At 42.4% G+C, this 144,179-nt stretch overlaps 1 protein-coding gene across 7 annotated transcripts; it reads right to left on the reverse strand.

Moving 5' to 3' along the window:
- Nucleotides 1-8,538: 8,538 nt before the first annotated feature.
- Nucleotides 8,539-106,036, reverse strand: ELAVL4 (ELAV like RNA binding protein 4). Of its 7 annotated transcripts, none has more exons than XM_088479295.1 (8): nucleotides 105,783-106,036; nucleotides 57,099-57,339; nucleotides 36,675-36,761; nucleotides 20,315-20,418; nucleotides 16,975-17,128; nucleotides 15,572-15,797; nucleotides 13,090-13,128; nucleotides 8,539-10,954 (listed from the first exon to the last, which is right to left on the reverse strand). In XM_088479295.1, the coding sequence occupies exons 1-8, from the start codon at nucleotides 105,828-105,830 to the stop codon at nucleotides 10,627-10,629; spliced, it is 1,227 nt and encodes a 408-aa protein (XP_088335421.1). In that variant the 5' UTR covers nucleotides 105,831-106,036; the 3' UTR covers nucleotides 8,539-10,626. The 7 variants fall into 7 exon arrangements, with proteins under 7 accessions (XP_088335421.1, XP_088335419.1, XP_088335424.1 ...); XM_088479293.1 differs by lacking the exon at nucleotides 105,783-106,036 and adding an exon at nucleotides 105,239-105,775; XM_088479298.1 differs by lacking the exon at nucleotides 105,783-106,036 and adding an exon at nucleotides 99,958-100,331.
- Between the last annotated feature and the right edge of the window lie 38,143 nt (nucleotides 106,037-144,179).

Below are 144,179 nucleotides of genomic sequence, written 5' to 3' on the forward strand. Positions count from 1 at the left end.
AGTTGCATGCATTTGCAAATACATGGGAGGCTGCTGGGCCACGTCACGGCTTCTCTGTTACCAGCAGTCCCTAACACTAAGGGGTTCATGTCCGTGTCGCAGTGCACCCCAAAAAACGTCCAGCCCAGGACCCCCCAGGGCATCACACGAAAATGGAAAAAGAGTGACAGTGCAGTGTAAAGTATAGCTGTGTGTGAGTAATCATTAAGTGTGGAATGAGAGGTTAAAATATATGTGAAAAAATATATGAATAATAAACAAACATAAAAGGTGATGTGAAAAGCACTGCGACCCGGACATGAACCCCTTAGTGTTAGGGACTGCTGGTAACAGAGAAGCCGTGATGTGGCCCAGCAGCCTCCCATGTATTTGCAAATGCATGCAACTAATATCTCTGAATTTCTATGACCATATAGTCTTCATATATTGTTGCAGGTATTATTCAGTGTGCTGAGGTACAATAGGGGGTTAAATCCCCCTCCTTTTTCTACTTAGTATGACCCCTCCCTTTCATGCACCTGATTAGTACTGCTAGATTGATTGAGCAGCTGCCATTTTTGTTTGTTTGTTATGAGTTGCATGAAGGAGCCAGCATTAGTAGGGCATGCTGGTTCTAGTAGTGCTAGTTGGAGTTCCCAGGGGTGACTCCCAGGTAAGCTGGCTCTCAATTTGGATGCATTTATGTATGTGCCTTTATCATGAGGCCTTACATTTGACAAAATTATATATGTGCCTTTATCATGAGGCCTTATAATTGGTATATTTTACATTTGGGGTGAGCGTTTGGGCGTAGGGCCCCCGGGACTGGTCTGGCTGGGCCTCCTCAGGGCATCACCACTTAATACACATAGTTGCTTTTCACATCACCTTTTATGTTTGTTTATTATTCATGTATTTTTTCACATATATTTTAACCTCTCATTCCACACTTAATGATTACTCACACACAGCTATACTTTACACTGCACTGTCACTCTTTTTCCATTTTCGTGTGATGCCCTGGGGGGGTCCTGGGCTGGACGTTTTTTGGGGTGCACTGTGACCCGGACATGAACCCCTTAGTGTTAGGGACTGCTGGTAACAGAGAAGCCGTGACGTGGCCCAGCAGCCTCCCATGTATTTGCAAATGCATGCAACTAATATCTCTGAATTTCTATGACCATATAGTCTTCATATATTGTTGCAGGTATTATTCAGTGTGCTGAGGTACAATAGGGGGTTAAATCCCCCTCCTTTTTCTACTTAGTATGACCCCTCCCTTTCATGCACCTGATTAGTACTGCTAGATTGATTGAGCAGCTGCCATTTTTGTTTGCCATAGAAATACTGGACAACCAGTATATGTATATGACTCAATTCTGCCTTCAGAGGCCACTAGAGTTATACTTGTATACCGGTATATGATATCAATGGGACAAAAAATCTGAAATTTGGAAAGAAATTTCAGTTTTTCCCTACTAATTTAAAAAATGGATGTATTGATACATTCTATAAAAATACTCTATTCCAGTTTAAAACCATGTATGAGAAAAATAGAAAACCTAAATTTAATCATTTGACACTTGGAGAACAACATGCTGTAAAAGATTTATCAAAGGATAAATCAATTACTATAAAATCGGTCGATAAAGGAGTAAGGGAGGGGGGGTATTTTGAACACCAGTGACTATGTGGTAGAAGCTAAACGCCAATTGAACAATAACCTTTTTTGTACAGTCCCTCCTTCTGAACTTGTTATGATGCAATTGACAGTTTTTTTGAGTAGAGCCATGGAGGATGGGGTTATATACAGGGAAGAATTTAAATTTTATTTCCTACACGCCCTATCACTTCTATTTTGTATTATATGCCTGAGATTCACAATTCCCTCACTATTCAACTGGGTTGCCCTATTACTTCAGATATTGGGTCTTTAACATCTAATTTATCTGCATATGTTGATTATTATTTACAACCTTTTGCTGTCTCTCTGAAATACTATATAAAGGACACCACCCATTTTTGGCGTATGGTGAAATATATAGGGCCTCATTTACTAACAAGTTTTATCACCAAAACGAGTGATAAATATCACTGTGTATGATAAATGGTGCTCCAGCCAATCAGGTCCCAACTGTCAATTGTTAGAAAAATGACAGTTGGGAGCTGATTGGCTGGAGCACCATTTATCATACACAGTGACATTTATCACTCATTTTGGTGATAAAACTCATTAATAATGGGGGCCATAGTCTGGAAAGAGAGTTATTTTTTCTTAACGTGATTGATCAGACTCTGTGTTGTGATCCAGACATTTCGGAGAGACAGAGATGGTTTCTCACTGATTCTGTTTTCTTCGTTTTAGAGCACAATTTTTTTCTGTTTGACCACACCCACTTTTTACAGCACACTGGAACAGCCATGGGGACTAGGTTCACCCCCAGTTTCGCAAACTTCTATATGGGTAGACTCGAAGAGGAACTCATTTTGGGTGCGGACCTGGGGGGAAGCCTGGTCCTCTATGGCCTCTATATATATGATTTATTCTTTATATGGGATGGAGATGTTGAATCCATTCACAAATTTGTATTGTCACTTGAATGATAACACCTATAATTTGATTTTCATGAGCACATTTCACAAATCATCTATTAACTTCCTGGATATAACCCTAGTGGCCTCTGAAGGCAGAACTGAGTCATATACATATAAAAAAGAAGTAGATAGTATTACATACATTGAATACTCCAGTAACCATCATAGGAACTGGTTGTCCAGTATTCCTATGGGTCAGATGCGATGCCTCAGATGCAACTGTTCCTTCCTAAAGAAATTTGAAGAACAAGCTGGGGAACTATCTAGGACCCTTGAAAATAAAGGGCATCCAAATGCACTGGTGTATAAAGCTTTTTTAAAAGATAGAGATTTGGACAGAGATTCCCTTCTGCAGACACAAGATAAAAATAAAAAAATCTAAAAATAAATATTTTGACCTTTCTGTAGCACTTATAATTCAGCAAATGGGATAGTAAAATTATAAAGAACAATTATCCACTCCTTCTATTGGACCCCCTTTTAAAAGAGACCCTTGAACTGAAACCATCGATTATATTCAAGAAAGTGAAAAATGTGAAAAATGTTTTGGCTACCAGCATGTTCATTTCTGAAAGTGTAAAAAACCGATGTGGTGGCAATATTAGCCTGGAGAGAAGTATTGCTGTAACCACAATAGATGTCTTATGTGCTCCTTCTTGCAGAATAAAGATAAATGTTGTACCTCCACAGTCACTAAAGAGACATACCCCCTAAATACCTTTATTAATTGGAACACGACCTACGTGGTCTATTTATTACAGTCTGAATGCGTTCTACAGTATGTGGGCCACACGACCCACACATTGAAACAAAGCTTTTTGAAAAATAGGGGCAACATATTGAATAAGGTTATTAATCACAGTGTCTCACGTCACTTTAGAGATAAATTTGATGGGGATCCTATGGGACTAAGGTTATGGGGTTTAGAGCATGTTGACAACACATTTAGAGGTGGGGATAGATTTAGGAGGTTGTGCATGAGAGAGGCACATTGGATTTACTTTACTCTCATTATATCCAGATGGCCTAAATGAAGTAGTGGATCTAGAATTTCTTTAAAGAGATGATTGACTATTGGTTAATGTGTGGATACTTGCTATACCATACTAGATTTTGAGATGTTCATGGATAGATTTCAACACAGCGACATGCTGTATGTACTTTGTTATATATATTTGGTTTGATAATTTTGTGCAACTCTCCGTATATTTATTTTTAAATATATTTTGATATATTGATTTTACATATTTCTTGATATTATTTATATATTTCTATTTTTATGGTTCAGTATATATTCTAGTTTGAACAAGTAATATAGTCTGTTAATGTTTTTGGCTTCTCCTGAGCTTAGAAAGCAGTTCCTCTGCCTGATAACATTGCAAATGGTATTAACAACTACAGGTGTGTGTATTTAAGACTAACTAAGCACCCTTTTCTGATGGGATGGATGTCAGATAAATACAAATGATGGTGAGACACCCCCTATCCTTCTGAGGAAACTTTCATTGAAAGAGAAAAGTGTCAAGGACAGTAAAAGGGGTACACACCAATTCACCTCTAATCTATCTCTATCCGCTATATATGACCAACATCAACGCTATTCCAAATACAAGCCAAGCACCTAACCATTGCTCCAAGGAGCACCACCCCTGCTATCTGGCTCTGGAGAGAGAGCGGTAAACGCAACCATGTGCCGAGTACACAGTGCAGAGTGTAGTGTGTATCGACACAGCACTGCCGGGTCACTGAGCTCCGGGGAAGGACGCGGTGAGAGGTGCTGTTACATTGAGCTGCCGGAGCAGAGAACAGCGTGAGGTTCAACTGGGTAAGAACACCAGCAGCTTTGACTATGTGATGTCTGCTTATGAATAGACTGGATGCAGTGTTTTCAGGATGTGTGTGTGGCTAATAACAGCTGGGTAAAGTACATTCATCTTCGGCATACCTATGTTATATATTTGCACATAGCCACGTTTCCACCAAGTAAGGGGGCATCATGGAGACATGTATTCATGTGGTCACAATATTGGGACATACTTATTGATTGACAGTGATATCTATGGAGATTCATTCTTAGATAGCTTATTGCAGAGTGCTTTTGATACATTGGAACAAGGAAAAAATACAATTGGATTCCATGTGCATCGAAATGTTACACTCTGTGAGAGCGTGTTACTTTGTATGAAGCCTTCATTATTACCATTGTGCAATATTGCTGTGATTTTTCTTATATCCTTTTAACTGAACTGAGGATAAATTTATGTCCCCTTTTACTATATATTGAATTAAAAACATTTAAAATGGTGAGTTGGATATGGAATAGTCTTTATTGGAGTCCAGGCGCTCTACTAGATTACTATTTGGAATGTTTGTTCTGATTTGTGGGAGGTTGGTAGGTATTTCCATAAAAACGTCAACTATGACCATCTAATATAGCAATCTGCTGAAAAGGGGTGAAAACAAACCAAATTTGGACCAGTGTGGTAAATCCTTTCAAGTAAATTGCTCAGCTCCGTAATAAACAGCATTGATTTAAAAGAGTGACTTTACTTGGCCTTTAAGAAAAAATAATAGACAATCAACAAAGATGGTGCAAATGCTGTTGGTTGGTGCTTTCATATTATGTTTATTATGTTTTGTGTTATTGTGCTCTTTTATATGGGTAAGCAAATAACTAGGCATGGTAAGATGGCGGAGAATGCGAGGGAAGGAAAGGGCGTTATAAGGGATCTTCATGCTGAATAAGGGCAAAATACACATATGCTCCTGTTATTGCAAAAATGAAATCTAATATTGTGGAATTCTACAATGTAGTAAAAAACAGTAAACAGCTTCAATGTCCCTTTACTGTCACCTCGTTATAAATGATGCTGCACTAACTAGTAATTTGGGAGACAAAATAGGAAAGTTTAATCCTATTAAGGTGGTTTCCAAAAGTGATTAAAAAAAAGATTTAAAGCTCCCACTTTGACATTGGTGAAATGCACAGTCCCACCTGAGCCGCAATGCTGCCAATAGATGTACAAAGTGAGAAGCAGAAAGTGGTTACATGTGGATGTGTAAGTTGGTCAAACAAGCAACTCTGGGCAAAACTAAAGCCCTGATTTATCAATGAGGATATTCTTGTTATCACTGGTTACTAATCTTAAATGGTGCTCCAACCAATCAGCTTCTGTCATTTTTCAAACGCATGACAGTTAGGAGCTGATTGGTTGGTGCACCATTCAAGATTAGTAACAGTTGATAACAAGAATATCACTCATTGATAAATCTGGGCCTAAGGGCAACAAGAATATCACATTGTTAAATCTGGGCCTAAGGGCCCCATTTAACAGTAATGCATAACCCCTTTAGTACTCGCTAAAGGGAATATGCATCGTTTTAGGTTCATTATTACATGGACCTCTAAGTGCGCTACATGTCCATACATTATGCAGTTAGAGTATCACCATTATAATATGCAAAAGATGTTTTAGTTAAAGGGAACATACAACCAACAGAAAATGTCCCTACTGATAACTAGAAGAAATGTGCGGTGTCTCCGGATGATCTGTCGATAGGTTATAGGGCATCCTATCTTCCTGTGTGACCTGGTTTACCAGTCACCTATTTTTCTAGAATTCTAAAACTTCAGAATGAACATGATACATAACTATACATTACCATAATGTATTGTTATATTTGGTACTCAAAAGAAAGCATGAGGTGACGTCTATGATGCCGTGCGATGTCATGTCATGTGGGTGTCACTGTCCTACAATCTAAGATTATGTAAGCCCCGGTAACCCTACACCATACCATTAGCAAGGGGTAGACCAGCAAGTGTTCTATTTTCCAGGCTTTTATTCTCTGCATGGAGAACATACGGAGATGTCAGGATGGAGCAGTACCTGGTTGGATCACTGTACACACTCCCGCTTGCCGCTTCCTTCCCAAAACGGCTATGTGCGGAGAGCAGAAACTTTACCTGATCATATATCAGTTATGACTGGAGTTTCAAAACATGGATCCCAATCACACTAATTGTCGAGGACCAGCCACTTAACCTTCAATTGCTGCCCCTCTGCACAGTTCACACAAAACTTACATGTGTTCTACATTCACACAACCCTTTGACCAGTGTGATCATATAGCCCACCAAGAACCTTATACACTTGCAATATTGGCTGGACTAATTTGCAATATTTATAGCACTTATTATCATGTATTAAACTCCTGTTATCTAGTGGGGTAACTGTAATGGGTGAAAGATATGCAGTACAAATGGTCCCCCAAGGCAAGTGGGGCCCCGTGCCGCCCATCTAGCTCACAGAATAAACATCATTATGTAGGGCAGCTGCTCTCCCCGTCACCCATATCTGCTACCGTCATGTACAACCTTTCTGAATATATTACCAAATGGCCACCAACATGGATGGGAGCCCGCTTCATAGAGGGGGACTTGGATGTTAATAGCCTCAGTGGTTATCCTATACATTGTAAGTTTGTAAGCAGTGTCCTCTGACCTTTTTGTGTTAATATCCAGTGTTGTTTTACAGTATTACTGTTTTGTTGGCAATTGTAAAGCGCAGTGGAATATGCTGGTGTTATATAAATAAATAACAATAAAGAGGTTGAGTTTGTGTTAAGAATGAAGAATCAGGAGACAGCGTTTCTTTTATAAATATTTTATAGAGTTGTTAATGCTAGATTAACTATTGCATAGCACACAATCTCATGTCTAGTTAAAATATCTTGATAAATATACTTGAATGCTTTGATATAGGCACCATGGAAAATTGTTGTTTTGCAGTTACATCTTTGAAAACAATTTTCTGTTGCTGTGTTGCGTACCGACGGAGTGTAATACACACTTATATAGCCACAACCATTCCAATACAGGACTATGCACTGAGTGTAAGACTCTGATAATATTTTAAACATTTGATGTTGGGATTTTCTTCCAGTTGTGTATCACGAGAATGTAGCAACAGGGTCAAAATGTGTCAACTTCTAGAAGAATTTATATAAATTAAGTTTTTAGTAATAACCTAAACCTGCCAAGCATTATTCCCAAACTAATAACCAAAGTATCTAAAAATGTTTTTGGTACGCCACTATATTTGTTTTTGGTACGCCACTATATTTAGCTCTCACAGCAATCAGTTAACATTTATTAAAGTGGTTCTCTGCCCTGAATATTTTGATCCATGTATTTTGTACATGTAATCCCTTTTCCTCTGCAGACTATAAATGTTGAGATGGCCATTTACAAAACAGTATAGTTAATTGCTGCATAAACACCATCTACAATCATGTTGATGAGTGCCCTTGGCTTCTGAGTTTGAGACTGAGGAATCACAGGATCAACTGATGGATTTGGACGATTGTAATATTTTTTTTCAATTATAATTTCAGGAGCTATACAAGAAGTTGGAAACAAAATTGTGACATCCCTTTGGCACTGTAGTTATATGAATCTAACTGCATTTGGAATGCATTTCCTAAACTGACAGTCAAGTTAAATTTAAAATGCTACATCTTAAGATGCATTTGTCAAATATATTTTGCTGTCAAAGGGAGCAATATTAATCAAATAAAAATGTTTTACTATATATTAATGTTATGCTTCATGTTATGTAATATAGCACGTAAACAAATGTTGCAATAAAAAAAACTAAATTGTTCTAAGAAAATATCTTGTTATGATGCTTATCATCTTAGTGCCTGTAGGTGTCTCTGCTGCTGTTGGTACCAATTAAAAAAGTTTAGTTGTTGACTAAAAACTTTCCAAAACAAATTATATTTACAACTTCATAAAACATATAATTGCATAAATAAAAAATAATTAATTTAAACTATCCTATAAAACATTAAACCAAACATGTCTTTTTTTTCCTGTCTACTATAAAATGTTCTAAGTGGAGTAAAAACATTTTTCCTACTTTTATTAGGTGGAATAAAAAAATACACAATGTAAGCACGTTATATATAACCATAACAACGTTTTATTACCATTAAGACTAAACTTGTATTGAAAAGATTTGATATAACAAGACAAGAAAAAGCAATAGCAAATTTTAACTATCAACTAGATTATGCATAGCGAGTAACTTTTCCTAGTACTCGGGGAAGAGCAGAACATTTTTTATTATGTTTTATTTTTTAAAATATAGAACGTTACAGAGCACAAACATACTAAAATTATCAGTGCACTGGATATGGGAGAGCCGATTCTTCCTTCCTCTTTTAGCCCATAGCTCTGTTCTTGTATCCATCAGAAGAACATTAAAAATAAAGACCCAGTTTGTTGTTTTGTTTTTTTGTTTCTACTGTGCATTAAGAAAAAATATTCACGACAAACATGACAACATATCAAACAATATTTCTACACAAGTTACCTTGATACGCTTGCCAATCAAGTAATATAAGAAAAACATTTTAAGACATATACAAACAGAACTAGCAAAGGAGTACAACTTAATAATAAATTAACAGAAATAAAAAAAAATAACTTTATATATATATATTTATATTATATATACACGTACACACACAAGAAATGACACAATAATATGCTTCTTCCCATAGTTTAAGTAAACAAATAAATAAATAGACTAGCCAAACCTGCTATAATTGATATTGGCCAAATGCATTACATCAGCAATTAAATAAATACGTGTTGCAAGCAACATAAAACAGTGTTTTAAAATGTGCCAACGCAGCCCTGTTATATTGGAATGGGCCGTAAAGTGAACTCAAACTCTTTAACAAATTTAAAGCAAATGTATTATTTTTATTATTCTAAACACATTACATTTAACTATGATACTAAGATATGTAAATGATTTTGTAGCACCTACTGCTCAAACTAAGGAAGTATTTGCCCCACCCAAAACAAAAAAAGTAAGTTTTCTTTTGTTCTGCAGATATCCCATACTGATGACTTAAAGAAAAAAATTGTCTTGCAATGCACCTCTTGCTTGATTTGGGTTTTGACTGTGTGGTTGTTTGGGGACCTGTGTAGAACACTCTCCCTTACTCAATAGAATAGTTTGCAATATGCTATGAAAAGATACGAAGACCAACTGTTTGTAACCCATCTTTCAAAAAACATTCTACTAATCCAATTTAAAACATATCTTGTTCTCTAAAAAGTTACCAGTGCAGTATGAATGACAAAGTTGTCAATTTTCCCCTAAATTAGCCAGCCAAAATATTATTTTATTTTTTTCTCAAATCCAGATTCTCTTGTAAAAATTCTTTATATTTTATAAAAATAGATTTTTCTGGAAACCCATTTTCAGCAAAGAGACAAACTCTTTGGCAACATTGTTTGTTTATTTAAATTGTTTTGCGTCATCAGGTATTCCGACCTAAGCGGTCCCCTTAGGAATCTCCTTTCAACACCTATTCAAGAAACAATACAATTAAATGCAAAAGTCATTATTTTTGTTCCCTTTTTGCACAAACATTACTATATTGTTTCTCATTATTTTCACCCTTTGAGTGTCAGAACCTTTGCTACATTCCTACACTAAAAGGGCTACTGGAAAGGAGGAGGGAAGCAGGTCACCAATCTGAAAGGACTCATTTGTGAACAAAAAAGAAAGCTGAAAAGAAAAGAAAAAAAACTTTTTTTCTTTTCTTTATTGTGTTACATTTGTAAAAATTGTTTTTTTTTTCAAGTTTTTTTTAATAATTTTTTTTTATTTTTTACTTCTTCAAATGAACTCATGGTCATCTTAAAAACAGCCACCTTCAAAGAAGGCGTAAAACTAGCCGGCTGGGTTAAAAAAGCCCTGCTCATTGTAATCTATGTATATTATATTCAACGACGACAGCTATGAAAGAACATTCAATGCATCAAAGTTTTTTTTTTGTTATTTGTTTTTTCTAAGCATTATAAAATCCTTTCCGGTTTATCACAGGATATCCAATGGTAATACTCAGGCAACACTGGCTTATAAAGTCCATGGTTGGTTATAAGCCATTGAGAGTCTGTTTTTTTTTCCGTCTTCTTTTTGTTCATGAACAGAATTTTTTTTAGGTTGATGTAGATAGGCTAGAAATTCAAGACTTGTGGGTTTTGTTGGTTTTAAAGGAAACCTGCAGAACTCTGTCTCCCAGACGGTAACCATTAAGGCTGGCAATAGCCATAGCTGCTTCGTCATAATTGGTCATTGTGACAAAGCCAAATCCCTTGCATTTGTTGGTGTTGAAATCACGGATGACTTTGACATTGTTGACTGCACCAAATGGGCCAAAAAGCTGCCACAGGACACTCTCATCTGAGTCAGGAGAGAGGTTGTAAACAAAGATACACCAGCCGGTACCTGTGTGGCCGGGGATGTTCATTCCAACCAAGCTCGTCATTCCATCAATGGTGATTGGAGAAAACCTAGGTGGAGAAAGATTGAAGGTCGTCAACAATGTAAGAACAACTCTCAATGGAAAAGGTTTGAAAATAGCAAAAGGAAAAAAAATGTGTTAAACACGTGAGACAACATTCGTGATGGAAAATGTGTCAAAGAATTAAACAAAATCATAATAATAATAAAAACACAAATATAACATGTTTCCACATATTCACAATAAATAGTCCATCTATATTTACTTTAACATCACTCATTGGCTGTCTCTATTGCTTAAACATTTGTTTTTCTCTAATATACTACAAATGTTTATGAAGTGTATATAAACCTGTACACTACAAACAATTTTGGATAGCCCTATGCTTCCTTTAACAAACAACACAATCAGTTATGTGCTTTGAGTGGTTAGGCCAATTATATACACATCTGATTGGCTGAAAGGGTTCCTAATATGTATCACTTGCCCTTCACTCTTTGTACTTTCAACTGTATTTACTTAATGTATTTGTTGTAGCCAAATCCCTTAAAACTAAGTGAACCACTAGTCTGGATCACTGAAATGCATTAGTAGTCACAGGACTAAATTGTTTTATGCAGGGGTAGGTGTGTTAGGACTGACTTAGGCAATCTGTCGCTCTTTGGTGCTCGAGACTAAAACTCCAACTTGCCATGATATGGTCTTCAAGGAAAATACTGGGCATTAGCAAACACACATTCATTTATTAATATATAATTTGATGACCAGATTAAAAGGCATGTGGGACACTATTCTCAGACCACAATAAGAATATACTAATGGTCAAGTGTTTGTGTTTCTCTCTTGAATAGAGTAACTGCAAAAAAAAACAGTTGCTTTGTGAGGATACATACAGTAAGGTTGGAGATATTGTTGTAATAAGAGATTGTGGAAAAAACAAAAAAACAAATAAACCAATATAAAATGTTATAGTCATTAAACCTGCAAATGAAAGAAAGCTCTCAGGCAGTTAAGGTGCTCAGCAACCAATCCGCTATAATTTTATAAAAAGTACTTAATAAATGATAGCTAGAAGTTGATTGGTTGCTACGGGAAACGTATCCACTTGTCCTCTCTATATGATCTGATACATCTCCTTCCTATGCTGTATGGCACCCAGGACCTGATTCAGAGAGGTACACTAATGCCATCACAGCTGCGGTCCCGTATGCGGCTGCTGTGCGAAAATATACAAATGTTGCAGACACCGTAATGTATTGAGACGACCACCGGCGGCTTTGCAAATCCGAGTATCTGCGTACATTAATGCAGCATCGGTTGCTGATCAGTCTATCATGGTGGTTCTGAGTAACACCATGGCTACGCAGAATGGACGTGGGAACTGTGACACTGGAGCCACTCCACGGTGTACGAGATCGCAGACAAAGGCTGTAATGCCCCGAAAACGGTGGCGACATGCCTGCTTTCTTTGCCGCCACTCCTCGTAATCTCCCACAAATGCTCCCTGACTGTCTATCGCACTGCTAATAAAAAGTCGCTGCGAGCAACTATGGTAATGTATCTTGTAGCAAGCGCAGTGCAACATAAACACATGCGCAGTTTACCAATCATCGCTTAACAGCGTACATATCATCATTGCATACATCTCTGAGATAGGCCCCCAGAGCATTGGTAGTAGAATAAGATAAGGCTGAATGTAACGCAGAAAATCAGGAAGAGAGCGGTCACTGCAGAATAGCAGCTATACGAAAACAGCAAAACGCGGCACACATATCCTCTTCAACCTGTTGGTAGGTAAGAGTCATGTGCTTTGTTGAATCTATGGTATATAGTTATTTTTATATGAACTAAACTGCACAGAATGCCTCTCAAACAGTGTTAAGTTCTGCACCTTAACTGCGACTGTAGCCCACCTGTGGATAAAAACAAAATGGTGAAAAATAAAAAATTTAAAATGAAATATCACAATGTATTGGCGTCTCCATAAAAGAAAACCAACAGTCCAAACTCAAAAGAACTGAATCTCGCATGCTGGTGGGAAAAAAAGAGCAATTAAACAAACACAAATAAAGTTAGTGAATTGAAAAAAAAAAAAAATAGCAACAAAACAAACAGAAAAGAAATAAATTATAGCACCAATCTGTGCCAACATGGACATCTGGCATTCTGTGAAATTCTAATTACCTCTTAACGCCATAGGCCATATTAAGCAAATTGTCCAGCCTGAAAGAGAAGGAGTGTCTTTGGGTTAATGTCTTACAGATGGTAAGAGCGCTCAATGGAGCTGTTATTAATGACGTCCCTTTTCAACAGAAAGACAAATCTTCTACCACTTGATTAGGCTGCTAACGCTTTAGCCTGTAGGAGTCAATCAAGCAGCATTTTATACTCTGACAGACCTCCAGAAATGTTACATGCTGTCTTTTAACTACAGCTCTGCTCAAATACAGTGGAAAAAAAAATCAGAGTGAAAAAAAAAAAATCAGACTACACATGTGTCCTATGCCTAAAAAGTCTAAAACATCTGTATGGTCAATTGTGTTGAGAGCCGAGGACTGGTCCCATACCTGTAGTCAGTCGGTGGCCAGTATATTTTACCACGGCAGACTAATTACATTAACGATTCAACTGCGGTCTGCCCAACAAGCATGTTCTATTGGGACATATAGAAAAATGATGACAGCTATCTCTGCAGTTCACTAATGGTTTAGGGGGAGATGTATCAAACTTTTGAGAAAGATAGAGTGGAGAATTTGCCCATAGCCAACCAATCAGCTTCTACCTGTAATTTTATAGACTCTGCTAATGGATATCCCTTTCACACTGCCAGCAATAACCCGGGTTATTTCACGTGAACGTGCAGCAACCCAGGATATTGCTCAGTGTGAAAGGGTCCAGTTGAAATAACCCGGGTCGAGTGACCCAGCATTTTATAACGGGTTCAACTCGGCTTGCGGTGCAGTGTGAACAGGTAACCCGGGTCAATGCACCGCCAGGACCCATTCACAGCATAGGAAAAGCCGGTGCCGTCATCAGTTCAGCAATAAGCCGGGTAGGGCTGCCAGTCTGAAAGGGGTCTCACCCGGGATCAACCCGTGTACAAAATCCCGGATATGAAAAGGTATGAAATGGTATAAATGACAGCTAGAAGCTAATTGGTTGCTAACTGTGAACAACTTCTCCATGTTATCGCTCTCAAAGATTTGATACATCTCCCCCTTAAGATTTGATACATCTCCCCCTTAATATGTGTAGGGTGGAACCTTTTCCCGTCACAGAATTTTGTTGGTTTTCTAGGATTAAATAGAAAACCACCAGCATAACCTTAAAGTCAGAAAGATCAACTTCCATCAAATAAGTTATTAACTGATAAATAAAGTGCATGCTTTCTCCACATAATTGGATTTGATCTTGGGGTATGAGGATGCTACGAAGAAATACATTGTATTTTTCCGCTCAGAGTCCCATTAACAAATGAATGTACTCTGCCATGCATGCATCTGCCATCCCTTGAAAATACATATTTTACTGTCTAAGCTGCCTTAGTCTTAGTGACACATAATACTGAGCGAATATGCAGAAATGTGCAAAACAGACGCAGAAGCTGCCATCAGTTCGTCTATTACTTCTCGTCGTCAAAAAATGTTAATTATATGTGATGCTTGAATTGCTCCCTGATGGACAGAAAATAATGGTTCATTCATATGGGACCTCAGCTGTCAGACATAGGATGATGTAGGCATCTCCGGCCCTTGAACAGCTCCAGATTACAGAATGTTACATTTTTGGAGGGTTTCAGGAAAATGTGCCAGTGTGGGGAGGGAGGGGAGGGCTCACTACAAAATAGTTATGCATTTAGAAAGCCATAATTAATCTGTTTTCCCAGACAGTGCACCCACACATAATAAACGATAGCCAGTAAAGGATCTCAGCCTTTCTGCTCTGCCTGGCAGCTTTCTGAAGCACCACAGGAGAATATTGGAGAGAGGCTGATCAATACCTTCTGAAACTTGGCAGAAGATTAGTTCTCAGCCTTGAATAAAATGGGCCTTTGAGCAGTTTTGAGTGAATAATCAATCTATCTTACACGGAGATAAGGAGACACCATCGCTTATACTGTATTACCCCCCCCCCCTTTTCCGCTAGAGAGAGAGAAGAAAAAAATTAAGTCAGCTGCTTCCCTGGCATCAACAAAATTAACTCTTCCAACGCTGCAGGAGCGGCCGATCCGTGAATTAGCGCTGGGCTATTTTGCAGAGGAAATTGTCTTTTCCCATCATACGACAGTACATTGGCATCACTTATTGTATAAATACTGCACATCCAGACATTCTGGTCTCTATTTACATATATTCCAGCCAGCAGTACAGTAAGCTGCCTTTTAAGATAAAGATCCGGAAACTAGCCAACAAATCAATGACAAAAGATACAGATATCAGCATAAACAACGTCTCCTACTGAGGCTACATATGTCTCACCCAGCTCCCTTTTGCTCTCACACAGGATTTCTCATTGCATGTAATGAAACCAAACGTAACTGACTTATTATATTCTTATTTCTATGTTGAAAGGAAGAAAGCGAAGGAACGAGGACAAACATGTCAACATAATAACACATTTATAGTGCGCTGAGATTGGCTTCCTTTATAGGCGGGTTTGTATTTACCTGAACCGCTGTGCCTGGTGGTGGAGTGGGCCGGGGTAACGCCTGTTTGGGGACTGATAGAGCTGGGAGAGCAGCGCTTGGCTGGTTTTCTGACTGGGGTTGTTGGCAAATTTCACAGTTATCGGTTCGGTTGCTCCACTTGGCTTTTGTCCGTTCAGACCCTTAATGGCTTCTTCTGCCTCTATCCTCTTGTCAAAACGGATAAAGCCGACTCCCCGAGACACACCTGTAGAGAAAACATTATGACGTCCATTTGTAAAGCCAGAGTCGTTTTTTCCCTTTGGTTTAAATATCATTACAATAAAAATAACTATTTGGCGCTTTGTCTATTTAATGGGCATGTAGTTGGCATCCTGGTGGTCACGATGCCGGTGCTCAGAATACCGGTGCTGGAATCCCGACAGCAGTTGGAATCCCAGCTTGAGGATCCCGACTGCCGGCATGCCAATGGTAAGGGTTAGGGGAAGCGTTAGGTTTAGGGGTTAGGGTTAGGCTGCAGGGGGAGGGTTAGGCTGCGGGGGTGAGGGATAGGGGTTATTGTTAGTATACTTACTTGGTTGTGTCGGGATTCTGACTGTCGGGATGCCGCTTCCGGTATTCTGATCGCCGGCTCCCCGACCGCCGGGATCCCGTTCCCAACCCATTTAATGAACTTATTGTCCACACAATACTATTGAAATGCTCTTATACTGAATGGAACTTATAATGGAACAATGGAAAATCCCGACCCATTGGGGCTGAAACAAGCTGAGTGTCCAAAGGCAATTGACCTTCCAGGCCTGCCCTAAAACCATGGCTGCCACTGTTATAATAGATAGCTGTGGATAGGGAGAATTTCTGAACGTTTGTTTGGTTCTAGAAAGCAAGCACTACTGTACGCTTTAAACAACAGTCTAAAATGAAACCAAGGCTATATTTTCAGGACAATGAAGAAACGTAACAAAATATAGATCCGTAGTGTCCTTGGCAAAACAGAAAATAAAAAAGCTTTATCTGCACATGTAGTGTGTGTAACCTAATGCACTCTCCATAATATACAGTGTTTTACCAGGAAATAATTCATCTGAAATGAAGCCAGCGTTTGTTGTTTGTCCTGCCCTGATCAAAACTTGTGCACAAGCGACAATATTGGCATTAATAAAGATTGTCAAAAGCATAATGCCGGGGTAGTAAACAATGTATATAGCAGTACCCAATTGAAAATCAAATAAAATGTTGTCACTTAAATAACTTCAAGCTATTGTCCTTAGTCCTTGGTGGTTTTCATGGTTTAGTCACAAGTTAACAAACAATATAAAAAGTTTCTAAGACAAAACTTTAGTCTACCCAATTACATGTTAATATTTATTAATCTGTTTTATACAGAACTGATATTACACCTTAAGCTGTATAATGTCACCCACCTGTAACTTGATCCACTAAAATTCTTGAGGTGATGATGCGCCCATACTGTGAAAATAACTGCTCCAGTTCTTTCTGCGTCATGGTTTTTGGAAGGCCGCTAACATACAAGTTAGCATCTCGGATTGATGCGGAACTAGGACGGGCGTAGGAAACCTGAGGGGAACGAAGAGCAAAATGTGTGATCAGATCAGTGGCAAAGTCAGGACTTAGGGAGAGACGTATCAATCCTTCTTAAGAGAAGACCCACAACTAGGCATGTGCGAGCAGTACCACCACGCAGAGCCCTGTGGGCGGCACCGTTGCTGTCCCTGGAACGGCAACCTGCAGCTAGAATTGCATCCTCGGGAAGCTCCGGGCAGTGCTGTATTTCCCGGTGCTGGCTACCCAGCCCTCTCTGCGTGACGCCATGGTGTCAGGGCACGCCGGAGCCTTGTTACGTCACTGTTAAAGAGGATTTGGCCATGGGCAACTTCTCTACTTGTCCTCTTTAGAAAGTTTGATACATCTCCGCCCTTATAAACAATCCGCCAGAAAAGAAGCAAAAGCTACATTTAGCTTAATTAAGGCGTCAAATCCCAATTGCTAAATGTCTGGTCTTCTCTCTTCATAAGCCCTGTTTATTGGCCAGTACTTGAAAGGTAACAACCATCATACAGTCTTTGCATACGTTGTGGGTTTGGTATAAGAAATCGTTTTCCTAATTGACTGCTTCATTTCACAGATGTAGCGGCATCTAAAAGTTCCAGTGGCAACTACTGGCCACATGTCATTATACTGGTTATGGGAAGTACATGGCAGGATGACGAGGGTGAGGGAGGATGATCCTACAGGGTGCTATGCTGTGGCCAGATCTCAATTTCAAATACAACTTTATGGAGGAGCGATTTCCTGCAGAAATGGAGGAAATCCTGGAGGTTTTTTTTTCCAAGTTATGGGTCTGTAAATACAAATACAGGCGGTGGGGTATTGATTACCCATATGACATTTTTGAAAGCGGAAACAACTCTTACATTTTTAAAAAAAGATTATATATATATATATATATATACACACACTGTGTATATATATATATATATATATATAAATATATGTATATATAAATAAATAAGAATCTATTTAACAATCGGAACAACATATTTCATATAAGCTTTATTGATTGTTAAATATGGCATGGGTTACGTCTATTCTTCTTAATCTTAATCCATCTCACAATATACTGTATATTTATTTTATTGTGCATAAAAATACTGGAAATCTTTACTAAAAACAAGTATTTGTCATATTTCTTATGGGCAAGAGAGCCCCCATAACATACATCAGGTCCATCTCCCCCCAAACACAAATGCTCTGCTTCCTGCTTTATCTCTTCTGTGTTTTAAAAATAGCTGTTGACTCAACACGGAGAATGTGACTAATGTTATATTCAGCAGAATGGTTTAAGAGAGACAAACTTGCAGTTTTGCGTGATTGGCTGAATGTGGGTTTTCTAATTCTCCGCTCATAGTAACTGTAAATATCGCTTGTAAAAGTCAGTCCTGGAAACACGTATTTCAAATGTCATTTGTAGGTCAAACACTGCTTTACAATTTCAGTGCCTAATCTGCGGAAATTACTGTAGCATCGGAGAGCAATGAAAGCAGCAAGCGAGGGATGGGTTAATTTAATGCATCACGCATAAAACTCTTTGTTTGGGTTAAAGATTATTGCTCTATATAGAATAATTTAGTTAATGCGGCAGTTTTTTTTTTTTTTAAATATACCATTTTTAAATCATGTTGTTTATTGGAACCAAGAACTGTATGTGTGTCATGAGACAAAAATTGTAACCTCAAACTGTTTTTCCAATGGTTATGACAAAAAGGATAGACAACCCAAATGGTCCCGTAGACTTCCCAACCTTTGGGTTCAGAAAAACATGGGTCATCGGGTCATTCATACTGGGTTCCCATAATCCTCTCTTTGCATTTACTGCTCGCTGAAATCTTATAACCTAATTTTTAATGATGGAGACATTCTTACTTGCAGTCGTATACATTATATTTTATATATTTCTATTGTATAAACTACTTAAGTTGCAGACCACAATGAAGTAATTAAAAAGAAGCTGAATAAATTAATTATTAAATACATGAACACTGGGCTTATCAATTTGACATAGCTTTAAATCCCCAAACCCTATTGTTGTTTAGTACAGACCTTAACACTGTGTTGTATAGATTGTAACTTTCAAATAAGAGAAACTTGTTTCAACATCCTTAGGAACATCCTTATGTTGACCACTGAGAAACCTTCATTCGGTTGTCAGATTAACAATGAACTGGAAACACAGCCCCAGGCCTCCACATAAAAATAGGCCCATTATCATGGCAGCAAGATGATGACCAGCAGACCAGCTGAGCACACAGTAGGCCATAAATCATAAGTATTAATATGTATTAATATTTGTTTCACAAAATGATGCATTTTTTCTATTTTTATGTCTTTAGGGAGACATTGGGGCTGATAGTGTGAGAGTTGTACACGCCCACATGGCACTGGCCACACCCACACAGCACTGGTCACACCTCCTCTGCTTCTGATCGTTTTCAGCTCCAGGCCGATGTGACCCTTAGGGGGTCATTCAGACCCGCTCGTGAGCGTCAGGACGCTCGCAAGCGGGTCGATGTTCCCCACTGCGCATGCGCACGACGGAGGGAGCTCCGTCGTGCGCATGCGTGAGACCCGGGGAGCGACAGGCTTTCCATTGCTCCGGGTCTCGCACCAAAGGGGGCGTGCTGTCGATGTTGATTGACAGCAAGCCCCCTTTGGTGGGCGTGGCGGGGGCGTGCCTGCAAGAAGGAGGCGTTCCCATGGGAACGCCTACCGTCAGAAGCCGGCCCACTGACATCACTAGTGATGTCAGTGGGAGTGATTTTGGCTCTGATAGAGCCAAAATCACTCCCGGGTTTGTGGCAGGGAGACCCTGACGCAGGGTCTCCGTCGCAAGTCCGATGGTCGCGATGGTCAAGACCATCGCGACCATCTTTTCGGCCGCTCGCATATGCTGTGGGTGGTCACCCACAGCTATACGAGTGGCCAGGAGGCCGCTCCATTTTCATGGTACATAGTAAAATAGGATAAGTCTCAAAGGTATTACCTAATAAGGATCCTAATAGAGACATTAGGGCAAAGGCTTCTTAGGTACAGGACATAGTAGTTATTTGTCCTATTGCAATGATGTACAATGCATTAAAGGTTATATTAATCCTTATAAGACAGTTTTTTTTTAACACTGTTACTAATGTTAGTCATATTATATTTTATGGCATCACTATGTTCTCACCCTAAATATTACCTCACCTTGATGGTTTTGGTTTGTAGTCGGAGTCCATTTAAAGTGTTAATGGCTTTTTCTGCATCCTTTGGATCAATGTAATTAACAAATCCATATCCTAGGCTCTGCCCTAGATGGGAAAAGAAACAAGCAAATTAAGGACCAATCATCTTATCAGTTGGTGCGTGATTTGCATAGAAATGATCTTCACCAAGGTCATAACTGTTTTGAAGGTCAAAGGACTCTTTTGGTAGTAGAATAAAGCTGGGTACACACTATCCAATGTATTGTGCGATATATCGTTACAACATGGATCGGAACCCTATATATCGTACACATCTTATAGTGTGTACTCCCGATCCGTCGTTCACAATGGTAGTTCATCGAATAGTCCCATCTGTTGTTCTGCACATCAGATGGAACGACGCAATGAACAATGCGGTGATGTTACGTGCAACGTGTAACGATACATCACGCCACCGTACACCGGATCGTGCAGTGTGCACGGCGTGTGCGATGTATCATCGCACCATCGCTGGGTCGCACCATCGCATGGTGTGTACCCAGCTTTAGATAGATACAGAAAAGCTCCACACTGACCTAGATAAACCTGAAAATATTGTAGAGATGTTCCTGAAGATAACTATGAGCAATGTGAACATATTGGACAAGTCATATAAACTCAGAAATAATTAGCACAATGTTGTCTTTTTCTATTTTTATTTCTATATATCACTGTCTCGAAAGGGATAGGCAACCTGGAACACCTCAGCTGCTGTGGAACTACATCTCCCAGCTTACCCTGCCACAGTTTTACCGTTAAGGCATGCTAAAACTGTAACAAGGCATGCTGGGATGTGTCATTCTATGGCAGCTGGTTGCCACAGTTTGCCTACCCCTGGCCTACAGAAAACTTTCAGTCATTGACTAAAATATCTCAAAGCAGCCCAGTAGGAAAGGGGTTAATTTACAAGCATCATTCTAAAATATTCACACTATGGACATCTGAAAACCATGCACTGCTGCACCTCTCACTGCATGACCCACTTTATGCTACACACATTCCTCGGCTGCCATTGGGGTGTATTTCCCAGTAGCTGCAACCGTCTCAGAATTGATTGAAAAAAACTTCACATGAATTGATTCAGCACAGGTTACTGCAATCGATAGGAAGAAGAAAGTATGGGAGCAGAACATCTCTGAGTGGCATGAATGAGAAGAGCAGGAGGGTAACTCTACAATTCAGTGGAGGTAATTTAAGTAGCACAAGACGTGCACTTAGCAGTGTAAGAGCAGCTCTGTCGGCCAATATATGCCTACAGTCAGGGTCTGGCCAACAGGGGTACATAGGAAATCCCCGATGGGCCCCACTGCCTGTTGGCACACCCCCCTCTGTTAAGGTGTCAAGTTCCAGACCTCAAATTATAGACTGCTACTCTACTAGACAGTCAGTTGCCTGGTGGAGCAGGACCATTGATCAGCATGGGGACTTGGTTCCCTTCTATAGAAACTACACCAAAATGTGCCTAATGGTGAGCCAAGCATCTGTGGTGACTGGCCACACCCTCTCTGGTGGAAGACCACGCCCCTTAAGCATGGGCCCCTATCACTGCATTGCCCCGGTGGGCCCTTAATGTTCCAGTCCGACACTGCCTACAGTATGTGCACCTGATTTCCACCAATGTGCATGGAACTGCAGAGCAACATGGTAGCAATGCGCCGTGTGAAAGTGCAGGAACAAAATTTCCCTTGGTCAATGAAATGTCTGAAATTGGATAAATGGGTGGCGAAGGAATATTTTTGGGGGGTGTTCCTTAATGTGCGGAAAGGCACACTGCCTTTTTCACTCTATAGATGGGCTTAAGTATTGTACCTGCTCTGGGCTGGCTGTCTTTCGTGTTGTCCAAAACTATTAGTGAGACCCATTTTTTTTCTTCCATGTAGCACTGCGGCAAAAAAGCCCATTTTAAACATATGGCGGCTTGATGCAGAGTTCAACTCAAGTTGGCTGCAATTGCTCCCGTGATTTTTGCCCACATAGAAATTTTGCTTTAGGGCCCCCGTGTCTACCTACGCCTCTACTGTACATGCAGGGAGGTTTGACAATGATGGGAGGTTTACATTGTCGCACAGTGGGCCCCAGGAGATCTTAGGGGTCAATCCTATTAGGTGCGAACTGCGAGGTGCGAGTTGCTATTTTCACTTGGAATTCGCATAGCGAATTTATTTTGCAATCCAATTAGCAACTCGCACTGAATAAGTCAGACTGAATTCGCAACTTTCCACTCGCACCTCCCTGAGGGTGAGAGATGGAAAGGAAAATCTTTATTTTAAGATTAAAATGTCGGCATTTGGAAGTTTCCAATTAGCTTAATTAGTCCTATAATAACAAGTCATTTTTTGGGGTAAAAAAAAAAGTCCTCAAATTACCCCAAAATCTGCTTTTTCGTTACTTTAGGCACCCCAAATTTAATTACAATAATTTTTTAGTTGAAAAATAATTGTTTTTGTAATATTTTTTCAAGGTGCCCTCAAAGTACCCCAAAATCACCCTTTTATTCTACTTTTGTTTTTGCATTTTTTGTTTAATTCATTTGAGATTAAACGAAAAAAGTTAGTTTTTTATAATTTTCTTGCATTTAAAAACCCCCCCCACAAATCAGACATTTGACACCATTTAAAAACCTACAGTACCTTCCTAATGGCCACAAACAGCCTTCTATATGGTCCTGGTAATAAAATTATCCATTTTGGGGGATCCAGGATGGTCTCCTCACATTTTCATGCATTTCTCGCAAATCTAATTTGGCAGTCAATTCGCACCCCTCCGCTGCGAGCAGTGCGAATAGGCATTTTTAATTGAATTGGAGAATTCTCGGGAGCACGCTTCGCTGCGAAGTCTGCGAGTTTCAAGAAACAAACTTGCTACTCGCCATTCGCACCTAATAGGATAGACCCCTTAGTGTCTCCCCGCCAGCGGGGGCGTACTTTAAGTTTGTGGAGGCATCTCTCGTGCGGTGACATGCTTTTCATAGTGGATAAGATTCATAAATGATATCTAATAAAAGTTAATTACTGTATGTGTTTAAAAAAGGAAATACTTTTATGGGACTTTTGAAAACAGTCAGATTGTCAGTTTTTTTTATTACAAACAATAGTGTAAGTTAAATTTTTTATTTTATTTTACGCTACTCTTCCTCTTTTAAAATGTCTGTAAATAGCCCTTAGAAAAAACTGTGATGTTTTTGATGCACTGCTCTGTTTTCTTAGAATGTGATGCCAAAATTTAAATGGATGATTAAAAGAATATTAATAGAAGAGGTAACAAATTAGACACCATCTAACATCAAATATTAAAATTATGATTTAACAAAATAATAAGAAAAAAGACTTCCGATACGTAAACACCCCAAATTCTGTTTCACATTTACTTGATCAATATAAATGTTACAAAATGGTGTTGTCTGTTATATACAGGTGATAAGTACATTGCAACCTATAAGGCATTACTGCAATTACACTGAGTCAAGCGCCCCCTACTGACAAAAGCCAAGGTGTGCAATGCAGAGTATTTTGACGGTCTCAAGGGAAGGGCCCTTATAAAGTACTACTATTGGAAAGAGAAAGGATTTAGTACACTTCATAAATAAAGTAGACCCTCTTAAATACTACACTGTATCTAAATTCTAAAGTTTTAAAAGCAGTGTATTGTTTCATATAAACAATGCTTGCATTCCAGTAACATTCCCAGTGTATATCAGAATTGGGACCAATTTACAGCAGTCTCCACATTTCTTAGGAAATTTAGAACAGTCTCATTGCGTCTTTAAAGTGGCTCCTTTAGTTACCAGTTTCATAATTAATCACTTTGCATTCAATTAATAGGGACACTTTGCTCTTGGCAGGTGAATCTGTACATGATGTGTGCTGAACAATATAAGCTGGCAGAAATATTTTACCTACCCAAGCTGACCTAACAACTGTTATAATACACATCTATTACACTCTATACAGACATAGAACACTACATCCCCAACAAAACCTGACCACTGTACATGATCATAATACAATTCTATTACACACTATACAGATAGAGGTCACTACATCCCCAACATAACCTGACCACTGTACATGATGATAGTACAATTCTATTACACACTATACAGACATAGGATATTACATCCCCAACATAACCCGACCACTGTACATGATCATAATACACATCTATTACACTGTATACAGACATAGGACACTACACCCCCAACATGACCTGACCACCGTACATGACCATAATACACATCTATTACACTGTATACAGACATAGGATATTACACCCCCAACATGACCTGACCACTGTACATGATCATAATACACATCTATTACACTGTATACAGACATAGGACACTACACCCCCAACATGACCTGACCACTGTACATGATCATAATAATTATATTACACTGTATACAGACATAGGACACTACACCCCCAACATGACCTGAACACTGTACATGACCATAATACACATCTATTACACTATATACAGACTTGGGACACTACACCCCCCAACATGACCTGACCACTGTACATGACCATAATACACATCTATTACACTGTATACAGACATAGGACACTACACCCCCAACATGACCTGACCACTGTACATGACCATAATACACATCTATTACACTATATACAGACTTGGGACACTACACCCCCCAACATGACCTGACCACTGTACATGATCATAATACACATCTATTACACTGTATACAGACATAGGACACTACACCCCCAACATGACCTGACCACTGTACATGACCATAATACACATCTATTACACTATATACAGACTTGGGACACTACACCCCCCCAACATGACCTGACCACTGTACATGACCATAATACACATCTATTACACTATATACAGACTTGGGACACTACACTTCCCAACATCACCTGACCACTGGACATGATCATAATACATTTCTATTACACTGTATACAGACTTAGGACACTACACCCTAACATAACCCGACCACTGTACATGATCATAGTACATTTCTATTACACTGTATACAGACTTAGACACTACACTTCCCAACATCACATGATCATACACATCTATTAAACTGTATACAGACTTAGGACACTACACCCACAACATGTCCTGATCACTGTACATGATCATAATACACATCACTATTACACCCTATACAGACATAGGACGCTACACCCCCAACATGTCCTGATCACTGTACATGATCATAATACACATCTATTACACTGTATACAGACATAGGACACTACACCCCCAACATGACCTGATCACTGTACATGATCATAATATAATTCTATTACACTGTATACAGACATAGGACACTACACCCCCAACATGACCTGACCACTGTACATGATCATAATACATTTCTATTACACTGTATACAGACATAGGACATTACACCCCCAACATGACCTGACCACTGTACATGATCATAATACATTTCTATTACACTGTATACAGACATAGCACACTACACCCTAACATAACCTGACCACTGTACATGATCATAGTACAATTCTATTACACTGTATACAGACTTGGGACACTACACTTCCCAACATCACCTGACCACTGTACATGATCATAATACACATCTATTAAACTGTATACAGACTTAGGACACTACACCCACAACATGACCTGACCACTGTACATGATCATAATACACATCTATTACACCCTATACAGACATAGGACACTACACCCCCAACATGTCCTGATCACTGTACATGATCATAATACACATCTATTACACTGTATACAGACATAGGACACTACACCCCCAACATGACCTGATCACTGTACATGATCATAATACACATCTATTACACTGTATACAGACATAGCACACTACACCCTAACATAACCTGACCACTGTACATGATCATAATACACATCTATTACACTATATATATATACAGACATAGGGCACTACACCCCCAACATCACCTGACCACTGGACATGATCAAAATACACATCTATTACACTATATACAGACGTAGGGCACTACACCCCCAACATGACCGGACCACTGCACATGTTTATAATACAATTTTATCACACTGTAAAGACAGAGGAAATGACGCCTCCCAACATGACAACTACACATGATCATAATACAATTCAATTACATTGTATAAAGACACATCTAAACATGACATAGAACACTTCACCTACCCAAAATAACCTGACCAGTGGACACAAACAAAATATAATTCTATTATACAAGTAAAGGACACAGCAACTAACCAATATTACCTGAACTGTGGATATGACTATAATACTATATTCTAATATACATTAGACTTACGATATAGAAAGATACACCTCCCAAAATGACTTTAACACTGGAGATGATAATATAAAACAATCTATACAGACAAAACACAGCACATTTATATGATCTGAACATCAGACCTGATTATGATAGAATGGTTTTACAATTGCTACAAACCTAGACACAGCACGTTTACACATGATGTGATCAACAGACCTGATTATGATAGACCTGTGTTACACTCGCTACCAACCTAGAGCACTACACTTACCAAAGGCCTAAATCCTGGATATGATCATAATTCATAATACAGGTTTGGTATACTCTAAACAGGCATAGTAACACAACTGACTGCTAGGCATAACTGCAGAACATTTCTTGCAGTTTTTACACTCATATGTAATGGTTTTAACCACTTTCAGATGACTATAAATTATAGACGTATAAGTGCACCCTCTGAGAGAGTAGGAAAATTCAATTATAAAAAGTGCATTGTCAGGAAATATTTTAAAGGAGAACAAATGTCAAACATGGGACTGTCCTTATGAAGTCAGGGACTGTTGGTGTCTACAGTATGGGGGGGCGGTGGAGAGGAGTATCAAAGCTTCCATTGAATGGAGGCATTCACCATAGCAACCAATGAGTTTCTACCTATTATTTTGTAGAATGTACTTGATAAATGTTAGCTAGAAGGTGATTGGTTGCTATGGGTAACTTCACTCTTTTGAAGATTTGATACATTTTTCATTACATATCTTACTTTTATAGGGCGAGATTTATCAAATCTTGGAGAGAGCTAAAGTAGACTGTGCTGAAATACAGACAGATAGCTATGAGCAACTTCTCTTTCACTTTCTCTCCAAGATTCGATATATCTCCCCCATAGCGCTGTAGTGTTTAGGTATATGATTAGTGTCGCCTGCAGACTGTGCATTTGAAAAACAGCGTTCCTCGTACACAGGTGTTGTTTTCTGATGGAGGCATATCGCAGTCATCAGTGACTGAATAAGGTGTTCCTGCTGTTCCTGAATCTATGGGAAGGTGAGCCACTTTCTGTACTGCAGTGCTATGGGCTATACTATAAGCACTCATACACATGTGTTTATTATATAATACCTTAATGGTCCATATTACTTGTGTGCATGTGAGCTTGGCATTATATCGCAATGATCATGTTACGCGTATGACTGTTGGTTCTCTTTAAGTGGAAACTCTATGGGGCACTTCCCACCAGCTGAAAATGTATGTAGCACAGTGGCCATTACTGGGATTCTGCTGCACAAATAGAAACAGTTCTCATGCATAATGTAAACTGTATGTCATGCAGGGGGAGGCAGCAGATGTGCCTAGAGAAGAGTCAGCAGTGTAATTCTAAGGTTAAAATAATGCAACCCACGGGGATCAAAAGGTAAAAATAACCCTGCACTAACGCAGAGACAGCAGAGACAAAATCATTCTGCTGTTCCCATGTATTCTGCTGATAACACACAGCCCTTGTCCAATGTCACCACGAGGCTGGCAGCTCTATGTGTACAACTCCTGACGCTGATAAAAGCCAATACTGGCAAAGGTGACTGGTGCACACTTATTATCCTAATGTATTAGTCAGGGGTGTATCTATAATGGGTGTATGATGTCCACACTGCGCACCCTGCACCCATTATAGTCTTTATACTTACCTGTCCATTGTCTCCAGAGTGCTGCTCTGTGGCCATTTTCCCGGTGACTCACGCATGAGCAATATTGCTGTCTCCGGGAAACCGGCGCAGGTGCCATTTTCCCGGAGACTAGCGCATGCGCAGTAGATTCTGGCACTTAGCACTTCTGGCACTTAGCACTTAGCCAGAATCTACTGCACCTGCGGCCGCTGCAGCACCGCCGGAGAGGAGCGGGCCTGCACTGAGAAGCCTTTACGGTAACAGGACGCTAGTGAGAAACTACATAATGTGGAGGGCTTAAAGTAAATCTGGTTCTCTGGCTAAGAAATTATGTAACAAATATCTGCAATGTGAATGGATCTGGCGGATTACAGCATGCTGCCCATGTACCAAAGAAAGTCAATGGCTTCTGTACATGCGCCAGGCGATCAGGTATCTGCACAAAGAAGGAGATCACTAGTGCATACAGATTGATCCATCTAATCTATAGACGGACCACACTTTCCGTGACATGGACGGCGACTGGGCAGCGATTGCACAGAACTATTCTGCGTTGTGGCAGGGTTATGGGAGTGCAAGTCCACTTCCTGATCGATTGTACCATGCAGATGGACATTTCCATTTCAGTCGGATCTTTTTCACTCAGCATGGGAATGATGACAGCGGCGGCTGCAGACGTAAGAACAGAGGGACGGACAGGCTTCCACATGTAGTCGCACAGATATATAGTACGCAATGGCAAATTCTCGCAGTAGCATAAACTAGCAAGCAGGCTGCCGCGGCCGTACACGAAAAGCGGCCGCAGATGGGTCCAAATCGGAATGAGGCCCAATGTATTTATCTGCTATTATAACATCATGCATCAGCATTTCCAGCAATACCCATAGTGTATGATATAAAGCTTGTACAGAAAATCTGCAAAATCTCAGGGCCATTCAGTAGCCCCTAGCTCCCTGCTTCCCATTAACTTTGTGCTGTTGGTGTCACTTATTCATGTTACAATTACTGGCAGCTGCAAAATCCTCCACGTTGGCCATTTTCAAAAGGAAGCAGCACAGGCTATGGTGGGTTACTGGTGACGTTGCTAACATACTGGTGACATCACAAAAACATAGCAAATTAAAATAATTGCTAGTGGTAACAAAAAAAACAAAAGCAATGAAGATATTGTATAGCCGATAAGGGTACAATGAGCAGTACAGCAGTTATATTATTGGACTGCCAAATTCCAATAGCATAGCACAGATGTTCCATCACCATACCTCCCAACATGACCCTCTCCAGGAGGGACACAATGCTCTGTTCCTGGACTTCCTGATAATTAATGATTGCCGTCATCTGGGGTGAAACACCTTTCTTATAAATTAATTAGTTCAACACAGGTGACGGCAATCATAAATTACCAGGGAAGTCAAGGACCAGAGCATTGTGTCCCTCCTCGAGAGGGTCATGTTGGGAGGTATGTCTAAAGCTGCATACACACACAACGATTTTGTTACCAACGATTTTCTGAACGATTTTCTGAACGATTGTCTGTCAGATTATCTGTCAGATTTTTTAAAGTGTAATGAACGATTTTTTTGAACTACAAACGATTTTTGCATATTAACTTAATGAAAATCGTTGAGTTGGCCAGTCTGACTGAACTACAAACTACAAACGAGAACACGCATGAACGATAATCATTCATCGTTTTAACTTAGAAAGTGAATGATTTTTTCAACGATTGAATGATAATCGATATCGTTAACGATAATCGATCAAAAAATCATTGTGTGTGTATGCACCTTAACTAGTAGCTGTACTAACCACAGTTAATATTTCCAAATTTTTCAGTCTATCAACTGTAATGTAATTATGTCAAGTCTGTAATTTTTTTTACCTCTTTTACTGATAACAAACAGTTAAAACCAGTCTAGCAATTCACTAGGATATATTGACATAACTGAACTGTGAGGCATTGTGTGCCTCATGCCTCAGCAAAGTCATTAGTTTCTATTAAATTGATAGGGTGCATTGATTTCCTGTAAGGCCTTCCTCCACTGAGTACTGATAACAGGTGCATTTAAGAATCCATGTTTTTATAAATATACTTATTTGGGATTTATGTTACCTAGCAGTCCAGTAAAACACATACGTGACATTGAATTGGATTGAAAATGTTCTGTTTAGAAAAACTATTAGTTATTTCCCGCTACAGTAACTGCAATTTCGAAATCACATGAAATGTAATTAACTAGCAGAGGCAGGAAGAGGTCCAAGCAGAGATCAGAGCAGGCATATTTAAACCAATCAAGCAGATCTGTACAGGATACTGCCTAATCATCTGCTCTATCCTGTCCCAAAATTTGCTCTTTGGTCGTGCAGGAGATGTAAACAATTAAAGGAGACTGTCACTCAAGGAAAGTATTTCTCCTTAAAGCCTTGTACAGATCTGCATTCATTTTAGCCATTTAATGCACCCTATTAGTCTATTAAATGCATTTTGAAGCTATACACAGACACACAAACACACTTGTGTACAAATGTACATAGCAGCAATCTGGTATTTTACTTTTTTGTTAAAAATTTGAAATAAAAGGCCATGTTCACATTTAATGAGTAATACCCCTTTTCCACCTAAATTCCGGGTCTGACCCGGAGTTGGAACAAAGGGCCTGATTCAGACCCACTCGCGAGCGGCTGTCCGCTCGCAAGTGGGTCGATGGTCTGCACTGAGCATGCGCACGACGGAGGGAGCTCCGTCGTGCGCATGCGCCAGACGCGACGAGCGAAGGACTTTCCTTCGCTCGTTGTGTCTGATCAAAGGGGGCGTGCTGTCGATGTTGATTGACAGCACGCCCCCTTTGGTGGGCGTGCCGGGGGCGTGCCTCCCTGACGGGGGCGTTCACAAGGGAACACCTACCGTCAGAAGCCGGCCCACTGACATCACTAGTGATGTCAGTGGGAGTGATTTTGGCTCTGATAGAGCCAAAATCACTCCGGGCCTTGTGGTTGAAAACCTCAACCGAAGGCTCCGGCTCGCAGTGGCGATGGTCGCGATGGTCACGACCATCGCGGCCATCAAACTGCACGCTCGTATAGGCTGTGGGTGGTGACCCACAGCTATACGAGCGTAGCGTCCAGGAGGACGCTCCATAATTATGGAGGGCGGCCCTCATTCAGAGCGTGCGCTCTGCTCAGAGCGTACCGCTCTGAATGAGGGACAAAGTTCCTATCCGGATCAGACCCGGAATTTTGCCGGTGCCGACTCGGGATATTCCCGAGTCAGCGCCGCTCACACCGCAGTCGGGTCTGCAAAGACCCAGCTTTTGCGGAGTGAAAGTGGTCGCTTGGAGATGATGTCATCTCCAAGCGCCACCGAAGCAGGACCAATCGGCCGGCTAGCAGCGCACTCCAGGTCATCGTGACCCGGAGTGCGCTGTTCTCACAGCAGGGTTTCTCACGGGCTAGGCCCATGTTACACCCTGCTAGTTACCTGGGTTGGATTGCCGGGTCACTCGACCCGGCGATCCAACTCTCTCCTCTTTTACACCAGGGAGCTGCCTGGGTTAACCCTTCAAAAACCCGGGTTTTAGCTCCGGTGTAAAAGGGGTATAATAATGCACTTTGCATGAAAAACACATCACTAAAGCACGTTTTCATGCATTTCTATCCATTTTACAATGTGTGGGAGGTCGTACTTGTGAAGTACTGTAGCTGATTCACTAAAAACAAATTAAGTACCTTAAGGTTTCAGAATTGATCTGGTCATAGTATAAACCACAGGTTCTCAAAGTCGGTCCTCAGGACCCCAAACAGTGCGGGCCAAATGTAATAGGGTGAGAGTTTAGAAAATGTGAGAGTTTAGCAGTAAACTCTCACATTGGTTGAGTTTTATCTTCAAAATGGGAAAACATCTGAATGAGATTTTAAATCGTGAGAGTTTTTTAAGTCTAAAAAAACATGCAAGTTCTCTCTGTTACTTTGTTTTTGGACTCTATGGGCCAAATGTAATAGGGTGAGAGTTTAGAAAAGTGAGAGTTTCTGACACTTTTTAAACTTTACCAATGTAATAGAGTCCAAAAACAAAGTAACAGAGCGAACTTGCATGTTTTTTTAGACTTAAAAAACTCTCACGATTTAAAATCTCATTCAGATGTTTTCCCATTTTGAAGATAAAACTCAACCAATGTGAGAGATTACTGCTAAACTCTCACTTTTCTAAACTCTCACCCTATTACATTTGGCCCTATATCTTTTCCAGCTCTCCTCACAGAATCGCATACACGGCAAGATAAAATGCCTGTCAGACCGACAGACATTTTATCTGGCAGCCTGTCAGCCAGCAGATGTCGGCGGCCTACACTGTGAGGAACACAGAAAATGTCTGTCTGTCGGCCGCCGCTGGGTACACACTGCTCGATGCGGCCGACATTTTAACTCACAAATATCGCTTGGTCGGGCATGCCAGATCGACCAGCATGCCCGACCGAGCGATATTTAACCCACGGTAGCCCGCACACACGCTACAATTATCGGGGCGATCCGCGGATATCTGGCGGATCGCCCCGATAATTGTAGCTGTATGCCCAGCTTTAGTAATACAGCCATGGCCAAAAGTTTTGAGAATGACACAAGTATTGGTTTTCACAAGTTTGCTGCTTCAGTGTTTTTAGGTCTTTTTGTCAGATGTTACTATGATATACTGAAGTTAAGTTACAAGCATTTCATAAGTGTCAAAGGCTTTTGTTGACAAATTACATTAAGTTTATGCAAAGAGTCAATATTTGCAGTGTTGACCTTTCTTTTTCAAGACCTCTGCAATTCGCCCTGGCATGCTGTCAATCAACTTCTGGGCCACATACTGACTGATGGTCGCCCATTCATGCCTAATCAATGCTTGGAGTTTGTCAGAATTTGTGGGTTTTTGTTTGTCACCTTGAGGAAAGGTGAGCGCTACCATCGGTCCTGTGTCATGCCAACAGTAAAGTATCCTGAGACCATTCATGTGTGGGACTGCTTCTCAGGCAAAATTGTGAGTGAACCCACTCCCTTGGCTAAGAACACAGCCATGAATAAAGAATGGTACCAAAAACATCCTCCAAGAGCAACTTCTCCCAACAATCCAAGAACTATTTGGTGACGAACAATGCCTTTTCCAGCATTTTGCCATAAGGCAAATTGAACAACTAAGTGGCTCGGGGACCAAAACATCGAAATTTTGGGTCCATGGCCGGGAAACTCCTCAGACCTTAATCCCATTGACAACTTGTGGTCAATCCTCAAGAGGCGGGTAGACAAAAATCCACAAATTCTGACAAACTCCAAGCATTGATTAGGCAAGAGTGGGTGTCCATCAGTCAGTATGTGGCCCAGAATTTGATTAACAGCATGCCAGGGTGAATTGCAGAGGTCTTGAAAAAGAAGGGTCACACTGCAAATGTTGACTCTTTGCATAAACTTAATGTAATTGTCAATAAAAGCCTTTGACACTTATGAAATGCTTGTAATTTTACTTCAGTATACCATAGTAACATCTGTCAAAAAGGTCTAAAAACACTAAAGCAACCAACTTTGTGAAAACCAATACTTGTGTCATTCTCAAAACTTTTGGCCATGGCTGTACACTTGTGCTCCTGCTGGGTGACCTGGAAAACGTGCACTGTGTGGGGTCCAGAGGACCGAGTTTGAGAATCACTGGTATAAACTATAAAACAAGAGCTCTTTGAAATTGTTAAATAATTATTGCTGTTAATCTTATGGATGCTACATGGACTCCGCCCAACTGTCCATCAGTGTTTTCAGTGTAGGGGGCCAACATTTTGTATTTAGCAGAAATGTGGGGTTTCCCATAGCAGCAAATCAAATATCAGCTTTGATCAATCCAGTGGAAACTTGACAATAAAAGCTAATGTCTGATTGGCTAAGGTTACATCACATTTGTGTATATATGCTATTGACTCATTATCATAAATTCTTAAAAAAATATATATCTGTACTAAGAATAATTATTAATACTTTTTACTTTCTATCTTTGATACAATAAAACAGTCAAATTAATATATTCCCATCAAATAGAATATGTCTAGGAGTATGTAGTTGTTTATAAAGATGGCCAGATGTGCTTTGCTCCCTTTATTAAGCAGGTCCAGCGGGTGCTGATATTATTAGATCAGACATCCACTAAACAGAGCTTATTATTTCTGCCCTTTGCAATGTTAATAACATTACATTGTATTAATGAACCCATATCAAACAGCCAAGCTTTCATCACTCTAATTCAATTTATGCTAGCCATGCCCGTTACAACCTGATTGGATTGGATCATTGTAATCAGATATTTCAGTATTTTGACCACAGATCTAATGAAATTTGAAAGATCCAATCCAATCTGATTGAAAGGCTAATTGTCCACAATTCTAGGTATAAAATAAACCATCTAGTACAGTGTTTCCCAACCTCGGTCCTCAAGGAAAGCTGGCCACACATCTAAAGATTATCTGTCCAACCAGCCAACTAGTTGATTGGTTGGAATGAAAATCTGGTAACGTATGGGAGTAACTGATGATCAGCAATTTGCTCCTAAATGCCAGAAAACAGATGAAAATGGTCATTCAGACAAGTTTGTTTAATGTTTGATTTAAACAATTTGTTCAAACAACAGTTTTTGTCCATTTTCCAGCGTTTGGGAGCAATTTGCTGATTGTCAATTGCTTTCAGACCTTACCAGATTTTCTTTCCAACCAATCAACTAGTTGGCTGGTTGGACAGATAATCTTTAGATGTGTGGCCATCTTAACAGTGCAGATTTTATTTATATCCATGATTCAGCACAGATGGTTAAATCAAAATAACTGAGGAACTACTTGCAACACCTGTGGTCAAGTATGGCTATCCTTAAAACCTGGACTGTAAAGCTGGCCACACACTAGACCAACTTTCATCCAACCATCCAACTAGTTGATTGGTTGGAATGAAAATCTGGTAACGTATGGGAGTAACTGATGATCAGCAATTTGCTCCTAAATGCCAGAAAACAGATGAAAATAGTCGTTCAGACAAGTTTGTTAAATGTTTGATCTAAACAATTTGTTCACACAACAGTTTTTGTCCATTTTCCGGCGTTTGGGAGCAAATTGCTGATTGTCATTTGCTTTCATTCCTTACCAGATTGTCATTCCAACCAATCAACTAGTTGGCTGGTTGGACAGATAATCTTTAGATGTGTGGCCAGCTTTAGTGTGCCTTGAGAACCGTGGTTGGGAACCTCTGATCTAGTACCTTAAGATATATTTAAATTATCGACTAAAATAGAGACTAAATTATGTATTTAAGATGGGGAGCACCGCAGATTATGGGGATTTATAGATAAAATATAGAGACATACTGTATATATTTTACTTACAATACATCAATAATACATTTTATGACAACACTAGTAAACTTACTTAGACAAGTCTCACTATAGCTATAGATGGAGACCCACCCTCCACAAAACTTAGGTAACAAAAACAACATAAATGGCAGAAAAAAAGGCGTAACAAATTTTTCCTGTACATCTCCTAAATATGTTATGCAGGGACTGTGTTTGGTCCCTGACATGTGAATTCTCCGTATAGCTAATATAAGCATAACTGTGTTCTCTAATGTGAAAGACAATTACAAGCCAAGTGAATTACTTGATATATAAACTATATTTACACTAAATACATGATCTCAGTGTGGTGACCAAGTTCAGAAAGCTTAATGTACAGGTAAATAGTCTAAACAATCATCCCAAACACCTCAAAATCATATATTAAATGTATATAATATTTTAATATTATGTGCTAAACATTGTGGGAGACACCTAAGTAAACTGGTACGAAGGAAAAAGGTGGAATTGTCCACAGAAGTCAGTAATATATTTAATTTGCCAAATAACACTTGAAATATTACACTTCACCGTTTTCTCTTTGTGCCAATTTCCTATAACTGTCCGGCATCACAGGTCCTGCGGCTAACTACCAGATAACTAGATTTCCTGGTAATGAACTCTATAGCTTAGTCCAATAATACTGACACTTGCGCTCTTTGAGCATTATTAAGTGCCACGCTCAGCCCCCCCTTCCACACATTGGGGCAGATGTATGAAGCTGTGGAAAGTGATAAAGTGGAGAGTGATAAACGACCAACCAATCCGCTCCCACCTGTCATTTTTCAAACACAGCCTGTACCATGACAGTTGTGAGCTGATTGGTTGGTCGTTTATCACTCTGCACTTTATCACTTTCCAGAGCTTCATACATCTGCCCCATTGGCTCCTAAACCAATAGAGTGCCAGGGTGTCTCCAATGCACGATACATTGAGGACCCCTCCAGCACTGAACTAGAGTATATCAAAAAGCAGTAACAAACACTACTGACCTTTCCCAAAGATAGGGCCCTCTTCAGTAAGGGGTTTCCATTTTGTGCCAGTGGCTAAATCCTTCAAGTGTTCCTCCAATTGTGTGCCTATGGCAAAAATCCTTAGTGAATAGGGCCCAATAAATAATTATAGCTATATTAATTATATATCATACATGTACAATATGAAATTTGGGAGCACAAATCTACTCCGCAAAAAAATAAAAATAAACAGCAAAATGTAAAATACAAGAGAGAATAATGCAGTAAAACAATGATATACTGTACTAAAATTGGTCTCTATGTTTACAAGCAATTTTCACAATTCATGCAACTTTAATTTTCTAATTTGTACATGTCTTTCTGCAACTCTTACCAAATACATTGCTTTACCACTATGGTTTCCAGGCAGGATTGTTTATTTTTATTGACACTGGATATGTCATAGATTTGCTTTGTAAATGCAGCACTATCCAGTGCACAAGGTACAGATGATCTATGTTATGTCCAAGGGCAGTGAAGATAAACAACTCTTCCAGAGTGATAAAAATGGGCTTCCAAGTAGGAATCTACAGTGAAAAGGCAATGTATAATAGTATATATCGCTTGCTATCCTCCATATGAACTTTGAATATGATCTAATAAATGGTCTTAAATGTACATCTCACTCCCAAAGAACATAATATAAATATGTTATTATTACACATTACAACAGACATTACAATAGACCAGAGGTTCCCAAACACGGTCCTCAGGGCTCCCCAACAGTTCAGGTTTTAGAGCTATCCATGGTTGAGCACAGGTAGTTAATTCAAATTGACTGAGGTAGTAATTAAGCCACCTGTGCTCAACCATGGATATCTTTAAAACCTGAACTGTTGTGGAGCCTTGAAGTCCGTGTTTGGGAACCTCTGCAATAGACAATAGATCTGATCTTCTTCGGGAGTGTGGCAGCATTAATTGATCAGGGGACAAATGAAGAACAGTATTTACAGACAATTATTTCTAAACTCAGAGCATTTCTGCGCTCATAATGTGCGAAAAGTCATGCGCAGTGTTACAATTTACAGAATATCCGATGCAATATTGGATGATAGATAGTATACATGTTTAGCACAGCTTAGACAGGTTAATTCTAAAGCTTCTAATCAGTCACTGTCACCTATTTAAACGTCTGTAGTTGAAGCTGTCAGTTTGTTTGCTTAAAACGTCCAAGCCTCAATGATGTCACTACTTAAGCAATATTCTGCAGAATGCACCTAATCCACTAATTAGGAAGGAATGGGTATGTAATGCTGGCTGTCGGGATGCCTCCTGTCACAATACCGACAACGGCATCCAGATATTTGGTATCCCGACAGAGGTTAGGTAAGTGTACTTACCCTCCCCCCTTCCGCTGCTTTCTTGCAGCCTAACACTAACCCTCCTCATCACACACCCGAACCCTCCCCGTTAGTGCCTAACCCTAACCCTCCCCCCTTAGTGCCTAACCCTAACCCCCCCAGTGGTGCCTGACCTTCCTAAGGAATGGGTGGTATCACTGAGGCACGACAAAGACATTACTAGACGATCTGGCAATACTGTAGTTAGTTAAGGACTGATTAACCATTTCACCAACAATTTGATGCCGCAGACAAAAAGGTCACCATTTGATATTTTCCCACGCCCAATTTCTGTTACAAAACTAAGGGGCCAATATAGAGATCAAGGCAAATTGGGTTGAATCGCTCCTGCGTTGCATACAAGGTACTACGGTCTTATTCAGAGTTGTATGCCGAGCCGATGGTTTGCGTACAACTCCAGTGTTTGAAGATCTGTGCAGGCTCTGTAGTGCGCATGCACAGATCTCCTTCTGCGAGTTCCCTGGGCAGAGCGGGGACGGCATCAGGCAGCGTCGCAGAAAATGGGGGAATGTCGGTCCTGTTTTCACAATATATCGCTCGGATGTGGAAACATCGCGTGGATCGCATAGTGTGTACCCCCGATCGCGCGTGCCCTTGGGTTATTTATCGCCTTGCCCCATCTGCTGTGCTGCATAGGATGATGCAATGAACGTTTCCATGCTGCTCAATGCAGCTGGGAATGACATATTGCGCCGTCCTTCACACTGCGACGTGCAGTCTCTACGGCCGGCGCAATGTATGACTCCATCTCGACGTCCCATCGCTGGGTACACACATTGCGTAGTGTGTACCCAGCAAAAAACACAAAACATATGCACTGTAAACAGGCGTGTGCGTTCAACTCTGCATCCTGCATTATATAGGTATGCAAATGTCATTATTTGCAAACTTGTTTTATAAATGCCCATTAATGTATTTAATAAAAAAAAATGTAGGATGGCAGGAACAAGTCAATAAACCAAATTTACCAGATGATGGTAAATCCTTTTTTCTTTTTTTTTTAATCTAGCTTTAATGGTCAACACAGCTTAATTATTAACAAATTAACTATTTCAGTGTTTTAGTTATGAATACCGTACAAGGATATAGCTGTTTTGCTTGGAATAAGGAGCCCTTTTGGAATGTTTTTTTTTTTTTTTGCAATAAGAAACATGTTTAACAGCTATTCCAATTGATTGTACGGAAGCAGATCCCAGACAGCTGCCACTTCCGCTCCATGCTTTGTGATGTCCCACACATGGGAACAAAACACATTTGATTGTGATTAAGAAAAAAAAAAAACGGGTAGAATTTAAAATGCAGAAGAGGGGAGGTGTGAGAGCGAGGAAAGCGAAGACGAGCATTCTGGCAATTATAGCTGCCAACGTGGGCTTCAACGGACGTTCATAAACAATACAGCGGCCCTTGCAGGATTTCATTCTCATCTGACGCATTGAGGAATAGATCAAATAGTTTAACTCTTCTGTGGAATGCTGATCTTATGGTGGCCATACATGGCACGCTATACGTTGTCGATCCGATGGATCGGCACGATGTAGGTGCTATATCGTGCTGTGTATGGGCACGATATCGTACCTGATATCGTGCTGCGCGCTCCCGCGGGATCGTAAATTGCATCCCCAGATGTTCCCGCATGTTCATCTGATCTGGGATGCGATGTATGATCCTATTCAGATTGTGGAGGGGGGAGCCGGCGTATCGTGCGGTCAGCGGGGACCACGTGATTGTCAGCGGGGACAGCACGATCCGTCTGCCGATGGATCGGCAGTCGCCCTACACGGTGCATCGCACCGTGAATGGCCGCCTTAACTCAACATGACTTACATGCTCAGCTGCAACAGAACAGAATAGAATAAAAAGTTAGATTTAGATCACAACTCTAGCATTGCACCCATTGGATCTGTCCTCCATTTCACGGTTAGACATCGTATGTTCAAACTGTGTGGAGTTTGCATGTTCGCTACATGTTTGTGTAGGCATTTTCTGGGTGCTGTAGTTTCCTCCCACACTCCAAAATCATAGAGGTACATCAACTAGCTGGACAAAATCAGCTCCTAACAGTCATTTTTCAGACACAGCCTGTAAAGTGACAGTTAGGAGCTGATTGGTTGGTACTTTGTCTCTCCCCAAGGCTTAGTACATAGACTCCTTAATGAACAATGGAGTAGATGTATGAAGCAGGTAGAAGAGTGAAGAAGTGTGCCAGTGGAGAAGTTACCCATGGCAACCAATCAGCTTCTACAGTACCTATCATTTTACAGACTGTACTTGATAAATGCAACCTCAAAGCTGATTGGTTGCCATGGGCAACTTTTCCACTGGCACACTTCTCCACTCTTTTCACTGCTTCATACATCTACCCCATTGCCTTTATAAAGCATATATGCATAACCTTTTTAACATTCAGGGGTCTATTTACTGAGAAGTGTTAGGACACAGAGTGAAAAGTGATAAGGTACCAGCCAATCAGCTCCTAGCTGCTATCTCACAGGCTGTGTTTGAAAAATGACAGTTGGGAGCGGATTGGCTGGCACCTTATCACTTTTCACTCTGTCTCCTAACACTGCTTAGTAAATAAGCCGGGTACAACATATCATGTGGTCGTTTGACACCAGACGATCTGTTGAACGACCGCTCGATATGTCGTTCACAAGCCGCCTCCACAAGCATGGGGTCGTTCATCAAAGTGACAGATTGAGCAGCATGTAGGCTCGATCTGTCGATGCGATGAACGAAGCCGCGGGAGCGTGCATGGTTGGTCATAGTACATGCACACTTGCCAACATGGACGGTATAACGGCCCGATACACCGGACCGGGCGACATATCGTCTAGTGTGCACCCAGCTTGAGCATAGGTAATGTATCTGGCAATATAATATGTCATCTTATTTGTACACTATTTAAAAACAACGAAGACATAAAAATGACACAAGATGTCTGCCATATGTTATGTAATGCACAGAGCCGGATATTCATGTTTATCAGGTGTACTGTATGCTTGTTATTAAATGCTGACGTATAAAGAGATAACTGCTGTCTCCTCTAATTATATTCTCGTCTTGCTGAACACTCTGGCTGAATAAAGTTGAGTTGTGAAGGGTTGCACTGAGCAGCAGATTCTCAAAATACCTACAGTAGATCTCTTTTTCATTTCCAGAATGTGCTGCTTATGTTTGTGATCTATTCAATGAAGCCAAAGTGTGTCCTCATTTAATATAATCATGCACTGAAATTTAGGCTGTGCCAATTGTGGCTGTTAATATGAAAGTGCAAACGTACAGTTACCCGCTGGCAGAGCAGCCATTTACAAGGCCTAGCCTTGTCCATTTACCATGGAGGCCTCCTCTTCTGCGCATGCATGGAGGTCGATGCAAGCACAGTGGAGCCCACTTGAGCTTAGTCACTAATACCCCTTTTACACCGGAGCTAAAACCCGGGTTATTGAAGGGTTAACCCGGGCAGCTCCCTGGTGTAAAAGGGGAGAGGGTTGGATCGCCGGGTCAAGTGACCGAGCATTCAAACCCAGGCAAATAGCAGGGTTTAACAAGGGCGTAGACCGTGAGACCCTGCTGTGAGAACAGCGCACTCCGGGTCACAATGACCTGGAGTGCGATGCGAGCCGGCCGATTGGTCCGGCTTCAGTGGCACTTGGGGATGACGTCATCTCCAAGCGTCCACTTTCACGCCGGGAAAGCAGGGTCTATGCAGCGCCGACTCTGATGTGAGCGGCGCCGACTCGGGAATATCCTGGGTCGGCTCCGGCTAAATTCCGGGTCTGATCTGGATAGGAACTCTGGGCCTGATTCAGAGCCGGACGCTCTGACCAGAACGCTCACTCTGAATCAGGGCCCTCCTACCTAAACTTGGAGCGGCCTCTTGGACACTCGCATAGCTGTGGGTCAAGACCATCGCGACCATTGGGCTTGCGACAAGACCCTGCGGTAGGGTCTCGGTGACCGCAAGCCCTGGAGTGATTTTGGCTCTATCAGAGCCGAAATCACTCCCACTGACATCACTAGTGATGTCAGTGGGGCCGGACCCAGACGGTAGGCGTTCCCATGGGAACGCCTCCGTCTGGCAGCCACGCTCCCCGGCACGCCCAGCAAAGGGGGCGTGCTGTCAATCAACATCGACAGCACTCCCCCTTTGGCTTCCCCGTCGCTCCCCGGGTCTCGCGCATGCGCACTAGGGCACCATCGAGCCGCTTGCGAGCGCTCAGCGCTCGCGAGCGGGTCTGAATCGGGCCCTCTGCTCCAACTCCGGGTCAGACCCGGAATTTTGGGGGAAAAGGGGTATTATCCTGTATTAATTCCCCTGATTGCCAGATCTTGCTATGGTGCCAGGTGATTCCAAGTTACACACCTGCATAGCAACCAGAAGACATCAGCTTTGATTGATGTAGTCCAAGTTAAGGCCCCCATACATCAGCAATTGATTGCAGCAATCGTGCAATTTGCAATCGATTGTGTATAAAAATCTTTCCCTTTTTCAATTGAATGCAGATTGCAGGATTGCCACAATCGATTGAAAAAGGGAAAGATTTTTATACCAATCGATTGCAAATTGCACGATTGCTGCAATCAATTGCTGATGTATGGGGGCCTTTAGACAACAGCAGCAAATGTAGAGTTAAGGCGGGGTTGGGGCATGGTGTATTCCATCATGTTGGAATTCGCTGATTTGTCGATCCCGACAAAAATATGATCATGATCAGCAAATCTGAAATTTTCAACATGAAGAATTTCAGATTGTCAAATGGCTGCAGATCGCTGTTTCCGACCGACGGAACGCATTGGGGAATCAGCAGGCAGATTTACAGTATGGTTGGGGATGTAGTTGAAATCCCAGCTGTAGGGGTGCCAGCTCTCAAAATGCCGGTGCCGCAATCCTGACACCAGTCATAATCCCGGCACCAGCATCCTGACGGTAAGTAGTCAGGTTAGGCACTAGAGGGGGAGGGTTAGGTTTAAGCACAAGGGGGGAGATTATTCTTAGTGTGCGGGGAGGGCTATTGGTAGGGTTAGGTTACTTACCGACAGGTGTCGGTATCCTAACCCTGTTGGGTTGCTGGTGTTGGGATTCTGACTGCCGGGATCTCGAGCGCCGGCATCCCATACCCATCCCGTTTGGTTGTCGTGGGGTTTTGTACATTTGTATTTTCTTAGTAGATAACAACATGTGTGATAGTGCCTGCAACCATAGTTATGTTTAGGAGAAAAGAAACATAAAAAATTATCTATTTCATAGAACTTTTCATGGCATATAAAAACGAACTAAAGGACTAAACCTGTCATGGAGGGGAGCTTTAGAGACAGAGCTTTCAGTGTCATAACTTGGGATGTGTAATCAGTGCCACCATTGAGGGTGCAGAGCCAACGGGGTGCACCATCATAGCCCAGTGGCATTTATGTTCAGCTTGTGGAGTGCCTGGAAGAACACCCTGTTGCCTGGAGAGGAACACGGCGCACCCTTAGAAGGCACCCGGCTCCTAGTTACTGCTCTCGGCACCTTATTCTGTAGCATCATGATGTTTTGTGTGCTGGGGGCGGCAGCGGTTGGCCAAGTGCTCAGACGTGTCCTTCTACGGCACTGGGCTTTCTCAACGGTATCGTACTACAGAGAAGGCACGAGCTGAGCAGATGGGACAGACCTTCTGCAATTATTATATAGATTTTGATAATCGTTTTCCTTTAAAAGCTTGTATATGTGTTTCAAACACACCTCAGTTTAGGAGTCATCACCACAATGCTATCTGCCGTACTTGACTGAGTTCAGTGTAACAGATATTTAGGTCAGTGAAGAATTCCCAGGAGGATTCCATTATCTGCACCTTTTTCTGTGATGGCAGAAACCCGTATTGTAAAATTAGGATAGAGGGACTGATACGAAGGTGCACACAGTCGCCGTGGCGGCTTCGTCTATTTGCAGATCCGTAGTGGAGACAATATGCAAATGCTACATTCTGCCTTCCCCTCGTATAGTAGCGTGCACCTGAATGTGTAAGCACTGCAGCACTCACTATCAGCGTTAATACACGTTGTAATACTGCCGGTCATTCAAGACACTCCACCATCATCTGCACCATCCATTCTAGCACCTGTCCTATTTCAGGTGCAGTGTCTGCGTCTGACCATGGCCTCTGTGGCTGCGGCTCTGCGTCTGAGAATGCAGCCGCTATCACTGACACGCACGCGATACTCCCATAACATGGCCACGCAACAGGTTTTTTTGTGTACACTTCAGGACACCACTCAGTCACCACCCAGGAATGCCCATGGTTTTCCCCCTACCATCTCCGATAACAGCGTTCCCGTAGGCAACAGCGCATCTGTGCATACACAGAGGATAATGTATTCACCGTAGTAGCAAATATATATATATATATATATATATATATATATATATATATATATGGGATGTGTTTTAAATGCCAGGCTGTTGGGATGCCTGCGCTCAGAATGCTGGCCCTGGAATCCCGATGGTAAGTAGTGAGGTTAGGGGGAGGGTTAGGATATGTAATTGGAGGAGGGTTAGGGTTAGGCACTAGGAAGGGGGAGGGTTAGGCACTAGGAAGGGAGGGTTAGTTTTAGACTGCGGGTGGAGGGGGGGTAAGGTTTAGGCTGCGGGGAAGGGGGGTTAAGATACTTACCTTAACACTGTCTGGATGTCATATTGTATATGATAGCTTCATCTAGAGGTGTGTTTGACACCACAATCCTCCTGCATTACTTTTTATGAACCTACAACATTACTCTGTGCTGCTGGGGTACATGACTCCTTCCAATCTCTAACTCTTCTTTATTACTTCCTGTTGTCTCGATTCCCCTCCTTATATAATGGAACTGCCCCTGTCACATGCACTCACTCACACAAGTGGACAAGTAGCCTTTTATCCACAAGATCAGTAAGCATATCTTCTGAAATACTCTGTGTTGCTGTTAACATTCCAATGATCTCGCCAGCTAGATTTTGCTCTATAATTAACCACTCCCCCAATGGCTATGTATACTCCTTTCCTGTGGATCAAGGGGGCACCGCAATGAACATCATACAGGGTCCTGCGCGTGCAAAAGCTAGCCGACCGAACTTGCTTACCTTGTGCTTTCTCCAGAAATATGGCACCAGTACCATACCTCTGAAGCAATCACTGGGAATATGGTGCCAGCTCCATTTTCCCAGAGATTTTGCGCATGTACAGTAGATGCTGGCGCATTCCCCGGCGAGATTTCGTCTAGGGAGTTTGGACATAGCCCTTCTTCTGTTAAAAAGCCCCTGCTAGGAAGAATATGTGGCCTATCATGTAAACAAATCCCGACAGTGGCAGGCCGACACGGCTGAAAATAGCGATCGTCTCCAGGTAAGTATGAACTAACCTAACCCCCCCTAACCCTCCTTAGGGGTGCCTATCCCTAACCTTCCCCCCAGTGCCTAACTCTAATCCCCCCTCTAAGTGCCTAAACCTATCCCCCCTTCCCCGCTGCCTAACCCTAAGTCCCCCCCCGGTAGTGCCTAACCCTAACCTCCCCCCCCCTAGCCTAACCCTAACCTCCCGGGGGGGGTGCCTAACCATAACCCTCCCTCCCCCTAGCCTAACCCTAACGTCCCGGGGGGTATCTAACCCTAAATCCCCCCCAGGGGTGCCTAACCATAACCCTCCCTCCCCCTAGCCTAACCCTAACCTCCCAGGGGGGTACCTAACCCTAAGTCCCCCCCAGGGGTGCCTAACCCTATTCCTCCCTCCCCCTAGCCTAACCCTAACCTCCCGGGGGGTGCCTAACCCTAAGTCCCCCCCGGGGGTGCCTAACACTAAACCTCCCTCCCCCTAGCCTAACCCTAATCTCCCAGGGGGGTGCCTAACCCTAAATTCTCCCCGGGGGTGCCTAACCCTAACCCTCCCTCCCCCTAGCCTAACCCTAATCTCCCAGGGGGGTGCCTAACCGTAACCCTCCCTCTCCCTAGCCTAACCCTATCCTCCCGGGGGGGTGCCTAACCCTAAGTCCCCCCCCCCCCCGGGGGCCCTAAACCGGTCTCCCAGCGTCGGTAAAATGACCGGCGTCTACATCTAGATGCCGGTCATTTCACCCTCGCCGGGACATGACAGTTGGGAAGCCGGCTGTCTGTATAATGTCAGCCGGCATACCTTATAATGCATGGTGGTTTGTCATGGAATTTACACATTTTACACAGGGACTAATTTATAATTATCATATAGGCTTGTGGGCTGAGATAGTGTTGGACATACATCTCTGTGTGTATGGGCTATGCAGGTCTGGATATGATGTAATATAGTCTTTTGCACCTTGTATAAGATTGGTGCAAATATAAGATATGACATATGCTGCAGATGTGCTCACCCTTCCAGATGCATACACCTCTGCATATAGGCGAATATACACATTAATTTTCCATGCACGCTTCTTTTAAACAATGTACAGTACACATGGTTTACTTCCATCTCTGCACTAGGCCCTTTGTCTGAAAGATTGCGCACATATTATATAGTAGAAGGTGTTAAATAGAATGCTGCACTGTGCTTACAGACAAAAATATGGAACTCTATTTTTACATGGAAAGGTTGGCACTTATTTATATACATTCATTTCTTCCCTGCTGCCTGTGAGTGCATCTTGCGGCAGGTACTGTACATGCAGACTGCTTATTAACCTAGATCAGACGTGACTTGCTTTCACTGTCTTGTCAATTGAGCTGTTCACAATTTAAAGACTTTTCATCCTCCCTGCCACCCCCAAGCCCTAGAGCAGCTCTCTGTCATGTGTGTTTGTGTGTGTCGGGGGTTTGAGGATGAAGGGGGGGTTAACAGCTGCCTTCCCTGCCTCCTCGTATGCAAATGATGCTGACTGGCACACATTGCATATTGCTTTCTCCGCACTGAACTACAGCAGCGTGGGCTCTCTCTATACGTGTATAGATTCTAATTCCCTGTGGAAAGCAGTTCATTACAAAAACATCAAATAGCTGCAGGTCACCTGCGAGATAATGATCCTGAATAATGTAATCCAATATATTTGGAGGAAGAGGCGGGTGGGGGCTCATAAAATAGTTGTCATTTTCTCTAGAAATGCTTTAACTCGACAAGGATGTCGGCTTTTCATGACCTGTTCACAGCAATGTATAGATAGAGAATGAATTTAATGCACCTTATACTGTATACAGTACTTGCCTACTGTCCGGGAATTTCCAGGAGACTCCCGAAGGTCTAAACAGTAGACAAGTCTACTATACTGTAATTATAAGGATATGAGAAGTTATAGAAGATTCATGGCACCACCGTGGGCTTCATGGAGGTACAATGATTAGCTTACTGCCACACAACAGTGAGGTGCTGGGTTCGAGTCCCCCCAAAGCCCAATCTGTGTGGAGTTTGTATGTTCCCATTTTGCTTGCTTGTGTTTCCTCCAGATGCTCCAGTTTCCACCCACACTCCAAAACATACTGGAAAGTTAATTGGCTTCCGACAAAAATGTACCCCAGTGTATATGTGTCTGTAACATGTGGTACAAACTATAGATTGTAAGCTCCAATGGGGCAGGGACTGTTGCGAGTGACTACAGATTCTCTGTAAAGCGCTACGGAATATGTGTGTGCGCTATAAGTAACTGTTAATAAATAAATGAATAAAAGGCAGGAGGCCACAGGTAAAGTGTGGTTACAGGGGTCACAGAAACCGGAGGGAACTTTTAATGTCCTGGTCATGTCATTCCTTAATGCATATGTTTTCACAATGAACACTGATGTTATTGCATCAGACCTAACTGATTATTATAAGCAGTTCCATTATAATGCAGGGTTTATAGTGATTTACATACATGCATCAGCATTACTTGTGTTTTATATATCAAGATAAGCCTCAAACTGTGATACTGTTAGCACATATTAGTGATCTAAAATGGCCGACCTTCTGATTGGTCTGTAATACTGATCTACTTGACCATAGTAGTTAGTACATGGCAGTGGTATAGGAATTAGATTGTAAGCTCTGATGACCAGAGCTATCTTTACTCTTTGTCTCACGCCTCTAACTCCTTCATAAACCTCTTATGTGATGTGTCTTACCACTTTGTATGTTAAAAAAACCCCAGTCTTTATTATGGTTTGTACCCCATTGTACATCGCTATGTATTATGCTGGCGCTATATAATAAAATGTTACTAAATAGAATGTCTATAAATAAATATGTGTGATCTGTAATTTGCATAAGTCAGACTGTCTGCCACTTTAGAGCTTTGTTGGGCCTTACAAATAAACAAAAATTATTGTATTAAATGTCAGACTACTGTAGGTATTGGTGAGCATAATTAGCTATGGTTACATCTTACAAAGGGCACGAAGAATGAAATTTATGGGGTTAGAGGTTTATGGCATTTAACACATTAGGCCATTATGTAAATGACCCTGTAGTTCCAATCCATGGACATTGTATGAGCGGCTGTACAATCCCATAAACCAAGCCTTAGAACCCATTCACATTTCTGTGGCCTCATTTAACCATCTACTTTGTGCTGAACTGGCAATAAAGTTTCTTTTTCCATCCTGGCCTCGGTAGAGCCGTGATGGTTCAGGAGGGACCTGTTATACAGTTAATTTAAAAGCCAGAATTAATTATGTTGTGGAAATTAAAGTTATAATAAGCTCACTTTATGGCTACGTTGTTCCTATTTTTGTTCCCGTGTTCCATCTCTACGTGGTTACAAGACTATACAAGATATTAATCACATTTACGGACTCTTCCTATTTAAATATTGGTCACTAACCCTAGTATTATTAGTCTGTACTTAGTGTTTATACAGTTTTGATGGTGCCACACTTAGTTCAATGCAAGTGAAATCCAGTATGTGTCTTTCAATTTGCAGATTAGGAATTATAGGGGGGGTTACTTATCAATAGAAGAAGGGCCCATCTGTTTTTTTGCCAGAGAAAGGCCTTCTCCCTATATAGCATGCCACTCAGTGGGCAATGACTATCGTTGGGTAGCATTGGCAATATTAGGATATTAACAATCCCATATAGAGCTAGACAAACAAGATATCCAGACCTCAGTCCATTGCTGCTCCTTAAACCACAGTGGGCAGTCATCGTCTGAAACCTAAACGGCTATACCCCTAATAATGAACTTACACCCTCTTCAATTGTACTTGCCCTACCCTACCCTGGATCACTCACCCCGTCTATCCAAGGCACAAGGGCTGGGATGTTGGTATTGTTGTCATGGTTACGCTTAGTCTTGCCACACAACGGCCACCCAAACTTCCAATTAGTATTATGTAAAAAAGTCTTTGAATTACTATTTTATAGTGTGGTGGTGGCAATGCTCCGCTTAATTAATAGTGGAGGAGGGGGGGGTGTCAGAGGTGCAGATTTAGTGGGAGATACAGTATATAAGCCTTGGAGAGAGGTAAAGTACCAACCAATTAGCTTCTGCCATTTTTAAAACACAGCCTGAATGAAATGATAGTTAGAAGCTGATTGGTTGGTACTTTATCTACATGCATATTATCTCTCTCCAAGATTTGATAAATCTCCCCCAAAGGGAGATACAGGGAAGGGGCTGGGCATAGTTGGGAGCTGCCTATCTGCAAACAAAATATGAATATGAGGAAAGATGCACAGTAACAAACACGGCCATAACAGTAATGATCACAATGGAGGTTAGCAGTAACAGGGGAAGGGTGGTGGTGGGGGTACGGGACCTGTCCAATGAGTAGGTATGTGGTTAACAATACATGGAGGGATCTGTCCAATTGTGGAGACTGTCACTTAGGGGTCTATTTACTAAGCAGTATTAGGAGACAGAGTGAAAAGTGATAAGTCTGTGATAAGGTGCCAGCCAATCAGCTCCCAACTGTCATTTTTCAAACACAGCCTGTGAGATGACAGTTGGGAGCTGATTGGCTGGCACCTTATCACTTTCTTATCACTTTTCACTCTGTCTCCTAACACTGCTTAGTAAATAGACCCTTATTCTCTCTCAGGCTTCCAGCACAGTGGGCATGTCACAGGCCATCAGTACAGCTACCTGGTATAGACCTACATGGCTGAAATACCCATCGCACAACTCTAGGATCTCCACAACCACTTGTAATGCCAACATCTACCCAGAAGTCTACAATCAGAGATCCAGAGTAAAATGTGCTATTTTCCTGAAGTGCATCATTTTCCACAGGGTTGGTGTGAAGCACAGACCCTATTAGATGTGCACGTTTCCTGCAAGACTTCCTTAAGCAGAAAAAAAGGGCATTTACTATGCAATGAGACTATTTCCCTATTCTACCCATAATCCCATAGTTTAAACTGGGTCAGCTCACTCACCTGCGGTGCTTCTGCTTATATATAGGACTAATCGTCCTTGTGTCCTCCAGCCGCAGCTGGATGGTCACAGTCTCCATGCCCTTCTGTACCCTGGGCTTGGATGAGTTCACCAAGCAGCTGCCCAAAGACATCAACAGGACTCAATTGTAACTGCGCACCACCATGTTAAGAGTTGGCAGAGTGATGGAGGCACCCGCCATCTTTGGTATGGGTAGTTGATTTGGAGGGGATGATGGATGGGGAAAGGGCTCAAAACTTCGATAGAGATAAAGTGGAGAAGTCGCCCATAGCAACCAATTAACTGTAATTTCATAGACTGTGCTAAATAAATGATAAGGGCAACTTATCCACTTTATCTCTTGAAGCAGGTTTGATACATCTCCCCTCCAATCACATACTGCGTCCTTACTCCCTGACCAGTGGTAGCCCTTGCCTAGCCTCACACCCATCCAGGTTCTGACAGGAGGCAGCAAGCATATGCTGAGTTGACACAGTCTGGTCTATCATCCCGAGCAATCAATCACACAACGAGTGTCAATCCTACAGTAGATGAGCTAATACTGACAGTTAAAGACGTGGACTGCTAGCTAGTTCCCCATGGATTATGTGGGCTTTTCCCACATTATGGGGATGAGGTCACTGGGCCTGATTCAGACGCGTTCGCTAGTAAGCGATCGCTCGGAGCGAGCGATGTTTTGCAATGTGCACGTGCGTATGCATTGCAGTGCGCGTGTGCGAACTAGGCCGAGCAATCGGGAAGCATTCGCTCGCCCAGCAAAGACAGTCCAGCTGAATGAGTGACAGGAGAGGCCGTTTGTGGGTGGTAACAGGGGCAGGCCACTAATAACGGGGGAGTGGAGGTGGAGGTCGCGTGCATAATTAACAGCCAGCGTCATAGTACACGTCACCTGGTTGAACTATACACTGAAGTGCTCGCAGTGCTTGTGGTAGGGCATAGTCAACCTCAAGCGCTGCATTCACTTCCGATGAAACCCGATGTACCGATGGTTGCATACACTTCCTGGAGATGACGTGCGCTAGTGGGCGTCTAAAAACAGACTGGTGGGCGTCAGCATACACACCGCCATCGCACGCCAAGACAGAGTGGGCGTGCTTATGCCTTGCCGTGCGGTCGCCTGCCTTGCCGTCATTTAGCCAAATTTGCATACGCTGGGAGCGAGCGTAGCATCTAGCGAACAGGTCTGAATCAGGCCTACTGTGCGTACACAGATAGCGCACATGGGAAATGAACCAGATAGTTCAGGTGGTGACAAGGCGAGTCCGGGCTTCCAGTGCTGTGGGTATGAGTGACCCGGGTCATGTATTTGTAGAGGGGAGCTGGACTGACCAGCCAAGCGGTAAAAGTATTCATACAGAAAGTCCTTGTTATCACGCCTAATTCGATGAACAGGGCCCCTAAATTCCTCCCTCCATACAATCCTCACAAATTCACAAGATCAACGAAAGACTAGAACTAGGGGAACTGAAATCATCCATTTATAATAACTGTGTTCTAATACAATTTTCAAATTAATGTAAAACAAAATAGGGAACTGGGGGGCTTTGCAAAAAAAAAATAAATAAATAAAAAAATAAAAAAACAACAACAAAAGAAATCTCTTGTTCCTGCACTAAATATCAGTTGTTGCTATCAAGGAAACATGGATAAAATATATTTTATTAACTGGTTTAATGGTATAGTTCTATGTCTTCACCCACTTTCCTCTAGCCGTTATGATTATGATGAGACTCAACTGACAGTATTAGGATCTCTGATTTTGGATTCCTTCTTTTTACAGGTTTTGGACCCAGTTTATGTAAAGAAAGCAGACGCTGGGAAACGCGGTCATGAAAGACTGTATAGCTCGCAAAAGCTTTCTCTAGAACTTACTTCCTATGGGGATTTTACAGATGGATGCTTTTCTCTGTGCCTGTGCTCATTCGATCTGAGGTCTGTTCATTTGCATCAAAATGCAGTTAGAACACACCGCCCAATAGGCGACAATTGGGGAGATTTATGGAAAGGAAAAGAAAAACTATGCACAGTTAAACTGATGTTGCCTTAGCGGCCATTCAGATTGCGGCTGTCATTTTTGCAGCACAGGTTAGAAAGTGAAAACAAAGATGTGATTGGTTGCCATGAGCAACAACACATTTTCTATATGCACTAGAATGTTTCCCATTGTTCCCTTTGGAGATAAGTTGGTTGCAAATACAGTGGCTGCATTCTCTCTTTTCATTGATCCATCTCTCGATATTGGCATTGAAAGCTGCTGTGTAAAGACCAGCTTAGCTCCATAGGGAACAGTGTTCCATTATTTTGAGGCCGTCAGTTTGATGCAACTGAGAGCAAATTGACGGCACACAGATGCAAAGAAAGCGCCTTATCCGCCGTATCATGTGAATGCTACATGTTATATTTTTGCACACAAGGCATATAGCCCATTGAAGTACAATTATTATATCACCAGTTCCATTGTGCTATTAGGCATAAAGGAGCTGATACAGAGTTGGGAGCAAAGCAAAAAAAAAAACAGCAAGTAACTGTGTGCACCTGGATAAACCATGTTGTAAAGCAAGGGGTGCAAATTCATACTGTATATTGTTTTTGCATGCAGAGTAAATGCTGGCTGCATGCAGCCCTGCTTGCCTACACTCCTGGAGTGGCCGAGAGGTTCCTGAAAATCGCGTGGCGCTCTCAGATGCCCGGAAAAGAGGGCAAATCTCCCGCAACCCTCTCTAGATGCCTGTGTGCCCCCACACCCCCGCCAGCCGCTCGCAACCCTCTGCAGCCGCCCGCCTACAGCAGTGCGCAAGTGGATGGTCCAGGGGGACTGATGATGCGTTTTGCGCTGAATCGCGTCATCGTAGCCCTGCTCCCCGCTATACAAAGCCTGTGATCTCAGCACTTTCTAGCGTGGGGCAGGGTCTTTTATGACGCTATGGCGTTGCCACAGCTCCGCGCACAGCTCACCTACGCGGCCACCACAACCCCTCTAGACCGAGCAGGCTGTCCCTTGCAGTAGGAAGAAGCAGAAAAGTCGTGCAAGTATGCATGTAGCCCACAAATCCTGGACAACTTTAGTTTTACATTGCAGTTTATAGTAGACTGAGTTTGGACACATCCTTCTCCGACCTAAGGACCTGATCCTGAGTTGTACTACTCAGTGGATATGTGAAAATATGCAAATGTCGCAGACGCCGAGGAATATAGTGAGATGTCCACCTGCGCCTTAACAAATCCAAGCATCTGCATACAAAGACGCATCAACGGTTGCAGATCGGTCCTCTGAGTAACTCAATGGTGGCGCAGAATGGACGAGGAAACTGAGATGCCAGAGACATTTTATCTTGCGTCCTGGATCACAGACGCAGGATGTGACACGCCCCTGGAATGGTCGCAACACGCCTGCATTCTTTGTCGTCACTCCCTGTTACCTCCCCCAAACACTCCCTGCTTGTCAATCACACTGCGAGTAAAAACTTGCTGCGAGTGACTACGGTAATCTGCCTTGACGCATGCACAGTGCAGTGCAGTTTGTCGATTATTGCTCGACTACGGAAATATCGGCATGACGTACAAGTCTGAATCACACCCTAAATCACTCTGCACACTTTACATCTGCCCCACCTGCAGTGCAACATGGTTTTATCAAGGTGCAATGCTACAGACTTTTTTTTTTGGCTTTGCTCCAATAAAAAAATAAATAATAATAATAATAATATTTTGTGAATGGTTTTCGGTGTCCCCAACTGTGGCCATTTTAGGAAAACCCACACCCTATTTCTAGTAGGCCATTTCCATTTTGTCTCACAGAAAATTTGACTGTTGGCAGGTATGATCATTTTCATACTACTACTAATAAATTCTGACTTGCCCCATTTGCTCTGAGTATACACTGAAATCACAAGTAAATGTAATCAAACCTTTAAAGTAAGCTTTAGAGAAGCTAGTTTTACTGCACACCTCAGATCCTGACTATATGGGGCATATTTACGTTCAGGTTTTAAGAAGTAGAGATGTTGCCCATAGCAACCAATCAGATTTTACTTAATATTTATCTAACACTTTCTAGAAGATAATAGCTAGAATCCACTTCTAAAAACCCGAACTTTAGTAAATATACCTTATTGAGTTGGATTCTACTGAGAAAGCCAGCTGTGCAAAACCAAACAGGATTCGCCATAAGGATGTACAGATGGGTCCACAGACATCTAGCCTCCTGGCGCATTCAACAGCCCTTCTAATCGCGCCATGCCTTGTTGTGACTCAGTAGCGCCGAGCGTATTTTCGTGCGTCTTTTTACCTTCAAATGCGTCTCATTCGCACAACTATGCACACAAATAGCACAAGCAGCTTCTGCTGATTAAAATGATATGGAAATGATATGAGGTTCACTGAATAAAATGATATGCAGCATGCCTATGTTCTGTGTGTGACTGCGGATGTATCTGCATGCTAAACACTACGTTACAGTGTTACAGCCGCTGACGCTGTAACGTAGCATTTCGCATGCAGAACACCCGCACTCGCTCAGAGAACATAAGCATGCTGCATATCATTTAATCAGCAGAAGCTGCTATCTATTCACATCATTGTGCGAATAAGATGCATTTGAATGTAAAAAGATGCACAAAAAGATGCTCTGAGCTACCGCATCACACTGAGCTCCGTTATGTGTGGCGCGACTTGTAGCGCGCGGAGGATAGATGTATGTGGGCACATCTGTAGTAAGCACAGAACACGTAACTTTTGGGTTTTTAAGTTATTACTACATTCAAAATATGCTTATTTCAAATACAGTAGATAATTTATTTCCAATAATCAAAACTCTGAAGAAATAATAACGTACAAAGGGATACATCAGTATTTCCCAAATCCTGTCCTCATGCACCCCAACCAGCGCATGTTTTCAGGATTTGTGGCTGAGGAAACTACATTAATTACTGACCCGGTCAAATAAGAAAAAGGGTCTATTTAGGTAATTGAGAATAATCCTTTTCTCTGGTGTTTTTCACAAGAGAAAGGGCTTATTTCAGCCTCCCTCTATGTAACAAAAGCTTTACACTGTAGAAATAATAGATAATCTGGTGGTAACCTATTTTGTACGGTTTACCATCATCTCTATGGACCTCTATGTGAATGGCGGCCAAAGTTTATTTAACAAGCACCAAAAAGCCTGGCATTTTACTGCCAGCTAACGCCATCTCTGGTTCACTAGATCCCCTCCCTGTCAAATCTCTATGAACATGCACTGACATTAGCTGCGCAAATCACTGTAACGGAGAGGGAGAAACCCTCTATTTAGTAGGGGGCAGTGTATTTAGGCAGGGCTTCAAGAGGAGCCATGGGGGTATATTTACTAAAATGCCGGTTTATAGAAGTGGAAGTGTTGCCCAAAGCAACCAATCAGATTCTACTTGTCATTTATGTAGCACCTTCTAGAAGATATTAGCTAAAATCTGATTGGTTGCTATGGGCAACATCTCCACTTCTATAAACCCACACTTTAGTAATTATACTCCATGGAATGTTAAATAGCAGCACAACAGTGGGGACAGCGGGTCATTCCGCAAAAGGAAGGTAAGTAGGAGATATCTGTGATACTAGTGTATGGGGTTAGCAGGCCATTCCGCAAGAGGAAGGTAAGTAGGAGATATCTGTGATACTAGTGTATGGGGACAGCGGGCCATTCCGCAAGAGGAAGGTAAGTAGGAGATATCTGTGATACTAGTGTATGGGGACAGCGGGCCATTCCGCAAGAGGAAGGTAAGTAGGAGATATCTGTGATACTAGTGTATATGGAAAGCAGGCCATTCTGACAGAGGAAGGTACATAAGAGATATCTGTAATACTAGTGTATGGGGATAGTGGGCCATTCCGCAAAAGGAAGGTAAGTAGGAGATATCTGTGATACTAGTGTATGGGGACAGCAAACCATTCCGCAAGAGGAAGGTAAGTAGGAGATATCTGTGATACTAGTGTATGGGGACAGCAGGCCATTCTGCCAGAGGAAGGTACATAGGAGATATCTGTAATACTAGTGTATGGGGACAGCGGGCCATTCCGCAAGAGGAAGAAAAGAAGGAGATATCTGTGATACTAGTGTATGGAGACAGTGGGCCATTCCGCAAAAGGAAGGTAAGTAGGAGATATCTGTGATACTAGTGTATGGGGACAGCGGGCCATTCCACAAACGGAAGGTAAGTAGTAGATATCTGTGATACTAGTGTATGGGGACAGCGGGCCATTCCGCAAGAGGAAGATAAGTAGGTGATATCTGTGATACTAGTGTGTGGGGACAGTGGGCCATTCCGCAAGAGGAAGGTAAGTAGGTGATATATGTGATATCTCCTGCTTTACCCTCTTGATGAATGGCCCGATAACTTAATTTTTACAATTGCAGGTGAAAATGTGCATTTTATTGCATTAAGTGATGATGAATAGGCCCCTAAGTCACGTGTTGATTTAGCAAATCATGAAAGCATGAGCTGTTTTAGGTACATGAGGACAGGATTTGGGGAGCACTGCATGCATGACATGCATGTGACAACATTGGCTTGCACAGCTCCCAGCATTTGAGATTGTTGTGCACCACCGCCATATTTTAAAAGTGAACTTCTGTCAGTCTCATTGTCTTTTCCTAATCTATATAGCTGCACGAATTGAAAACACATCTGAAACATTGGTGAGCAAACTGTGTACACACATACCTGTGATTTTATCCCGCACCAGCTTGCAGGACTCTATCTCCCCAATGCTGCCAAACAGACTCCTGAACTCTTCCTGCGTCATGTTTTGCGGCAAATAATTAACTATGAGGTTAGTTTTGCTGTCATCTGTGGCTGCCCCTGTCTGCATCGGGGATGGGCAGTTTCTACTGTTACTGGATGGTCCATTGCTCGTATTGGAAGTTGGGCCATTCGACACCTGAGGTTCCATGGTGCTAATTATCTGCAAAGCAAAATAGAAAAGGATAAGGATTAAATAGAAAATAGCAATAGTCTGAGACATGGCATTTAGGAGACAAGACTCAGCAAATAAGAACTACGATCAGGTCAGTGTACAAACCACCCATGTCACGTGTGCCATGACACTACTTTGTTAATTATGCACTCCCATAAAACGCCGTTCGCATAATTAGGCACGCCTGAGTTCAGATCTCCACTCCCCCGTTTTCAAGCACCTTCCCCTGTTACCACCCACAAACGCCTCATTCTGTCACTCAAACTACCGACCTGGCTGTGTTCAAGGAGAGAGAAATTTCTGATCGTAGCAGCTAGTTTGCGCACGCGCATTGCGAACTTTACGCATGCGCAGTTTAGCGAACATCGGTGGCATACGACCGTGCGGCCGCAACGACCGACTCTGAATGAGGTCCTTTATCTCAAGTAGATCTACAGAAATATGGCTACTTCCACTTTGCGTAACCATAAAGGTGTGTACACACATAACGATTTTTTGAACGATTTAACTATAACAACGTCGTTATTGTTCAATCGTTGAAAAAAACGTTCATTCTGAGTTATAACAATGAACGATTATCGTTCATGCGTGTTCCCGTTTGTAGTTTGTAGTTCATTCTGACTGACCAACTGAACGATTTTCATTAAGGGAAGTTACCAAAATCGTTTGTAGTTCAGAAAATCTACAGATAATCGTTCATAAAATCGTTGGTAACAAAATCGTGTGTGTATGCTGCTTAGGAATTACTTAAAAAACTATCTGCTAAAGGAACTTCTCCAAATGAAATCATAGCATGCACATGAGGCCTTTTCTGATGATTAAGGTCCTGATTCAGTGTAGGAGATTGCAATATGAAACAACGTTTAAACGGTCAGACACACTTACGTTTGCCACCCCCCGTTTTCTCCCACGCTGACTACCTGTCATTCACTTTCTGTGCGTGTGTAATCGCAAAACAATTTCTGCGCATGTGCAGTGCAGCTTACACACAATGGTAAACAATCGCTTGATCGGCGTAAAAATCTGCATTGTGTACATCTCTGAATCAGGCCCTAAAGGTGCCTACACAGTTGGCGATTTTTATTACACGATCTGGCCGATTCCTACTCATCGGAAAGACAGATCGTGTAAAAAATGCCCAAATTGTGAGTCCTCACTCACTGTCACGATGCGATTGGGGGTCGTCAGAGCTGCCGTGCTGTAGGGCATATCTGCCAATCTGGGACATGATGCACTGGAAAAAGTCTGAATGCAGGAGAGATCGTATGAAGATTGTACACCAAAACGTGTGCAGAGCTGCCGGGGAGAGTTTTAAGGGAAATCGTGCACGATGTCGGATTGTCAGCAAGTCGGTAAGTGTGTAGGCACCTTAAGTCAACAGATTTGGTGGCTAACTTGCCTATAGTGCTGATTTGGCCAATCAAATAAAGCAAAGCCTGTCTGAAAGGGGGTGTGGTCTTGTGTAAAGCATTTTGGGGGTCATTCAGACCCGGTCGTTAGCGCCGATGCGCTCGGACCGGGTCAATGGCACCCCACAGAGCATGCGCACGACGGCACCGGCGTGCGCATGCGTGAGACCCGCTGCGACTGACAGCGCCGGTCGTAGCGGGTCTCGATCCAAAGGGGGCGAGCAGTCGATGTTGATTGACAGCTCGCTCCGTTTGGAAGGCGGGCCGGGGCGGTGGCAGCCCAAACGGGGGCGTTCCCATGGGAACGCCTTACCGTTTGGGGGCGGCCCCACTGACATCACTAGTGATGTCAGTGGAGAGCTTCCGTCTCAGACAGAGCCGAAAGCTCTCCGGGGCTTACGACAAGGGAGACCCTACCCTAGGGTCTCGTCGTAAGCCCCGATGGTCGCGATGGTCTTGACCATCGCGACCATCACCTTAGGCGGTCGTAAGGCTGTGGGTATTAACCCACAGCCTTACCACCGCAAAGGAGGACGTCTTGAAAATTCAAGACGTCCTCCCCTCATTCAGACCGACCGCACGCTCTGTGCGACCGGCTCTGAATGAGGTCCTTTGAGCTTAGCGTTTGCTTAGCTTGTGGAAAGTGATTCATGTATAAACTTTACACTGTTTCAGGGACGCATTAACGCCTGAGGAGGCCTGTGTGCAGTGGACCCCTCCTCTGAGCAGCTCCCCAACCCCAGTCCTAAGCCCCGTAATTTACTTTGTGCAGGCAAGCAGGTCCCTCCACCTCCGTGGAGCCATCTTTCCAGTGATATTCAGGAAGATAGCGGAGGAGGTTACATTATATAAATTCCCCTATTTACCACAATTCCCAATTTACATGTGATTGTGATGAGATATATTCACAGCTATTTGCACTGCAATATTGAAAAATATCACATGCATTTATCAAAATGTAGGTGCCGGGACGACCGTTTTCATCTCCAGGTTTGGACCCGCACCTGTACTGTCTGCGCACTGCCCTCGGCCCACTCATACATCAACGGAGCTGACGGAGGAGCATATGTGATGGAGTATCCCGTGGGCTACTATGGGCAAATGCCATCTCCAGAACGACTGTTTTCCAGGATTTCCCGCAATATAACTTATAAATATGCCTCAAAGGCAAGTGTTCTGCAAATTATTTTCCTCCCCACAATAAGCTCATAGCGAGGACAGAAGGATGAGCTACTGTACAGAACGGAAAACTAGACAGAAATACAAATACAACACTAATACAAATACCCAAGAACTAAGGTATATTTTTTTTGTTGCGATGTCCTTGACAATCTGTGATAAAAAAATAAATGGGTACAACCGAATAGGCAAACCTTGAAGTGTGCTACTGAAAATATAATTTCTAGTTATCTTGTAGCCCTCTGGAATGAAGCCAGGAGAACAATAATAAGGTAATATTATGTAAGAAACAGCATGAGGTTGATTAAATGGTGAAAGACAGAGGGCAGCGAATGACCTGCCTGTTCATCCTTGTTTGCAAGCATTTGAGTGACATTTGCTTTATTTAACGTGATAAAGGGACAGGTTCATTTCGACTGCCACGTTGACGTGTATTTAATATAGTTTAGGGGCTTTAAAGCAAGTAATTAGCCTACTAACAAGCAACACCACTGTAAGATTTAAATCCAATTTTTACAAAAGCAATACTGCAAAAACATTTTAATTGTCATTTTATTATGTGCTCATATAATCCATGTAATTGTTGAGCAGTATTAGATAATGAAGGGTAAATTCATACACTAAACAACAAACCCCAAAACAAAACACACAAAAAAGAGCTGTAATCTATAACAACCAATGAGATGCTGGCTTTCATGGTCTAATTCACTACACTGATCAAAGCTGGCTGCTGGTCAGTATTTCTGCTGAAGTTCATTGCTTTGCAGAGGAAGATCGTATTTTAGAAGAGGAAGAGAAAAGTTTAATTGAATGATATTAATGTTTGTACTGTGCATCTTATAAGGTTTATCCGACTCGCTACAAATTTGGGTGCACTTGTGCTCTGTGGAGGCGTCTCCTGCGAGCAGAGAATAAACATTACACCCTAATATCTGCTGGTTGCAGTGGCGTCACAAGGGGGGTGCGGGCCACACCTGGGTGCCACCCGCTGAGGGGTGACATCAAGGTGCAGACATCCCTGTAGTATTAAGTGCAGTACTCGGCTTATGACACTGTGAGGGAGCCGGCACTGCTCACAGGACAGGGCAGTCCGCACCTCCTGCACCCCCCGCTCAGACCCCCTGGTAAAAAGCATGGGACAACAGGGCTCGGGCCGCGAGGCCACACCCCTTCCCACAAGGCCACGCCTCCTTCCAGCGAAGCCATGCCCAATCCCTCCCAGCACCAGGTGACAACACGGGGAGGGACGCCACTGGCTGGTTGGACCATTTAGGCTCATCAATGCAAAACAAAGGTGCTATTCGCTGTGCAATCAGTGTGCTTTGTGAATGATTGGGAAACAGTGTTTCCAATTGGATGCTGTCATAATGTATAATTTTGTGTGCATTATCAAAGTTAGGGCACAGGGAGAGAGTTTCCGAGAAAGTGCAGTCCCAGTGAAGGGCTAGAAGCTACCCATATCACTTTGCTTCTCTACTTGGACTTGGTGAGCACACGGCCAAAGTCAGACTGGCCCACAGGGGTACAGGGGAAATCCCCGGTGGGCCCCACTGCCTGAGGGCCCCATCTGTTCCAGACTATCCATTGAATTGTACTGTACATTATTACTCTATTGGAGGGTCAGTTACCTGGGGGCAGTGCCCATCTGCTCCACGGGAGGTTTCTGTCCTCACTCGCCTTAGGAACCTGCGTTACGGTTTGACAGGTGTACCGCCCCAGTCAAACTCCCCACCTGCCACTGCCCTTCTGTTCCATGGGAGGTTTCTGTTCTCCCAGAGCTCGCCTTGGTGGAACATAGGTTCTTGGTTTTCTTCTATAGAACCTACACCAATATTTGCCTAATGGTTAACCAAGCAACTGTGGTGGCTGGCCACACCCCCTCTGGTGGATGTCCACACCCTTCAAGCATGGGCTCCTGCTACTGCATTCCACCGGTGGGCCCTTTATGCCGACACTGCACATGGCGCATGCGCAGCCGTCACCATGGGGGATCATTTTGTGGTCAGAAATGGAGGAATCGCAGCAGATATTAAAGACATCGCTGTGGAACCCCCTTCATACATCTTGGGGATGATTTATTTTTGTGGGAATTTCCTGTAAAAAATAGTTTTTGTAAATATGCCTCTAAGGGGTTTATATATCAAGCAGTAAAAACAGTGGAGAAATGGACCAGTGGAAAAGTTGTTCCTACCTATTATTGTATAGACTGTACTTGATGAATGCTACTTGAAAGCTGATTGGTTGCTATGGGCAACTTCTTCACTGGTCCACTTCTCCACACTTTTCACTGCTTTATACATTAACCCCTAAGTGAACTTCTCAATGATGTGTTCTTCTGTCAGAAAACTAATTCCTAAATGGCTAAATGACTGGTCTCTAAATAAGATTGCTCAGTTATTTGTATTGTTCTAGATCAATGGTATCTAAGTGCTCTATTTGTCAAGCACTTCCGAGCCTAATTTCGAACAAAACAGCTGGTAAAATGTTCATTTGACACATTGTCCTAATTATGAAAGGGTTAATGCTTTAAAAAAAACATAGATTTCTCCGGCCTTAACTTTACTTAACTGCTTAACACTATTTATCGAAGAGTGAAGAGCCTACATTTCCACCATTAGGTACAGCCATCTTGAAATGGCGAAACCTATACCTTACCTCCTTCTGCTCCACCGGGGTGAACAGCAATAGCTGCCGTGTATGCGCATTTCACATTGATAGCAGTCACCACCAGGGAGGCACACACGATCGTACATTGCTGCACAGGTGAGTATTGATGAATAGCGGAGGCACTTGATCATGTATAGCTGCGAGAAGCAGTGATACAACACAAAGGTTCCGGCAGTTGCAGTAAAAATAAATATGGCCCTTACTATGAAGACTATGAAAATGTACACTCAGAAATACAATAATAAAGAGAGAGAGAGAAAGAAAGGAAGCTCAGTCTAGGGGTCGTAGTCATAATGTTGACATTTACAAAATTGGCGGTTATGATGTCAAAATTGTTAAAATGTCCACATTGAAGATGTTGGAATGTCGTCATTCTGTAGGGTCTGGCAGCGGGGGGTTAGGGTTAGGCTACAGGAGGGGAGGGTTAGGCCAGTAGCGTCACAATCACAAGGGGGGTGCGGGCCACACCTGGGTGTCACCCGCCGAGGGGTGACACCAAGGTGCAGACTCCCCCTCAGTGACAGGAGCCAGGTGCTGCACTGTATAATTAAGTGCAGCATTCAGCTCCTTACACTGCGAGGGAGCCAGCATGCTCTGCACGCACCTCCGGCACCCCCCACCCCCTGTCTCCAGGCTACCAGTGATAACGGGACCATGGGGGTTCGGCAGCTAGGCCACGTCCCTTCCCATGAGACCACGCCCCTTCCCGACAGGCCACACTCCCTTTTGGTGCCACACAGCAAAGTTGCGCAACACAACGTCCCTTCCCGCACCAGGTGACACCGTGGGGAGGGATATCACTGGGTTAGGCAAGATGGGGAGGGTTAGGATTAGTGATATACTTACTTGAAGCGCCCTTGGATCTGCCGGAAGTCATCATCACCTGACCGCCAGACACAGCAGGAACTGCTGTACCAGGTAAGTCCCCACTAGACCACCAGGAACAATTCTTAACATACTGTATCGACATTACATCCGTGTCAATGTTCCCATGCCAACACTATGGGGTAAATTTACTAAAGTGAGAGTTTTTATAAGTGAGTTTTAGATGAGATGTTGCCCATAGCAACCAATCAGATTCTAGCTATTATCTTCTAGAAGGTGCTAGTTAAATGTTAAGTAGAATCCATACTTGCCTACCTTTTAAATCTCCTCCCCGGGAGAACCCGAGGAGGAGAAGCAGCTGGGTCCCGACGGGGGCGGGGCCAAACGATTCACGGCATTAAGCCCCGCCCCCTCTGCGGCAAATCACCGCGATTGGTGCATATTTAAATAAGGGGCGGGGCTAAATGACGCGATTCATGAAGAATTGTGACTTTAAGCCCCGCCCTGTACACAGGGACCCGCGATTGCCGCGGAAGTTCTCCCCATTCTGCCCACTTCATTAGGAAGTGGGCAGAATGCGGGAGAAGTGCCTACCCTTCCGGGGGTGCCCTGAAAAATCGGGAGCCTCCCGCGAAAACCGGAAGGGTAGGCAGGTATGGTAGAATCTGATTGGTTGCTATGGGAAACATCTCTTCTAAAGCTCACTTCTAAAAACTCTCAATTTAGTAAATTTACCCATATGAATGTCGACATGATGAATGTTGTCAAAATATACCACATATGTACATGCTGTACTATTAACCGTACTATAACTAAACAGCAGCAATGTGCTTAATTCTGTATGAAAGTTCACAATTTGAAAGCTGAGCACACTTCATACATTAGTGACTGAAAATGATCCCTGGACAAATATCACACAAAGGAGATTCTGCTACATGTGGAATAACGATGAAGGTCTCTGATGATGAATATTTCAAAAAATGTTTTTTTTTTGTCCCCAAAATAACAGAGGATGAGGTTCCCCATTGCCCTTCACATGTTAAGCTGCTGGCGGCCATGGAGCTGCCTGTTTCTTTTTTTTTTTTACTGTACATTTACGATGAAATAAATCACAATTATAAATATATTCTTGAACAGGTGTCAGAGAATGATACGTATAATAACATTCGGATGAATTTTTTAACTCATGTCATATCCTATAAGAGGATGGAGTTTGAGTGAAAGCCTAAGGCCGAATTGTATGAAAGTAAAGTTCCCACAGAAACAGACTGCTCTCATTTCCCAGAAATAGTAAACACACTCCCCCTCACTGTAATGCCTTGTGCAGGGAAAGCTTCCCTGGTGCACGTCACGTGATGGAATCTCGGTCACATCTCCCTAGTTCCCTGGCAAGTCTATTCAAGCCGTTGTGATAATCAAACCTAATCTATACCTACCTGAATCTAGGGCAGTCACTTCCTAACCCCCCCCCCTCCCTGGTTTCCCTTCACCTGCCTCAGCATTTACTGGCGGCCCACAGACCCCGTTAATGGCACTTGTGAAGTAGCCTCCATTAGTGTGGAAAGAGAAATCTCTCAAAGTGTGTATGACACTCGGTGCCACTTCGCACCTGCTCTGCAGATCTGCTAATTTCACGCTTGCCGCTTCATATCAGGAATTCTCTCAGACAGATTGAGGTCCCTTAACTACCCCTGGTGTATACCGGAGTGGGTCACATGCCCTTGCGAATCCTTAAGTCGTTGCTTCAAATATGGATTTTAGGTCCAATTTTTTTTTAACCATTTCATTTGATTTGGGAAGCCCTGCTTGGAAAATGGGGTTTGTGATGCCTCAATAAAATGCGGGGTAGGTTCTCTACCAGATTGTAAAATGAGTTGGATGTAGAAGACCAGAGGGGAATGCACAGAGATATACCACAAAATTCCATAAATTCCATTCCATAATTCTCATTCTTTACATGAAAGTGTGCCCATCACCCATGGCTGTTTGTGGGCTGAACCTGAACCAATACTCATGATACTGCAAACTGATCAATTCCTGGGGAACTAGTGACACATGAGGCATTTTGTGCCTCATACCTCAGTGATGTTACTAGTTCCCTATGAATTGTGATTCATGCCTCAAGATTCCTTGGCAACTTAGGTGATCTTGAAAAAAGCTTGTTTAGAATTTTTTTTTATTTGTTATTTTGTGCATTTGCATGTTTTATGTGATTTCATGTTTTAGCCTATGTCTAATCTGCCCTCTGCAATGTGGGATGTCCAATCTGTAGAGTATGTGTCCGAACGCCACAGATAGCAACCTCTGATACTGCATTCCACCATGTCTGCTTGTCTGTGCAAATAGTGCAATTGATGCTTTTAACTTGTAATCCATCATTTTGGCTGTCTTAAATAAACATGCAGTGTGTACGACATGGGTACTGCAAAATGGCCAGAAAAACTATTTTGCTCAACCAATCCAATCACCATGTACTAAAAATATAGATACCAGCTTACCCAGTGAAAGGGGATAAATACATATAGAATTACACTTGCCAGGGCCGTAACTAGGGTGGTGCAGCCTGTGCCATGGCACAGGGCACCGCAGGGTAGGGGGCGCTGTATGGGCTTGTCAATTTTCCTGTTTATTATCATTCTCACTTGTAGCTTCCTCTTCTTTTATCCCCAGCATCTCCTGGCCTCCCCTATCTCTTCCCTGGCTTTTCCCTGTGAGGCCAGGTGGTGTGCATCTTATGTCCCTATTTGAAAAATGAGGGGGGGGGGCGCCAATTGTCTTTCTGGCACAGGGAGTACCAAAAAGTGTAGTTACGGCTCTGACACTTGCATTCATTATTATAGAATTGAAACAAAAGATGTCCGTTTAAGACATTTGATTTAAGTGACTTTTAACTAAGGTTTTATCCACTTGAGGACCTTGAGAAAGCCGAAGGTTGTAGACAAGTACAGGTTCTAGTCACAGTTTGGAATAGGATGTACTGTACTTGTTTACCTTCTAATACATAACAAGTACACTCCGTTTGAAAGCTAATGTGCACATATCATAAAGGCATGTTATAGAAATCGGTTATGTTGTCTAATTAATAAGTCCTTCCACAATGAATATTCTAAGGATTATTTACTACAATTTCATTTAGGTATAGCACCCTTTTGTTGTGTAACTTGCATTAGATAGATAATTCTACTTGTTAGTTGGTTCCTATTGTTCATTACAACTGTTGCACCTAAATGCAATGTTAATAAATGAGTGCCCGGTGTATGTAATTTGGTTATTTAGTATAGGTCACTGGTGGGCAACATGCCATTTTTCAGGGCCTCTTGCTCTACATTTTCTAAGTGGGCCCATTACACTTCTCCATTGCTTCAGTACATGAGTACAGTACGTTGACCACATTTTTATTAAAGCACCAGTATACAATGTTTAAATAGACTGGACAGAAACTTAATGCCACATTAGTTGGTCACGATGGACACTAGGAGTGAATATATCCCCATCCAGTAACAGATTACCCCATTGTGAGTGCTGCGTGACAGAGCCATACAAGTGCCTTGATGATACATTCAGCAGGCAGAGCACTGTATAAGACAATTACACCAGGTCAACAGGGGTGCAGGTAATGTTAGCAAAATCTGCATTCATCATAAGACCAATTTATGCACATCACCAATGAAGAATAATCTGACGCTTGGGCCATAATAGAATATAGCTATAAATGCCCTGAAGCAACAAATTGCAAGATGGCATTCGACTTGAAAGTCCCATTCTAGCACTGCCTTAAACACACAGATAAGTACAGCTCAGAATACAGTGTCCTTAAGGTCACATTTCCAAAGCATCAGGACACCCCTCAATAAGTTCAACCCTCCCCCCCCAAATTGTCATACACTTTCTGCATCAGAGAACTGGGAGAGACCCCTGAAATCAAGAGCTGAAGTGTATTCCAGTTTTGCATAAGATCCTTTTGGGAATCAAGAACAAGGCCAACATCATTGTTTTTCCATTTAAATTAAAGCATTGTATTGTCCGTAATGCCATTTACCTGTTATCTTCGGAAATGTTTCCGGGTCTATTGCTTTATAAGTTGCTGTCAATACATCAGTTTAATTCCAGTATATTAAACTAACCTGTCTCAACATTGATAAAATCTTATTCGGCTACAGACAAAACATCCTCTGATGTGCAGTAATTTCAGTTCTCGTTCTTGTTACCGTGATTCATTTGACAAAATCTTTATATCGGTTAGTAACATCCAGGCACGTAAGACTGTACGTTGTTTAGTATCTCTTCTATTCCCTATTTTCCACTTTCCGGCAGAATGCTGCTTTTCAGACTGGAAGACAAATTATTCCGTGTCTGAATGCCTTTAAAAAAGCAAATTAATTCTAGCAGCTAATGATTTAAATTGTGGCATGACCCCTATCTCTAATTTACACTTGAATTATTTATCCAGGAAACAGTACAGTCAGGAAATCTGAATCATACCTTTTTACTACTTAAAATGCTAGACTGATTAATTAAGATAAATAAATCAAAATTGAAAAAAAAAAAAGTGACATTTATCTGTGTTTAGAATTTACTGTAGCTGTTGCCAGTTGTGTTTTTCAAAACAATAAATTCATTTTTGCTGGCCCGTGTACACTTCGCAATATCGGTACAGGAAAAATATGAAACAAAGCCTCATTTAGCTGCTTGTCCCTTCCCACTGGGCACTGCCCTGCTCTCACCCTACTTAACTCATGTGGAATGGGGGCAGAGAGCATTGCCTGTTATTGGCGGTCTGGTGCTAGGCTGTGACATCATATCCCAGCACTGCACTCCCAGCTCATTACCAGTATGGAGGAACAGTAGCTAGCAGCTCCACAGATAAGAAGCTGGCTACCGCTTCCCCTCTGTGTCACTGGCTGATGCCTAGTGAAGAGGTTCAGTGGTGGCAATGAAGACACTACAGGGGAGAGATCTAGTATCTAGTCTTGGAGAGAAATAGAGTGGAGTATTTGCCCAAAGAAACCAATCAGCCTCTACCTGTCATTTCAAAGACTGTAATAGATAAATGACAGTTAAAAGAGGATTGGTTGCATTGGTCAACTTCTCCACTGTACTTCTCTTCAAGGCTTGATACATCTTCACCTGAATAAGTGGACTAATGGGGGAAATGTATCAAGCCTCGTAAAGAGTGGAGAAGTGGGCAAGTGCTTATAGCACCCAATCACTCATTCACGGGTTTAGGCTACAGAATATGTTTGCCCAGTGGTAGTGTCTGCCCGGGATCTAATACTAATTAACCTACTTACATACTGGTCATAGACTATCAGATTAGCATGCCTGGTGGTGTGACCAAGCCAAATGAAGGACTGATTTAGGCAGATCTGGTATATTGTGGGCTGAGCAAAGGGAAGGTCAATTTTTGGAGAAGGAGTGATTCTCCAAGATGGCATGACCGCACCGCCCCATCAGCAGGTGGCAAAGCATGTAAAGTAGCTCCAGTATTCACAATGGGGGCTGGCCACGCCCTACATGCATGGCCACACACCTCAGTACCTGGGACCCGGAGACCTTCTCTATTAGCAATATGTATTAAAAAGGGGAATATTTTTAATACTTTATAAATATTCAAAATAGAAAATGAGTATGATAAAAACCAGACAATTAGTGAACACTGGAAAAGCACAGTGGATATTAGCGAGTCAGAAGTTCATGCCCAGCCACAGTACACACAATTACAGATTGTGACAGTATACAAATTTGAAATACATATTAAAAAAAGGAAAATACAATTGCAGAAATTTTCTTGTAATAATATATTTCGAACCCTGTGGCTAATGTGCCCAGCTTAGAGAGGTAAATGTATTACCTGTCTAATTCCATGACAGCACCATTTCAGAAAGTCAATTAAAATTTCTGTATTTCCTTTCCAAATGTGCAAAATTGTTCCAGTGAGTGGTGACCCATATAAATGGATTCATATGACTCTTCAAACGGCTATCAAATGATTCAACTCAGTGCTACTAAAGAGACAATCAGCGAACAGACATTCCAAACACACCATATATATTTCCCCTGAGGAAAGTACATTTAACATACTGAAATATTGGTGAGAACCTAACTGTGTTATTGTCACACCTGATTGCCGCCTCCTCTAAGTGTGTGTGTATTTATAATATATATATATATATATATATATATATGTGTGTGTGTGTGTGTGGATGCGGTCATGATCGCAACCTATCAGAATCCCAGCGTCGGCATGCCGGCCGCTGGAATCCGGAAGGTAAGTAACAGGGCTAGGGGGAACCTATGTGCGTGTGTGTGTTTGTGTACCTTTAACATATTGGGTATCAAAGAATACCTTGCACTGTGATATAGTTGATATAAGTTGAAAGAGATAATAACCTTTAGAAATGACATTTATTTGGTGTAAAGACTTTCTTCCATTAGCCAGATGCATTACAGATCTATCTGGGTGTCACAATAACATATATTTTGCTAATGTGACCTTAATTTTCCCACAGACACGTACTGTATACAGTCAAAACTCATGACATTGTGCTGGTTATTTATTTACTGGCACAGATCTATATGGGACATATTATTTAGGCGTGAGCTGCAGCAACAAACTTTTAACCATTAATTAGATAGAACTGTCCCAGGAGCTCTCACGGAACTGATGAGCCACCAAGCAGCTACTGTGATGCACTGAAGACTGGCTGTCAATCACTGACTAGATTTGCTTACAGACAGATCCATGGAGGGAGATTCTAGCTGAGATGTGAGGCACAGCAGCATTTACTTAACATCATTAAAAGTTACTTGCTAAAAGTTCCATTAATTAAATGTGCCATGGCAACAATGGACAGGGGATCCTAAAAGTTAAACTAAGATTTTTTTTTTAATTGGCGTACTTAACAAGCAATCACTTCACTGCTGTATAAATTACTAAGCAAAGTTTAGTCTGCTGAAAAATATACAAGCCTGACAATAAGCCACAAGAGCCTGCAAAACACCAAAGATCCATCTAATTGACACACTGACATTGCAGAATATATGAAGTATCATTAACTTGGATTAAAGTGCATTAATATCTAAAAAGTATCATTATTTGGTTCAACCAGGGTTTCTTTTGTCTAATATTATAATATGTTATTTAAATGGGGGCAAGAGCTCTGTAGTGTCGTACATAGTGTCCGCCATGTTGCATATTTCATCTTGATTCAAATAGTTATTCATGCTAACAGGGATTATTCATGCAAACAGGCATTATGTTAGTGTTTCTTGTACACAAATACGGGCTTTATTTAATGTGGTATCTTTGATATCCCACATAGGTAGAGGAAGTGGTAACAGTGGGATGGTTTAGCTATAACGCCCATTCTACTGTTACTTTGGTTGTAAGACTATAAAATCCATTAACTTATATTTTTCAATACTGCCCCTTCAAGTGGCGGTATTAAAAAGGTATTGAGTTTCCAGTTCAGCCACTGGGTGCTTATTAGTTTGTGTAGAGCATTATTTAACTAGGATCACAAGTGTTAATGGGACCATGTTATGGAATCCTAAAATAGGTGGTTCCCATTAGAAAGTACATATATGATGACCCCTAAGCCCCAGAAAACAGGGCACACAGGGTACACACATCTGCACTAGGTTATGAACAATCACAAAGTGGTATCAGACTTAGTGGCACATTAACCAAAGGGGTTTTGTGGAAAATTCCCCGAAAACAGACATTTTGGAGGGAAAACAACAAAAACACAGCATCCCCAGACTGTATGAAGGGGTGACCTCAGCAGATATCTCTGACATCTGCTGTGGTCCCTCCATTTTTGGTTCCTCCGTTTTCTTTGCAAAAGGTTTCTATGGGGGCTGCTAAATTGCCAAATTGACCAAGCTCTGGAATGCTCTCTTGGCCCTAGTAGCTGACACCATCTTCCTTGCAGATATTTTAAAATGCGGATTGTGGTAAATACAGTATAGTAATTCCCTACGTCACCAGAGCAGGTGACTGTAGCTGTATGCTCACTTACTAGTCTCCCTGTTGTTTACTCACAGTAACTACACAAGGCTGTATATAGCAAAGTAGGTTTTTCAGCTGAACACATAACAATTATGGAAATTAATATGTATGTATGCATAGTTAAATGAGGATATACTGTTCAAAAAGTATCTTAAAATATGATATGAAACTGTGAATCCAGAGCTTTGATTTTCTGTATGAGAATTTCAAAGATGTGTCTCCCATCATTTATGCTAATCTGGGGGTTGGGGGGCAGGAATAACTATTTTTTTTAAAGTTTAGGGTTAGTCGCCTTTATCCTGGCTGTTTTTGAAACATTGAAATTATTTTTTGTTTGTTTGGGAATTGATCAATAAACTTTTGGACCTTCACAAAAATCAACGTGGACTTACAATGCTACTAATACCTCTCTTCCACCAAAAACCCAGGTCCGACCTGGGTTTTTGGACATGGTTCCAACCCTGGTCAGACCCAGGTCAGACCCATTTACACTGCACCTTCGATCTGGGTTACTCCCAGGTCAGCCCTGTTCATACTGAACTCAGGTCTGCCCTGCTAAACCTGTGAGGTCATAAAAAGTGGGAGGTGAATGCTCCACAACCACCAATCAGCTCATTTTAGGCATGACCCAGGTCAGATAACCCGGGTTGCACCGTTTACACTGCACCATTACCCGGGTCCATCCTGGGTCCAACCCTGGTAGCTACCTGGGTTGGATTGCTGGGTCACTTGACCTGGGTTATTTTTCAGGAACCCTTTTACACTGAGCTGCGACCTGGGTAGACCCAGCAAAAACCCAGGTTTTTGCTCTGCTGTAAAAGGGGTATAAGTTGGGTATTAAAATGAGTGCAATTTATATTATTATATGTTTGATAAATTTCTAGCACAGCTTTACACCTTCCATTGCCAATGTAAGATAGTCATAATAGATAACAAATTTATTGAATCTAATTACAGTGTAAAGGCAAAAATGATAGATTGATAGAAACACAAAATGAAGAAACATCTACATAACATAAATAAAAAGGAGTACCTATGCCTATTGGATTAATTGTAATATTTTACCTTAACTTATAATGCACATAAAGATAAATAGTGATGAATATATTTGTACACAATGAACTTGTGACAATGAATGTATGCATATTTGCGGAATATATATTGCGTGTGTTCCCATGCTCTGGAACCGAGTGTACAACTGCAGTTCAGAGCCGACCGCATCTATGCGAACGCACCAACTCCAACGATCTGAATTTCAAGCGCATCTCCACTTGCGACTGAAGGGGCATAACCAGGCTATAACGGGGGATTTGAGCAAAGGCAAAGTTCAGTGACTGCATGTTGATGCAACTGCTGCCTATTATAAAACTTAATCGTAAAGATGCCGGTCTCCATTCATTTGCATTAGCAGCAAAGCAAACGTATGAATAGTGGCCGGCAGACAACAAGGGTTTTATTAGGCCTAAGTTCTGTATATATAATATCCTCCATTGTTTTGTCTCCTAGCAGTATATTCTTAAATCCCAATATTCCCAATTGTAAAATTTAGACAAATTAGACCAATTCTTCAGATCTGTCCAAACAAGCTCATCATCCATCCCATGAAACACCCAATACTAGTAAGGACACGCTCATTTGCTGGAAATTGGGACTGTCCTGTAACAATTGTAACTATACATTACGTTGCACATAAAGCTACTATGATAAAATAACTATTTATTCAGTAAGCGGTGTATTATGCAGATGGAATAATCTGAGGGGAGGGCTTATGCTGCGTACACGGGGCCTGATTCAGAGCCGGACGCTCTGAATCAGGGCGTTTTTTTTTTTTTTTTGGAGCGGCCTCCTGGCAGCGAGCGGCCATGATGATGGTCCCGATGGACAAGACCATCGCGACCGTCAGGCTTGCGAGGAGACCCTTGTGGTAGGGTCTCGTTCATCGCAAGGCCCAGAGAGCTTTCGGCTCTAACAGAGCTGGAAGCTCTCCACTGACATCACTCGTGATGTCAGTGGGGCCGCCCCCAAACAGCAAGCGTTCCCTCAGGAACGCCTCCGTTTGGGCAGCCACCCTCCCGGCCCACCCACCAAACGGAGCGAGCTGTCACTCAACATCGACAGCTTGCCCCCTTTGGTGCAAGACCAGGAGCGATGGATTGCCCGTCGCTAGCCGGGTCTCGCACATTCACACGACGGAGACGGCTCCGTCGTGCACATGCGCTGTGGGCCACCATCGACCCGGTTGCGAGCGCTCAGCGCTTGCGACCGGGTCTGAATCAGGCCCACGGTACGATGTCAGATTTTAATGATAACGATCCTATCGTTATCATTAAAATCTGACAGTTTCTGTCCCCTGCAAACAACCATATGATGGTCTTTGCGCGGCCACGTATGGTCGTTATCGACCAACTTCCATCGTCTGTGCAAGCAGGCAGCCTGCTTACTATATGTTTGTGGGTCATTATAGTCGTTAAGGGGTTACTGCATGTGTTGGATGAACATCCAACACATGCAGGATGATCAGACAACGATCGTCTGATCGTTATCTGATCGTTGCCATCGTACCGTGTGTACGCAGCATTACAGTCAGAACTAGACAAGTTTTTTATAACCTTTTAATAATTTAGCAACCTCTTTTTATTAATAGATTTAGCAGGAATAGAATGTATAAATCCCCATGGAATACTAGCCCTGATTCAGAACCGGACGCTCTGACAGAGCGCTCACTCTGAATCAGGGCCGTCCCGTCTCCTTTTTGGAGTGGCCTCCTGGCCGTTCGCATAGCTGTGGGTGACCACCCACAGCTATAGCGAGCGGCCAAAATGATGGTCGCGATGGTCAAGACCATCGCGACCATCGGGCTTGCGACGAGACCCTGCGGTAGGGTCTCGCTGCCGCAAGCCCTGGAGTGCTTTTGGCTCTATCGGAGCCAAAAGCACTCCCACTGACATCACTAGTGATGTCAGTGGGGCCGGCCCCAGACGGTAGGCGTTCCCATGGGAACGCCTCCGTCTGGGCAGCCACGCCCCGGCACGCCCACCAAAGGGGGCGAGCTGTCAATCACCATCGACAGCACGCCCCCTTTGCTGCGAGACCCATAACGACGGCTTGCGCATGCGCACTTGGGCAACATCGACCCGGTTGCGAGCGCTCAGCGCTCGCGAGCGGGTCAGAATCAGGCCCACTGCCCCTTGATGATGACATATTTCTGAACGTTTGCTAAGCAGACTTGGAATAAAGCAACACTCAGGGCCTGATTCAGAGCCGGACGCTATTTGCGGATGGTCGTTCCAAAAAAGGGGCCGGCTATTTAAATTGAGCGCTCGCTCTTTGCGGTTTGTTGACGCCTCTATGTCTGAGCGAGCGAACGAAAAATGCGCTCGCTATTTTGTAAAGACGCCCCTTTGCCATTCGCATCACACGTCATCTCCGGTATTTATTAGATTAATCGGGAACATCGAAAGGCATCAGAACTGCTCGCAGTGCTTGTGGTAGGATTTTCTTCCCGCTATCACTGTGAGCAGTTCAGGCTAAAAGACAACCAAGTGACGTGGTCGATGACGCTCCTTTACTAATTATGCACTCCCATTAAACGCCCTTCTTACCGTTTGGCACGCCTGCGTTCGGATCTCCACTCCCCCGTTTTCAAGCACCTTCCCCTGTTACCACCCACAAACGGTACATTCTGTCAATCAAATTAGCAGCCCCTTGCTGTTTTGCGAGCACACGATTTCCGACCGCAATAACTGGTTTGCGCATGCGCATTATGTCCCATACGCATGCGCAGTTGTGTGATCATCGCTCAGAGCGAACGAGCGGCCGCTTACGAGCGGCTCTGAATCAGGCCCTCAGACCATACTTGCCTACGGGTACGAAACGGCCGGGAGGCTGCCAATAAATCATGTGGCGCTCCCGGTTGCCTAGAAGAGTGGCCGGCGTCCACTTTCACCCCATAACCACCTGATTATAGAATACAAGTGGGCAGTCCAGGGGGAACCGATGATGCAATTCACTTTGAAATACGTCATCGTTACCCATAATGCGCAGTCAAGCCCACCACTCTAGCCCCCAATCACTTGTCATGCACGCTCCCCAGATTGTCGGCAATTACGTGTCAGACACTGGGTACCGTTGTTTTAATCAGTAAAATGTCTGACAAAACAATAAGGAAGATTTACAAAATTGGGTGCAAAGGACAATGTGTTGTAACCTATACCAAACATTCAGATTGCAGCTCAGTTGCTAAGGGCGACTGTACATTTTTCTTGTGCACCATTTCTCCTTAAAGTCCTTATACACTTATACTTAAAATTCTGTATAAATTAATTCAAAAATTTTTTTACTTCACATATTAACATCATAGGACAGCAGTGAGTAGCCACTGTGTATCTATAAGTCAGGGCATGAGGATGGCAGGGTATGCTGGGACTTGTAGTTCAGAGCAGTTACCAAGTCACAGGCTGCCTATATGTCATTAGAATAAGGGTATCATATCCATAGAATATTAACAGATTTCCCACCCTCCTGTTTTATAATACGTGCATCAGCATTATGACAAGGAGATTAGCATTTATAATGGTCCAAGTGTCGTGTGTTTGGAAACTATCACCTGACAACAGAATTCCAAGGAAGTTAAATATTAGGGGAAGGATGGAAAACATGCTGTTACCATCCGATTCTGAGAACAGATTGCTATTCCTAGCAGCCTGGGGAAGTCCAAAATATTATCTATGCTAAAGGAACTGTTCCCTGCACCTTTGTGCCAGGAAAAGAGACTCTGGTAAATTGCGCTCATGAAGAATTCATGAGTTCTGATTTCATATTATCTCTGCTATTCAATAAAGAAAACACATCCTATATCCTACCAAAAAGGAAAGGCATTCATATATATATAGTGTATCAAGACAAAAGTATAACTATCTCAACCACACATTACGGCAGAACGGAGCAGTGGATCACTACATGCATATACACACACATACATATATACCATGTGTGTGTGTGTATACTGTACACAGTATATATAATTATATATATATATATAGTGTTCCCTCTAGCTCCGGCGGGAGGCAGGGCGCTGGAGCTAGAGAGAGCATGCCCGCGCGCGCGCCGAAGTCGCGCGCGACCGAGAAGGGGGCATGGTCATCGGAAAAGGGGGCGTGTCTACAAGACGCGTCCCCTTTTCGTCACTCTTGGGGGCGTGCCCGGCACTTACGGACACGCCGGGCAGCCCCCAAGCCCTGCAGATAGGGAGAATAGATGCCGGGCGCATGCGAAGTTGAATGCACATCTGTTTGCGAAGTGTAACTTATATGTTTTCGCACTGCGCATGTTCCAGAGACGAATATACGCACGTATGGGCCATGTCATACGCATATCAATCTCATCTGCACATTGAGAAGGCATAACTAGGCTATAGCGAGGTTTTGTCACAGGCAAAGTTCAGTTTGCCTGCGGGCTATGCAATGTTGGACGTAAGAGTAAAACTGTTTCCAGTAATGTCATTTGCACCAAATATACTGTACAGTAGGCTGGAGGACATTCGCCTGATGATGGTTATGAGTATCAAATCAAACTTACGTACCGGAGTCGGCACACCGCAAGGTGCAGGCAAGTAGTAATTATGTGGATTTACACCCATCCAGGAGCTTATACATTTTTCCTGATTTGCATCCAACTCTACTTTAGTAAATTTACTCCTAAGAGTCAATGGAACTAAAGTGAGAGTTTTTAGAAGTGAGTTTTAAAAGTGATGTTGCCCATAGCAACCAATCAGATTCTACTTAACATTTAACTAGCACCTTCTAAAAGATAATAGCTAGAATCTGATTGATGGCTATGGGCAACATCACTTTTAAAACTAACTTCTAAAAACTCTCACTTTAGTAAATTTACCCCTTACAATTTACTTTGAACATAAGAGAGAATTTATATATAAGCTAACATTAAATTGAGAATTCTTTCATTGGTGTTTTAAAATTAGAACTGCAAATCACACCTAAATAACTAAATACACTAAGTTATGTTTATACATTGGTGAAGTAGTTATATTGACGACAGTCACTCTGTCAACAGTGAATATTCCGGCTGGAGAATGTTGACAGCATAATACTGTACCATCACGGTTGTAATGTAATAGCATTTTAACTGTGTCAGCAGTATAATTTTAACCATGATGCTTTTATCATCATATTTAAAGTTGTACTGCCAACACGGTTAAAATGCTTTTCAGTGACATTACAACCATATCGGTATTATGCAGTCGGCATTTACCCATCAGCATAGTGACCCTATACTTTGTATTATTCTAAAGAAAATACCAAAGAGTTTCAGAGACATTTTACATGCGGCCAGTGATTGGGCAGGAATGGAAAACAAACCAGAAGAAAAACTGTATTCTACAAAATGGATAACACACTAATACGTAAATAAAATTACCCTATTTTTAAATGAAGTTTTCATCTGTCAAAAAAAAATGGTGCCTAAATTTAACATATTCAGAAATAGTAAAATAATTAACAGATAAAAACAGAATAATCAGGAACTAATAGGATGAGGAAATACAATTCGCTCATTTCATTCGAACCTGCAGTTCGTTATCTATAATTGCTGACTTTACTATATCTAAAAGTTGAAAACATTAAAATAATAAATAAAATAGCAAGTGCATTTTTAACCACATTGGGCCTGATTCAGAGATGACGCAACTACAGCTACGTACGGGTTTTGCGGTTTTTTTAGCAGAGTTTTCATGCGTTGGGGGCGCACGCAGTTTAGAGCTATTAGGAGCTATTCAGAGTTGAATGGATCTCAGTCAGATCTCCACTTGAGTGGATTTACTGGGCGGCAATGGGACATATTGGGGGGTATCCAATTAGCCGTGCTAGATTACAGCGGCAAATTACCTCGCCTGGGGCTATCCAATTCGCCCCGAAGCCGGCCTTATCAGGGGGGAGGGGGGGGTTGGGTTTCGGGACCTGATGTGTCCCGAAAAAGAATCCACGATAATTGCCATTATTTCACCTGAAAAAAGGCGAAAACACATAGGTCCACGAGCTTATCGCAGCAACTATGTGTTTTCTGAAGAACTATCCTATTATTTCAACTGAAAAAATAGGACAGGTTGAAAAAACCATCGGGGATAATCAGCGAAAAATCCACTTTTTTTGACAATCGCGTGGATCAAATAGTGCCCGAACATTGTTCGGGGCTAATTGGATACCGCTCATTATCAGAAATAAAGCAGCTGCAAAGTCTAAATCAGTTACAATATGTAAAGTATTTTAATATGCAACAAACTAAATAAAACATAATATAACCTAAAAAAAGTATCTATTATCGCTTGTATATTTGGCAGACAGCACCAGACTGATGGGGCATATGCAGGCGAGATAAGTTTGCCGTGGGGGCGTTGACCTAATTACGGGATATTCAGGGGTAACCGTATGCAGAGATCCGTCTGCTTTCAGTCTGATCTCCTGCACCAAGTATAGGGCTGGGCTGATGATGATGGCAATTGCATTAACAAGTGGATAGATGAAGGTGGCGCTTTCGACCGGTCCATCATTTATATTTACACTGGAGCAGTCGGGATCTGAGATTCTATAATGTTAATAACATTTGCTTGTGCTTAGTCACTGTGCGAAAGTCAGCTCTGCTGTCACTAGATTAAAGAGATCTAAGAACAGACATTTTCTACTATAGGATTTTAGGTTTTCTACAACCAGTTTTCCAAAGGTATTGATGAAAAGTAGGGTTAAAAAAAATAATAATAATAATTCTACAAAATGCTCTTGCATAGTGATTAATCCTTACAGATGGTTCAAGGGTGTTAGGGGGTATTAGGCCCAGGGCCGACTCGAGGTATGTGCGGTCGAACAGTGGCGCCACCCCATAGAGGGCGCATCCCTCCCAGTCAGTCCCAATTTCAGCGGGACAGTCCCGTTTTTCGGGCACTGCCCCGCTGTTCCACCCACGGGACGAAGTGTACTGTGGGTAGTCATGATGTTCCTCACCTCACCACCGCAGCTGTAAGGAGGTGCCGGTCCCTGGGAACATGAATGGATGCCCCGCGCATGCGCACGGGATCCATTCAGTGCAGGGAGAGAGCTGGGGGCAGCCCCAGCCTGACGTTAAATGGGACGTGTGCCGTACGGGCACGCCCCCAAATAGCGTCATGTAGTGGTGTGGCGTATGTTAATTAGACCATACCCCCTTTCGTCCTGCTGGAGCCGGCCCTGATTAGTCCAAATAATATCATGAGTGGCCTGTTAGTGAGCGTAATAGTGTTTGAATTTGCATTTGAGATCCAGGTGTTTGCTACGGGTTTGTTACTAGCAGTTGGATCTCACTGCAGACATTCTTACATGAGAGGAAGATGCGTTCTGAAAATCAGAAGGGAAACGGAATGACACGCTAGCCTTGGTCTATTTTGGAAACTGCCTTTCTCCAACTACTGCGGTTTTTTTTTTGTGCAATTTTTTTCATGTGTTTTGTGTCTGTTTTATTGGTGTATTACTATGCTGTGTTTATAGTCATTTTTTTATACTAAATTAAGCGGCATCAAAGCCAACATTAGAATTAAAGAGGTGCTATTAATGGCACTTGTCAATTTTTCATGCATTTAACAATGCATCTTTTTTTGCAGAAAATGTGCCTAAATCGCTATGTGATATACTGGGACGCACCAGGAGACTGTGCTAATTCATTTGACAGGCGACACTTGTATATCTGTGTGCAACTGAGTCTGTAAATGGAAGTTGGCGTGGAATTGACAGAACTTGGCTGCATTGTAGCACTTCGTATGCTGGTTCTGAGTCTAAATTGCACACATATATACAACTGTCACCTCTTCACCGCTCACGGGCTGCTGAGTATAATGCAAATCATACCAATAGATTAATTTATCTATCACTATGATAGATAACCAGCCTATCATTTTTCTTTTTTAATAATTCTCTTTTACATATTAAAAATAACCCTCAACCATACTTTTTTTTTAGATCAAACATGTTCTATAAACCACTCAATAAAATCAATACAACGATTTAACATGTTCTATAAACAACTCAATAAAATCAATATAACGAATGTACCACATTTACAGTGCCCTTACAAAGGCGGATAACTTGCAGAAAAAATTCTATTTCCTGAACATGTGATCTAATACGTTATATAAGTCACTCTGGGTCTGATCCAGAGATGTACACAATGCAGATATTTATGCAGTTGAGCGATTATCGGTAAATTGTGCATGTATCTCGCTACATTACCGTAGTTCACCCTCTGAGGATACCATTATATTATATGGGTGGAAAAACGCGTCAGTGTTACTTGGGCTCTGACCTGTCACTCTGTTGCTGTATGGAGTAATCACTTCAATATTGAAGATCCGCCCTCCAACTAAGTAGAAGCCGCACTCTACATACTATCTCCTGTCACCAGTGGGACTGATGCAATAAGAATTTGGGTGCAGTGTTACACATCCGGACCAGTGTATCTAAATAAAAGAGTGGACGGCTGGGGACAACCTGCTAGTACTGCAAACATGCCCTCGTCATCTGAATCAGCTGTCCTTACTAAGGAAGCGGACTGCTATTACTCCACACAGACTGTTCACCACTTATCTATTTCCTGGCTGGTTTAGAGCGCTGGATAAATGGTGATCTGATTACTTACTGTCCACCCTGACAGGTTTATACCTTTTATATGGAAGTTACATCATAAGGATCCAGGAAGTGAGGATATATGTGACATGCTCTACATAGTCTATAACCATACCTTACTGGACAGAACTTCACTGGAAGTCTCAAATCCCAATATATGAACTAGGACTAATAAGCATCAGAATACGGCATAATATCATCATTAATAAGATTTAGTCAAATCTTTTTCTAGATATTACAACACGAGACAAGTGACATCGGTCTGTTTATGGTCGCCGTCTGCTGTGGAGATCATAAGAAATTGAGGGCTCGATTCAGACCCAGACGCTAAGCTGCGCTCTCACGCAGCCAAAAGGGGCCAGGTATGCAAATGCCACGATTGCACTGTCTGGTGTAAGGACGCCCTCTATGTTTTAGAGAGCGACGGCAGAGTGAACGCACGCCGGTCTAAAGACGCCCACTTTTCTTACTTAGCACATGTCATCTCCAGGAAGTGTATGATTAATCAGAACCATCGAGAACCACCGGAGCTGCACGCAGAGCTTGAAGTAGACCCTACCCAGCCACAAGCACTGCGATCACTGCAGGCTAAAATACAATCAAGTGACGTGTACAATGACGCATCTTTGCTAATTTTGCACAACCATAAAATTCCGTGTAGACGCCCAGACACGCCTGTGCTCGCACCACCACTCCCCCGTTCACAAGCACCTTCCCCTGTTACCACCCACAAACTGTCACTCAAAATAGCGCCCAGTCTACTACGAGCGCACAATTCCCGAGCGCAGTGAGCATACACATGCACAAATGTGCAATTGTCGGCCATAGCATGCGTTCGCGGCTTAGCGTGTGGGTCTGAATCAGGCCCTGAGTCTTATGTTTTTATATATAATTTTATGGTATTCTTAATGTGTGTGCTCAATACCACTTGAAGTGGTTATTTGTAATACATTTTAACCATATATATGTAGTCCTCTAGCATATACTGTGTATATATATATATATATATATATAAATTATTCACCTTGTACTTTGCAAATTACCATAGTCGCTTGCAGCGACATTTTACTCACGGTGTGATTGACAGGCAGGGAGCTTTTGGGGGAGGTAGTGGGGAGTGACCAGGGTTGCATAAAAATCAGATTTTTTTTATAACAATCAAAAAATCGGATTTATTTGAATTAAATCAGATTTTTGGGATTTAAATAGGATTTTTTTATAATTTTTTTTTTTTATTTAAACGGTTTCATTTTAGATGTTTACACCTTGTTTTAGTAATACATTAACAATTTTTGAAGATGGAACAGTAACAAAATGAACACAGTAATAGAATAAATACATACTAAACAGTTGCATCAAGAAGTACAATTAGGCTCTGAATTTCACTCAGTTGTTTGAGTCCGAGTCACCCATGTACATGTCTTTGTCCATTTCCTCACGTTTGTCCACAACATAAAAGGCTCTTTAGAATGCAACCAGCTTAGCTGCGTTTTCATTTCCCAATCTGTTGCGTCTTTTGGATTGTACAAAACCGTACGTTAAAAAAATCCTTTAAATTCCTGCACTTGATGAAACTGCGGAGAACATCTGCTTCAGAAGATTTACTACAGAAGTGTCTAACTGAAGTTGTGCTGCGTAGGACATCCACCAGGCTGGAGGAGATACTTGGCGTAAAGAGTCCACTTCAAACATGTATGGTGCAAATGGTTTCATGGATGCACGATAGTTGATGATGACAGGCATAATTTGACGATTAGTGCCATGAGCAAACCCTATAACAGTCTCAATTTCAGCAGAAATAAGCTTTTTTCCCCTGTACCTAGGATCAAGTAGATTAGCCAGCAAGTGGGCATCTGTGGTGCAATTCTAGCTCTTGCCTTTGCCATCTTTACTACATTGCTGTGGTGTCCAATCTCTTCAAGATCATCTAACAGCTTCTTCCACACTTGTACGACCTCACTGATTGTGCAGTTGTGTCTTTGTGCACGATCCAGCGCTACAGCTACATCATTTGATTTAAATCGTGCAACCCTGGGAGTAATGTAAAGAAACGCAGGTTTATCACGAACCAGTTTCGGAGTATGTCACAGTCTGGGTCTGCAATCCTGTACGTAATAAAAATGGTTCTGGAGTCTCAGTTCCCGCGGCCATTTTGCGTGACCATAGGGTTACTCAGAACAACAATAATCGAATGGCCAGCGACCAATGCTCTGTCTTTGTACTCAGATGCTTGGATTTGCAAAGCTGCAGGTAGGCGTCTCGATACATTAATCTGCGTCTCGGAAAGTTGCATATTTTCGCACAGCACCTGTGTACGGGATCTATGTACTATAGATCATTAGTGCAGCAAACACTACTCTGCACATCAAAGTTTTCAGAGAAACTTAAGTTTTAAAAGATTCTGATCACCATTAAGACATGTCTCAATGCTTAGTAGTAGAATCATGCCTCTGAATCTTCATAAAGAGCAGTTTTCCTGGAAGATCCATTTTATATTTCTATATATATAAAACCAGGCTTGCCTACCCTCCCGATTTTTTTTCGGGAGCCTCCCGAATATCGGGTGCAGCTCCCGACCCCCCGGAAAGGCAGGTAAGCCTCCCGGCTGCCGCCTACCCCCCCAGACTACTAGTAAAAACCCCCGCTGCCGGGGGGCCCGATGACGCGATTCGCGCTGAATCGCGTCATCGAGGCTCCGCCCCCTGCTTTACAATGCCTTTTTTCCTGCATTGTGAAGAGGGGGCGGGGCCACGATGACGCGATCGGGTGGTCATGCCCCCAGCCCCGCCCCCAAAACGGCATCACAGTCCGGCCACGCCCCCCACAGAATGCAGGCATTCAGCTCCCTCCCGGAAGGAGGGAGCTGAATGTCGGCAAGTATGTATAAAACACAATATATAGCACTTCACTTAAACAAAATAAAATTATTTTTTGGCAAAGGGATTTGGTATGTTTTTCAAAAGCAAATCCAACTCAGACCATACTTGCCGACTTTGAAGAGTCTCTCTCCGGGAGAGATGCTTCTGCTGGCAGGATCGGGGGGCGGGGCTGGGCTGTAGACATAATTAGGACCCGCCCCTTTTCTTGAAAAGTCTGCGATTTGAGGGTCTGCAAGGAGGGTCGGGCCTAAACAACACGATTTGCACTATTTAGCCCCGCCCCCTCCCAACGGACCCGGAAATGCCCCATTAAATCTCCCCATCCTGCCCGATAGGAAGTGGGCAGGATGTGGGAGATCTGCCCAGACTTCCGGGAGTGTAGGCAAGTATGACTCAGACAAAGAACATGAAGCTGCAGAGATTCTGTCCCCTAGAAGAGCCAGTTTGGGAAATTGACAAAAACAATTATTTATTTCAGCTTATTTGTTATTTTTTATTGAGTGTCTCAGAGTGATTTATTTGATACCGGATCGTGCAGCACGATTCTGCGTGGAAATGAAAGATCTCTACAAAGAAAATTTTCAAGGTCAAATACCATACAGATTTGTCCACATACACTGTGGTGTCAGTCGCACCAAACAGTCCTCTCAGTGCGTCAGGTCTCTTAAGACTTGCCTGCATGAAGCGTCCTTTTCGCTCAAAATGTGCATCTTATTCGCTTAAATAAAACAACTGTAAGCAACATTTGTACATCTGCATCTAAACTGTACGTGAAGTGCTATGATGTAACGACTGGGGCTTTTTTACAGTCCAAACGCCATTGTGCTTCATCTGCCACTTTGTACGTTTAAAAAAAAAAAAACTGAATTCCTTTGCGGTTAAAGTTGCAGGCCAGAGTTCCCAGTGAATAAGATGTAAAATGTGAAGAAAAAGATATTGTACATTACACCGCTCAGAGCTGCTCAATCCTGCCAGTAGCCTAGCGCTGTATGGCGGTATTGACGCTAGATGTATGGGGACACATCATACTTACGTACATTATCCGGGAGGGGGCTGCCAGGTCGATGCACCAGGAGGTGTGGTGGCGGCTTAAGTGGGTGGGTCGGGGGCGTGTCGGAATGATTGCGCCATAGTGGCCCCGCCCCCTGCTGTATAATGCTGATATTACCGGCATTGTAAAGCAGGGGGCAGGGCTAGGATGATGCAATTCAGCACAAATTGCGTAATCGCCCCCCGCCCAAAGTGCCCACTTTCGCGTGCGGGTGCAGGGGGTTGGCAGCCATTCCAGGGGACTTGCCTACTCTTGCGGGGGGCCGGGAAAGGCACACGATTTTGGGGGGTATCCCGACAGTCCCGGGAGAGTAAGCAAGTATGGGACACATCTGTATATGAAATAAGACCACACATGCAAACTACTAAACTGGATGCGATTCAACTATTTGGTGTTCTGGATGGCCAGCAGCGGGCCCACTTCTAGTGTCACTGGGGTCTGTGAACGAGGTTGAAAGATGACCAATGCCAATAAAGGTGAACTGCCATTAATATAATTATGCAATATACCGAAATCATTGTCGAGCAAATAAAAATTGCTACTAAAACAAATAAACCGTTACTAGGTATAAAACCAATTAGTCCCAGTTGCCCCATCCACCTGAGTACAGTGGTGGTGGTGGTGGTCCACCAGCAGTGTGTTTTATTCATTCATGATACCCAACTTCTGAAGTTGGGGGAATGGGACAAACGTATGCATCCATGAGAAAGGGAGTGGTCACATGTCACAGGGTCATGACCCGCGCTTCTGATGCAATATACCACCCACGTTCCTTTACCCTAATATTACTTTTAAAAGGCAGCACTCATAGCAGATGGTATGCACAGCTGCCATTAAATCGGGACAGTTGGGAGGAACGTACACTGCGTGCTCCATTCACGCACATTCACTGCAAGATAATTCCAGGTGGTATTCCACTGACATCACCCGACGGTAGGTGTAAGTGGAGGGTACACGCTGCATGGCAACCATCTCTCCAGATGCCCTTTACATAAATGGGCAACCATTATGCCCTTTACATAAATGGGCAACCACCGCTGCCCACCTTTTAACAGATAGCAAATTTCAACAACTTTTCCTAAAGTACACTCAACTGTGCTTTATTTTCCTACAGCAGCATGAATATCTAGAAAGCTTAGTGCAAGTACAGCTGGCATCCTACACATGGATGTGAATAGTAACTGGGTACGTACGTACTTAAACTTGAAAAATGACTAGGAAGGTTCTAGCTAATGGCAATTTTTTTTTTAAAATGCCAATTTTAGCAAATATACGGCTCTCCCAGTACACACTGCTTTGTGCTTTTTCCTGAATAACTTAGCAGGTTCCAGGTGTGGAATTTGCACAACTGTTTCTATTTATTTTTACTTTTTTTTTACAAATTAGCACATTGAAATGGTTCACAAAATTTAAATCCAAAACAATAAATAGACTGCAAAGTAAAAATAGAATTAATATTTAATATATTTAAGAACAACCTATAATTAATATTCCAATACAAAGTGTTATTCCACAGAATTCGTTAACAATACTGTGTCATTTTGGGAGCAAATAAGGGTATTACAGATCAGATACAAAAACAATGACTCTATAAGACTCAGCAATTAGATTTAGTAAAACAAGTAGCGTGCAAAATCCCTGCAATTTTGGGGAGCTCTGCTGGATTCCCACGGCAGTAGATCATCCTTCAGGATCATTCACTTTTAGGGCCGTAACTAGCTGTGTGTGAGTGGTGCAGTTGCACAGGGCACAAGGAACAACGTCAATTGAATGTGGTTTGCAGGGTGCCTACGGAGCTGCCCAGAGTTTCCTTTGGCTCCAGGCTGTGCTCTACTTCCTAGAGCCTGCGTCCCTAGGTATGACGTCATGACATCACTGGTTTAGGGGGCAGGGCCACCCGATGCTGGACCTCGAAGAGGTAAGTATTAAATAATATGGGTGCAGTGTGTGTGGTGCGGGCCCCCTTGGACCCAGGGGCCTGTGTGCACCACACACCCTGCAACCATTATAGACACGCCCCTGCTCAGGAGGTTATATTTAGCATGTGCACATTATACCTGGAGGATATAGGAGATATAAGAGAATATCAGGTTGACAAATCACTTCCTGTGTGAGAAGGAAAAGAAATAACATTTACACAGCGACCAATCAAATTTTAGCTTTTGTCCATTGGGTGAAAGTCAGTCCCAGGGATTGTCATTACCCCTTCATCCGCTTATTGCATTCATTCATCGCCATGTTTCATGTTTCTATAGCAAAACCATTGGCTTTATATAACTACTAAATGGTTTTATAATATATGCCCTGTGCACAGAGCTGTGCTAGTGTTAGTGTATTCTATGGATTCTATAGACTCTCATAACAGCTTCATGTGACGAGAACACTGCATGGCCCTCCCCTATGGTGCGTATCTTCATCACTTTCCATAACATCTGCTGTTTTTAATGAATACAGTAAGGGCGAGCTAGGAGTTGATGAGGCCAGGAACGTACTGAGTGTTATTTATTTAGAGAAAAAGACTAAAAAATCAGAGGAGTCCTGCTTCAGTACCACTCATGCCTCCTCTTACTTTCCTGTGAATCTAGATATCCTAATGAGTACTTAGTGCAACATCACATACTGTGAGCCGAGAAGCTGTCTTTATACACAGCCTTTCAAAATATAAAGATGTGAGTGCATTTATATTTTATATTGTGCCAGAACATTATATAGCACTTACAATATTACAATGAAAATAATATTTGGAGGTCAAACCACAATATATACTATACATGAGTGCGTTATGCCAATTCTACACTTAAGGGGAAAAAGATCTTTACTCAGAATGCTTAAGCTGGACTATTGGTCATTAAACGACGGTGCAACATTGCGATCCGATGTAACGATACATTGCGTCGCTGTACACACTGCATGATCTGGCGTACGACGGTGCAATGTATCGTTAAATGCTACATGGAACAACACACCCTATTGGCCCTTATGATGTGCAGTACAGCAGATGGGACGATTCAATGAACGGGGGCTGGGAATGACGGATTCGGCATACACACTATGCAATGTGTATTCGATCCGCGTTGGAACGATATATCAGACGATTGGTTGGATAGTGTGTACCCAGCTTTACACCCTAGGTTGGAGAGACGAGGCATAAACAGCAACAAAAAAAGCAACTGATTGCTTATAATAAGCATCAGGGCACATGCAGTATGCACATGGGTTTGGGGGCGTGCAGTTTTAAGGCTGTAAGAGTTAGGGGTATATTTACTAAAGGTCGATTTTAATCGATATAACTTCGATCAAAATAGTTTAACATCAATGTTGTGTTTCTAGGGCTAAATCACACATTTACTAACAGACAATTTTTGATTTAGGTTTTTAAGTATTAGTAAATGTGTGATTTAGCCCCAGAAACCAAACATCGATGTTGATCGATTTTAAAGCGATTAAAATCGACCTTTAGTAAATATACCCCTTAGGTTGTAATATTCCCATGACTGGTCGGGGCCATTTTAGAAGCCTGCTTTCAGGTTCTTCGCTGATTGGTGGGAAAGCAGGCTGTATACTAAATTGGAGGGTTGTGAGCCACCTCCCTGTTGAAGTAGGGGGAGGTTCCCTGCTCTTGAGAGGGGACCTAGGTGATTCCATTAGTAACTTTGAGTCTGGCCCAGTAAGGGGAGGAGACAGCATATCCACAATCCAGTTCCAGTTTGGGGCAGAGGTTATGCCCCTATAATTTTATGTCACAGGCTGATTGTCTGCAATGCTTTCTCAGCCACTATTTATTCTTGTTTATTTCATCTTAATACCTAAATGACCTTTAACAGTCACCTATGTAAGTGTGTCATTATTTTGGTGGGGGGTAAGATGGGAATGTCTTATTATGTGCTGAGCAAGGACTGCTTTGAGCCCAACAGCTGCGGCTGAAAGTAATGTTGGGGTCTATTTAAGAAGCGGAATCCAAATCAAAGGCTCTTTCGTTGCTTCTCTCAATTTAAGAATAGAAATCAGGGACTTCGCCAGTGGTGACCTATTTTGTGCTGCTTTCCTCTAGCGTTATTATGGCCTTAGGGAATTTGGCAAAAAGCCTTGGTATCACCATCTCACAATTAGGCGTTAGCTTGATCTGCCAATGGGGTACAGCAAAGGGGGACTGACTTCACTGGGTTTCTGGGTCAAATCACTATGCTCAGTCCTTAGCATGCATGCACATATCCCTTTAGTCCATCGCCGGAAGTGTTAATCTGCCAGTGACAGGGAGAAAGGCCTCTCCAAGGACTGGGGTTTTTGTTGTGTCTCCCATAGCAGCCCCAGCAAAAAGCTATGGCACAAAATGTTGGTTTGCTGATATTAGCTACAAAACAGAATATTAATTACCACATCTTATAATAGACTTCATGTAGCAGTGGTACTGGATTTTCCAGAGATAAAATTTAAATATGTCTAATGACGGCAGGCTTGCCGACATTCTGGCTACCCCTTCCGGGAGGGAGCAGCCAGATCGGCATGACAGGGGGCGTGGCTAGCACAAGGAGGCGGGGTTGGCCAGACTACGAGTGTTTGTGGGTGGGGCCACGTGATCGTGTCATTTTTGCCCCGCCCCCGCTAACACAATGGCGATATTACAGGAATTGTTAAGCAGGGGGTGGGGCCAAAATGACGTGATTCGGTGTGAATCGCGTTACAGCCACCCCCACCCCCCCCCCACTGCGGGGGTTTCAAAGGTAATTGGAGCGGTGGGCGGCAGCCGGGAGGATTGCCTGCCTTCCCGGGAGGTCGGGAGCGGCACCCGATTTTCGTGAGGCTCCTGTAGCAGTACAGTACACACTTAATCTAGCCAGACAACAATATGATCAGCCAATTAGGCAGTCCTGAACCAAACTGCCCCAACATTACTGCATGCATGCTCGCCAAACTATCCAAGTCAGAGTGTTACATTATTGGCAATCCAGAATAAACAAGTCCCATGTCCCGACCATGAAATGACTGGATTGGTGAATTATGGTTCACATTATGTGACCAAATCAGCTACAAATCTGGTATAGTTGCCAAACAGACACATTAGTCCATAGCCTGCTTTAAGCTCTTAATACAAATCCCAAAGCCCTGTTATCTTTATTAATGCAGAATAGAAATGAGTACCATGGTTTATAAGTTAGTTAATTTTGACTGGTTGGCTTGGCGGTCTCTTTGAATCAACAATTATTGTCTTATTTATCATTATCCATTTATCTAAGTTGTAAATTAAGTGAAACAGAGTCAGATATTTTCAACAATGTTCATCAAACAATTAGTCAATGCGATCTCCTCTGCAAGTTCTAGCATTATCTACTAACATTCAGATTCTCCAGAACATCAACACACAGCATTAAAAGAAGCCAATCAGATATTTTCTTTCACTGTCTTAACTGAACTATTTAAATGAGGTAAAACGTGATTGGTTTCTATGACCTATAGTACATTAGTGCACACACCTCAATTTGATTGGAAAAAACCTTGTAACATTTTGTAGCTGAGTTTCTTCCTACACTATACTGTAGATTGTAAGATTGTTAGGTTCTCAAATAACACGCCAGGCCCCTGCACACAAGCCAGCATCCCCCCATTCACATTTACCCCTACCAAGAATGCACACATGATATATTGTAGTTAAGTGGAAATTGCGCCTTAATAACTTGCTTGTATATTGAACCTGGCGAATGACGATTCGGAGGCTCTCTACTATCCCCCCGCCCTTTACCCCTACCCTCACTGTGACTCTCTTCTATCTTTCCCCTGCATCTCTTTACAATATTTTCATGGTTTGCACTTAAATGTAATCTCTGTGTACTTGTTACTTGTTAATAATTATACAGCCCCATATAAAATGTTAGCACTTAGATAATAATAATAATGATAATAATAATAATAATAATAAAAAATAATAATACTAATAACAACAACAACAACAACAACATTACTATAGAATTGCTATGGAAAATTACAAAGGTCTAACTGGATAGCCGGTATGTAGAAAAAATGAAAGTGTAAAATAAATTAGAGAAATTAAGTAGAGGGATAATGTAAATCTAGAAAAAACGGCATATGCTTGGCTCCACTGACAAGCAAAGGGTTAACGTCTCTGGCAGTAGAGAGTGTGCAGAACAGCGTTGTGTTCGCTGGCTCTGCATTTTATACTGTGCTGCAGTCTCATCTTTTGCAAATATGCATCCATTTAACTGACCTTATTACCCCCACCCCTACAGCACACACTTTCCCACTCACCATGTCGCCATCCAATTTAATTAAAGATTCTATGTGCTTCTAAACACTTCCTTGGCCTTTCAAGATCACCTGATCCTCTAGGGATGCAGAATATTGTAAGAAGGTGGAGAAGAGCAGGGGAACTCGAGGCTGCCAGTTCTTTAAGTCTTTCAAACAAGTCTGGGTGGAAAATACTGCTGGACAGAGTAAATGAAAGGCTCCATAACCAGCTCCAGTCGTGTCCTGCAGTACATTGGAGTGGAATGTCTAGGAAAGATTGGGTTATGGACAGGTGCATTTGTTTGTACAAGTCATGGCTGGAGCATTTATGGGGAAAATGGGGTACAACACCTCTAACATGACCTGATGGAGCTGCACAATAATGTACCTTTACTTAAATATTACATAAATACAGTATATTAAAGCAACTTTTTTAATGAAGGGACTGAAGACACCTAGGCATCATGGGCCTGATTCAGAGATGGACGTTATTCCGATGTATACGCAATCACTCAGCACATGCGTCAAAGTCCATTACTGTAGACGCTCACAGTGATTATCTTCACACGGGACTGGCAGTTGGGCAACGTTTGAGGGAGTGGCAAAAATGCAGGCATGTTTTCTCCATTCCGTACAAACCATAGGGCTACTCAGAAGTCCGATTATCGAAGGATTTGTGACCACCAGCTGCGCCTTTGCACACAATGGTTTGGATTTGCAAAGCCGCAGGCGCACGTCTGAATACGTATCCTGGCAGCTACGACATTTGCATATTCTCGCACAGTTGCGGCGTACAAAGATGGACACAATTAGCGTAGATCTCTGAATCAGGCCAATGGACTCCTCTGTGAGTTAACGATCATTATTATTTCACCTCTACATTATTACAGCCGTACACAGATTATCCAAATTAATTGGGACAGAGGAAAGTTCCGATAATCAGTTTGCTCGGATAACTGGACATGTATGTCTATGTATGTTTTTTTATTGTATTTTTTTTTTTATTCAATTAAGTGTTTAGGGGCTAATATACCATCAGATATTACTTTTGGTTACTGTTCATGTTTGGATAATCAGCATCCAGATAATTAGTGTTTTATTGCACCAGCTATTTCTGATTTCCTGGAAATCGCACATCTTTTTGTGAATTGGTGAATTTTATTTACATTTTTGTGAATTGGTGAATTTTATTTACATTTTGTTTGTTTGCTTGTAGCGAACTTCCCAGCTCCATTTCCGCTTCTCTATGCTGGAAGTAATGCCCAGCATGCATTATTATCCAGTATGGCATAGACATTAATATTTTATTATACATGTAAAGATTCAAAATGCCCATTGTCCCTGGAAATACTTTTCCAATGTTGCTTACGATGTACAATATAGTCCATGCTAGATAGTCAGCCAACAGCTGGATGCAGGGGGAGTGGGAAGCAAGTATTGCATTCTGGGAATTATATTTGTCAGCTGATACTACTGTATATAGCTAATGGCCTAGCTGTATATTCTATACAATCAATAACGCATTATTAGAAATGAAGACATAGGATTAAGAAAAAGTGTGACTCCCAAAAAAAGACTTACATGTTACTACTTTCAAGTGTTTTGGGTTCGCTAACCACTTGAAATACTCTACCAGTTATCCTATATGTGAAATGAGACTAATTGTAATGAGATACACAAGAGAATTAGTTCCCTGACAAATACGCTGGTTGTATGAAATGCATTTTTTTTTTTTCAATACTTCTGGTATAATCTTTAGATTCTGTTAAACAGCGCAAGTAATGAAAAATAGAGAGAATTATGCTCTCTTTACAAAAGGTATGGGGGTTGCAATAAAGCGCCACATATGATATTGAGTTGTCTCCATCCATGCAGATGTGGCCAAAATTACCCTTCACTTCATTTATTTTCTCTGGTCGGACACATCACAGACTTTCATAGAAGTTCTGAAATTACGTTTTTACTTTTTTGTTTTGTTGTGCCCCATGCTTCACCTGATCTTCAATTCCCATGTAACATTGCACCAGCTCTACAATTTGTCTTCATCCTGGACTTTAGCCCACCTACACTAGAACTGCTCCTCTACTACCATGCATCAATTATATCATTGGTAGAGTAATATAAATAAATAAAAAATTGTACAGTAGTTAGACTTTTTCCTTTGAAATAGAGGCCTTAGCGAATGTTATCTTAGAACAGATATCAGTCATTTTTCTTGTGATACAGGGGCCCGTGCTTACTCTACTAGGCTGTATAAGAATATATATATATATATATATATCAGATCCCTGATGAAATGATTTAAGATCATGAAATGTTGGATATAACCCTTTGCTTATCGTCTATTTATTTGACAAACGTACACAGGAGTGCCAAGTATATATATATATATATATATATATATATATATATAATAACAACAGAATGTAAACGTTTCATTTGCATCTTAAAATTCCTTTATGTTTGAGTCATTTTCTGTTTTCTGGATGGCTGCCATCACACATTTACCCTTCATGCTAGAGCCTTTCCAGCCTCAGATGCGCTCATGGCTAATTTTTGATTGCGTTTTTATTGTAGCAGTAAAAGTACAGCGCATTCTTAAAAAATGAACAGCTTATAATGAACGCTTAAAATGCTCCGTGGGACAGAGCCTGATCAAATAAGATGTGCTTCTATTGGAGAGCGTTTTGTTTTATTGAGCGCTGAGGACACTTGTCAAAAAGGCAGCTGTCAATGCTTAAAACACCGGTGGAGCGATTGAAGCATGTGACACCCGCTCCGTATTGCTCATAGAAGTGACTGTTGGCAACGTGGAGTGATAAGAAGTTGTCATTTAAATGTGGAACGAAAAGAGGCCGTGGTGTTTTACAAAGCGTCACAGCCCTGGGTCAGAGGTCATTGCAAAAAAAATGCACCTTTAGAGGTCTCTTGAAATCAATATAATGGCAACCAAGTGACTATGCAATGAATACATTCTGTTCCCAAAGCATTTCTGAAATTAGACCGGGCAAAAACTATAAACAGATTTCTAACAGGATGACTTTAAGAATGTATAATTTTTTCAATAATACGCTTATTTCAACCAGTTTCTTGACATAGGGGTATCGGGGAACGAATGTAAGAAGTGTGGGATGCATCATTCATACCCTGCTTTAATAGTTGTAGCATGGCTTTATCTATAAGAACATCTACATATTTACAGCAAGATCAATCTTCAAAGATACATGGGGGAGGTGGATGGACCAATGAAAGACCAGATATTGAATTCTTTTTAATACACAGTTCCATTGTCAGAGATTCTCTAATGTAAAAGAATGGAGACTTATTCTAGAAATTCCCTGTATGTATTTAACATACGTACTTACCACATATATATATATATATATATATATATATTTATTTTGGTATATGTAGGATATTGTTGTAATATGTATTTTGGGATATGTAGGATATTGTTGTAATATATATTTTGGTATATGTAGGATATTGTTGTAATATATATTTTGGTATATGTAGGATATTGTTGTAAGTGCACGCAATGTAAACTATATAAATACTCTAACCTTAATTATAAGACAATAATTATAACAATAATATAATAGTATGAAACTTTTTTCTTTGATGACCCCAAAACTACCATTTTGCACTTGCAGTGCATATTTTATCACGATACATATTTCTATGACTAGTTATGTAACTAGTGATGTAAAACTGTTCATGTAGCTAGTTGCTAGTTGTGTAGACTTGTCATATTATTTCTCATTTTTTATAATTCCGGTGAAACGTAATGTATTTGTTTTGCCAAACACTGAAGCGATGGCACAGTCACTGGTCTATTGGGTAAATCTACTTCAGGTCTACTTCATGCCTTTTAGGAAATCCAAAGAGTCATTTCAATGAGCAGATCAACATTCCAGAGTGAAAACAAAAAGGATAGATTTAGCTAATCGTTTAACCTTCACGTGCTTTCACCTTTGTGGGTAATTAGTCTTGAACACATTTGAGAATACAATAACAGGGGGAGGAGTAAATTGAGGATTGGCTCCCCCGTTCATCTAACAGGCAACTTGGCATTAGACATGTTTTTTAATGGTATCCAGCAAACTGCAATCTCTGCCTAACCCTAAACAACCCTAATGACATTGAAAAAATACTGCATTGCAGTACTTATTGTACACATCTATATACTCAACTGTCCCATGGACAAATACATGTGTGAAAGGTACATTGCTCAGCGAATGAACAAGTCTGGTGTGGTTATGTCTCACTGGGAGATTTATCTCTATTTTTTCTTATTTTATTTCACAGTCTCATTCACATTGCTATATGCCAAGCTAGCTAAACACACAGAATGAAAGGACATCTACTCAACTCAACAGTCCACAAGGCAAAACCTGGACAACTGGTGGAGGTGCTTAGTGTAGGACATGTAAAGATTATAGCGATGATGCTCTATGCATTTGACAAACAAAGAGGTAAAGGAGGAAAAGGAGGGGGGTGATCCATGCAAATCAGTGGCTGCTGAGATACACTGATCTTTTCAGAACAAAGAGAATGAAAGAAATTGGATTTTAAATTCACAAAAGGTGACAGATCCTATCACGGCCAAAAGAGTGTCTGTATGTAAGGCTTGGGGCTCGATTGGAATAGTTATGGTCTACCTGGGCCTTTATAGCAATGACCTAGTTGTTGGACTATCTGAAACAAGCATTATTATATTTACAAAGAAAAAACATTGCTTCTTGGATATGTCCATAGAAAAGCCATTGATGTACACATCGCTTCGCGTACTGTAACTTGTAAAGGTGTTCGTGGAAACTGAGTCTATAACAGTGTATAACAATTCCCAGTAACCAGAGAACTCGGCGGTAATGTCATACACATAATGTCCTGGGTTTCTTTGCAACAATGTATCACAGTGTCAAAACGACAGCGGAAATTAATCTCGAATCCGCATAGAAAATACAGTGTCTAGCAAAATAACTGTCAGCCGCACAACTGCTTGTATAGTTAATGCTCGGATAGTATTGTATATCACACACAAATGGCAATTCACATGTATTCAATAACACACGTATGGCATGCACGGATGGCGGCATTTCTCGCTGTTTTTGTTTTCCAGGTTTTCAACTATTCTCCAGTTCTCTAATGGTAAATCCAATGATCAGACCCCCTATGGAGTCTGTGATTGAGTGTCCTTTGCACAAACTGCACACCACTATTATGTGCACACTAGCACTGGAGCCAGGGCTGGAATCTAGCAAGCAATTTCCACACAATATCCAATCTCATTTTCAGAGCCATAAAAACAGTCTGCAATCTCCTGGAAGTAGCCGGTTTTCTTATTACACAGCGTTGACGCTTCTATCACTGAGCATGTCAAGGGTTTACAAGAAAGGGTGTCTTTTATAGACCTATGTGTTCCAAAGGGAACATAGATCAAACCCTGAGGATGTATCTGGTAGATTATTCCTCTCTCAGGATGCTTTGGGCAATGTGATTTGCAAAAGGCAAACAGGAAGTTTCAGTTCAGACATAGCCTGAATAGTAAGTTAATCAAAGCATCATTAAGTTTTCTGGCTTAAAACTGCAAGCAGAGATGGCATCATGCATAAAGATCAGCATGGAATATTCCAAAGCACACCTGGAATAAATTAGTCTAAGGCAGGAATTGCGACATTTCGAAACAATTGTATTCTACTCTTAGAAATGTCAAATAAATTGTGTATTATATATGTATATATATATATATATATATATACAAACACACTATACACACACAATAATATATCATACCCCCAATCACAAACACACTCACATGCGTACCCTATGAGTGTACACACACTTTTGCACACCCACCTCACACAATATTTATGTTTTGCTATATGTGACTATACTGTAAGTGACAGTAGCTGGAAAGAAATTATGAAAATGTAGCTATTTATTTAATATAACCAGCTGTATTGTCGCCACATACTGTAATGTATCTTACATAGCACAATACTCTTCGGAAAAAAGGCATACATTGAGCACTTCAGAGAAGCACGGTTTGATTACAGGGTTTATAAGTCCTCCTATACTGATGTACTGTATAAATGTATTTTTTTTCTAGTTAACAAAAGCGCAGAAATAGAACCATCTAATCATATTTTCCTAACTTTCAACATATATTTCATAGCGTACAGTGAACACAGATTCTACAGCAGTTCAACGTCTAAGGCACATGACAGTATGTCTATCTTCACTGTAGAAACTAAAAGGGTTGTGGAATATAATAGGATATAGTGAGTGTTACCATTTATATTTTTAAATGTAGGTTGTATTGCTATACCCATTGCACGGAATCTATACTTTAGCCAAAATGACACTGGGGTAGAACCTCCCTCCCCTACGCTCTGTGTGGACATTTATCGAGTTCCTAGTGACACATAAATTAAAGTATAGCAAAAATTGGGAGAAAAAAAAGGAATATTAAATGTCCCTTTAAGAAGATAAGATGGAATGGCAACCACAATGCTGTCTGCTCTCTTTAAAACCAAGTGGGAGATTGTTTCATCCCAAATTACTGATGATGCTGCAGCCCATCTTAACTTCTATCTTGCATGTATTTGCTTTTTTAAATATACACTCGACCCACTTTGGTTCTGGATGGTACGAACCATCACTGATCAAGAAATCAAGAAAGTAGCAGGAAAGGAAAACATCTCAGTCAACAGAGTAAATAATCTAAAAATAACTAATATAATATATATATATATACATACACACGTATTCTAATGCCATTCAAGGTTTTGCTGTTCTTGTTTAGTATGCATAAAAGAGATACACCCTTCTTAGCGAAGCACAGATGCTTAAAAATAGTGTAATTCACCATACACCTGTGCCAGAGATGTAATTAGCACCTATATGAACAGAATAATTAAAGTTGTGACTGCTATAAAGAAGAGCAGATAATAGAGGTAACCCCAGTCTTTATTTTTTTTCTTCTCGTCGCTTGCTATATTCCCAAATGATTGCCACCTGCTCCTCTATCTCGGCTCTTTCCCTAGTCGTTTCCTCGGCAACCTTTCTCTGGCTTCCCCTTGGAGCGATAGCTTTCACTTAGAATGCTCCATCTAATTTTGTTTGTTTTACACCCATCAAAACAAGCAGACAAAGACAATCCCTTAAGAATGAAGGGGTTGGGTGGGGATATAGAAGCATCAATTTGAAGGAACAGAAAGTATGTTCTTTTTTTTTTTTTTTAAAGGTCCGAGTCTACAGCAGAATTGAAGGGGGTTATATGAAATTAAAGGTACATTACTCCCCATGCCCCTGCAGTGTTCCATCAAATGCCATGCAGGTCACGACTGCAAAGAATTCAAGTAAGGCACTTTACACCCATTGTGACAAAACCACACAAAAGGAGAGTCAAGAAGCTATACGGTCTATGTTTTGGGGATCTGAAAGAAAAGACAGCTGTACTTATTTCACATATGTGCATTCTGCGGCAAATGCCTTTTCTTTTAGGGGGATGGGGTGGGATTCTGTAATTTTTCCTTTTTCTTTTTGCTTTAAGGCAGAAAGCTTTCAGCAGCAGCGTGTAGAGAAGCACAGAAAGGCAGTGACAGAGCCAAATACTCATGTAATTCAAATGAAGATTACACAGCATCAAGTAATTCTGTGATAGATGTACAGTGACATTATAGTTGTCAAGGTACCCTCCTAGATTGGATGCAACAGAGACTGAAAGAAGCAGAGAGAGGCGTTCGACAAGCTACTGCCTTGAATTCTTATTCTTATTTTTGTTTTCAAAAGAGAGAAGGAGGAACGTCTGTAAAATGGAAATAATTGCTTACAGTCAAATGAAAAGATTGGGGAAAAAATGAGAAAATTTGCTATAATCCACTTACCATCTTCAAGCCATTCCACTCCATCTGTGAGTATTGAGATGGAGCCTTGTAGCTTGTCACAGTGTCAAAACCAAAAAGAGCGTTATGTAAAAGCTGACATTCCTTCTTACAGTACTGCTGGCAAGAGATGCTACGAAGGACACACACGCACACACACACACACACTCACACACACATACAGAGTGCGCGTTGAACCACACGCCAGCCTCCTCCTCTTTTATGAGGTCACGGCAGGGAACTCTGAGATACAATATGCAGCATTTACCAAAACCCTATATATTAGTCTCATAAAATATTACCATACTGACCGCTCAGACATACCAAAATTAGCACAGAGAGAACAAGATCCTTTCTCTCTCTTTCCCTTTTTTTTTTTCTTTCAGGCTTGATTTTTTTTTTTTACATTTTTTCCAGGTTCCAAGAGTCTTTGTGCAGAAACACAATGGCAGAAAAGAGACCTCACAGTATCACAGGTTAGATGAAGACAAATGGACGGAACGTTACGCACAGCATGTAGGGTGTTTGGGGGGGATTTTTGTTTTCAAAGGTTGTATGGATTGTGCTATCGTGCAACATAGAAATGACCTTGAAAATAATATGCATTGTAATACAACAGATTTGCACGTGACGAATCACTTAAGTAACAAGAATAGAAATAAAAAATCAGCCCATCAATACTATCACTAAAGCAACAGAAAACACTAACATCCATATTAACAAGAGATGCAGACACAACAGATTTACAAACTGAATGGAACTTGAAACATGAAAAAAAAATAAGGGATACCTACCATCACCATTCTTAAGGGTTAATAATGTCTCGCTGTGCGCTCCGACTTTTCTCCTTGTTACAGTTATTTTTCGGGGGGAAAAAAAGCTTTATTATATTATGATTTTTTTTCTAAAAAAAAGAAAAGTTTTCGTTTATTATTTTTGTGACGTCTGTTTCCAATCCACGGACTGCCAGTAAAAAAAAAAAATCTCCACAAATTATTAAAAATAAATTAAATAAATAGTATAAAAAATGTGCATCTATAACAAACCAAATAAATAAAAATAAATAAAACTATAAATAAAAAAAATAAGGAAAGAAAAAAAAAAGAAAAGAAAAAAACAGAGAGAGAGAGAGAGAGACTGTGCTGATGCCTCTCGAAAGTAGGGTGTAGATATGAAAATTGGATAGAGTCTTGCTTGAAAATTGGCTAGATGCATTTATGGGACTATCTGTCAGATAAAGGCTGCATCTGATTGGCTAAGTGGGTTGGAGAAGGTGGGGCTATGCAAGGTGCTATTGAAATTGGCTTCTAACAGACGGAGGAGCTTAACTCTTTGTCTGCTGCACAGGATTTTGCGACGAGTTCCTTAGACATATGTTGCTGCTGAAGCCTGGGGGTTAAAGGCTTGGTGACAGTCACTGAAATGTCCTTTGAATCTTGCCATTAATGACCAGCTGGGCACTTCTGGCTGAACAATGTCAGTACACAGGTCATTCCCAAGATGTAAACTGTACTAATCCAAATTATTGATTTTAACATTACACTCTAAGTTGATTGAAAGGGGAAAATACAATCAGAGCAATAATGTTACTGTAAGATGAGAGGTATTTTAATAAAAAATTCTGATTTCCTAATATGCTATATATTATGTACAAAAATCTGTGGACTGCATCAAAACTATAACAGATGACCAAGAGTAGGAATGAAAATTTGATTGAACCTTTAAAACAAAACAAAACATTAACCTGTTATTTTCCTGCATTTTATTTCTCTAATTTAGCCAGATATTTACACTGAAAATTAAGGTTTACTATTTAAAACTGGGGGTGATTAGTGTGGTAACTTGTGACCACCAATGGGACAGCTTCATGGCACCAAAAAATTATTGATGGCTTGCCTTCCCAAGAGGTTCTGCATCAGCCTCTGAATATGTTTAATCTAGATGGCACTGGGTTTCCATTTCCATCCAAAAATGTAATACAACTGGAAGGACATTGTCTTATGACCTTGAGGTTTATGTTTTGCCAGTTGGAAAAGTTGTTAATTGAATAGTAGACTCTAAATTGTATTTAACTGCAGATCACAAGGGGGGGGCTCAACCTGTCCAACTTGTTTCTTTCTCATCTACACACTCTAAGGGTTGTATAGGAAAAATCATATTAATAATTTTCATAAAGTACAAATTAGATCTGGCACTTGGCTGCTGCCCTCTTTCGTATTTTCCATGAACGCTATTGTGACCTTCCACTTAGAAAACAAAGTGGCCGTACATTCAGTTGAAAAAACAAAAGTTTAATATGGGACACCTTGATTATACCTGCATTTTGTTGTCTAATTAGAGATTAAGCTTCTGTCCTATTATGCCAATAGAAAACATTTGTTAGAGAACCTTTTCCTATGGGATCTGTACAATCACGTTCTAAGTTATTACGCATTCATATATTTACTAGTTATAGAGGTGCCAACCTATTGTATCCACTGTGACTTCATTAGTGATGTACATATATACGTGTACTGTTTTCCTCTGGACACTGTTAATATGTCATGGAACACTGTTTCCCAACCAATAATGTTACAACAGTGGGTGTGGCCTGTTTGTTGCATACATATGGATGGACAAACAGTTCTATCAAAGCCTTTAAGTATATTTTACTTTTGGCAAGCAACAACTAAGTGTAATATCGAAGAGGAATAATTATCATTCATTTTTGGGATGTGTTTATAAGCTGTGTTTCCTCTAAGCCATACACCCTCTACTGTATATCCATATACAAATCCACAGTATACGAGCGATGCTCTCTGCAAGGTTAGCAGGAGAATGGTTAGCCCTGGTGCAGAATGATCTTGGCATCAAGCTACTATTAACACTTTGCATCCAGCTTATGCAAGCAGTGGACGATGGGCGCAGTCCATCTGGTTTACAGCAAGCAACTTGATCAGTCTTTCCATACAGTATGAGTGATGTGGAGATCAATAACATATTGCTTACCAGAGGAAGAATTATAACATTCTCAGCAATTGCTTCTTCTTGTTTCCTGATACATTTGTATTTAATATTTTCCCTAGAGGATCCAAGATATGAGATATTCCATAATGTGCAGGAAGCATTTAAGGGGGTTTTGTGTCCCTATTGATCAATGTAAACACAGAGAGTAGTCATTACTCTGCGGAAATGCTGAGAGTACAAAATGTTTCAGCTCAACCAGTGAGTCTGGCGTGATTGGAAGATACATTCAGCGCTTTGCAATGATTTGTGTGCACTGATATATGTCTTATATTCTTGGACCAGCATTGGGGGAGCGGTATAGGGGGTAAAATACTTAGTACTCAGTTCTTATGGAAGTAAATAAATAAAAACACTCTCTTATTGCTATGGATTTTTAATAATCCCAACACTAGCAAGTTCTTTTATACACACCAGTGGTCTCGGCCGGCCCACCCTGTTGAAAGTAAAGACTGGAGCAATTGCAAAACCTCCAAAGACGTTGGCATTTTGGCCCTATTTTAATTTTTTTATTTCTTCATCATGGCAATGTACATTACGTCAGCATGAATTAGAACACTGATTGAGAGTTTTTTCTTTTAAAAAAAAATAACTTCTATAGTCGATATATATCTCAAAATAACTGTATTGGCCAGTGTGATGGACTAGAAACTTCATAATATAAATAAAATGCCATAAGCCATAGGAAAGTGAACTCTCTAATACACACCAACACATTATTTTCGTTCAATACATATAGCAGAAGTTCTCAAACGTGGTCCTCAAGGCTCCCCAACAGCTCAGGTTTTAGAGGTAACCACGGTTGAGCACAGGTGGTTAAATCAAATTGAGGTACTAATTAAGTCACCTGTGGTCAAACATGGATATCCTTAAAACCTGGACTGTTAGGGTGCCTTGGGGACCGAGTTTTGGGAACCTCTGACATAGTATCCTTTCAAAGACACATATTTGTTTTGTTGTTTATATTTTGGAGTTTATATAACATTGTCATATAAAACAATCCTAGGCCAGGCACAGTCTATTGATGAATGACCTTCCAACTAATCCTACATCAAACAGTAAAGTGTAATGATGGAATTGTCTGGGAATAAAGCCACTTTGACTAATATTGAAGTTGGGTGCAGATTTTGCTCTGAACTGCACCAACCAATCACATACTTGCTTCTCTGTCTGTCTTGCACTGGACAAATAAATGCTAATTGTTGATTGGTTGCTGACTCCATGATTTGCAGAGTTTTTTTTTTTTTTTTAAGTGTTGAATCTGGAACATTTCCTCCTGGTTGTGTGTGTGTCTGCGTTTATTTGTGTTTAACGTTATTAACTATAGATAACCTATTCTCCATTGTGCATGATGAGTTCAATTCTCAATATCTGTCTTTATTCTGTCAAGTGTAATTCTCAATACCTAACATTTTTGCTGCATGTTGTATAATTGAGTATTTATTGTTGGGTATTTAAATATTTTATTATATAAACACCAGCTCATGCAATAATCAAGGTGTATAGTTACCTAGAGTGCGCCATTATGCATCTAAACACTGCCAAAGGTGGCAAAGAAGCCCCAGTAATCATATTAATCTGCTGCCAATAATGCAATTATCACATGTTTCACACATCTGTTTTCTATATATCTTGCTACTGTTTTATGTTGTAGTTGTGACATGTTGATATTTTAAGCATTCCTGAGTGGCAAAATTGCTTTAAGCTGTAGGATTCCAGTCCCTGACTGTTGTCAGAGGGGGCGCTATTTGTCCATTCTCAAAGTTATCAGTTAACCCTAAACTACTTGATAAGCTTGCGAAAAACACAATACGTACTGTAGTTAGTATAAAGCGTGCCATTCTTGGTTATGGCAAAGGGAAATATTTAATAAGAGATATGCCTGGTAATTCTAATGATCCCTTACATTATGCTACTAGTCGCATGAAGCCAAGGTTATCCCAAACAGAAATGGTTTTGCCTTCAGCGTATTACATATAGATGCAGCCAGTAATAGTACCCCAAAAGGTTTATATTTTGTCCTAAGTCATCATTCTCTAATTTCACTGAATCAATCATCTTAGTAAATGGTTTCAGTGGTAGCAAAGTAGGTTTTGCCTGAAATATAACTTTGGGACAATGTAGGCTCCACTTTTATCAGTACAAAATATAGGGGTATAGTAAAAGTGTAAACAAAATTAATATACAAAATTCATTGATCAGACAGCAGAAACAATCATTTTTTGCTGGTCTACTAATCCCACAAGAATTTTCTTGGTATCCAGTGTCATAGGTAAATGAACGGAATATCGGTATATAAACAATTGTATATATTTAACTTGCACGGTATTAGATTCACAGCCATATCTGTCATGTTCATATGTCATGTTAATTAAAAAAAACAATCTGCCCTCACAATATTATCACATTGTTTACTAATTTCAAGGATATGACACAATGCTGCACATTAATTGTGAACAGCTAGAGGCTGCCAACAATCACTGCAAGTATAAGTATCAACAATAAAACAAAAGAGAGAATATACTACTTTTAGTCCTTGAAGCATGCAAAACCATGTAAAAGTTAGCTGAAAATATATAAATATATATATATTTTTTAAATGTCTAATTTTTTCCCACAATATACACTATGCATTTACGATCTATCAAATAAAAATACACAAATCTAGAAAATGTACTGCGTGACGCGTTTATTTTTCACTATGCAGCAAAACCAACTTAGACCATTTTCAATGCTATCTATACCTCACCTTGAATTGCTGAGGTAATCGTCTAGTGCATAATGCATGTTTCGTGGCTTTTGCAAGCCAAGAAAAAACTAATCATGGACCAAAATGCTCTAAATCATTGCAAACTTGTAACATTCACAAGGCAAAATCCTAAACTGAGGTTTCCCCTCTACGTATGAAACTGGTGACAGATTAAAAAAACAAACGTTAAGATTCTCCAGTTGCCAAGATGAGCTATGCTGCGAAATACTGGAAAGTATAAATAGATGGAAGACAACAATATAAAGACTTGTGCACAGCCAATTCCTCCAAAATCAAATCAAAAGGTGATTAGATTGCCTTACCCTAAATGAGCAGCCTTGTAAGTCATTACCGGCAGCAGATGTATGCAAAAGGGACGGATTCATAGTGTATCTCTCAGCCTGTCTCCAGCAAACATCCTTTCCAAACGGTATGGACATCTTAACATCACAAGAAATCTGCAGTGTCTCTTATAGTCCAGATGGGCTACACCACAAGCCAATTCAGCATTAATAAACACCTACTCTGGGCAGCTTGCAAGTCATACTTCGTACTATCATAGGCAACAGCAGGCGACTGACGCACTCATTAACCTCTATGCTGTCAAAAGGACTAGGAACGCTATACACTGGAAGCCCCCTTGGCTGCAAAGAGGTTTAAAGATCACAGGAAGGAAGAGGAAAAAAAAATCTTGATTTTTCGCAAAAACCACAAAACAACAAACCCCCTTTTTTTTTTTTTTTAAATGTCAAAATCAGGTTAATTTTTCTTCATTTAGGAAAAAAATTGGAAATAATTCTTCATTACAGCAGTTTAAGTCAGCACGCAAAAATGTTAGACTCGCATAAGAAAGTGTCAAATTGTTACCTCATTATTTAATAAAGCAGCATTAAGGGTCCTGGTGATTTCAAACATCTTGCCAGAGAGTAACAAAAAGGAGCCTTTGCTATGCTACTTCGGCAAAGGGTCTGTCCGAATTGTTCTTTTCCAAGAGAGTCAATATGAAGAATCCCTAGAGTTCACACATCAGAGCTCCCGTTCAGCTTGCTAGATTTTTCCCCTGATCAAGCACACAGAGTACAGATGGATAAAGCAGCATGGACTGCTCCCTTGCAAGGTTACACTGCTGCAAACATGGCTGGTGTTAAAAGTATTCTTTCAAAGTAACAATTCAAAGCATCGCCACCAGGTGGTTTGTGAGCACAAATGCAAATAACCTTGGGAAGCACAAGAGATCTGGAGCCTCTTGGTTGGATGTTCTAAAGCAGGTATATTAACAGCTTGCACCCATCACTGCTGTCCCTCCAATCACCCCTTCTACACTATTCCTTGTCACTGCCCACTAAAACCCTCGTTCAATCAAGAAATTGCTTACAGTCCCAATAGATTCTGGAGACTAATTTTATGGAGTGCATAAATGCATCTCATAAAACTCTTGTATAATAGCTGCATTCTGCTGCTCTCCACTATTAAACTGATAAAATATTAAGGCCAAATAATAACACATAAGCAAACAGGCTGTGGCATCACCTCGTCCTACTTTGTAACGTAAAACACTGAATGTATTATCGGTGCTGTAAAAAGGGGGAAAATCTGATTGTTTTCCCCCCTGCATTTGTTGTAGTCTTATATTACATGCAGGAAATAGGAGAGCATCTGAGTAACAGAAAGATGCAGTTCTTGCCCGGATGCAGATAAACCATTCTATCGGCTGAAGTGCTGCTCCGTATGGATGCTGAGATTTCAAGTTGATATCATGAACGGTAGAAAGAAAGCTGGGCGATGAAACCGTGCATTTTACCACTTCACTTTAATGGAATGTTTAATTGAAAAATACATTCTGCAAGAGAGTTCAGTAAAACACATACAGGGAACAGGTTATGGAAATACTGAATGGTGATACAGAAATAAACCATTGTGTTAGAGCAGTAACGCCCTTGTCCTAAAATTCACACTCGGTGTTAATCTTCAGACCATTCTAAAAGGCTATACTGTAGCCACACCTTTCTAATTAACTATAGCACTATGGAGCAATATAGTACATGGCTAATATAAAAATCACAATGACAGGACTATATAAATCCCAAATAACTAATTCACAACAAACTCACATTAACAGTATTAGAACCATTTACTTTCCATAAAACTACAAAATAAAAAGTTGAATATGTGAACTCTCATGTGGAGGTGCATTGGAGAACGCATCTTCTGCATCAGTTTGACAGCAGTCCTCGCATCACCAATTCAAACTCTCAGTCTGTGGCCCCTTGCCTCACTGACACGATGACACAAGTGGACAGGTCACCGCTTCGCACAAGAGCAGCACACTCGTCTCCGGCTGCTGTGACCATTCCGATGGTCTGATTAGCTACAGGCTGTTCTATCCAACGCCCTCTCGAAAAGTGAGGGCATAATGCACAAGTATGGGCTGAGGACAGAATATTAATGTACCTTAACAAATTCATATTACACAGACCAATACTTTAGAATTCAGCCAAATAACACATTCCTCTAAAAATGGTTTGACTGAACACTGATGGAATTAGAACTGTAATTAGCAAATTAAAATTTAGATGAACAGAACTCAATGATGAATCTCATATGAGACTTCAGCTCTTAGAAGCAATAACTACTCTAAAATTGGTGGGAAATTTGCTGGACTTGGAGTAAAATGACTGGGATATTAAAAAAAATAAAAATTAAATCCTGTACCATAACAAATTGATACGTATAAATAAATAATAAGCAAATATGACATAAAAAATACTGAACATATTTACAATAACGAAACAATTGTGCTACTATCAATTAAAGTGTAATAAAAGACACACAATACTGCAGCAAACTTAACTAAAACTAATATTTTAGGCAAACTTATCTTACAGGAATACTGTACATACAGTACAGTAGCCCTACTTACCCAGCATCCAGCGTTTTCCTCAGTCTGGCAGATCCACTGATGGTTTCAATGGTTTAGTGACACTCACATGAATGGGAAATTCACTGAGGAGTAGAATCAAAAACACTACTGTCTGTTTGAAATGGGCTGGTGGTAGTAGAAGAGAAGTTTTAGAGATAAATTGTACTGATTATTTGACAATGTTGTAAAATCACATTTTTGTTCAGTAAATATGACATGATTCAACTTGTGTAGTGGGGCTGTGTGTTCCGCATGATAATACCCTAAACTATCTATGCTGTTTTATTACTTGCAAAATTAAAAATATCAGCTGTGGAAATTTATGGTTGAGATGCTGCTATCGGAAGATGACTTCTGGGAGGTTTTTACTACAAACTAGAAGGTAATAACTAAGAATTAGATAGGAAAAACAGACAGGCACAAACAACTGTAAGTTTGTAAGTTGAAGATGACCAGCTAATTCACATGATATGAGACTACTGTAAAGGGGATGTGGAATGCATTATAAAAGCTGTATGAAAGATCCTATTCAAACAAGGTCTGATTCAGAGATGGACACAATGCCGATATATATGCAGATTGAGCGAATGTTTGCCATAGAGGATTCACTTGCAAAGTGAGGGACAAATAGCATTTGGGGAGGTAACGCAAGGTGGTTAGAAAAACAAATGAACATTTAATCACTGCTTTCAGAGCGTACATAAATTAGCCACTGCATCCTGGTTCGTTGCAGGAGAGCCCACTGCATGTCTGGAGACCCGCTATGTCTGCGACAGCTTAGACTTACTCAGAAGGCTGATGGGCGCCTGTTCTGCATTCAGTGTTTTCGATGTTTCCGGTTTTGTGCATGAGTGGTGGGTGTGAGATACTTTCAGTGGGCATCTCTAAGCACTGGATGGCGAGTAAGTCATTAGCATATTTTCTCATTGGAATCCGTGAGAGATTGCAGCTACAATGGCATTTACATCCATCTTTGAATCAGGCCCACAGCAAGCCATTTCCATATGAGACTTAGCAATGGAAAAGACATACAGGGCCATATGTCCCAAATGTTAGTGACAGTAGTGAACTCCAGATGAGGACATAAAGTGTAACCACTTGGCAGCCACACTTCTGCACAGTCTAGAGCTACAGCGTACTGATCAATTAAATAAAACAAGACCTGAGATTTAATTATCACTAGACTCTGTGAAAAACAAAGCCTTATAGATTAACACCAACTTAGAAAGTAACTCATACAGCATATGACAACCTGAAAAGTGATAGCAGATTGGCACTTAAAATTACATATATAAAATAACACTTATTTACAGTAGGTGCAAGAGCATTTGGTTAGATGCAATAAACAGGAAAATAGAGACACCTAAAGAAAGACTGCTTAGAAATGAAAACACAGTAGCTGAGAACATTTTTAAAAAATGCCAATAGCAACCAATCAGATTCTAGCTATTATTTTCTAGAAGGTACTACATAAATGTTAAGTAGAATCTGATTGGTAGCTATGGGCAACATCTCCGCTTCTAAAAACCTGCACTTTAGTAAAATTACCCCTTAATGGGAACTTTAGTTTATAGCAATAATGATGTTAGACAAACTCTGTAACCTCAACACAAATATCCTACTTTATGTCTTTCCGAATATTAATAATATTGTGTCTTGACCAAGCAAATTAAAGAACACGTTATAGAACAATGAAATATGATCATAGTGTAAATAAGCTAAAAGGAGAAGTGAGTTAATGTATTGCCATGCTATTGATCTGGCAACTAATGTATTACGTTCAATCCTAGTAATTCATTTTGACAGTGGGATTAGTATCGCAGGAAGCAAAGGGTTACTACCCTTTGATACAAAAGCACACACACACACACACATGCAGTCTTCCACTGTTCCGCACCCGTCCACCCCTAGGATGCTTTATCTAATCAATAATAACCATTCCCCATTGACATTACACCATCTGCTTCGCTGTAGTGCTAAGTGCAACTCAACTGTTATAAAGAGACTTTTCTCAGCCTCTTAAAGTCACAGCCCCACTTAGCAAATTGTACGTAAGATACATCAAATTGAAAGGATGCCTCCCTGTGACACCAGGGTCATGGACTTATGGTACTGTTAACAACTGTGCCAACCCATCCTTTGTCATTGTCTTTCAAGTTTAATGGAAAACTTACTTGACTTGTAAGAAGCTCCAGCTTGACTGTTAAATTTCTGAATACAGTAGCATCTGGCAAGGTAGCATGAAATAAGCTAAATAAATGGCTTATAGTGGCAAAGGGCCTACAATAGTTTACTATATATACAAAGAACCCATACCCCAATTCTAGGATAATAATTTTATTTTTTCAATGTTGCACAAAAAATGATATCCATCTCTCCCAGCCGCAATATCATATGACATTTCAGGGCTTGTTAGAAAAATTTTTTCCAGAAGGATTCACATCACGTTGTTTCTATTAGTGACCAGTGGGACGACCCACCCATCTTTTTGACTCCCATCTCCATTCTTTTTGAAATATATTTTAAAATTATTTTTTATTTGGAGCTGCTCACATCCAGGACCCCCATTTTTGATATTACTTGTGTATTATTCTTATGGAGCTGTCCTCAAAGAACCAACATACTGTATATCACCATTTCTATTATTGTGTTAAACGTTGTTCCCTTAGCTATGTATGTATTAATTTTTCCTGACTGTACTTCCTATTTGTACACTCCAATAAAAATTGTTTAAAAAATAAAATGAAATATATGTGACCAGTATTGTACAAGGGCACTTCTGACTCAAGAGACGCTCCCCACTGCCCTCCTCCTCAGCGCACATGACATCATCCTTTAGAATGTAAGCTCTCACGAGCAGGGCCCTCTTATCTCATGTGCTTCTCCTTTACCCTACCTATACCATCATATACTCTCTACAACAGCACCTAACCTTTGGTTGATGCCGCACCTGCTGCTTATTTGAGTGTTATGATCACGGATGCAGCAATGTTTATAAGCCATGTCCTTGTCCTGCATTGTTTTGTACTGTAATTCATTGTTTCTTGTTTTGCTCATATGTAAGGCGCTACGGGAACCCTTGTGGCGCCATAAAAATAAGGATAATAATAATCATTATGTCACCAAAGAGGAGACTGGGAGCAGGAGGTTGGGCACCAGGAGCAGCCTAAGAACATGCCCTGTAGCTCTCAAAGTATCGTTGTGTCCCTCTAGGAACCTCACAAGCTGGAGGCAGGTGTCACAGAAAATATAAAGTGAGTGGCAGAAGATAGCAAAAAACTTTGCTGTCTTTTGTGCAAGCGCTAACACCATATCAGTGCCCCTTCTGTCATTTTCTTTTGGATCTGCCCCAAATGGGGCAATTTAAAAACAACAAGAACAGCAGGTTGACGGATGGAAACCTCCCGGGAGAACTGCATTGTGCAACTTTTAAAAGCTTGTGGAGAATCTCTCCACTCAGAAGTCACATGTCTGCTCATATGTTATTATACAGCAGATCAATATTTCTTTAATTAGACAAATTGTTTTAATTTATTATTGAGTTCAAGAGTATATGGCCATGTTGAAGGCCATGTTGATTGGCCTGGGAACACCATTGCAACCGTAGTGACCATGGTTGCTCCTTTGGCCAGGCTGCGGAAGCTGAAGCTTACCGCAGCCTGACCTGGTCCTGGTCACTTACGAGGCCAGGAAATCTGCGTCCACCAACGCAGACCCTGGACTCGTCCTTCCCTGAAAACATAGAGTGACACACCCCCATGTCTGGGAACGGTAACCAGCCACACCCCCACTGTGGTCCCCTAACGCCACAGCATGTTAATCATGCGCAGACCCCACAACATCAGATTAGCATAATCTGTGAATCAGGCCCTCAGTGCTGCTCCCTTGCTCTCTCTGCCCGCGTCATGTTCCCGGTGATTTCTGTACTGTGCATGCGCAAATCACTGGGAAAATGGCGGCTGCACCATTTTACCCGTGATTTGCGCAGTGCTGATACAGGACTCCGCTGTCCAAGCCCGGCTTACCTTCGTTCGGTATGCCAAGCGTCGGGCTCCCGGCGTAGGGATAATGATAGGCGTCGGGATTTCGACACCTATCATTAGACCCCTGCCGGGATTAGACAGTCGGGTTGCCGGCGGTCGGCATTTCGAACATCGGCTTCCTGACTCCATCCCGTCAGGTTGCCCATCACAGAATTAGATCACACGCGTACAAATAGATGACGATAATAACTTTATTCAAAAGACACAAGTACTCTTATCATATAATAGTATGAAAATCTTGAATTTATCAATTAATAACCAGTCAGTCAAATGCCAGATTCACTCTCTCATACCCACGTATTGTTTCTTATATTAACCCTTGCACAGCCACTGCATGGTTCTCCCCCTGGAAGATTAACTGTGCTCCACGCACACACTAATGGCCTATCTGTGCGGTAACTGGCAAGTCAATAGCCTCTCTGCAACAAATTATGATAAATAGCAGCACACTTTCTGTCTCATTGTAAATACTCATGGGGCATGTTTTTTATTCAGAATGAATTTCATCTGTATGGGGAAACAAAGAAACTAATGTTTCATTCCTAGTTTTCATTGATTGTTTAAGGAAAGCAGCTTGTGCAGTGATATGGAGAAGGGGGTATAAAAAGGACGTGAAGTTTTATGTAGGCTGTGGATTGTAGTCACTATCCCAGCGTTCACAATGCCGGCGGTCAGAATGGAATCCCAGCTCCAGAATCCAGGCAGCGGTCAGAATCCCAGCTCCAGAATCCAGGCAGCAGTCAGAATCCCAGCTCCAGAATCCCAACGTTAAGTATTAGGGTTAGGGTGGGGGTTAGGCACTAAGGGTAGGGATAGGCTGATGGAGGGGAGGGTTAGGGTTAGGCTGCGGGGGGGGAGGGGGCGTTTAGGGTTAGGCTGTCGAAGGGGATAGTGCTGCACATCGCATCCCCAGATCAACTGAACCTGCAGTAAGATCTGTGGGTGCCATGTACGACCCCACGGGTGCGCACTCTGGCCGATTTCATGCCCATACACGGTACGATATAGCAGCCAAATCGTACCAATCCGTCGGATCAGCTGCTTTATCGCACTGTGTATGGGCACCTTAAGAGACAACATGCAAAGAAGGAAATCTGCTACTGTACATTCCCACATTTATCATTCCGGTGACACAATGTGTAGCTTCAGGGTATACAATCAACCCCATAGGTTCTTTAACATATTTAATATCTTGCTAAATGAGAGAGCAGAGGATACATTTGTCCTCTTTTTTTTGTCAATCATCACAGAAAGAGCAGATTTGTCATCTAAGAAGCACTTGGAGTCATCAGCTAATTTCAAGCATTTTTCATGGATTTTATCCTCTTGCATGTGACTTCAGAAATGAGTCCTATTAGTGTGCTCTAATCATGTATTATTGCATTATATTAGCAGACAGCTCAGTGATGTGATTACAGCTACACAATGAAGCCTGTACTGTTATGCGAGTCTGACATGCACGATCTTGTCACTGTTTCTGCTCCAAGACAGGAAGTAGGAACTATCCCTTAATGTAGCAAACACAAACATTATTAATTAGAGCCTGCATTTTTCATTTCCATCCTATGTTATGATATTGTTGGATGAGAAGCACTCTAGTTGCCTCTATCCATAATGCAGGTAGAGACGGTGGTCTCTAGGACCCACAGTGGCTCTGCCAGGAGGTCCTGATCTCCGACATGTGCTAGTGTGTTTCCGCGCGTCTTGCTCCTCGGCCACCATGCTAAGAGGACATACCCCGCGACTCTCCCTAAGGTTGTAGTAATACAAAGACACACAGATGCCCCAGACATCCTGTTCCATCACCGTTTGTCTAGAGGAGCATAGCGGCACATACCATTAGGGTGTATGCCTCGATTCCATCTGGCGCACTACAACCCCTAGCATATCTAATCGCTCCAGGCTGCATGCAGTAACAGGTTATATTGTACCTGCTCAATCCCTGTGTCTAAAGGCACCTGTAGTTCTGCCTAGGTAATAAACCTAAGAACGAAGCTGTTTCACGTCTGGACTAACCGCCACCAGCACCTTTGTGCACACTTGCCCAATCCAGCACACACCATCATTACTTCCAGAGCTCAGAGTACTGCATACAGTACTTGCCCACTTTTTAAATCTCTTCTCTGGGAGAAGCCCGGAGAGGAGACGTAGCTAGCCACTTCGGGGGGCTGAGCCAGGCTTCTGTGTCATTAGGCCCCATTCTCATCATGGAAAACTGCGAATCACGGCACCGTGAGGAGTGGATGGGGTTAAATTACGCGTTTTCGTGTCATTTAGCCCTGCCCCCTCCAAACAAAGCCACTATTCCCAGCAATTATCTCCCCATCCTGTTCACTTCACTAGGAAGTGGATGGGATATGGGAGAAATGGACACTCTTCCGGGGGCCTACCCAAAAATTCGGGAGCCTCCAGCAACTTACGGGAGAGTAGGTAAGTATGGAGTGCTGTTAAGAGCCCCAACTCTGCTAATAGGTTAGGGAGCCAGTATCTGCTAATACATATTTGTAACTCTTGACTTCCTGTATAATGTCTAGCCTGTGATATGTTTTGCTTAAAGGTAGCTGCTTTACATAGCAAAGTAAATATATATATTTTTTTACTTCATTTGGCCTCTAGAGGCACTGTTACATTGGTTAATATTGAGGGGTTCATTTACAGAAGGAAGTAAGTAAATTTTTCAAGATACACATTTGTAATGAGTAAATATACATCCGTATATAGGCCATACTTGTCTACTTTTGATAAAGCAATTCAGGGAGAGTGTGAAAGCAGCACCTATGAGCACGGCGGTAAAGTGGGCGTGTACTGCTACATCTGAGAGGCGTGTCATAAAATTCATTTACATCCAAAATGTAAATGAGCACAAAAGCAGTCAGTAAGATCTACGTGTTGGTGAAAAACTGAAAACACACTGATACTTTTCAGAAAATACATGTAGCCATAGGGATCATTGCATACCTGCCTACTCTTCCAGGACTGTCGGGAGCCCCCTGAAAATCTGGTGCCGCTCCCGACACCCCGCAAGAGGAGGCAAGTCCCCCGCATTGTTCGCCGGCCCCCCCGCTACTCCCCGCGACTGCACGCGAAAGTGAGCAGTTCGGGGGGGCGATTCCGCGATTAATGCTGAATCACATCATCGTATCCCCGCCCACTGCTTTGTAATGCCGGTAATATCGGCGTTATAAAGCAGGGGGTGGGGCCGCAATGACGCGGTCATGCGGACACGCCCCCACTCCACCCACTTCAGCCGCCCCCCACCCTCCCTGCTGCACCATCTTGGCATCCCCCTCCCGGAAGGGGCTGTCAGAAAGTCAGCATGTATGGATCATTGGGGCATATGTATGAAGGTCCGTGAAGTGATAAAGTGGAGAGTGATAAACGACCAGCCAATCAGCTCCCAACTGACATTTTTCAAACACAGCCTGTAACATGACAGTAGGGAGCCGAGTGGCTGGACGGTTATCACTCTGCACTTTATCACTTTCCAGAGCTTCATACATCTGCACCATTGTGCCTTATAACCAATGCAGGAAAATGCTACTAATGATCCCATTTAAATGTACATATCTCAGTTTTTTCTTTTATATAACAGCTTCATAATGGGTGTAAGGTGCAATCAGGGAGATTGCTGGACTCTGCAGGGAGTCAGGGAGATTTCAGGGAGTCTCCCTGATAATCAGGGAGAGTTGGCAAGTATGATATATGGCCTGATTCAGTATGGATCACAATTGCGGTCACAGCTGCGAAATCGAACGCAATGCAGCTGCGAAAATATGCTACTGCCTGCCACAGTTCAGCCATAGAGACGCCCACTGCTGCTTTCTCACATCAGACCAACCTCGCACTCCTGCGTAAACATCGGTACCATCGACGTACATCAGTCCATCACGCACATTTACAACAGGTCTGACCAGCTGCAGAAACTGCAAGTCTCGTCGCACGTAGTGAGTACTCAGGCTGCGTATGCCATTGCAGTGACAAACGTATGCACTCCTATGCAACAATGTTTAAACGGACAGGCACGCCTGCATTTCTCCGACCACTCCCCCGTCAAAACCCCCAAACGCTCACGGTCTGTCTCTCACTCTCCGATGGATTCCTCTGTGCGTGCGTGATCTCAGTGTGAATGCAGCGCGGCTTATACGTATGCGCAATGGCTAACAATTGCTCGATCTGCGTACGTCGCTGCATTTGTGATCGCTGCTGAATCAGGCCCATAGTTTTTTGCGTATCATTGAATTGCATCTACTTATGCCTGGGAAAGAGGAATGGCTACGGGCTGGTGAGGGCACTCATATGCTGAGTATAGTAAGCGCTGTATCTTTTATGGGTGCTAGGGGCTGAATCAAAGATACACAATTATAATCTAGCCTTTTGTAAATTGGCTGATTGACAGGGTTCCAAACCGGATTAGACCCGGAATTTAGCCGGCGCCGACCCAGGATATTCCCGAGTCGGTGCCGTTCACACCGGAGCCAGGTCTGCAGTAACCCGGCTCTTCCGGCGTGGAAGTGGACGCTTGGAGATGACGTCATCTCCAAGCGCCACTGAAGCCGGGATGCGGCGCACTTCAGGTCATTGTGACCCGGAGCGCCGTTTACACTGCAGGGTTTCACAGGTCATTCCCGTGTTAAACCCTGCAAGTTACCTGGGTTGGATTGCCGGGTCACTCGACACGGGAATCCAACCCTATCCCCTTTTACACCAAGGAGCTACCTGGGTTAACCCTGCAATAACCCGGGTTTTAGCTCTGGTGTAAAAGGGGTATTACATTGTCAAGCTACATTTCTATGTTATCACTATGCTATATAAGGTGTAAGCAAACACATTTCTACGACTGAAGTATGTCTGCTATACACGCTACTGTTTTTCAGCTGGAATGATCTTGAAACATCATTGCACAATAATTTAGCCATTATTTAATAGTAGTATTTAACATTTATTTTCAACATGTAATTCTACACAACTAAAAGTATTAAGTTACAAGCCTGCAGGTATTTTTGGTACAATTTCCTAGACAGACATTTCTAGACTCCATTTCCCATAATGCTCAGGCATGCCTACAGTATATTGAAGTTTTGAAGCTTATCTATCTGTGTGCTTAACAGTAGAATTTATTGGGAATCGTCATATAGTTCAGGAATAGCCGCAAGGCTGGATACTGCCCATCCTCATGTCTACTGACGCACAAAAGGTCATTCTGTTTCCTGAGGCAAATAATGAAATTGTGCCCATTTTCATTACTTACATAAACCAATATGAGTGATCTAAAACTAGTTTCCTTTTATAATATTTTTAGAACATGTACCATAATTTATAACGTCACCAGTAAAACAAAACACTGGTTTCAGCAACAGGAATGAAATGTTCAGGAAGTGTTACTTTTTGTGTACAATAGATCTAATCAGGGCTATTTTTCTGGAAAAATACTGTAGGTTAAGAATGGCCATCGACCATCGATGTTTCCAAAACATTGATGGTTCCTGGCTTGAGAAAACTAGTTTTGCCATCGATGGCAGAAAACCAATGGTTCTCTGCCATCGATGGATTAGTGGTAGCCGATGGTATTTTATTTTATTTTATTGTTTAGGACGGAGTTTAGCTCCGCACCCATTTTAAATTGGCCCACCGCCCGCCGGGCCCACAGCAGAGGTGACCATTGAGGGGGTGCAAACCATCAATGGTTCACAATAGATGATTATTGTGCCACTGATGGTAACCATCGATTGACACCCCACCGATAGCCATCCCTACGGTAGGTTCAGGAACTGTGGGTGGAGCTACTGGGGGTGGAGCTATAGTAAAACATACATATATATATATATATATATATACACACACACACATATATATAGTATTTAGAGAAGAAGGCACTCGAGGGACTTTAAAATAAAACAAACTTATCTTATGGAAAATACATTTTGGCCCAGGACATTACATCATAGTTAATTAGAAGTTCAGGAACTGGGCCCTGATTCAGAGCCGGACGCTCTGACAGAGCACTCGCTATGAATCAGGGCGTCTTTTTTTTTTTTTGTATGGAGCGGCCTCCTGGCCGCTCGCATTGCTGTGGGTTGCCACCCACAGCTAATGCGAGCGGCCAGGATGATGGTCGCGATGGTCTTGACCATCGCGACCATCGGGCTTGCGATGAGACCCTTGTGGTAGGGTCTTGTGGCCGCAAGCCCCAGAGAGCTTTCGGCTCAAACAGAGCCGAAAGCTCTACCACTGACATCACTTGCGATGTCAGTGGGGCCACCCCCAAACGGTAGGCGTTCTCATGGGAATGCCTCAGTCTGGGCAGCCACCCCCCCGGCCCGCCCACCAAAGGGGGCCTGCTGTCACTCAACATCGACAGCACGCCTCCTTTGGTGCGAGACCTGGAGCGACGGATTGCCCGTCGCTATCCGGGTCTCGCGCATGCGCACGACGGAGCCGGCTCCGTTGTGCGCATGCACTCTGGGCCACCATCGACCCGGTTGCGAGCGCTCAGCGCTTGCGACCGAGTCTGAATCAGGCCCTGAGTTCCTGCTGAAATATAGCACTGGATCTAATGAACCCTGTAGGATAGTGTGGGGATTATAACATACTAAGATATTAAAAAAATACAAAATATTGCTCCATCTAATAATTAAATCATGTCTTTGATAACCACCCTCCCCCTCCAAAAAAAGACAATAATAATATATCCTGTACTGTTGGAGCTGGTGCTGAATGCGGGACAGTTGGGAGGTATGTTAGCATTTGCACTTGCATCAGCCCCAGAGATACAGTACGTCAGGAGCAAGAGATACAGTACGTCAGAAACAGACTTACCTACACTGTACACACAACTTAGAATCACACCAAGCGTTTGATACACCCCCACAAAACTCCCACAAGTCAGGGTGGATGATTGAATTATCACCACCCAGTTTGTGCCCCAAAATTATTAACAGAAATTAGGGGTGTGCACCGGTCACTTTTCGTGTTTTGTGTTTTGGTTTTGGATCTGGATCTTTCTTCGTGTTTTGGATCTGGATTGGTTTTGCCAAAACCACCCTTCCGTGTTTTGGGTTATGGGTTTTGTGTTTTGGATCTGTATTTTTTTTTAAAAAAGCATAAAAACAGCTAAAATCACAGAATTTGTGGGTTTTTCTGCACCTATGCTATTATTAACCTCAATAACCTTAATTTCCACTCATTTCCTGTCTATTCTGAACACCTTACACCTCACAATAGTGTTTTTATGTCCAAAAGGTTGCACCGAGGTAGCTGGATGACTATGGTAAGCGACACGAGTGGGCGGCACAAACACGTGGCCAATCTATGAGTGACACTGCAGTGGCAGACGGGATGGCAGTTTGAAAAACTAGGCCCCAAACAGTACATAATGCAAAGAAAAAAAAGATGTGCAAGATGGCATTGTCCTTGGGCTCTCCCACCCACCCTTATGTTGTATAAACAGGACATGCACACTTTAACAAACCAATCATTTCAGCGCCAGGGTCTGCCACACGACTGTGGCTGAAATGATTGGTTTGTTTGGGCCCCCACAAAACAAGCTGGCAATTAATCTGTCCCTGCACAAACTGGCTCTACGGAGGCAAGATGTCGTCCTTATCCTCCTCATCCACCGATTCCTCACCCTCTTCAGTGTTGTGTACATCCTCATCCTCACAGAGTATTAATTCGTCCCCACTGGAATCCACCAACCGCAGGTCCCTCTGTACATTCTGGAGGCTGGTCTCCCTGGAAGAGTTGATAATTCATTTTTATGAACATCATTTTCTCCACATTTTGTGGAAGCAACCTCCTACGCCTTTCGCTGACAAGGTTCCCGGCTGCACTAAACACTCTTTCGGAGTACACACTGGAGGGGGGGCAACTCAGGTAAAATAGAGCCAGTTTGTACAGGGGCCTCCAAATTGCCTCTTTTTCCTGCCAGTACAGGTACGGACTGTCTGACATGCCTACTTGGATGCTGTTACCAATGTAATCCTCCACCATTCTGTCAATGGTGACAGTATCATATGCAGTGACAGTAGACATGTCAGAAATTGTTGCCAGGTCCTTCAGTCCAGAACAAATGTCCAAACTTGGTCCTGCCTGCCCTGAATCACCGCCAGCGGGTTGCTTAGGATACCTAAGTTTTTTCCTGGCAGCCCCAGTTGCGGGAGAAAATGAAGAAGGAGCTGTTGACGTGTCGCGTTCCGCTTCAGCTGACAGTGTTTTCACCAGCAGGTCTTTGCACCTCTGCAGGCTTGTGTCGGCCGGAAAGAGAGACACCACATAGGCTTTAAACCTTTTTTCGGGCCACCCAAAGCGTCTCCTGCACGCCCCTGTCGCTTTTCAGAAAATTCTGCACCACCAAGTTTATTGTGTGAGCAAAACATGGGACGTGCTGGAATTTGCCCAGATGTAATGCCCGCACAATATTGGTGGCGTTGTCAGATATCACAAATCCCCAGGAGAGTCTAAGTGGGGTAAGCCACTGGGCGATGATTTCCCTCAGTTTCTCTAAGAGGTTGTCGGCGGTGTGCCTCTTACTGAAACCGGTGATACACAGAGTAGCCTGCCTTGGAACGAGCTGGCGTTTATGAGATGCTGCGACTGGTGACACTGCTGTTGTTGCTGCGTAAGGTGATACATCTACCCAGTGGGCAGTCACAGTCATATAGTCCTTATTCTGCCCTGTTCCACTTGTCCACATGTCCGTGGTTAAGTGGACATTAGGTACAACCGCATTTTTCAGGACACTGAGGACACTTTTTCTGACGTTTCAGTACAGTCTCGGTATCGCCTGCCTAGTGAAGTGGAATCTAGACGGGATTTGGAACCGGGGACACACTACCTCCATCAATTGTCTAAATCCCACTGCACTAATGGCGGATACTGGATGCACGTCTAACACCAACATAGCAGTCAAGGCCTCAGTTATATGTTTTGCTTCAGGATCACTGCTGTCGTACTTCATCCTCCTCGCTAAGGTCTGTTGGAGGGTCAATTGTTTAGTAAAAGTAGTGGTGTTCCTACTTCCTCTCTGGGATGATGAACGACTCCCAGCAGCAGCAACAGCAGCAGCGGCAGCAGTAGGCGTAGCAATGCAGGATCCTCCGGAGGAATCCCGTATAGGAGAGTCAGCCATGCCAGTGACATGGCCTGCAGGACTACTTCCGATCCTGACTAAGGAGGAAATTGACGAGGAGGGAGTTGACGGTGTGGTTTGCAGGCGCTTGGATACAACAGGACAAAGGGATTTAGGTGTCCCTGGACTGCTTACGGTCTTAGCCAAAGTTTCTGAACTTGACAGTAACTTTTTATGAACGCGCTGCAGGTGACGTATAAGGGAGGATGTTCCTAGGTGGTTAACATCCCTATCCCTACTTATTTCACCTTTACATATGGTACATATGGCAAGACAGTTGTTGTCCAGATTTGGATAGAAATATTGCCAGACCAAAGAGGTGGAATGTTTGGTCTTCTGCCCAGGAATGACCTTGATGGGCTCTTTCATCCCACGAACAACAACTGTCTCCCCCGGAGCCTGATTTAAACAAACCACATCACCATCAGAATCCTCCTCGCCAACTTCCTCCTCAGCGCCAGCTACACCAGTATCCTCATCCTGTTGTACTTCAACAGTGACATCTTCAATTTGCATATCAGCAAGTGGACTGTGGGTGCTCCTTTCAGCACTTGCAGAGGGCGTGCAAATGGTGGAAAGAGCCACCTCTGCCGTCCAGTGCTGGGAAGGTGAGGCATCGCAACCGCCACCACACTTGGACTCTCCGTACGGATTTGTGATATCTTCTTAGAATGCACAGTTCTTTGCTGTGCTTTTGCCAGCTTAACTCGTTTGATTTTTTTAGCGGGAGGAGGGCTTCCATCGTCATGTGAAGCTGAACCACTAGTCATGAACATAGGGAAAGACCTTAGCCGTTTCTTGCCACTCCCTGTCGTAAATGGCATATTGGCAAGTTTACGTTTCTCCTCAGATGATTTAAATGTTTTTTTTAAGGTCATTTTCCTGAACTTTGTCATTTGGGATTGTATATGCCCTCTACTATGACATTGGGCATCGGCCTTGGCAGACGACGTTGATGGCATGTTATCGTCTATGTCATGACTAGTGGCAGCAGCTTCAGCACTAGGAGGAAATGGTTCTTGCTCTTTCGCTATTTTATTTTTATCGGAGAAAGTTTGGTCCTCCATTTATGTTATATTGATATATACGTGCGGCTAAGGCGCACACAAACACAGAAAATATTTTTTTATTTTTGTTGGAGAATAGTGCACTTTGTGGGTTACACCACCCTTTAAGAAATGAGCCAGCTGGCTGTTTACTTATGGGACACAGGGGCATGCTTGGTGCTGCTCCTTTGTGGATGCACGTGCAGCTACAGTGCACACAATTCACAAAGACAGAAAAAAAATAATTTTTTATTTTTTGTGGAGCGCACTTTGAGGGTTACACCACCTTTTAACAGACAGACGCACGCTTGGCGCTGCTGCTTTGAGAATGCACGTACAGTGCAGACAATTCACAAACACAGAAGAAAATATTTTATTTTTGTTGGAGTGCACTTTGGGGGTTACACCACCCTTTAACAGACAGATGCACGCTTTGCGGTGCTGCTTTGAGGATGCACATACAGTGCACACAATTCACAAACACAGAAAATAATTTTTTATTTTGTTTGGAGTGCACTTTGGGGGTTACACCACCCTTTAACAGACGAGCCAGCCGGCCCTTTACTTATGACACAGGCACACGCTTGGCGCTACTTTGTTGATGCACGTGCGGCCACAGTGCACACAATTCACAAACACAGAAAATCATTTTTTATTTTGTTTGGAGTGCACTTTGGGGGTTACACCACCCTTTAACAGACAGACACACGGTTGGCGCTGCTGCTTTGAGGATGCACGTACAGTGCAGACAATTCACAAACACAGAAGAAAATGTTTTTATTTTTGTTGGAGTGCACTTTGGGGGTTACACCAGCCTTTAACAGACAGACACACGCACGCTTGGCGCTGCTGCTTTGAGGATGCACGTACAGTGCACACAATTCACAAACACAGAAAATATTTTTTTATTTTGTTTGGAGTGCACTTTGGGGGTTACACCACCCTTTAACAGACGAGCCAGCTGGCCCTTTACTTATGACACAGGCACATGCTTGGCACTACTTTGTTGATGCACGTGCGGCCACAGTGCACACAATTCACAAACACAGAAAATAATTTGTTATTTTGTTTGCACTTTGGGGTTTACAGCACATTTTAACGGTCAAGCCAGCCGGCCCTTTACTTATGACACAGGCGCACACTTGGCGTAACTTTGTTGATGCACGTGTGGCTACTGCGCACACAATTCACAAACACAGAAAAAAATTTGTATTTATTTTTAGAGTGCACTTTGGGGGAGCACTCCTGATGTACAGATCACGCCCTGGACAACACTACAGCACCCCTCTAGGACTACAGCCTTTATGGGACACTGCACAACACAGTCCAGCCAGCCCCTATAGACTTTGGAGTGGACACAGCTCCTATGGACAACTGACTGCATAACACAGCCCAGCCAGCCCCTATGACAGCAGCACAACACTGCCCAGCCATCCCCTATGGACAACAGCAGCACAACACAGCACAGTCAGCCCCTATGGACTGAGTGGACACAGCCCCTATGGACAACACAGCCCAGCCAGCCCTAGCTCCCACCCTCCCTCTTCGACGCGGGGACCTTTTATAGAATCCAAAACCCGCGAGATCCGGAAGGCAGGATGATGACGTTTTGCCTTGATTTCAGATCCGAGTCAGGCGGGAAAAGTCGAGCCTGACTCGGATACGACTCGGATGGGGGGGGGCTCGGATTTCAGAGATTTCAGAAATCCGAACCCGCTCATCCCTAACAGAAATATAGATCTGGCCAAGTTTGGTCCAACTAGGAATATGACAGACATGAGCAAAAATTAGTATATTCGCTTCTGCGCATGCAAACTTGCGTCCATGCGCAGAGATCTGTCTGACTCAGAATCTGATGCCATGTGATCATACTATACCGCAGAAACATTTAAAAAAAAGAAAACCTCATACTTAGCAAGTGGTTAAAAGAGTAACTTGAACGAAGTAGTCATTATTACTAAATAACCCTTTTCACTCACACAGGAAAACTGTGAAGTTTCCATGCTAGGTAACACTAGCGCTGATTCAGAGTCGGACGCTCTGAATCAGGGCCAGTCTTTTTTTTTTTGTAGAACGGCCTCCTGGCCGCTCGCATAGCTGTGGGTGACCACCCACAGCTATAGCAAGCGGCCAGGAAGATGGTCGCGATGGTCAAGACCATCGCGACCATCGGGTTTGCGACGAGAGCCTTGTGGTAGGGTCTCGTGGCCGCAAGTCCCAGAGAGATTTCGGATCTAACAGAGCCGAAATCTCTCCCACTGACATCACTCGTGATGTCAGTGGGGCCGCCCCCAAACGGAGGCGTTCACATGGGAACGCCTCTGTTTGGGCAGCCACTCCCCCGGCCCACCCACCAAAGGGGGCGAGCTGTCACTCAACATCAACAGCTCGCCCCTTTGTTGCGAGCCCCGGAGCAACGGAGTGCCCGTCGCTACCCGGGTCTCGCGCATGCGCACGATGGAGCCGACTCCATCGTGCGCATGTGCACTGGCACAACATCGACCCCGTTGCGAGCGCACATCGCTTGCGACCGGGTCTGAATCAGGCCCACTGTTCTCTGTAATACAAGAGAACTCACACCCAACAACAATGCAATACCCATAAGTGCTGCATTCATTCCTATCCAAGCATTCACCAATCAGCACTTGTGTAGAAAATTAAACAGCTTCTGCTTGTCAATATCTGTGCAAGAATTGATGCAATGCACATGCTGGTGAGTTCTCTCCATCTATATTGGTTCACAGTATGGAACAGCTGTACTGACTGGGAAGGGTCATTCAAAAATGGCAGACAGATGTGCCTTTACTTAGCTTCTCAACGCCACACATATTCACTCGAGTGGCACAAGATTGTGTGCTCCATTAAGGGCACAATCTTGCTCTGTGTATCAAACCTGTAGCATACATTATTATTATTATTATTATTATTTATTTATATGGCACCACAAGTGTTCCGCAGTGCCTTACAAAGTACATAACCAAAAAAGTGGCTAACAGTACAATACAAATACATGGAGGACAAGGACAGGTATAATATACATTGCTACATTGGTGACCATAACACCCAAATAAGCAACAGAGCGTAAGCAACCAAGTGTTAGGTGCCCTGGTGGGGAGTAAGAAGTAGATGAAAGTAAAGTAAGGAGAAGCACAAGAGGGTAGAGGGCCTTGCTCACAAGAGCTTACATTCTAAAGGGGAGGTGCAGACAAACAGGCATGATACAGATGGGGTAGACAGGGAGGAAGGAGCATGTAATAGTGGGTTAGGATGAGAGCTGGAAAGCTTTGATGAAGTAGTGGGTCTTGAGAGCCTATTTGAAGGATTGTAGAGAGGTGGAGAGTCTGATGGGGAGAGGGAGAGAGTTCCAAAGGTGGGGAGCAGCACGTATTCAGATGGGCACTACCAGAAAATTTGCAAAAAAGTTGCAATCCAACTTAGTAAATAATGTGCACAATATCAGCAAAACCTAATGCAGAGTACTACCAAATATAAATATTTATTTTTTGTTTATTTTTTTATCACAAGTGATGTCATAGTTCATTGTATGCATGACTATGGTGAGATGTACTGAGCTTTGGAGAGCGATAAAGTGGGCAGATAAAGTACCATCCAATCAGTTCCTGTCAGGCTGTGTTTAATAATTGACAGTTAGGAGCGATTTGTTGGTACATTAGCTCTCTCCAAGGCTTAGTACATATACCCCTATATGTCCTTCCACATTTAGCCTTAATGCTAGTCTTATGTATAGGCAGCAATGTTGACTAGTCTTAACTGTCTTTGCTACTTTTTTGCTTAAACTCACTAACGTGTATTATCGTGTTACCATATAACAACCTTCTTAAATACAATGTAACTTAACTTCTAAAATAAAGACACGGACAACAGTTTTGGCGTTTAAATATTTTGTCAAATTTATTTTTGATAAGACATTCAATTTTAGACTATAAGTTAATACTAATAATGGTGACGGCACAAAAAGAACGCACAGGACAATAACGACCAAACAGCTCAAACAAACACACACACAAGCCAAGCATTGGTGATCAACTCTCCTTTACCTTCAACCACCGGCCCAGGTGGTATAGCCATTTCCCGTCCAGGACAATTGGCTGTCGCCTTGCTCCACTTTAATGAGAGCGCACCCACTAAGCCTATTAACATAAAGTAACTCCAAGTGTCGTTCTTTTCCACAACCAACAAACCAACCATCATACATTCAACAAACGAAAAACAAAAAGATGGAGGGAGGGTGAGAAAAAAACTGTAACAAAGAGGCAGATTCCCATACATCACTCCATTAAATAATCTTAGACCACTCCCCATGAAACATTCATTGGCTGCATAAGACCAGCTAAACTTAAAGGGGCAATATCCAACATGTTCTTAAGGTGGCAACACTCAAAACACTTGTGGTTTAATGTCCTTCATGTTTACATGTCAACCTTCGGGCTTACAATCTTTTGCAAAAATGTTTGTTATTTTTCTGCAAATATTCACAAACAGGAATCTTTTGCAAGAGCTTGCAGGTTACAGGTGGAACACGGGGGTTGTGCTATGCATTACCGTTTGGAGAATGGCTGATAACATGGTGCATCACTCTATTCATCACCGTGGTGCAAGATAGAGGGGTATTCGGCGCGATTTCTGCAACGGTAAGGACACATCTGCCAGAGTTATCCCATAAACAACATTGTTTAACCGAATCGACCCTCCCCAGCATAATCCATTGATATCACCCATCAAAGAATTTCCTCCGAAAGGGTAAGTTCCAGCCGCAGCCTCTAGCGCTGAGAGGGTTAAATGGGATTTATGAAACTACAGTTTCTCTCACCATATTTACTACGAGTAAGTGTCCTTTGTGCATAAACAATACACTCCCCTGGGTGGGGAAACAAAAACACATTTCTTCACAAGAGCACTAATTACTAACAAGATCAGCCTGTATTAAAGCTGATCGGTGAAAATGTACTGAAGACAGAGAGTGACCCACCCACCAGCAAGTGAGAATTGCTATTCAATTAAAAAATGCAGGAGGTGAACGGTTTACAAAACATGCATCGCAGACACAAATACATTTTAATTATACAATTATTGCTCAAAAGTAAATTATGGGCCTTTTACGCCTGCAGACACATTATAAATCATAGGCGCGTGACATAAATTTCTGCTTTTAGGTCCCGTTATTAGCAGACTGTCAAAATGAGAAAGGTGGCTCTGGAATTGTGTGTTGTTGTTTTTTTTCTCTTTAATATTATTATTTTTTCCTAATTGCCTTCATTATAATCATGGTTTATGTATTACTTGGGTTATATGAAATAATAAAACCCTGATGCAAATACTTGGCATCAGAGAAAATGCTCATAAATGTCTTTAATGAGATTCACAAAATATTTTGGATGCTATTTCAGGCTTACATGTTAATCCTATTTGGATGCTTCTGCATACTCTTCAAGTGCCCTATGTTATCCTGAATCATCCAAGTTTCAGTTTCACGAGTCTTCCTTTTTTAGTACTGGGAAGCAGTGGCGGCTCCAGGGGTGGAGCTGCAGCGCAGTCCAAAATTCAAATAGGGGAGCCACACCAACTGCCATTTCAAACGCTGCCAAACATAGATGGCTGGTACTCACTGGCAGTTGGTGTGGCTCCCCTATTTGAAATTTGGACTGCGCTGCAGCCCCAGCCCTGGAGCCACCATTGCTGGGAAGTCAGGTGTATACTTCCTGGATGTGTGGTTATTATAAGAGCTCCACCTTAAATGAGCCAACTAGAGCACATCTTGTTCCATCTCTTGATGGCAGAAGGTGCTTGTTGAGAGCTACAAGCGCATGGCGCCCCCTGTAAACAAACATGAGCTAACTGTCCACTATGTTAAACGTAGCTCATATAGCAAAACACAAACTATGAGGGGGCTTAATGAAATGTTATTTTACCAAATGTAGATCACAGTTGAGATTTTCTCCTGGAATTGTGCCTCTAGTACAGTGGTTCCCAAACTGTGCGCCTTGGGACACTGGGGTGCCTTGGGACACTTGCAGGGGTGCCTCAGGTTGGTGGTCCAGCACCAAATCAAACTATTTATGGTCAATGTAATGTAAATATGTGGACAAACAGAAGCGCAAACCTGTCCCCCACCACATAACTGAACCCAAGAATGACAGGTTAGCACAATTTACTTCACTTTACTACATTACTACATTTTTACTGAATTTCTCAGTAACAAACTTTTGGCTTAGGGGTGCCATGAAAACAATGCTGGCGCCGTGGTTCAAAAAACCACTGCTTAGTATCAAAAATGATACATGTAGTCCTGCCATTATTTGATTTGTCCAGTAGATGATTCAACAGTAGGAGGTGAGCCCCCAAAGTCACTCAAAGACTACTAAGATCTACATTGGTTTATTGCTTTTACACCATAACACCTTGATTAGCTTACTTAACGTAAACTGCAAATAAAGACACGGACACCAAAGCTTAGCTAAAAAGGTCACAGCTTTTTATTTATAATTAGAATTAATCAACCTAACTAGGGTAGCAAAGAGACGCTGCAAGCTCAGTTCCAGCTTTCACCTCAATCAAGATACTCGGGGAATGACTAAAACGTCCCCCCTCTAGACGCAAACGATGTGAGAGTCTCACTTCCCTCCTGGGCCAATCCGAGGCGCTTACGCACAGAGGGCCTGATTCAGAGACGCCCGTAAGCGGCCGCTCGTTCGCTCTGAGCGATGTTCGCACAACTGCGCATGCGTACGGGTCGTAATGCGCATGCGCAAACCAGTCATTGCGGCCGGAAATCATGCGCTCGCAAAACAGTGAGGGGCTGCTAATTTTATTGACAGAATGTACCGTTTGTGGGTGGTAGCAGGGGAAGGTGCTTGAAAACGGGGGAGTAGAGACCCGAACGCAGGCGTGCCTAACGGTCAAATGGGCGTTTAATGGGAGTGCATAATTAGTAAAGGAGCATCATCGACCACGTCACTTGGTTGTCTTTTAGCCTGAACAGCTCGCAGTGAGATGCGATAGGAAAAACCTACCACAACCACTGCGAGCAGTTCTGATGCCTTTCGATGTTCCCGATTAATCTAATAAATACCGGAGATGATGTGTGTTGCGAACGGCAAAGGGGCGTCTTTACAAAATAGCGAGCGCATTTTTCGTTCGCTCGCTCAGACATAGAGGCGTCAACAAACCGCAAAGAGCGAGCGCTCAATTTAAATAGCCGGCCCCTTTTTTGGAACGACCGTCCGCAAATAGCGTCCGGGTCTGAATCAGGCCCAGAAAGCGCCCGGGTCCCCACGCATGGAGAAGGACAAATTTGCCAGGGGCATCGAGAGCAAGTGTCCCCACAAAGTTATCTTGCGCCACCTAAAGCCAGTGAGCTGCAGCGTACTCCCGCCTGCTGTGCCTCCCCTAAGTTGGGAAAAGAAAGGTTAGTGCGACACAACAGAACAATAATGGGTGGGATGGTGGGTTGTGAAGATTCAGCAAAGAGGCTAGTTAATTACCAAACAGGCCAATATACAGTCAGGTGCATAAATATTGGGACATTGACAGAATTTTCATATTTTGGCCTCTATTCACCACCACAATGGATTTGAAATGAAACAAGCAAGATGTACTTTAACTGCAGACTTTCAGATTTAATTTGAGGGTAATTACATCCAAATCAGGTGAACGGTGTAGAAATTACAACGGTTACTATATGTGCTTCCCACTTTTTAAGGGGCCAAAAGTAATGGGACTATCAACTCAAAAGCTATTTCATGGACAGGTGTGGGCTATTCCCTCGTTATTTCATTATCAATTAAGCAGGTAAAAGGTCTGGAGTTGATGCTAGGTGTGACATTTGCATCTGGAATCAGTTGCTGTCGACTCTCAATATGAGATCCAAAGAGCTGTCACTATCAGTGAAGCAAGCCATCATTAGGCTGAAAAATCAAAACAAACCCATCAGAGAGATAGCCAAAACATTAGGTGTGGCCAAATCAACTGTTTGGAACATTCTTAAAAAGAAAGAACGCACCAGAGAGCTCAGCAACACCAAAAGACCCGGTAGACCACGGAAAACAACTGTGGTGGATGACAGAAGAATTATTTCCCTGGTGAAGAAAAACCCCTTCACAACAGTTGGCCAAATCAAGAATACTCTCCAGGAGGTAGGTGTATATATGTCAAAGTCAACAATCAAGAGAAGACTTCACAAGAGTGAATATAGAGGGTTCACCACAAGATGTAAACCATTGGTGAGCCACAAAAACAGGAAGACTAAATTAGAGTTTGCCAAACAACATCTAAAAAAGCCATTACAGTTCTGGAACAACATCCTATGGACAGATGAGACAAAGATCAACTTGTACCAGAGTGATGGGAAGAGAAGAGTATGGAGAAGGAAAGGAACTGCTCATGATCCAAAACATACCACCTCATCAGTGAAGCATGGTGGTGGTAGTGTCATGGCGTGGGCATGTATGGCTGCCAATGGAACTGGTTCCCTTGTATTTATTGATGATGTGATTGCTGACAAAAGCAGCAGAATGAATTCTGAAGTGTTTCGAGCAATATTATATGCTCATATTCAGTCAAATGCTTCAGAACTCATTGGACGGCGCTTCACAGTGCACATGGACAATGACCCGAAGCATACTGCAAAAGCAACCAAAGAGTTTTTAAGGCTAAAAAGTGGAATATTATGCAATGACCAAGTCAATCCCCTGACCTGAATCCGATTGAGCATGCATTTCACTTGATGAAAACAAAACTGAAGGGAAAATGCCCCATGAACAAGCAGGAAGTGAAGACATTTGCAGTAGAGGCCTGCAGAGCATCACCAGGGATGAAACCCAGCGTCTGGTGATGTCTATGCGTTCCAGACTTCAGGCTGTAATTGCCTGCAAAGGATTTGCAACAAAGTATTAAAAAGTGAAAGATAGATTTAGGATTGTTTAGTTTGTCCCATTACTTTTGGCCCCTTAAAAAGTGGGAGGCACATATAGAAACCGTTGTAATTCCTACACCGTTCACCTGATTTGGATGTAATTACCCTCAAATTAAATCTGAAAGTCTGCAGTTAAAGCACATCTTGTTTGTTTCATTTCAAAGCCATTGTGGTGGTGAATAGAGGCCAAAATATGAAAATTCTGTCAATGTCCAAAGCCATTGTGGTGGTGAATAGAGGCCAAAATATGAAAATTCTGTCAATGTCCCAATATTTATGCACCTGACTGTATACTAGCAATCTAACCACTCCTTCTATCAATATCATTGGCTAATCACACCAGCTGACCACAGAAACTTACCCAGCAACAAGGCTGTCATAACCACAACACTCAGCAAAAAAACAGCTATCTTATTTATCCTCAATCCTATTCAGATTTCGTCTACCCAAAGATTTGAACTAAAAGTCACCATAAAAAAATCCTCCTATCATTAACAAGACCATTTAACATTTACAAACAGACATAACACAACAGACTGGGAAAGATCCCACAGAGCAGCTCTAGATGGACAACAAATGGGCAGTCATCAACACTCCTAGGGGGAGATGCAGGGCTATTTTTCTGTAAAAATAGGTCCAGGAACAGTGGGTGGAGCTACTGGGGGTGGAGCTATGGAAAAACAAATATATATATATATATATATATACACAATTGTTTTATATAAATATATATATATATATATATATATATATAAATAATTATATACAGGTTGAGTCTCCCATATCCAAAATGCTTGGGACCAGGGGTATTTTGGATATCGGAATATTCCGTATTTTGGAATACCTGCATACCATAATGAGCTATCTTGCGAATGGGAGCCAAATCTAAACACAGAATGCATTTATGTTCTATATATGCCTTATAGACACAGCCTGCAGGTCATTTTATACAATATTTTCAATAATTTTGTGCATCAAAAAAAGTTTGTGTACATACATGAAATTCACTTATGTTTCATATACACCTTATACACTCAGCCTGAAGGTTATTTTATACTGTATTTTAATAATTTGTGCTTTAAACAAAGTTTGTGTACATTGAACCATCAGAAAGCAAAGGTTTCACTTTCTCAGTCATGCTAAAAATATTCCGTATTTCGGAATATTCCGTATTTCGGAATATTTGGATATCGGAGACTCAACCTGTATATATATAATTTTGAAAATAAGTCACTCAAAAGGGAGTTTAAAATGAAACTTGTCTTATAGAAAATAAATTTTGGCTGAGTTCCTGCTGAAAAATAGCACTGGTGAGATGTACTAATCCTTGGAGAGAGATAAAATGGATGGAGATAAAGTTCCGACCAATCAGCTCCTGTCATTTTTCAATCACAGCCTGTAACATGAGAGTTAGGAGCTGATTTGTTGGTACTTCATCTCTCTCCGCTTTATCTCTCTCTAAGACTTAGCACATCTTCAACTTTATAGACATGTCTAATATCCACAGAGCATGAAACATGGGTGAGTGTTGTATATGACTCACCACTGACAGATGGAAATCAGGCAGGGTTCTCAGAAAAGTCGGGGGGAGTGGGGTTGGCCTTAACACTGTCCTTACAAAGGAAAAGTATACAATTAATTCAACAGGTATAGGACATAAACCGAGAAAAATTGACAAATTGCAATGCAAGGGGTGTAAATGCAGTTATTTTTTTGCATGTAGAGAAAAAAACAGGGCCGTAATTAGGGTGGTGCGGCCGGTGCGCCCGCACAAAGCGCACATGCCCTGTGGGCGGAACTGGCCCCCTCCAACCACGATAACAGCAGCCCGCTACAATGTGTAATAGTAGCGGTATGCCCGGCTCCTTATCTGCCAGGCGCACCCGCACCGCTAGTAATACACATTTCAATGGGCAGTGCTGCAGCAGCTTTTCCCTGTGGACCACCCCTCCCCATCTGTTGTGCTGTAGTGCTAGTGAATGTCTTCTGGAAGGGGCTGGGAAAGACCCAACCCAGTCCCAGAGTGCCCTGCGCCGGCTGAGGAGCCTTTCCTCCGTCATTGAGCTCATGTCTGCAACTGCCAGTGCCGGACACAGAGACTGCGGCTTCCACCCAGCTCCCATAGTGAAGCTCTGAGGAGCTAAGTAATACAGGTAAGTGTGCTGTATTTAGGAGAGAGACTCGGGGGGGGGGAGGAGGAATTTGCACTGTGTGGCATAATGTGTAAGGGGAGAGGGCAGGGGGGATTTGTACTGTTGGCATAATGTGTATGGAGCATTACTACTGTGTGGCATAATGTGCAAGGGGCATTACTACTGTGTAGCATGACATGTATAAGGGATACTACTATGTAGTGTAATATGAATAAGGGGCACTACTGTGTCTCGTAATATGAATTCCCCCAATTCATATTACGAGATGCAGTAGTGCCCCTTATTCACATTACACTACATAGTAGTATCCCTTATACATGTTACGCTACACAGTAGTAATGCCCCTTGCACATTATGCCACACAGTAGTAACGCCCATTACACAGTTTGACAACAGTAGTAGTGCCCCTTACACATTATACCACACAGTGCAAATCCCCCTGCCCCCTCCCCTTACACATTATGCCACACAATGCAAATCCCCCCTGCCCCCTCCACTTACACATTATGCCACACAGTGCAAATGCCCCCTGCCCCCTCTACTATAGTGTGGCCACGCCCTTTCCCTACAAGAGCACACCTTTTTTTCATCCACGCACCTGCGACGCCCACTGTCCCCATTTACAGTATGAGGGGTGGGGCACCAATGCTCTTTCATCCACTAGGGGACACTGGAGGTGCTTACGCTGGGGTATAGAGGCGTGGATAACTGGAGCTGGCACTTTAAAATAATCTAGAAGTGTGAAGCTCCTCCCCCTCTATGCCCCATCAGCCCTCAGTTTAGAAAATGTGCCTCTAGGAGCTGGTCACATTATGCTGTGCTCCAGCAAATATATTAATTTTATTTTTATTTTTTTATTTCAAAGCATCTTTTACACTCCTATAGGTACCCTTCGCCATCTATCGTAAAGGTGGGGTCTGTGTACCTGGCGCCCTGGTGTTTTAGCAAACACCAGGAAGGAGTGCGCAGGGCTCATACTAAAAGAGCTCCTGACAGCTCCTTACCGCCACAGCAGGTCTTCACATAAGAAGAGAAGACTGCTGACCTGCAGAGAGAGAGACTACAGGGGACACACAGTGAGTAACAAGCTGCGTATCCCCCAGCTCCTGCCCCGCTGCCCGGCGCTGACGCAGCATGCTGCGCTGTGTTAGTGTGTGCATAGCACAGTTAAACAGCGCTACACCTGTGCGCTGTGTAAGGGAAGCCCGCTGTCGGCGCTGCCCTGCGCTGTCTAAGGGAAGCTGTGTGTACACAGCGCTACACGTGGCTCCCTGCGTCTTCCCTCTCCCTGCTAATACACGCGGCTCCCTGCTTCTCCCCTCTCCCCGCTGATACATGCGGGTAGCGCGGAGGGGAGGGGGGGGATGGGCCACATAGCCATAATGGAGCCCTTAGGGCATGAAGAGGGGGCGGAGCCTAATCAGCGCGGGCTCTCTCTCCACTATACATGGCAAGCGGCTGTAGATAACAGCGTGCCTGCTGTTTGTTAACTGTTTCTTGCCTGTATCTCTCCCTTATCCAGGAAGAGTGCAGCAGAACTGAAGGCTGGATTCTTTTGCTCCCCATTCCTGGCTACAAAGCTACAAGTTAAGCACAGAAGGCTCTGGTACAGCGGCTGTGCATAATACACTGGGGGTGCAGGGAATCTGATCTGTGGGAAGGGAGTGGGGTGTATCTCCTCCTCTGTGTCCCAAGCCAGCCTTCTGTATATACTCTGTCCCTCTGTGTGTGGTGACTGTGTGTATCCATGTCAAACAGAACAAAGGCGTCTCAAAAGATGTTTGTAAGTTCTAGGTGTAACAACAAACTATCCAAGCCGCATGCTGCTGGGTCCACGTTATGTGATGCTTGTATAGCAATTGATCCACCTATGGCTATTATTGCCTCACCTCCATGGGAAGCTGACATGGTAGGAGTAATGACGGATTTAACGTCTGAGTTAGCTGAGGCACGTAAGTCTAAGCCTCCCTGTGTTGCTGGGCTAACCAAGTCTCTTGACACCCTGGTACAGGTTATGGGTACAGCTGTGTCCGCACCCTCCGCTTCCTTACAGGGACCGACTCAAAAGTGTCCTTTATCGGCTATTCTCCAGTCAGAAGAATCTGACGAGGAATTCCTCGCTACGAAGAGGAAGGGGAATTATAGGAAGCATTACTGGACGATACCCTTCTAGAGTTAGAGTCCACCTCTCCTGGGGTGGAATCTCTAATTTTGGCGGTCAGAAAAATCCTTAAATTACCTGAGGATGTTATTCCTGCATCCCAGGAGTGTGAATTATTTCGTGAACAAGCAAAGAGCTTGGCGGTTTTTCCGTTCTCACTGCATCTTCAACAACAGCTCTCAGTGGCCTGGAAACAACCGGATAAACGGTTCCAAATTCCGCGCCGGTTTCCTTCTAGCTACCCTTTTTCATCATCCATGATGGAGAAGTGGGAAACGCCACCTCCAGTAGATGTGTCCGTCTCCCATCTCTCTAAGAAAACAGCACTCCCAGTACCGGGAGCCACAGTACTAAAAGATCCTTCGGATCGTAAATTGGAGACAACGCTAAGATCTATTTATAGTTACCGCAGCGGGTGCTCAGCTTAGGCCGACCCTTGTTACTGCTTGGGTTAACAAGGTGGTGGTTTGCTGGGCTGACCAGTTGATTACAGGTTTGGACTCTGGTACTTCCAGAGCAGAGTTACGCCTACTAGCAGAAAACATCTGTGAGTCTGCAGTTTACCTGGGAGAAGCGTCAAAAGATATTAGTCAGATTAGTGCTCGCATATCTGCTTCTGCTATTTCGGGCCGCAGAGCCCTCTAGTTGCGCGCCTGGCATGCGGACGCAGAATCCAGGCGTGCAGTGGAGGGTTTACCATTCAATGGCGACATGCTGTTTGGCCCATAATTAGACAAATGGATATCCCAGGCCACGGGGGGTAAGTCTTCCTTCCTCCAGTCAACTGCACAGGCTCCCAGAAGAGCTTACACTGGACCTTTGTTTCATTCCTTTCGTGCGCCACATTCCTTTCATGGGCGAGCCAGAGGGGCTCCCTCCCAAGCAAAAGGCGACAGAGGTAGAGGCTGCCCACACACGGTTGCACGTAGACAGGAGCCTAAGCCAGCTGAGAAACAGGTGGCATGACTGTCTTCCGTCCCACCTGGGACCACCTACAGTGGGAGCCCGCCTGCAAAGATTTCAACAAGTTTGGAACCAGACGTCTCCAGTACAGTGGATCCGCAGACTAAATTCCCTGGGATACCGAATAGACTTCGAGGTCCCCCCTCCACCTCGGTTCCTCACTACAAGTCTGCCAATACCTGCAGACAAGGCCAGGGTTCTACAGGAGGCTATCCAGTCTCTAGTAGTATCATCTGTGCTAGTTCCGGTTCCAGAACATCAACGAGGTATGGGGGTTTTACTCGAACCTGTTTACAGTACCCAAACCGGATGGATCTGTCAGGCCAAAGTCATTGAACCTGTATCTGAAGATGTATCAGTTCCAAATGGAGTCTCTGCAGTCAGTTATTGCAAGCTTGGAACCAGGAGAATTCCTATTATCCCTGGATATCACGGATACCTATCTCCACGTTCCCATCTGGGAACCACATTCCAACACGGTTGGATAATAAACTTCAAAAAATCAAATCTCAATCCATCCCAGAAGCTCCTGTTTCTGGGCATGATCTTAGATACGGCATCACAGAGTATCTTCTTTCCAATAGACAGAGCCCGGGATATCCGGTGGTTGGTTTAGCTGCTCCTCAGACCAAAGAAGGTGTCCCTCCTTCTTTGTCTGCGTCTCCTGCGGAAGATGGTAGCGGCCTTCGAGGCACTACAGTTTGGGGGATTCCACTCCAGGGTGTTTCAGCTGGACCTACTAACACAGGGGTCAGGGTCTCATCTGCTTCTACATCGACAGATCCGTCTGAGCCCAGCTACCAGAGTGACCCTTTTCTGGTGGACACAATCCAACAATCTTTTAGTAGGACGGAGATTCAGAGTGTGGGACTGGATCATCGTAACAACAGATGCCAGCCTTCGAGGATAGGGAGCAGTAGTCCTCGATTATCACTTTCAAGGTCGATGGTCCCCTCTAGAACAAAAGTGGCCCATAAATGTGTTGGAACTCAGAGTGATTTACAATGCTCTGATAGAAGCAACAGAGTTTCTAAGAACTCGTCCAGTAAGAATTCAGTCCGACAATGCGACGGCCGTCGCGTACATCAAGCGCCAAGGAGGGACTCGGAGTCGCAGGGCCATGCGAGAAGTAACTCAGGTTCTCAGGTGGGCCGAGGGCCAGTCAGTAATCCTGTCGGCGGTATTCATCCCGGGTGTGGACAACCGGGAAGCAGATTACCTAAGCCGCCAGGATATCTATCCTGGGGAATGGAAGCTTCATCCAGACGTGTTCAACGCGCTGATACGTCGATGGGGATGTCCTCAGGTGGGCCTCATGGCATCATGATTGAATCGTCAGCTCCCAGTATACATGTCAAGAACTCGATATCCGCAGGCAGTGGCAGTAGACGCTCTGACAGTTCCGTGGATCTACGACTTCGTTTACCTTCTTTTTTTCCTCCGATTCCACTTCTTCCTCGACTGCTAAAAAGGATAAAACATGAGTCAGCCTCTGTCATTCTCGTGGCTCCGAACAGACCTTGGAGTAGTTGGTTCTCGGACCTTCGGTCTCTATTGGCAGACGATCTGTGGCCCCTTCCTCTGTGCCCGAATCTGCTGCAGCAGGGTCCTTTCATACACTCCAACCTAGCGCAACTGCGTTTAACAGGGTGGCTCTTGAAACCGATGTCCTAAGACACAGAGGAATCCCAGACTCTGTTATTCCCACCATGCTACGCGCCAGGAAACCAGTTTCGGCTGCGCATTATCATCGCCTCTGGCGTTCTTCTATCTTGTGGTGTTCCAGTCGGGATCTTCTCTCTAGGATTTTTCGGTGTCCCGGTATCTGCTTTTTCTTCAGACTGGTCTGGATTCTGGCCTTCGTCTTGGAACTTTAAAGGTGCAGGTTTCTGCCCTTTCCATTTTCTTTCAATGGAAATTGGCCTTCATTCCTGAGGTACAGACGTTTCTTCAGGGAGTCTTGCGTTTGCAGCCTCCTTTTGTACCTCCGATAGCTCCCTGGGACTTGATCTTGGTGCTTCTGTTTCTTCAGTCATCCATGTTTGAACCTCTGGAAGAGGGTGATATTAAGTACTTGTCTTGGAAGACTGTCCTCTTCCTGGCTCTAGCATCGGCTCGTAGAGTTTCAGAATTGAGTGCTCTGTTTTATAAGCCACCTTACCTCGTGTTTCATGCTGATAGGACGGAACTCTGGACGGTAGCCGCCTTCCTTCCCAAGGTAGTGTCGGCTTTTCATATTAAATCAGCCTATTGTGGTACCATCTTTGGTGGAGGACTCTGGTGGTTCTTCTACCTTGGATGTGGTTGAAGCTCTCCGCATCTATGTTGACAGGACTGTTTCCCTCCGTAAGTCTGAGTCGTTTTTTGTCCTCTATGATGTGGTTCAGAGGGGCTGGTCAGCGTCTAAGCAGACTTTGGCACGTTGGATCCGGCTGACCATTCATCAGGCTTATGTTAATGCTGACCGCTGGCCTCCTTCGTCCATTTCGGCTTATCCCACACGTTCTGAGGGTGCGTCATGGGCGGCCGGTAGGGGAGCCTTCACGTTACAGTTGTGCCGTGCGGCCACTTGGTCTTCAGTTCACACGTTTGTCAAGTTTTACAGATTTGATACGTTCGCTGTTTCGGCATACCGTGTTGGCTGCCTAGTTCTGCAGGTGCCGCAGAGCGCTCCCGCCCGTGGGGAAAACTTTGGGACGTCCCCAGCGTAAGCACCTCCAGTGTCCCCTAGTGGATGAAAGAGAAAATGGGATTTTGGTACCTACCGGTAAATCCTTTTCTCTGATTCCACAGGGGACACTGGACGCCCACCTCAGCGCTCTTCGCCTGCCTGTTCGGTTTGTTCCGTATGTTGTATGTTTTGATTATTGTGTGTTCTTCTCTCCCTTTTACTCCGCTTGTTCTCCATCTCCTCTCGGTCTTTATTTTCTAAACTGAGGGCTGATGGGGCATAGAGGGGGAGGAGCTTCACACTTCTAGATTATTTTAAAGTGCCAGCTCCAGTTATCCACGCCTCTATACCCCAGCGTAAGTACCTCCAGTGTCCCCTGTGGAATCAGAGAAAAGGATTTACTGGTAGGTACCAAAATCCCATTTTCTGGCACAGGGCACCAAAATATCTAGTTACTGGGCAGTTATGTTTTTACCTTGAAATTTAGCATTACGCTACAGTAGGACACACCCCTTTACAACTTTAAATCTCTCTGCATTGTTTTAAAACTGCCCCACCTGCAGTACAATATGGTTTTGCCAAGGTGCAAAATGGCTCCTTTTTTTAATATTTGCTCCTAACCCTGCATAAGCCCCATTATTCTTATCACTGATGAAGATGACAGGTTTGGTAGGTCTGTGGAGACTTTACCTACTAGATGGTAAAGAATTCAAACACTATTCTCATGTTCATAAATCAATATCACCTATTGATTATGTATTAAGCACACATCCCCTTACACAGGAAGGTCACTAAATAAATATCGCTGACATGATGATATTAGATAATTCTCCAGTGGAGGTGATATAATACCTAAAGGTCAGGATAAACCATTACATTTCTCATCTTACTTGGTGAGTTATGAAGATTATTTGCGAAACCATGAAAGAACTGTAGGTGATAGTGCAAAAAATATATACAAAATTGTCATGAACCTATATTAAGAAATGATATTGGAGATTTTCAGTTGTCACATATAGAACCAGGGGTGTAACTAGGTATTTGAAGGCCCCATAGCAAAAGTTTGTAAGGGCTACCAAATGGTGAAAATTTTTCTGTATATAACACAGTGGTTCCCAAACTGGGAGCCATGGCACCCTAGGGTGCCTCAGGGCACTTGCAGAGGTGCTACGGGTTGGTGGTCCAGTACCACATAAAATTATTTTTAGTCAGCGTGATAGGCAAAATCAGTGCTAATGGCTGCCAACCATTAAATATGTTTACAAAAAGAAGTGCAGCCCTGTCCACCACCATATAACTGTACCCAAGGGTGACATACAGTACACTATAAGCACAATTTACTTAATTTCATTTTTGCTGAATTTCTTAATAAGAAACTTTTTGGCCCAGGGGTGTTGTGGAAAAAATGCTCATACTCAAGGTCGCCATGATTCGAAAAAGTTTGGGAAACACTGATATAACACATTTAACTTTGACAAGGAAGATGTGCCCCCCCTCAGCTCTAAGACCCATAGCAGCGCCTATGGTAGTTACGCTATGCACATTGCAGCTTCCTGACCCTCAGTAGGGGTATAAATGTCAGCAGATTTCACTACGCAAACTGACCGAGGGGCAACTGGGGCGTAGTTGAACTTGCTGCTAACCAAAGAGGTAACATAAACGTCTTTGCTCATTATAAACAGCATAATTCATCGGGTCTCAATAGACATTCACTGTAATTTTATAAATCTTCAGTGAGAAATATCCGTTGACAGGTGCTGATTGACTTTGCCCCATAACAGGTTAATTACTCCCCTTCAGACTCAAGTGGAGATTAGTTTGGTTTGCTTATACAGTAGCTCTGCATTGCTTGCACTTGGGTATTCTTGGTTCCATCACATTAAGAGAACAAGATATGCTCTTGGGTTTGCATTCAACTGTGTATCAACTAGACTAGACTAGAGATAAGGGTGGATAAATTTGCCAGGCATATGCCAGGACTAGTAGGAAGAGAACAAGTCCAAACTCCAAGGTAGAGAAACAGTTGGAAACATAAGAGCGATACTGGCGGTACTATAACATTATAAATCAGACAGTGAGAAGAGACGATGAGCAGACACCATACTCGCACCTGATGCAGAGAAAGTTCTGTGAACAATGTAAATTGGCCATGGTTCTAGATAGTTCTGCGTAAAACGGGATTCCGATTATAATTTAGAATATATCCTTCTTTTTATTCCTTTGGATGATTTGATTGGTGTCTCCAAGTTTCCATGCACCAGTACCATTACCTGAATAAGCTCCTTCTACTTTTGTGCACAAGAACTGTGGGAAACTGAGTATTGATGAGCATGTCCTGCTCTAAGGGAAAGAGGGCTGCTAAAGATGAAGGCCATGACTATCTAGGTTTTAGAGGCTTGCGTTCTAGGAAATCAGAATCCGGCATCACTAACAGTTATTTTTAAATCCGATCTGCGTACTCTGAGGAAAGAATAATAAATCAGAACACGTTGGACAACCTGATACTGAGACAAGCGTTCTTTTAATGGTTTGAAGTCTCTAGAGTGCCGCCTCTCTGCTTTTGTTTATTAATCATTTTTTGGAAGGCACCAGGGCAACGTTATCTATATATTGTGGACGAGTGCTGGATCCCTGTGCATATAATCATGGAATTCCATAGGTTCCTAACATTCTGGGCTTGTACACATAAATCCACTATTTTGTTCCTTTCACACATGAAAAGCACATAAAAAAACAAATTGAGTAAGAGTCAATTGCTGTTCTGACCATTGTACGTACTGTACTGTATGAAATGTTATAACCCAGTAGAAAATATTTTGTAGCATAAACGTGTTCTACCAGTATGTTGGGGAGGTAGTTGAAATCCCGGCTGTCAGGATGCCGGAACTCAGAATGCCGGCGTCAGAATCCCGACACCAGTCAGAATCCTGGCGCCAGCATCCTAACCATCCGGCACCCCGACAGAAAGTCCTAGGGTTAGGGGGAGGGTTAGGGGTTAGGCCCTAGGGGGAGAGTTAGGTTTAGGCACTAGGGGGGGAGGTTAGGTTTAGGGTGTGGGGAGGGACTGTTCTTACCGACAAGTGTCAGTATCCTAACCCTGTCAAGATGCGGCGTCGGGATTCTGACTGCTGGGTTCCCGAGCACCGGCATCTAATTACGTTATGAGCAACACTTACTTCTTATGTTCTACACAAGTAGAATCTAGCAGGAGATGACACAGGGATGGATTAAGGGTTGTGGGGGCCCCATAGCAACTAATTTTGTGGGGCCCCTACCAATAAAATTGAAGTTATTAAAAAGTTGAAAATGTAAATACTACAAGCACCACAAATGTGTTAAACACACTGTAGTGCCCCCAGTTCAGATTATGCCACACAGAAACTCCAGTTTAAATTATGCTACAGTGCCCTAACATTGGAGATGTACTGTAAACTAGGTGTGGGAGCCCTGGGAGCAGTGTCAGATTGGAGCATGTAGTGATAGGGGCCATAGTTAAAGGAACGAGGTCAGGCACCATAGGAGGTGTGGCTAGCCACCACAGAGGGACTTGGCCAACCATTAGAGAGGACATGCAAAGAACAGGGCTTTTTTTTTATAAAGGAGGGACAGGGGTGTGTCAGGACCACCCACTTGGATTGGCAGGAGGGATCATCTCTGGGTAGTTTCCATAGAAACAAAACAAAGCACCAAAGTTCATCCATAATCCTGTTCCACCAAGTTACTGACCCCTAGAGTAGGGGGGTGGTGCCCTCAGGCAGTGGGACCCACCTGGAATTTCCCCTGTACACCTGGTGGCCAGTCTGACCCTGCCTGGGAGACTGCCCTGGACGCCCCGTTGTTAATCCAGCATTGAGATCACATAAAAGCATGAGTGACTATTAGAAAATGCTTAGTGAATGATGGCTGCAGAGTGATTCAAAGAATGGTTAGACACTAAGGGGTAAATTTACTAAGATCCGTGTTTGTACCGATTTTAATTTTTTCGGGTGATAATATCACTTTTTTGCAAATTTACTATCATAAAAGTCGGGTGATTTCTTTATTTTTTCAGGTTGAAATCGGGTGGTTTAATGCCGCTAATTCGGCCGTTTTGAACAATAGAAATGATATCACCATCGGCTCAGTTCAAAAGTGCTTTTCACTTATTTCATACAAATCGGGAATTCACCATTATTCGTTATGCTAAAGTCGCCCGTTTTACACTCAAATCGGGGACTCAATAGAAATTTTAAATGCACCACCTCCTGAGCTGCGAGTTGTCATTAAACATACACAAATTTGTGTATGTATCTGAATGGCAAGTGTGTTGTAATGGTTAATTTTTTTTTTTTTTTTAAATGATGCGAGGTCCCCCCCCCAAAAGGCTAACCAGCCCAGACTTGCCAGCCAGTCCTGGTACCTAAAATTACGGGGAACAAAACGAGTAGGGTTACACCGTAAATAAGGTACCAGGTAATTTTAGGTATCAGGACAGGCAGGCAAGTGCGGGGCTGGTTAGCCTTTTGGGGGAGGGGACCTCACATAATTTTTTTAACAAAAAATTAACCCTAAAAATAGAACAAAAAAGAAAAAAAAACAGTCTGCACATATTTCACTGATATGTGCAGCCTGCTTGTTCGGGAGAGAAATTCGGGCGGTTAAATTGGACTTCAAAACAGACAGGATCGACCATCAATCAAAATGATCCTGTCAAAACCGGGAGCTTGGTAAATTCCCGATTTTTTAAGTGAAAAAAACTTCCATTTTTGATCAATCCAATCAGGACCAAATCGAATCTTAGTAAATTAAGTAAGCATTATATACCTCTGTTTTCAGAACAACAATCTACTGCCAAGTTATTTTCCAAAAAATGCCCTGGGTGTGGATTGAAACAAATAGTTAAAGCTTTGTCCAAACATTCAATATACTCAGTATAGATTGTTAAGATATGTAAGACAATTACAGGAATACAATTACCTAAAGAGCCAATGTTACTACTTTCCAATTATTGTACCTCTGAGCATACTGGGGAGGTTGTCATTATTTGTTTCTTTGTCTCTATTGGCAGCTAGAAAATATATCACAAAGAAATGGTTGCAAAACCTTCCCTCTAAGGAAAAATAATTAAATGAGATTCTAAAGATATTGTTGTTAATGGGCAAATTAGATGGTAGGAGACATAAAGGACTACACACTACACAATTTGTTTAGGAGTGGAAAGGTTTTATAAGATCAACTTAACAAGTGCTGCAACATTCTACAGCTATAT

This window comes from Taudactylus pleione, unplaced genomic scaffold (assembly GCF_031769625.1).
Source record: "Taudactylus pleione unplaced genomic scaffold, aTauple2 ptg000230l, whole genome shotgun sequence".
In the NCBI taxonomy this organism is placed as follows: Eukaryota; Metazoa; Chordata; class Amphibia; order Anura; family Myobatrachidae; genus Taudactylus; species Taudactylus pleione.

Excerpts from the sequence above, each read along its gene's own strand:
- ELAVL4 (XM_088479293.1), bottom strand. The coding sequence starts at position 105,355 with ATGTCCATACCGTTTGGAAAGGATGTTTGCTGGAGACAGGCTGAGAGA. Across the intron at positions 57,340-105,238 it reads TACAAGGCTGCTCATTTAGG|ATAATTAGCACCATGGAACC; the intron begins GTAAGGCAATCT and ends TTTGCTTTGCAG. Across the intron at positions 13,129-15,571 it reads CACCAGGCACAGCGGTTCAG|GCTGGACAATTTGCTTAATA; the intron begins GTAAATACAAAC and ends CTTCTCTTTCAG.